Raw genomic sequence first — 144,179 nt, forward strand, 5'->3', positions numbered from 1 at the left:
AATTTATTATTTTTTAAAGGAATTATTTCCCCTGGAAAAGCGATCCGTCAATCGACTAACAACCGGGTTACTACCTACTGCGAGGTAAACAGTGGCGTGTGGAGTAAGGAAACTTGGCCAGTGTTTTTCCCTGGAAGAGGATGCAAGACAGGAGATCTTTAAATTTTTCAGCAGAAGTGTTTTGAAGTGCCGTGCGATCTTTAACGTCCACTTGAACAGGCAAACAGAACCTCGGGTTAACGTCTCACCCGACAGACAGCACCTGTTACAATGCAACGCTCCCCCAGCAATGCGTCGGGAGAGTCAGTCCAGATTGAACCCGATGTAGGGCTTGAAGCAGGAACGTTTGGTGAAAGTGCTCCCAAAGGAGCGAGGTGGAGATCTGATATCAAAATGAAACCAATCCTAATAAGAGGCTTAAATTCAAGTTTCTGTGGTTTTAAGCTTGTAAAATGTCTTTCCTACCTCAAGCTGTTGCAGTATCCAAGGATGTAAGGGAATAAGTTCAAGCTCCTATATTTCTACAAATACTGCACTATCTCAGCAACTGAGGCACTCTTGTTGTGAAAGCAGCCTCTTTATTTTTAACTGAGGATTAATTTCTCAACTGCTGCAGTGGCCCATGATACTTAACATAAGCCAGTCAGATCCAAGTACATTTTAAACGCTGATTTGAAACCCGCAAGAAGACCAGATCACAACCACTAATTATTAAACGCTCCGTACGGTGTGAAGCTGCTCCGAGCAGTTTTACAGAGAAGGCGTTGAACGGTCTGTGTGGCAAAGAAAGCAGCCTTCGTAATTGAACTAAACCGAGCAGAAAACGCAAGACAGGAGCTTTCTGTGGGCTCCCACAATAGCCGAGCACGATGGTACTTTACCCCTTCGGTCATTCGCAAGATTGGTTCAGATGAAGAGGACCCTTTGATCCATCTCATCCTTCAAGTGCGAGGCAAGATAAGTGAATATCAGCAGGCCATTTATAATAAATAATAATAATCCTTGCACGTGATATATCGCCTGATCACGTCTTCGAGGCGTTTCAAAACGCTTCACGGTATACACTGTAAAGTGTAGTGGCTGCGTGTTTTGCGGGTGAAACACGGCAGCCAATTGCGCACAGCGACACCCCACAGAAAGTCCTGGATTGAGTGACCAAATTATTATTATTTTGATTTATTCTTTAGAGGGATTAACTCCAGAAAGCCATCCGACTGATAAGTCGGTTCCTACTTACCGAGGCGTGCGTGTGGAGTATTTGGGCGTGGAGGGCCCATCTGATCACGGAAGGCATCCCATGCGATTCTAACCCTGTTAACGTGTCAGCCTGAATCGGTAGCACTCTCGCCTCGCTGTCAGAAGGTTGTGGGTTCAATCCCTAGGTCAGGATTGTGAATTCACATCGTCCAGATCGACACTCGAGTGCAGTGTTGGGGGGGTGGGGGTCTGCTTCATTTTTGGAAGGGCGGTCACTGGGATTTGACGTTAAAATCCCACACGGCACTATTCAAGAAGGGAAAGGAGTTTTCTCAGAAACTTTCTGAACTCTCAATCCTCCCCCCCCCCCCCGCCCCCCAAATGAAATTGGTCATTCACCTCATGGCTGTTTGCGGGACATTGCTGTGTGCTAACGATTCAACGCGTTCTCTCCGTAAAATTAAATCGCAGCATCCAAACTGTTGCCCTAGCCCGATGGAACGGGAGTCAAAGCTGCAACCTTTCTGCCTGCACGGCTCAGTGCTGAGGACACCTCACAAGTCCGTTTGGGAAGGGGATTTCATTGCGATTATAAACTATTCTTCTGTACGTTTCACATGTACTCTAGTTTGTAGGGTTTCCACGTGCAGTTGTGTAGGACTGAGCTGAAAAGGTAACCTGCTTACTTGGTGTACTTGGCGTGAAAGGACGTTTTACATCACAATTTGCTGTAAAAAAAAAAGTAATCCTTGCATTTGATATTGTACCTTATCACACGCCATTGAGCCGTCTCAAAGCGCTTCACAGAATATACTGTAAAGTGAATTGACCCACCCACCCGCCCCACCATTGGCGGGAGAGCCTTCAGCCACTCTGCCCCCAACCTCTGGAATTCCATCTCCAATCACTCCGCCTCACCCCTCCTTAGCCTCCTTCAAGTCCCGCCTCAAGACCCTCCTCTTCGACCGTGCCATCGGCCACCCCCCTTCCCCTCCCCTCCCTTTTCCCCCTGACCCCAGCTCGGGTCTGAAACGCTGTCCACTGTGCAGTGCCTTGGAACGTCCTCCCGACGTGAAAGGCGCTATACAAATGTAATCATGTTGTTGTTGTTGACTGTATGTTTTGTGGGCGAAACGCGGCAGCCAATTGCGCACAGCAGTGTCCCGCAAATAAATTATTTTATTGATTGGATTTTTATTACCCCCGGAAAGTGATCCGTCAACCAACTAACAACCAGGTTTCTACTTAGCGCTCGGTAAATAGAGGCGGGTGAGTAATGAAACTTGCCTTGAGTTTCACCTGCCCAGGTATCTAAGCCCAGGGCCTCTTGCTTGTGAGGCGAGCAAGCTAATCAATATACTACACAATTCCAATCCTACTGTACAAGTTGCACTTTGATTTCAGTAAAAACTCTACAACTCTCGTCGTGAATATAAAACACTCTTATTCGATGGCCAAGAAAACACAAGAAGACCCGATTTATTATTGAGATTTTATAATTCCTATTAACCTAAACACAAAATATACAATTATTAAAGAAATACACAGTGCAATTCCAGGAGAGAAAATAAAAGACAATTTGAACGATTGATTTAATTGATTCAGTGGAACACGTGACAGCTGATTTGTTTTTACCAAAAGTAGATGTGAAATGTGAAACAACTTGCATTTACGTAGTTTATGTAGGTAAAATAATATTTCAAAGCACTTACAAAAACTTTTTTTTTAAAAAGAGGGTTACTTTGAGACCAAGTTGGGATTGAGAACACTCACACAATCCAAAAAAAAACCACACTCCCTCTGATCACTGGCTTGAATCAATATATTCACCTCCAACCAGATCACACTGTTGAATGCTGCCTTCTGTTTGTTGTTCCATAGATAAAGTGAATATATACTTCTTCATCCACTAAATGATTTTTTCCCCTGTCAAAAAGAACAGCCGAAAATGTGCAGAAAATAGCTGCATCGGCACATCAGCAAAACAGAGTAGCAACTTCACTGACAAATTTGCATGGGTTCAAATTTCTGGTCATTATCTCCGTTGTAGCTTCTGGCATGAAAAACGGAGCTGTGTAGTGATGCCCCTGTGCCACAAAAACTACCGATATACAATTGCATTGTCTGAAATAGAATTAAACACAATTCAGCCCCCACACAGATTATTTTGTTATACCTTTAACTCAGGCTTTTTAAAAAAAAATTAATATTTGAACCTTGCCATGCTAAAATACTGTCTGGTAGGTAAGCTGGGAGCAAACAGTGCTTCTGCTGCAGAAACACTGATATATTTGCATCGATAATGCACTCTTTGTAAGTGTCTGCAATTTTAAAACACTTTTGCCGCTCTCTTTCGCAATATTGTGGGACTGATTCAGATCACGTCTTGTGTTCCGCGTGAACCCACTGCAGAAATGGACAAGGTGTTACCTGCGAGTAACATTTTGGGTCAGAAATCCCATTTACCAGTCTGTTCAGCAATCTAACTCCTTTGAAGAAACGCTCCCTGTAGTTTTTACAACTATTGATGAATGTCCACCTACAGGTGCATTCCACTTGCTTTCAGAAGAGAAGCTGCCTTTACACATCTTTCTCTCTCTCTCTCTCTCAGCTGTATTTGAGATATTATACTTCTACAGTGTAATAAATGCCATAGAGAATATACCGAATATACCGCTGCAACAAGTTTGTCTTAAAAGCTTGAAAGAAAGAACCAGGTTTTACTTAAGTGGCATGAACACAAGTGTGAACTCAGTGCAATCAAATATATGCCAACAAAAAAAAGAAATGAGCAGTTTGAACATTTAATGGTTCAGTGATCGTTCTACCCTATGAAATCCTACAATTTTGACCTAAAGAAACTCTTAAAATGCTTAAACAACAGAATACCCAGTGCTCTCTTTGTAAAGTGCCATATGTTGTAACAGTATCAGAAACATGCTTTTTTTTCAATATAATACATTAAACAGACGTAGTGTGCATGATCTGGGATGAGATTTTTGAAACCGATTACAGGCTGCTGATTTGGGCGCCAACAAAAGGTTTCATTCAGTGAAATAAAAATCCAAAGCGTTATATAAAAACAAAAGGGCCATGTTGCAGGACATCCCCAGAAACACACTGCTCTACCCCCAAGTCGTGCTGCCACAAGAAAATGAAGTGCACTAAAAGCCAGGCTGGAGCTGAGAAGATAAATTACAAATGCAGTCGAGTTAGTCCCATAGACTTCAAGCGAGATTTGAAAGGGCTAATTCCGAACACTGCTGACGAGACCTTTACACGTAGATCAAACCCGTCAAAGGGACCGGCAGAAACAGTAGTGGAACAATGGGGGGGGGGGGTCGGGGATGATGAATAACATTTGTTGGGTTACTGGAACACGAGCAAATCAGACAAAAAAAGAGATCACAATACTCCTTTCCAGGTACTCAAACCAGCACCAGGCTACGCGTGTAACACACTGAGTTTGCCTCGACTATCGAACATAAAACTGCGTAATCAACAGGTGAATCGGAACACTTACTTTGCTCTAAACAGTTTCAGGGGTTTAGCTTCAAATCATCCCGTTCTACGCTGTTCAGCAAACCTTCCTGCGGGGCGATAATTAAAGGTGTTCATGGGACTCCTCTCCTGGAACGCGGGTGATATTTTGCCTTCTATGTGGCTGCCACAAACCATCGATATCCTTTTCACAATTTCTCACTGCGCCGATCGCTGGAGATTTTAGCAGCTCTGACCCGAACGTCTACGACATTAAACCACTGGATAAAAGAGGTCTTTTGTGTTTTGCTAAACACGGAATGCAACACCAGACTGAATGAAGGCCGGTCTCTGTGCTTTTAAATATTGACTGAGAAGTCACACAATTTAGAATAATTGACTGACGACAAAAAAAAATCAGTGGTATACTTGACCCTGATACTGTACAGGTTCAATAAAATACATGTAGGAGCCATGCCATGAATAAACACCAGGTGAACAACCCCAGATGAATAACTACATCAAATTCAGTTACAATTCAGCAGACATCGAACACGACCACCACTTGTCGGACACTTACTAGTCACGTTTGGAGTTCTATACATTACTAAATTTAAAAAGATCTAAGTGGGTATACTTCTATCTATCACAAGTTCCACTGAAATGTGCGTAATGTCAAATACTTACTGTGTGAAAAGAGAATGGGAAGGGATAACACACCACGGATGAGATTCAAACCAGACTCCTACCGTCTAACCCTGCGTTTTCCACGAGGCAAAAAAAAAGGCAGATATGTAGAATCTTCAGGTAACACCAAACACCACTCTGACCGTGACATAATTTACATTAAGCTGTGCTTCACACTGTTTCAGTCATCCAGTAACCACCCTGCTCTCTCTCTGCTTCAGAACTCAGATATGACCATCCTGTGCAAATAAGTAACATTGGAAGTATGCAGTTAAGGTCAACCAATTCTAACGACCAGCGAAGAACACCCAAAATGACAAAACGTGTTAAAGAAATACTTATATATTGTTGTACACAAGATCGGCTTATTAACTAAGCACAGTTTCGGAGGCTTGACACGCACAAACTTGCATGTCCAGCCAGCTCTGTAACACCAACTCTCGCTCTGCCCGGTGGGAAGATTCACAGCAATAACAGCAGTAGAGAAACAAAAAAGCATGTGATGGCCGTAATTAACCATCGATTTTCCAAAACACTGGGACGTCTTCATTTCTCTTGTAACAACGCCGGGATATTGATGTTCCAGCCAATGGCCTGACGATCAAAACCGCAGGAAAAGAGGTTGCACGTGGGATTGTCCTCGCTCCACGCTGTGCAGCACACCATCCGACGATGTCCCTGTGTGAAAACAAAACGGTCCAAACGTGGCTCGAGTCGCACAATCCTCAGCACAAAACAAGTTGAGTTTTCCCGATGGACTTCGCCCTCCCAACGTGAAAGGCGCTACCGTCAACGCAGTTTTCCCAACTGTCACTGGTTCTGTCAGTGACAAGAGTTCAAAACCCTCGTCCTCGTCCTCGCCTCCAAAGCCATTCGCAGCACCTGCTCTCTCCCCCCACCCTACCTCTGCGACCTACTGCTAACTCCACACAGACCTGGACGCTCCCTCCGCTCAGCGGGCTCCGGCCTGCTCCACGTTCCCCCCCGCCCGGCCCGCCTCCCACCACCGGCGGTCAGGTCTTCAGCCTCTCTGCCCCCCCCCGCCCTGTGGGACTGTTCTTCAAGGCCCCGTCACAAGATGCTCCTCTTCGACATACATTTAAGACAATAGCATCTCATCGTTTTTGACAACCGCAAAAGATTTTCCCTGATAATAATTTTCGTATTTATGAGCTCCGAGTTAAATTTGGCGAGTTCACAAACATTTTTACACCCCCCCCCCACCCGCCCGCCGACTGGGCCCCTGAAATGGCCAGGGTTACAGAAAGACGGGACTTACCTGGCGATTACTGCGAGGGAGTCGTGTTAAACGTACTCCAGACATGTCGAATAATCGAACCTGTCGATTGTCGTGCGGGAGTGCTATGATCTTCTGTCCAGCGGACACACTTATCCTGGAAGAGATCAAAGAAACTGAGCAAATTCCCGAAGGCATCGCAGCAAAGGCACATTTCAGCAGGACGACGACACTGGACTGTTACCCAGTCGGCATCTTCGCACTGTTACATGACCAGCTTCACGAAGCAACTGTTGTACCAAAGTGTGTAGCTGGCTGTTCACATTCTGAGGACACTGGGAGTCAGCACTCCCCAGTCCTTCAGCCCTCATGACTAATCGATGCATCCAGTACCAAAAGCAAAGGAGTGGCATAAGCCGACCGTTTACTTCCACGTGCCTCAGCTCACAGGGGAGATCAATTCAAAATAAAAGGGATTAGTTGATATTGCCCAAAATGATCGTGTTTCGTACGAAAGCACGAGGCGGACGTTTTATTAATGACGTGTCCTGCGGATGCGATGTCAACTGAGGACCCATCTGCCTGTTCAGGTGGATGTTAAAGATGCTCTGGGGCTGTTTGACAAGAGTCCCCATGTCCTGGCCAACAATCCCCCATTCCCTCCATGGCTGTTTGTGGGGCAACGCTGTGCGTAAATTGGCTGTCACAAAATACACAGTCACTTCGCAGAATTCCTGCGAAGTGCTTTGCGATGTCCTCCTGACATGAAAGGCGCTACACTAAATGTAGGGATGATCATTGTTTTATTGCCTGCGGTGTTATAGTAACCCTCGGGGGATGTTTAGAGGGAAGGTGCTGCCCAAAAGTGGGCGGCTGTGATCTCATCATTTTTTCCTGAATAGAGATTTGAGCCACATGGGCTCTCACATGGGGTGCCAGAGGGCAGGCCAGGGAAAAGAAAGTGTGAAGCTTGTTCTCCACACCCTGCTTGTGTTGGAAATCGCGGTCAGCAAACCGCTGTGATGCAGCTCTCCGTGCGAGCAAGTCCTACAATTTAGGCGACCATTAGAGTACCAACATGAAATGGTGTGGCATGTACTGCAATCGGGCTTTCCACTCAACCTCATTGTAATTAATGTGCCTTCGCTCTCTGAGTAGTGTTTCTCCCCCCGTACTCCAGTATTCTCCTATAAATCCCACAGAATCATACCCCTGTGATTCAGATCACAATTGGTCGCATTGGAATTACAGTATTACAAGCGTCAGTTTGCATTTTTGTGAGGAAGTACCACAGCTCTCTACTTGCATCAAGTCCCCTGCAATATGGATCTTACGTTAAAAAGGCAGTAAAACTGAAAATAAAAATAAAGGCAATTTTTACAATCAATTATACCAAAGCCAACAATTACGAGATGACTGCATAATTAATGCAAGTAAACTCGCCAGAGTTGACCTCGCTGACTTCAAATTGAGAGTTGCTGTAGATTTCTTCGCTGGGAACCTCTCAGTTATATATATATATAAAAAAAGTACCTCTTTGACAGTGTCTAAGTCATCTCCCCTTTCTCCCTCCTCCCTTGCTCGGAATCCAACCCTTGCCTTTGTGAAGCACTCAAAGAGACGTTATCCTATATGAAGGGCGCTATATAAATTTAATTGATATTGTTGTACATAAAACCTCATCCTTTCTGTCACCTCAGTGCAAAAATAGTACAAAACTATTAAGACGATTCCGACAAGATCCACCTTTCACAAAACCTGGCTCTCCCTGATCTGTTCATTTTCATCTAGAAACTCACTGCTCGTTTGAGAGTTCCCACATAAGAAGGTGATGGCTCTTTTTCCCCTGAAAAGAAAACAATGGAATGGAATTTCTTCCACCGCTAAGAGGTAATTGGATGCTTCGGTCCGATTTAAATATATTATGAATTGTCTGTCAGAAAAAACACTGCTAGAATTAAAGTGGGTTTCACGTGTGAAGCAAGATTCATTTACACCATTGGACACGACAGGCTTAAACATTACAAGGTGCATTCCATCAGCCTCTGGAGCTTTTGGCATGAGATCAAGAGATGTGTGCAATGCTGTTTTTACATAAACTACAAAAGGGGATGAAGTTCACAATAAGCCTCTCGCAAAGAACACGCTGACAGACAGAAGCTCTTTTGGATTTTACAGTAATCCATACTTAATGATGAGAAACATACACACAGATGTGCAAATGTCATTGAAAATTGAAAATACCAGTGTCGGATCTATTTAAAGCTTTGTCTTTCTACCCTGGCCCTTACAGTACTAGCTCTCAGTTCGGCTCTACCCCCATCTCCCACACGATGCTCTCACATGACTGAGCGCTAAATAATCCCCTTTATTCACACGTGTCAGAAAGATAAAGGTTTTCTCCCCGCAGCGAATGCTGAATTTTTTGGAATCAGAATCGGTGCCCATCAGCCCATCACAGGTCATTCCTATCAAAAGCAGCAAAATACCTCATACACACAACACTGCATGGCAACAGCTTATCCATCCACACGGACAATAATTTTCATTCATCTTTTTCGAACAAAAGTCAAAGAGCACGTATTTATTTACTAAAAATCTGCAGTATTTTGTGTTTTGTTAACGAAAATATGTTCTGGGACGGGGCAGGCCAGAATCTGAAATATTACACAATACGAGAACCATTTCTGCCTTTCTGTTGAATAAAAACTTGTTAAAGGTGTTGATCCCACACCTTCGCCTCCAGGCAGAGTAAACGGTTAAATATTTTGCTCACAGCACAGAAGAGAAACCCAATTAATATTGCCCTGAACATACTACACCGTGTGAGCCTAGTCCTGCAAAATGATGTAGGCATTGATGATTAGCATTTAATGCTACAGTAACTCTCTCTCCTCACTATCGGAACAAGCATACAGTAGAGGCCCTGTCTATTGGGACAAGTGTACAGGAGTGCCTGTCTGTCCATGCCAAAACGACAAAAGCAAAGTCACTCAAGTGGCATCATGAATCTTCACTCAATTTTATGTGTCTGCTTCTCAGATACGTTTCTTCATTATTAAGCGGGTATTTAAAAGAAAAATACATTTGACAAAGGCAACGGCTAGAATTTAAATACTCGAGTTGGTAAGATTTGTAGTCAAAGTCGTCGTTATTATTTATTATTAGCTTCACCCATGAAAATGACAGGGCATTCAATAGCAACATGGTACACAATCTGACCTTCCTGAGTTGACTGACATGTCGCTGCAGATTTGAGTGCTACGGTTTCTGATAGTACACACCAACCAGAAAGAGAGCACACCGATGAAACTCAGCCATTAAATGCAAGATGATCTACGACGGCAATGCTATTGCAGAGCCCGCAAGACTGTGGTCAGGGTAGAGGAAAAGTGCGTCAGTGCAATGTTTGATCCAAGACCTTTCTTTTTAAATAAGTAAAGCAAGTAAAGACCTCGGGACATAGGGATTGATTTTGCAGTAATGCTGGTACTTTGGAAGCTCAAACATGTTATTTTACAGGCTCACATTTAAAATCTTCATTGAAATGCAATTATTATTGCATCTCATTAAACGGCCTTTTAGGCATCAATGTGTAAACTGGTGATATTATATCACGTTTATGATGACACTGGAAACCAGTTGCTGTATTATAAAGCTCGCACGGTACGAGAACAGAAAAGTAATGGAATAGAAACATAGCAATTCTGCAGCGCAGAAGGAGACCATTCAGCCCATCGAGTCTCCACTGGCTCACGGAGCAAGAAGATCAAATCTAAAGGATTTGAAGAAAATATTTTGGGAAGAGCCCTGGAGAGTATTGGTTGGAGCACTCGCCTCGCAAGCGAGAGGATCTGGGTTCGATTCTTGGGCGGGGCGAAACTTTAGGCAAATTTCCATACTCCACAAGCCTCTGCTTATCTAGCAGTAAGTAGGAACCCGGTTGTTAGTTGATTGACGGATCGTTTTTCCAGGGGTAATAATTCCTTCAAATTTTTCTACAAAATAAACTAATTTGGTCACTCAGTCCACGACTGTTTGTGGGACACCGATGTGCGCAATTGGCTGCAGAGTTTCATCCACAAGATATACAATTCACTTTACAGTCCATTGAGACTTCTCGAAGACGTGATAAGGCGCTATATCAAAGGCAAAGATTATTATTATTGTTAATAGTGTCTCGGGATGGTCTATTGCCCACCTGATCAGGCAGCCAGGGCCTTGGGTTAACATCTCACCCAAAGGATGGTGCCTCCCCCACCCCACCCCCACCCCACCCCCACCCAAAGACGTGATAAGGCGCAATATCAAATGGAAGGATTATCATGAAAAATATTGAAGGAAATGTACAAGAATACACCAGGTATTGAGCGAAAAACAAATTCCACAAAAATAAAAGTGGATTCTCAAATATCCACTAATTTCAAGTGTCTACAGGGGAGGATGGAGCAGAAGAGGTTGGGGGGGTGGTTTGCTGCATTTTGACGATTATCCAGGTTCAATTGCATTTTCTCCCCCCAATCGTCCCCCAGTTCAGAGGGCACACAGCCTTGAGGTCTTTCCCAATCTTAATCATGACCCCTCGAGTTCCAGCTTGCGGTCTAACTAAAAGTTTTGGGTTTGCCTACAAAATACACGGCCACTGCGCTTTGCAGTAAAATCCTGTCAAGCACTTTGAGACGTCCTCCTGACGTGAAAGGAACATCAGATGCAGTATCATATCTGCATCAGTTTTGTTTCTCATCATTCAAAAGTCCTGGAATGATGTCCTCAGTCTCCCCTCCCCTCTTAATAATGGAAACCAGCTGAGTCTAGTTGCTTCTCCTCATAATTTAAGTATTTTTGCAACTGTTGGGGGCCCATCCAGCACTGTTAAGCCCTTTTGAGATGCGCTGCTGATGTGAAAGATGATGTGTAAACTTAAATTGTATTGTATTGCTGGATGTGATCTGAAATGGCTTCCAGAAATAAAGCAGAAAACAGCGTCAAAACATTTCTTGCTCCAAAATTGAGGCAATCTCTGTGTCTGCGTCCAAAGCTCTGGTAATCAACATTGACACCTACTGCTTGGGAGCAGAACTGAAGGACGTAGGTTTCAAATAACAAAGATTATTTGTATATTTTCTCCAAAGAGTATCGGAAATTTGCCCCTAGCGTGCCCTAACTGATTTAGTACTCTCCACATTGCTCCTATAACATAATAAACTGTGTTCCCGTCAAAAACAGCATCAACTACTGCTGTTTGGATCCTGCATCACATTACATAGGAAACAAGAACCTAACATCAGTAGTTGATGCTGTGTTTATTTTTCGACAGAAAATACATAGAAATTGATACCATGGAAGGTCATTCAGCTGTTCTTGTCTGTGCTGGCCCTTTTTACAGAGCAAGCGTTTCAGTACCATTTACCTCCTGTTTCCCCATACCCTATAGTTGACAATGATCAGATAAGGATCCGGCTGGGAACAGGATTGAAGGATACAAAGATAGATTACAGGCAGGTAAATCAATAGCAAGGATAATAATACTCGCTGTATTTAGTACAGCGCCTTATCATGAGGTCGAGCCGTCTCAAAGCGCCTCACAGGATATACTGTAAAGTGGGGTGAAAGTATTTGGAGGTGAATGGGAAAGTCAATTTGCACACATCAAAATCCCATAAAAAGCCACGGGGAGACAATGACATTAAGGCGAAACAAAGGGAGGATGGATGAACATTTTTGAACCACTTTATCGGATTACTTTTGGGAAGACAAAACTATTCGATGCAGAACATTCCTGAGCAGAGTGGATGCACCGCGCCCTTCAGATTCTTTAGTCAGAGAGAGAAAAAAAACTCTTTCATCCCAGGACATTTCAACCCACGACTGTTTGCGGGGACACCGCTGCGAGCAATTGGCTGCCGCACTTCGCCCACAACTAGACAGTCAATTCGCTTTCTGTGAAGCGCTTTGAGACGTCTCGAAGACGTGAAAAGCGTTATATCAAATGCAAGGATTATCAGGAAGCGGCAAATGTGCGTGAAGGCGTGAAATCCTTAATCTGACATACGGAAGTGCATTTAAAAATAACCATTTACCTGTTTACTGCTGAGTCAGTACGTATGGTTGCTATAGGAGATCGCATGTTCTTGAGATCCCAGACTTTTACAGTTCGGTCATCACTTCCCGATACAACATTATCCGCCACAGTGAAGACAGCAGATGTTACGGTACTGAAAGAGGTTAAAAAAACAAACAAATAAATAAATAAATAATCACTGAATGTCTTTTCAAAACCAGAGATTTGGATTCAGCTGAAATATAAAATTAATGTCTGCAACTGAAATAACTTATTTATTTGCTTATGAGTAGAACAATTTCACATTATTGGGCAAACAAAGTCAACAGCTGAACATCTCTCTCTTCCCCCAGCGCTCACGAGATGTTATCCCGTGTGAAGGGAGGGCGATGTAAATGCAAGTTGCCGTTCTCTGTCTTGAAAACAACCTCGAAGCAATACTCAAACTATTAGTAGTGTTTGCATTTCCCACATCGCAAATCACTGTGGCCACTCGGGACTCGGTAAATACAGCAAAGCCAAACTCAACATGAGTATTAATCAATAAAAAGAAATCCCACAGGAAATTTTGGAAACAAAATCAAAATACAAACCCCCCTGTGGAGGGCCTTTCATTGTCTGTTCGTTTCGATGAGAAGCCACAGCTGTTTTGAGTATAAAACTAGTCTAGGACCAGACCAATTTTGTCACCATTGCAGTCATATTGTCTGAATTCATACCTCATTCCTATGAATTCCATACCTCATTCATACCTGTTCTTACAGGAGGAGAATAACCCTTGCATTTCAATTAGCACCCGATCACATCGTCAAGACATCTCAAAGGGTTTCACACAATATCCTACAAGGTGGAGCGGGGGTGAACTCAGTAGCCAGTCTGTGCACAACAATGTCCCGTAAGCAGCCATCGATTGGAGTGAGTCAGACCTTGAGGTGAACTCCCAACATGAGAAGTGCTATACGCGCGCAAATTTGCTTTATTTCAGGGGACTGTTGGCCAGGACGCCAGGAGAAACTCTCCCTTTTTCTTTTCAGATAATGCCGTGGGATCTTTAACATCCACCCTACACAGGCAAATGGGACATCGGTTTAACATCTCAGACCGAAGCACTGCACCCCTGACAATGCAGCACACCCCCAGCACTGCAATGGAGCGTCAGCTTTGACCCTGTGAGTTCCAAACCCTGACGCGTGGGCTCGAACCCCGCAACCCCTCCGACTCGGGAGTTCTACCGAATGAGCCAGTCTGACACCGGGCTGGAAAGAGTGCTGGATAACCCTGCACGCAATTATAAATTCTTGATAAGACAGGCGCACAAATGAAGGCTTGCAAATGCATCCTCTCTTAAAAGGCTCCTACCCTAGACTCGCTTTGTTTACTTCCCGATCTGCATGCCTCTGGGCCCTAAGTGAATTTTGAATGTGCTTCTCGTCTCCATTTTCCACTTTGGGCTAATGGTCCTACTAAAAGGGCTGGAGATCACACAGGATATTTAATGAAGTCTAATATTTTGCAATTTGCAATGTCAGTTCCTCCTATCCGCCCGCTACTCAAAGAATTCAGACTTTCACATAGTGATTTGGACGCTGATTGAATTGAGCAGCATCCAAGCCACTGGAGGCACTTTTACGCAGGCACGCTTAATTCAAATTGACATTATATTACGGTTTAATAAGGATTAAACTACTGCGTGGAGCACGGTTCTTTTAATTTAATAGCAAGCTGAAACGGAAGCACGCTGCTGTGGCAAGCAGCACCGGCCTCGGTGTGACAAGACCTGTACGTTTTTCTCGTGCCAGTGAATACGCTTGCTAATTCGCGTGCAGAAGAATATGGGTTCAAGTCCCTCGGTGGGACTTTGAACCGATATCCTCGGCTGACACTCCATTTGGAGGGGGTGGTGGGGCTGTGGGGGGGGGGGGGGGAGTGTTGTATTGCTGGAGGTGCTGTCCTTCAGATGAGATGTTAAACTAGGGTCCTGCTTGCCTGTTCAGGCGGACATAAAAAGGTCCCACGGTACTGTTCGAAATGAGAAGGGAGTTTCTCTTGATATCATGGTCAACGACCTCTGCCCCCTTTCCCTTCACGGCTGTTTCTTGGGTGTCGCTGTCTGCAAATCGACTTACATTTCGCCTCTTTTTGAAAACTGACTTAATTTCGCCTCTTCTCGCTCCCAAATTTCCCCAGCAGGAATAAATCACGGGCGAAAGAATTCTGAAGAAAGCGTATCCTTGTTATGTTATTACGCCTCTGTGCTGAAACTGCCCACAAATTCATTGCACTTAAGGCCGTATATCCCGTGATGCATTTCGTGACATTCTCTTGATGTAAAAGGCACTATATCAAATTAAGGATAACTTAATCTCACATCCATTTGCAATTGGAAACATGAAATGTAAAATAAGCCACTGAATCACGCACTGCCACTTTGTCAATAGGCTGGAATCTGGTTCACCTAACGGTGTTATGTAAAACGAGTCTGGGCCATCTCCACACACAGTCCCACGTCTCACCAGGTCACCAGGCTCCATTGGTTCCCTGTCTCCCCCAATGGATCGAATGACTTCATCTCTAAGCTCTTTCACACCCGAGAACCTCCCCAAGATCACCTCTGTGATCTTCTCCGTCCCCACTCCCCGGCTCATCCCCTGCGCTCAGCTAACTCAAGCCTTCTGCAAATTCCTCGTTTCTTCCAGGTCCCCAATCGGTATTCAGGTGGAGAAATGCCATTTTGCGTCCACTCTTCCATGTAAAATAAATGCTTGCGGTGATCCTGTGCTCGATCCTGCCACAATGCGACAAAACACTCCACGAGGCGCATTAGGTTGATGTGTAGTGAAGGCCGTTTTGGCAAACGCAGCAACTAATCTATGACGGCAATAACCCACGATCTACTAATCTGCGATTTTGTGCATGAAATTGATCGACGGAGAAATATTGGCTCGGGACACTGGAAGAATCTTCTTGCTCCCAAATATCTCCAGCAGGAATAAATGACGGGCGAAAGAATTTGGAAGAAAGTGTATTCTTGTTATGTTATTATCCTGCAAACAATATGCGTTTCGTAGGAACTCAGTTGTCAGTCAATTGGCGGGATCGCTTTTCCGAGGGTAATAATCCCTTCATAAATAAATAATAATTGGGTCACCCAATCCACGCCTGTTTGTGGGACGCTGCTGTGCGCAATTGTCTGCCACGTTTCGCCCACAAAATATACAGTTAATTCACTGTGAAGCACTTTGAGACATCTCGAAGACGCGATGAGGCGCGTGGAGTCCTGTAGCTCAGTGGTTAGAGCACTCGCTTTGCAAGTGAGAGACCTGAGTTCAATTCCAGGCAGAGGGCGAAACCTTGGGCAAGTTTCCTTACTCCACACAGAGCCTAATAACAATCCCTCAAAAAAAAAAAAACAATAATTAAATTGGTCATTTTCAATCTACGACTGTTTGTGGGACATTGCTGTGCGCAATTGGCTGCCGCGTTCGCCCACAAATATACAGTCAATTCACTTTACAGTGTGTTCTGTGAAGCGCTTTGGGACGTCCTCCCGACGTGAAAAGCGCTATATCAAATGCAAGGATTATTATTATTATTATTATATCAAATGCAAGGATTATTATTACTGTTATTCCTCCCAGATTTTGTTTCCCATCTACGTTTGGTTCATTTTATCATCCAAGAGCAGAAATAACAATGTTGAAGGATAGAGGGAGAGAAACGAATGCTTCTGTCCCCCCGAATTTACATTCCCCTTTCATTAGCATCTTACCCGGTGAATGATGAACAAAACCAATGTGCTAAAGAGAGATATCCCGCCAGAACTGAAACAAAATACGTGTTTGTTTTCCTTCCGTCAGTGATGGCATCGGTAATGTGGGGATTTCCACACAAAGGTAACCTCCGACATCATGAGGCATGACCTTGTTTGAAGTACAGATCAAACATGTTTTGATGATATTACTTCATAAAGTACTGAAGCTTTTAACCCACTCACTGATATAAGCGGTGGTGGGGGTGTGTGCGGGGGGTGCAGTCCTGCAGATTGCTGAAAAGAGGTGGCAATCATAAGAACAGCTGATCCGATTAGCAATGGTAGGTACCCAGTTGTTAGTCAATTGTCAGATCGCTTTCCGGCGGTAATAATTTGGTTTAAAAAAAAAATTGGGTCACTCACTCCATGATTTTGCGGGACACGATAACCAACTAAAACCACATAGCTTGCCATTGATAGTGCTGTCTGGCAGATCTAAACCCATATTCCCAGGAGACTTGCATTCTCCAGCTCTGGCTCTTCAGGTAAACATTCGATTTAATCTTTAATTGCTCTGTAAGTACTTTTAAGCACCATGAAATCAGATGCATTGGTTGCCTCGTGTACAAATCGCTTCACCCAGCAAAGAACAATTGATTACACGGGTTAAGTGCCAGGCCCGACACTTGGGAGGAGCCAGCTGATCTCACTGTACGTTCCAGGAACCACAGTAACATTACTTTACAAAAAATAACCTTCAACTGCAACCCATCTCCGCTTCGCGCTTGTATCAAAATAGATTGAGCGCGCACTGCAACTGAATACATGCGCCTCAGTTCAATTTACCCCAGCCCACCGCAGCAATCGACAACCCCTGAAATCTGACTGATGAGCGTAGCGTTCGAAAATCATCCAGAAGCGTTTAGCCATCTCCCTTCACACCAGGATTCGCCCATTAACTGCAGAGAAACTAGAATTGGAAGCTTTGGTAAAAAATAAGACACAGCGGAGGGGATTTTTTTTTTTTAAAAAAAAACGGCTAGGAGTTGTACATGCAGTATTAAACTAGTAGACAAAAAAAAAATCTGGACTGGGTTAAGCACTTCCCTTTGGAACGGAGCTGAGCTTGCACTTAAATGATGGCTCATCGTCAGTTACGCAATTGGCCACGATTCCAGATGCAAACAACGCTTTACTGCTCCGGGGAAGAACGATTGCTCAGCTGAAATACAGTAATAATACTTGGCATTTGATTCAACGTCTTCCAGGTCGGGAGGACGTCTCAAAAGAGATTTACAAGATAGTTCTGCAAAGTGTTTTGACTGTGTGTGTTGCAGGCAAGTGTAAATAGATATATTTCAAGGGAAGTGTGCAAAAAAACGTCCTCTGGATCCATCAAGTCCACTCCCAGAAAAATCCACCCTTATTTCCAGCTCCCAACCATTATTCTAACTATGCTCCTGGTGCTCACTCTCAGTCCCTTCCTAGATTCTGTTAAGTTACATTGCTTGTCTGTTGGCATTTAAACCAACTGCTGCGTTCGTGCTATATCAGTCACCGATCCTAGATGCGGTCAACAAATTAAAACAGGGGATTCAGAGAAAATATCGATAATAATAATAATCCTTGCATTTGATACAGCGCCTTATCACATCACGGAAACATCTCAAAGCGCTTCACAGAATAGACCATTAAAGTTTCCCCCACAAAATGTACAGCCAATTCACATTATAGTATATTCTCGAAGACGTTGCGATATCAAATGCAACGATTATTATTAATATTATGATGGATTGACTCTGTATTTCATGGGCGAAACGCGGCAGCCAACTGCTCCGTCTCACAGTCGGGGATTGAGAAACAACACAAATAATTAAATAATCGAGTGCCGCAGGCAGATAGTTAAGGGGTTCAATCTAGATGGCTGATAGAAAGAAGAGTGCTGCAAACACAAGGCGATAATCGACAAAAACATTTGGAAAGAGTTATAGAGGCTTGTGGCCTTCTGAAACAAATGCAGTATTTGTACGAGCGACGTGAGGCGAAACCATTAATCTCAGGGCCGTTTGGGGGGGAAAAAAACAGCCACTGAAGGTATAAATTGAAACAAATACAAACCGCAAAAAGTTTTCCCCAAAAAGTGTTCGACTGAATATGAACGTCTTGCATTACTCCATCAAGGACTGTCGATAAATACCCCGTTAAATCTAAAAGCACAAATTCCTGTGCTGGTTATTTCACTGTAAAAGCTGCGCGTGTGTTTAAAAAAANGGGACGGCGCACGAAACTGTGAGCTCGCGACTCAAATTTAAGGGGATAATGGGTAAACGTGCGGTGCGGTACGGTCTGTGCCTCGTCACACCTGAAGAGCAATAAGATCCCTCATTTGCTTTTATCAATCACAGCCCATAAATTTAAAAGCCGGGTCCCGCTGGGGTCCAGTACGACACCACTATTCCCAGGAAAAGCTGAAGTCTCTGCCAAACCAGAGCAAAACTCATTTATCTTGTCCTAGAGAGCAATGGAGCATACACTTCCAGCTGACAGTGCGGCAGTTTCTCCTCACACACCACTGACTGTTCTGGAACATTCTGCTCCCCGAGCGGGTCTCAATCACTGAAAATACCGTAATGCTCGCGCTCCTCATTAGAATTAACAGCTGTCTCGACAGTTAAAAAGACCAGAGACCGTTCTGCATAACAATCTGCTGAAATCTTCCGCCAACGAATGAAAGTGCTACGCTGTAATTTAAGATTTTTTTTTTGAAAACATCCTAAAATAGCTCAAAAGACCGAAATGCTGGGTTTGATGGATTTCAGTGGGTTTCACCTTGAACGGGGTAGTGTTTCCGGAGTTTAACAGCCTAGATTTGGGGCGGACATACGCGTAAATATTTCACAGAAAACAATTTAAACGTTTCTGCAAACAGTTAAACTCTTATTTTATCATTGGTGCATCCAGAGCCACAAAATAGCGGCAATAATAATCATTGCATTAGATACAACAGCTTTCAAGCCAGGAGGACGTACGTCTCAATGCACTTCACGAGGGTTCACTGTAAAGCGAAGTGACTGCGCGTTTTTGCAGGAGAAATAAAAACACACGCTCCAGACACAGAAATGCGTTAAATGAAACTCAAATACTGTAACATAGAAAAACAAAAGTAAATTCACGGGACCTTCCTTTGAAGATTCTTAATGTCTTGTCACTTCGTTGCAATTTGGGGAAAAGCTTTCACTTATTTATCTCCCCTTTTAAAAAAATAACCACTTTTATATACTTGAGCTACAGCGTAAAAGCATTAACACCACTTACCGCACCTGCCCCGGAATCATGAGATGTACAGGCACAGCTTTAATCTGTTAATATTTCAGTGTCTACACTCCAAATCCTGAATGTTTTAGTGTTAACCAATGCTGCGTTAGCCTACAAAATGCTCGGTAAATCCCGTGAAGCAACTTGACGCGAAAGGCTTTCTATCAAATGCAATTTTTTTTCAAACTGTAGTTGCTGCTTTCTCTAGCAGCTGTTAGCCACGGTAATAGTGCTCCCTGCTGCAACACCCCTGAACCCCTGAACCTTAGTCAACGCCCTTGTAGTTCGTATTGGGACCCTCATGGATTGAACGCCCCTCTCCCTCAATCCCTCCGCTACCCCCCACTCCCTCCCGACCTTCAAATCCCACCCTTAAAGGCCTTCCATTTTTGATCGTGCTTATGGTCACCCCCACCTCCCTCTCCCCCTGGCTCGTTGCCAGACTCCGCCACCGTGATGTACTCCGGGACGCTACGCCTGAGTGAAGGGCTCTGTATAAATTCAAGTTGTTGTTGTTGCTGTTGAACGATTCTAACTGTCGAACCGCAGAGTCCACTTTGTTCCCTGACATTTAGTTAGCTCAACGCCTGTGGGTTGAAGGTGCGGATTGGATCGGCAGGTGTGCGTTTCAGGGCAGCCTGCTGAACGGCAGCAGGTTTCGAACACTGCTGGGTAATCAGTCAGTGACATACACGTGATTTTTACATCAAGATCGATTGAATTAGAACTGGAAACAATGACGCTTGTACGCAAGGTGGGATTTGTTCAAAACGGGTTAATACTGGGCGAACCCTCCACCGTCCAGGGTCTTGGGACGTCCTCCCGGGATGAAAGGCACGACATAAACACAATGTTGTTGTTGTTCTGGCTTTTCCTGCACTAAAAAAAACAGCGGCTGACATCTCGGTGGAATGCATTTCCCACGAACAGGAAGCATTGGTGATGTCACTTCAAACATCAGTTGGCATTTCCTGCTCGCAGCTTGCCCCATTTTGTAAGACGTTCCTCTTTTTTTAAGTTTTTTGTTCCTTTTTTAGGCTCAAGAGCCCTCATTCGAACGCTATCCGCGAGCCACAATGGGACTGAAAGGCCCGGAGAAAATTGTGGCGATACAAATGGAATGCGTAGGAAGCGGTTCCTTCCCTGGATGTTTTGAGTTCCGACCAAAGGAAAAAAATCTTGGCTCTGTACTCTGCTAACTGGGCAACATTACAAATACACTCGGCAAGTGCTTGCCACCACGTTCGTACCAGCCGCGCGGAGTTTGGTTCATAACCACAAGAGTGGACGTGTGAAGTGTCAAAAGTAATTTGCGGTGTCAGTATCAGCAACAAAAAAGGTGCAGGAGACATTTCAAGCCGTACCTACTTCGGGACAGGAAAACTATGAAACAACTGGAGGTCATGCTATAAATCAGATGCTAAGAGATCAGGGCAAGGAGGCATTGCAGATGCTCCATGGTTAGGAAGCGTAAGTTTCAGGCCAGACTGGGACATCATTTACAAAGCAGGTAATTAACAGCTGCCTGGGTTACCAGGGACGACGACGACGACAACAACGTGCACTTACATTGCACCCTCCACGCAGGGCACCGTCTCAGAGCGTTTAACAGTGGCGGAGCCAGACTCCGAGCTGGTGGCGGGGGAGGTGGCCGTTAAGCACGGTCGAAGAGGAAGGTTTTCAGGCGGGACTTAAAAAAGCGGGGGGGAGAGGGAGCAAGGCGGAGGGATTGTGGGAGAGTGTTCCAGAGTTTCGGGGCGTAGTGGCTGAAAGTACGACCTCCGATGGTGGGGCGGAGGGTGCGAGGGATGAGCGAGCAGGAGGCCGGTGCCAGTCGAGCGGAGGTGCTGATCGGGTGGTGGATTTGAACACGAGAGTGAGGATCTTGAAGTCGATCTGTTCAGTGTTGGGTACTGTTGGGTTGGTCTGGCCTGAAACTTACGCTTCCTAACCATGGAGCATCTCCAATGCCTCCTTGCCCTGATCTCTTGGCATCTGATTTATAACATTACTTCCAGCTGATGGTTGTTCATAGTTTCCCTGTCCTACAGTAGGTACAGCTTGAAATGTCTTCTGTACCTTTTTGTTGCTGATACTGATACCGCAAATTACTTTGACACTTTACACATCCACTCTTGTGGTTATGAACCAAACTCCACACGGCTAGTTCAGTGGAGCCTGGGCCAGAACTGGTGAGATGTGGGTACGGAGTTTGGTGACATATCCGCAGACATGGGGTCAACTTCCATGTTTGCGGATGACACCCAACTGTATCTTTCTGCCTCCACCCTCAACTGCAGGAACACTGCTGTCCTGACAGACTGCCTGTCGGACATCAAGTTCTGGATGAGGGCAAATTTCCTACAGTTGAATGTGAACAAGACTGAGGCCCTCCTGATTGCCAGCGCCTCAGCACCTCAGCTCTGGCAGCATCGACCTCCATGGTTGCTCACTACAACTCACCAACTCACCAGCCAGTCAGGAACCTGGGTGTCTTGTTCGACTCTCAACTGTCTTTTCTCCCCCACATTCAAGCCATGACCCACTCTGCCTTCCCTCACCTCCGTAACACCACCCGACTCTGCCACTACCTCACCCCTCAGGCCGCTGAAACTCTTGTTCACCTCCAGGCTCGACTATGCAAACGCTCTGCTTGTCGGCCTTCCCAACTCCTCCCTCCACAGCTGCAGATAATCCAGAACTCTGCAGCCCGTGTCCTCTCCTGCACCAAACTCGTGACCAGATCCTTGACCGTGACCGGGTCAGTATGCGGGCAGCAGAGTGGTATCTTGGTACACAGTCGGTTGGGTGGGTAATGCAGAAGAATAAGAAGCGGTTCAAAACTCGCTCTTCGTTTGAATCTCTCTTGCGATCTTGGAAAATAAAACCATTTATTTTATCCCTAACTATGTTTAAAGCATCGGTGAGTTATTAAACCTTCAGAAATGCTATATCAAATGCAGGGATTAGTATTGAATGTCGAGCAATAAAATGGAATTTAGCCTTCGCAAGGTTGACCTTAAGGACTTTCACCAGCAGAACAAATATAATGTATGAGCTCCATCCAGTGGTTGAAATCTGTGCGGCAACTTGGAAAGAGCTTATGAGAGATCCGAATCCGGGTGAAACACAGCTGCCGGTTTGCGTACAGCAATATCCTACAAACAGCCACGGAGTGAGTGACCGATTTTATTGCTGGCCAGAACACTGGGAGGAACTTGCACAGATCCCAGTGCAATGGGATCTCTGGACATCAAAGAACTAATGTTGGTCATTTTCTACCTGAAATAGGCTGGCGTGTTCTGTGTCTTCATACAACACGTGTGAGCGAGCACTTCTGATGTTACACTGACGGAAGCAGGATTTTTATTTCTGCCAATGTATTGTTAGTAAGAGGAATTCCAGAAGAAATTGGCACCTTTTGCGAGGTTTCCAGAAATCGGGTTAAAGAAATCAGACTCCGACCCTTCGCTGGTTAAAAGGACTGAGGTACTCACTCGGTGTGCCCCTGAAAGACGTTGACCGAGTGGATTGAAGGGTCTCGGAAATCCCAGAGACGGAAGGTGGTGTCACGCGACGATGTCACTACGAGCCGCTGAGACGGGTGAGTACAGCAATGAGTCAATTCTTGGTCATGTCCTGCGACAAAGAAACCAGAGGCAAAAATTATCTTACAAAATAAGAACAATTACCTTCATTATGTGTAACTTAACAATTCTAGCAATCTCTTGCTGAGGTGTATATATATATATATATTATATATATATAAAAACTGACAGACTTAATTTATATAAAAGCTAATCACGCAAGAAAAAAGTACCGTTGGACATCTTTCTCCGTTAAATAGCACACACTTCCGAGTTACATTTATCTCCTCTAAAACCAACCAGATACAGACTATTGGGGGATTTTTTTAAAGGGAAAAAACACAATTGTTGTAGACAGACTCGGGCTAGAATACTCGCTAAATGTAGGACGAGGATTGCTCCTGGTTGCTCCTTGGTCAATCCTTCCAACTGTAGTATTTTTCACGTCTGTCCAAAATACAACAATAGAATTTGCAGAACAACGTCGCTGGTCTCTACCGCCCCCCCACCCCACCCCATCAAAAAACAAAGCTGGTCCACAAACAATGAAGGACAACTTCAACGAGCCTCAGAATTAACTTCACTAAATGTTTCAGGGATTAAAAGACATATGAAAAGGGCTGGACTCTCTCTCAGTAATTTAGCTTCGTCAGCATCATATCCCAAAGCTCTTTAGGAATCTTTGCAATGGAATCTCGTCGTGAACTCAGAACTATGTTGAGGGTAAAACCGAGGAACAGAAGCTGAAGTGAAAATGTGAAACTAAGTGAACACTTTAGGGTGAAAAACACGTCAGCTTCTGTTCCTCAGTTTTACCCTCAACACAGTTCTGAATTGAAGACGAGGTTCTGCCAGGAAGCCAAAAATAAACAAGGCCACTTGTTAATTCCATTGATAGGGGAGTCAGTGACTCAGAGACCATAATTATAAGATAGTCACAAGAACAGGGAAACAATGTTTTCACCCAGAGAGTTGTTGGAATGTAGACTGCCCTGCAAAGTCGGGTTATGGAGTCAGAGCCCATTATAGCTTCCAAGAGGGAAGTAGACGGGGATATAATAATAAAAATAATAATAATCCTTGCAATTGATATATGTCGTACAGACAGCTCAAAGTGCTCCACAGCATATTCTGTAAAGCGGATTGACTGTGTACTTTGTGGGCGAAATGAAAGACAGTGGCTTGAAGGGGTATGGGGATAAGGCAGGGTGTTGGGATTGAATTCATCTCCTTGCTCTGTGACCTGGCGTGGACTCAGTTGGCCAAATGGCCTCCTTCTGCGCAGCGGATTTCGGTTCTAACTTCGCCGTAGCTTGTACTTCAACAACTCTGCAGCTGGAGCTCATGGCGCCAAGAGTGCCGTCAGGGTCGACAGGAACGTTCGTTCGGTCACAAGAAGTAAAATGGTGGCTACGTGAAATAACTTGCAGATCCCGAGACTGAATCAAAGAAGATGGCTGTGAGACAGCCGTTTCTACCCGCCCTGCATCAAGCGGCGTCTTAAAATGATGGCATCCCGAGGTAAACGGTTTGTGAAATATTGATATGGCTACTGAGTGCAGTCGAACGGAACAAAGCTTTAAACCAAGGTTTAAAAGAGACTGTAAATATTCCAGAATAAATGGAATGTCACAGGACGGTGGATTGATGGGACTGTCAGCCGTCCAGTGAACAAACCTTTCACACTTTAAACTGTGCGTTCCATTAGTAGATGTCTAACACGTTCCCATTAAAGTGTCAACCTCCAAATGTTGGATCGCTGTTCAAACGTTCTAACAGCCTGGCTCAATGAGACAGGTTGCCGATAATCGGGTGATCCAGACAACCCCAGGTTTGTGACGGAAGACCTCTACACTGGGGGACAGTGAATGCATCCACAATGGTTGTGTGAGGGCGTGGGTGGGGGAGAGGTTAAGTACATCAGCAAAAAACCTATTTGCGGGACCAGTACAGGATTACACTGCATGGAAACTGTCTCGATTATGAACCGACTGTTGACGACACTCCTGCACAGAACTTGGCTATACCACGTTTGCCGACAAAATACACTTTGTACAGGAAAATCCGTGAAAAGCGCCACATCAAACGCTAGGATTATCACAAACATTACCTTGCTGCGTTCTGTCCTCATTTTCTGCGTTCTTCCCACAGAGCGTGAGGAAATGCTTAGAGAACACTGGAACACTGGTCGTAAGCGACTCGTCTCCCAACAGATGGACCCTGGTCTTCGAGGAGAATAATAATCCTTGCGTTTGATACAGCGCCGTATCACATCTTCGAGACGTCTCAAAGCACTTCACAGGATATACTGTAAAGTGAGTTGACTGTAGATTTTGTCGGCGAAACGCGGCAGCCAAAAACGCACAGCAGCGACCCCACAGTCGTGGATTGAGTGACCAAATTATTTTTTTTTGAGGGATTATTATCCCCGGAAAAGCAATCCGCCATTCGACTAACAACCGGGTTCCTACTTACTGCTAGGTAAACAGAGGTGTATGGAGTAAGGAAACTTGCCTAACATTTCGCCCTGCCTGGGAATAGAAGCCAGGGCTCTCGCTTGCGAGGCGAGTGCTCTAACCACTGAGCTACAGGACGAGTGTGTGTGTGTTGTGGTGGTGGGCGGGGAGAAACAAAGAATGAAGGCATTATCCAGTATTGCAGAGACACAATTGGGTATCCTGTAGTCCTGAAGGGTCTTGGGCTCTGCAGATGGATGTTCCCATTTGTGAAGGTGACCTCTCATTCCTTTGAGATAACCTGGAATTCCCAACTTCAGTCAATTTCTGGGTCAAAAGGGGACACCCTGAGGTTGATGTACCAACATATTTATTATTGGAAATGCATCATTACAGATTGACTGTGAACACCTCCTGACCCAAATATATATATACCTCATTACTGACTGCGCCTTGGGACGTCCTCCTGACATGAAAGGCGCTATACAAATGTAACCTTGTTGTTGTTGTACTAAGGCATCGTCTGTCTACAAGTGAGCTGATTTGCTGAATGAGCCCTGAAATTCTCCAGTCCCAGACAGACTGCTCTCAAGAAGTTGAGATACCAGCTTCATTGATTTCGGACATGCCCATCCATGCAGTCAGATGCCTCCTTAAGCTATGGCTCTCGCTCCTACATCTAGCTCAACCTCTCCTGCCGATTGCAGGGTGCAGCTTACAACAAATTCTCCAACATTGTGCATTCTCAGCGTGAAGCAGTGATCAGGCAGGTTGCATTGAGTCGTCGAGAGTCCCATTGGTAACAAGGCTGGATTTTTCCTTTACCCAGCATAATTTTCTATTATTCCAGCTATCTTCTTCCCTCCCTTCCCTGGGAAGGCAGTGTCCAACATAGCCGCCCAAAGCAGGCCCAGCTGAGACCAGCAAACCCAGCATAGCTCGACATTACCATCGATCTCTGGGTCTGTAAACTGCAGCTACATCTGCTACACCCAACTTCACCCGTACCTGTCAGAGAATGCACCAGCTCAGACGTTTCTACATCATAAAGGTTGGCAGTTCTGTCCCAGGATGCCGTGACCACCTGTTTGCCCCCAACCAGCCAGTCAGCTGCTATGACCACACCCTGATGACTCTTCAGTGTCGTTGATGGAATTCGGATTGTCGGGCATTCATTGGGACCCTCGGCATCGCCATCTGCTTCATCTTTATCTGAGAAGTCAACTTCATCCTCCCCAGACACTTGCTACGATGGAAAGAAGAGAGAATTGAGAGCACTTGAAGACACAAGATTGGACGCAATGTAGCAGTAGCTGATGTGTGCAGCAGGTCATAAAGACGAGTCCAACTGAACACCTGCGACACCATGTCAACAACTACTATGTGAACACGTACAGAAGTCTGATACGCCAAATCGCATGTTCCAATTACAACAACTTGCACTTATATAGCGCCCTCCATGCAGTGTAGTGTCTCAGAGCGCTTAACAGTGGGGGAGCCTGACTCCGAGCCAGGGGGTAGGTGGGAGGAGGGGGTGGCCGTAAGAGGAAGGTCTTCAGACGGGACTTGAAAAGGAGTAGAGAGGGGGAAAGGCAGAGGGATTGAGGGAGAGCGTTCCAGAGTTCCGGGGCGTAGTGGCTGAAAGCGCGACCTCCGATGGTGGGGGGGAGGTTGCGAGGGACGAGCAGGAGGCCAATGCCAGTCCATTGGAGTCGCTGGGTGGTGGATTGGGGAGTGAAGAGGTCGGAGAGGTAAGAAGGTGCCAGAGAGGGAAGGGGACATTGCGACATAAAGAGCTACTATTACTCACGCCTGACCACCTACTCATTTCATGAAAGTTCTGCATAACCACTTCCCTGAACACCATGGGCAACCTTCAGAATAATAAATAATTATCCTAGCAATTGATATAGCACCGACCACATTAAAACACCTCAAAGTGCGTCTGTTTTTTTCCTCTGTAAAGAGTAGTGACTGTATTCGCTGGCAAATAATCATCAAATAATAATCCTTGTATTTGATATAGCGCCTTATCATGTTGTCTCAAGGCGCTTCACAGAATATGCTGTAAAGTGAATTGACACTAGATTTTGAGGGTGAAACGGAGCAGCCAAATGCACACAACAATGTCCCACAAACAGTCATGGAATGAGTGAGCAAATTAATATTAGTATTATTACTTTGGAGGGATTATTACCCCCGGAAAAGTGATCCTCCAAGTGACTCACAGCCAGGTTCCTACTTACTGCTAGGTAAACAGAGGCGTGTGGAGTAAGGAAACTTGCCCAAGGTTTCACCCTGCTGGGAATTAAACCCGGGTCCTCTCGCTTGCGAGGCGAGAGCTCTCACCACTGAGCTGCAGGACTCCACAACCCATTTCATTGTTCAAAACTGGTCTCTTCACTCGATAGCCAACATTTCTCCCAACAAAAAAATCAGTGTGTCCCAATCAACATTTGATCAACTCACTCTTTTCCTGATATCCTCCAATAGTCAGACAGGTGCTTATTCAGATTTATTTGCGTCTTTTTTTTTGGAGGGGTGGGGGGTGGGGCGGGATTTGCTTTTGTTGGGAGTCTGCTCTGCAGATCCATCATGTGCGCAAAAACAAATTAATTTCTTCTCCCAATTGAGACTTGCATTTTAAACCGATGCCCTCCAGTTCTGCTCCCAGAGTGCAAGTCAGATAAGGCTGATTACACTACTATCTACACCACTCCAAACATTTTATAAATCTGAATTATGTGCCTCCCACGATTGTCTCTCTCCTGATGAGAAGTTCCGCTCAGTTAGCCTCTCTTCTCTCTAGGCGTGGAATCATTCTTTTTGCTCTTTTATGAACCCTCTCTAATACTTCAATGCACTTTGAAAGGTTGCCAAGGTTCCAAACAATATTCCAAAAATGCCCCCTAATCAGTGATCTATACAAGGTTGGAGTAACTTATTTCACCTTAAAGTTAAATGCTCCGAAAATTCAATAGGGTTTGATTAAATTTGTCGTCAGCCACCTTAACACCGACCGGAAACCTTCAGTGAACAATCAATAATCACACTCAAACACTTTTCTTTCTCTGCAAACGGACATTTAATTTTGCACATGTTCGCAGTTCGCTTCCCAATCAGTATTAACTTACAATTACATATATTAAAATCCATTCGCAGTAGCTTATTGCTTTCCTTCATCTAATAGACGAATGGTGCTGAGGTGGCCCCTGGGGGGGTTGAGAGGAGGGGAAGTAAGGGAAGGAAAATCTTGCCATCAAAATAATTGAAAAAGAAAGATCAGATTTATTAAATGATCCTGGAGTGCATTTACTTGACACAGAAAACGTTATGCAACCTTTACGAGGTTTAAAAGCAACTTTACTTAAGGTCCACGCTGGATAAAAGACACTTTCTGACAACCCAAGAAAATGCAAGACACTGCAAAGTGGATGAATTATAGTATATTCTGTGAAGTGCTTTGAGATGTCTAGAAGATGCAGTAAAGCGCTATATCAAATGCAAGAATTATTATTATTATTATTATCGTGGAGTCCTGTAGCTCGTGGTTAGAGCACTCGCTTTGCAAGCGAGAGACCTGAGTTCAATTCCAGGCAGAGGGCGAAACCTTGGGCAAGTTTCCTTACTCCACACAGAGCCTAATAATAATCCCTCCAAAACCAAAAACAATAATAAATTGGTCATTTTCAATCTACGACTGTTTGTGGGACATTGCTGTGCGCAATTGGCTGCCGCGTTCGCCCACAAATATAGTCAATTCACTTTACAGTGTGTTCTGTGAAGCGCTTTGGGACGTCCTCCTGACGTGAAAAGCGCTATATTAAATGCAAGGATTATTATTATTATTATTATCTACTCACTTTAAAGAGCACACAAGGCTTTTGGGAGGTGGAGAAGGATTATCTTGTCACACCGCAAATCATATTCCGACTGCACCCAGTCTCCCACCTAATTGACTTCAAGATCCTCAATCTCACCTACAAATCCTTACACACCCTCACCCCTCCCTAACTCAATCACCTCCCCGGGCTCTCTCTTCTGCTTATCCCTCTGCTCGACAAACTCAGGCCTGTTCCACATTCCTCACGCTCACCAGGCCACCATCGGCAGCTGAAGCTTAAGCTACTATGCGCCCACCTGGAACATTCTCCTTAAATCCCTATACCTCACCCCCTCTCCACTTGTCTTCAAAAAGTTCCTGAAAATCTACCTCTTCACCCATGCTAATGGCCACCTCCATTCTCCCCTCCCTTCTCAGTGACCGCAGTCACTCTAGAGATCTTCGAGACCTCAACCCGATTCATACGGCTCTAGAAAACCCAGGTTGTTGGAAGATGCGTAAACAGTCATTTCCATCCACTCAGGCATCTGTTAAACAAAATGAATTTGTTTGAACAAAGAGCCCCAGGGTTTAACAGACGAAGCAAAGTACTGCTCCCTAAATGTAATAGTTTGGATCACCAAAAACAGGCCCAACAAAGAAATATGAAGGCTTTTTTAAAAGGCGCATACATGATGATTTTTGGCCCGCACAAAAACATTTACTTACACTTGGGTCAGTCACAGGCTGTGGGGTGGGCAATTGTACGATGTATCGCCAGATGTGAGCGGTCTGATCGCCAGATGCTTTAAGTCAAATACAGATAGTCTTAAGAGGTCAATCATTGTAACATCCTTGGGTACAAGTGTTAATATAGCATTTTTAAATTAGACGCAAAAAAAGCTCACGTAAAACAGAAATAACCATTTTGCATCATTAAAAACAGGCAAATAAGCACAATAGCGCTTGGATCCTTTTTGAATTGATGCCATGATTTTGAAGCGGCAACCTCCTGTGGTCCTGTTACTTAACTGACGCTCAAACGAAGGTGCAGGTGAGAGTGCCTCATACCAACTTAGCTGATAACCACGCTTCCATTTACCTACACTGGAACTGAAGTGAAGAGGCACTAAAATGGCTAACGTGAGAGAGAATGGCAAATACACGGTGGTACTATATTGACCCCACATCTCCTGATCACATTTTTAACCTCTTTTCTGGGTATCTGATGCATGCAGAAATCTATCACCATGTTAACCTATTTCATTACACGTAAGCTGGTCCTAAGTAGTGTCGATAGCTGGCTTACATCAAATGCTGAACAAAACGATGAAAACAAATTCTTACTGATTTCTTCATAAGTTTTAATCGTTGAAAGAAATCAAACTTTATGATTACAAATACAATTTTAGTTTATCCTTACAGAAAATGACAGCTACAAATAAGGATTGAATTTTAAATGCAGCACAAAACATCATCGGTCCATTAGCTGAATTTAGGGCTTTAAACCACAATGCGTTTTCAAGACAATCAGAAACTTCTGAATAACCAATTTATGTGAACACGTAGATATTGCCGAAATGGTGATGTGTGTAGACTATTACACCATCTAATGGCTTTATATAATAAATTGATTGCAGCCCCAAAGAAGGGGCACCACCAAAGTAGGTGCAGTTAGTGCATGAAGAGATGTCCAAACAGAAATCAGCTGCTCCCTGAATGAGGACCCAACTTTTTACTTGATGCGGATGATTCTTTTTGTAGCAACACAATATACCAACATCACAAGCCTCCCTGTGACACTGGCAGATCCTCCCTTATGAATAGAGTTCATAAATGGAGTTCTGCTCTTTACTTGACACAGAGAGGGACGTGTTGTGATTCCAATCACAGCCATAAGCGGATTCTGATTAAGACTTGCTATATAGGACATGGCTCGTATGAACCTTTGTGCTGCCACTCAAAAAGCCTTAGAAAGATAAGAATGTGATCAGTGGAGAAAAAGAGAAAAGGTTAATTGAGCTAGTCCCAAGGTGATGTGTTTCCCCGAGTAGCCTATTCACACATTCACATGCTGTGTGCCCAAAAGTTATTTAATTCTGAACTATCTGTCCTCTTCTGAACGATAGATCGTAATCAAATTTAACAGGTCAGTTTCCACTGGGCAAAATGTTTAGTAATTGTCATCGTCACACACTAGTCTGCTCGGTTTAATTTACTGCCTATTATTTAAGATGGGGAAACATAAATATTATACCCATACCGTAAGCATTTTGCTACGTGTGATGTAAGATTAAGAAACAAGAGTTCAGTGTTTTCCGGATGTAACAGATGGTCTGAATCTGCCTTCAGACTTTCTTGAGAAATCACGAGCATGCTTCCCTCACATAGTTTAAGAATCATCACGGTCAAAGTGTCGCGATATGCCACAGTATCACACTCATTTCGCCATTTTAAGCAGATTTGATGCATTTTATACATGAAACACTCCCCCATAGCGTACCTGTGAGAGCAACTTGTTCTGAAGGATGAAACTTGATAGAATTCACTAAAAAAAAAGAATATCAATATATCTCAATTTCTTAGCACTATCTTTTTTTAGAAAACAATCGTTTTAAAGCTATTTTAACCAGAAGCTGGTTTAATACAGTTTTTTTTTAAGTCACATGCAGAAAGCATCAATCACCATGCTTTAGAAAAACAAAACAAAAACAGACGTGAGTTCCACGTAAGCACATCAGGGACACATGACAATTTAAGAATAGTTTTTCTCCTTCACAATTTCTAGAAAAGCTGAAATGCCAATGCTTCTAGTTCAGCACCTCAAGAGACTTTAAAGCCATTCTCTTAACTTGACCGAAAGCATTTAACATCATTGTACTTGTATTTTAACCTCATCTGCTAGAACCAGTTACTTAGACATGCAGTTCTAGATTATCCAACCAAAATCATCCAAATACCTATGCTGAATTTAACAAACTCACCTGACCCAGCATGTCCCATGTATTTGAGAAGACATTTTCCTGTCTCAATGCTCCATAACATAGCACTGTGATCTTTGAACAAAAACAAGACAATTGTCGGTAATAACAAAATCAATTACTGTACTTCTTCCTAAGTGATTGTGCTTTACCAGGTCTAATTATCTCAACAGTGAGCATAGTATTTCCTCGTAAACGCAAGACAAAAACATTTAGAATGCCAGCATCGATATGACTGAAGACGGAGGAGAAGTTACATGACCTTATTAGCATGTACTTAAGGTCCTGCTGCAGGCATATTAATTGATGAAAGTTTCCAAACTTGGGAATAAAGGGCTAGGATATTGCAGAACAATAAAAATATACCACACTGTAGAAGGCCAATTATTTTGTGTCAATGTTTCTCCAAGAAGCCATCCATCCTAATGCCAATTCCATGCACTTTCTAATCTGTTTGTACCTTCTAATACGCTTTGCCTGCATGTGCTTGTCCACTTTTTTGTTAATTGCCCCAAATCTGCTCTAACAGGCAATTAGAACTGGCAAATAATTTTATATCCTGATTACACTGACGGAAGAAATTGTACTGAACCACTCCTTTTACTCCCCTAGTCAGTCTTGAATTTGTGCCCTCTTCTCCTCAAATCCCCGACCAGCAGAAAGTTTTTCTTCCCACAAAATTAATTCTTTTAAACCCTTATCTTCAAGTACCTTCATCGTATCACCGTTCAGCCTTTCTGCTCAAACAGGAAGAGTCTCAATATTTCTAGCCACTCCTCATACCTATAGGTTTCTAGGATCATCCCCAGTGAATTTATTCTGTACTCTCTCCTTAGCTGTAATATCTCATTTCTACCGTACCCAAAGCTACATTCAGCAGCAACCATAACCAGTGTCATACAGATTCATCATCACTTATTTACTTTTGTATTCAATGGCTCCATATGGAAAACCCATAATCTTGTTTGCCCTTTGAACAGTCAATTTCCACTCGTAATCCCACTTTTAACAAACTATGCTTTTGTACCTGGAAGATCTCCCACCCCTGTTCTTCCATTCCATCCCGCCAGCCAGGGTATAATATCCCTCCCCATTCTTTCTCCAAAAATGCACCACTTTATTTTTTAGTGTACTGAACTCCATTTTTTTTTAACAAATCTGCCCACTCCGTAAACCTGTCATTATGTGCCTGGAGTTTCCTGCACTCTTCAAGTCAGCCGCGTGTCTGATACAAGCAGAAACCTAACGCCACGCTTCAGAGTACCCAAACCAGACCGAGAGCCACCTACAAATAGAAATTCCTGTGTGTCTGGAATGCAAGGCTCTGCTTGCCCAATTCCCAAGGCAAGTGAGTCAGGGCTAACGCACTCTTAACTTAGATCAACTTCCTGGGTGTTGGATGAAGATGGCCAATCTCAGGATTGTATTGACGAGCCTAATTCAGACCAATGGATGAATGGATCCTGGAGACTTTATTTTAGATTTTAAACATTTTCGAAAAGGGGTATCCGTTCTAGCAGGAACCCCCTCGAAAACGCTATGTGCGGTTCGAATCACAAGCGCGATGCCAAATGAGCAACCGCGAAACGGGTAAAAACGATTCCGCGGACCGAGAAGGTGACGCTTGAATCCGATCGCTCGTTTTCATAGAAGAAATGAAACGTTTCGTAGCCCCCTACTGAGCGTTTCGTTTTGCGCAACAATCGTTTCGCACAAAGTGACGCTGAATAAAACGCGCCCTTGTGAAACGTGCGGGAACCGGGACTCAATCCCAGTGTAAATAATCATGGCAAGAGGTTAGGAGAACATTGAGATAAAGGTAGAATGTTACCAGCTGATGCTGTGCCCAGCACCACAGGCTGTGATCGTGTAACGCTGACGTCCCAAATCCCATCCCTGTGTCCTACGTACTCTTTCACCAGCTGACAGACCGCTCTTGAAGTCGTCGTCTTGAAACTCGACACAATCTTGAAAATAAGGGTTCACAACTTTTCAGGCTACGACATTAGTCGATCTACGGCACGCAAGTCTGTGTGTGTGTGTGTGTGTGTGTGTGTTTGACGGCAATTTTCAGAAGCCAGCCAACCTCATCTCAGACACGGATTAATTTATTCAGAAAACGTTACTGGTTTTCAACAGCGATTTGCACTGTTTTGCGCCAAAAAGTTCAGTTCCCCTTGATAAATAGTTTGAGACAGATTCACACGAGAATATGTTTGGATGTCCAAAATACCTTCGTCAGTGTCGGGACCTGTGACAAGGAATTACTTCAGGGGCTAGTATTTTCTAAAAAAAAACTTTGATATATTCCGAGTACACTCACGCCCTGAAGCAGAACTTGAAATTAATCAGTTGAACAGTCACAGCTACAAAAAGACAATCAGGAAGAATTGCCACTGGATATATTTGGCCTTTCAGAGGAGTTCGGTGAAATTAATAACAGTTCTGCATGGTGCTTACACAGAAACTGCAATTGAATACCTCTTTACTACTGCATCTCACCACCATAGTTCTGTGTTATACACCATATAAAATCAAAGTAACCAAAGGATTGCAAAGCCACATTGTTCAGGCAGGTGATGAAAAGGGGATTGGAGTTATTGCTGAATGTTAAACACTGCCAAATATGCACAATGTGTAGCTCTGCTTGTTTTTTTTGCTTCTGATCAGAATTAGAGGATCGAGTGGCAGCAGCACAAAAAAAATTGTAGAACCTGCATTTTTCTTTAATGACAGTTGAGTTCCTGGCTAACAATAATCCCTCCAAAAAAGAAAACAATAATAAATTTGTCATTTTCAATCCATGACTGTTTGTGGGGACCCTGCTGTGCGCAATCGGCTGCCGCGTTTCGCCCACAGACATACAGTCAAGTCACTTTACAGCATATTCTGTGAAGCGCTTTGAGAAATCTAGAAGATGTGAAAAGCTCTGTATCAAATGCAAGGATTATTATTATTATTTCTTCAAATGATTTTAAGACACAAAGTGCAACCATATCGCCCTAATTCAGTGTCATTGCTTTCAAGTGTTAAGTTGCTTTGAAAAGCTCTGTTATGTAATCGATGTGATATAAATGCAAGTTGTTACAATGGAATGATGTACAGATGAACCATTAGATGTTTACATTAACTGAAACACGAGACTCCGACTTTACTCAATAAATTCCTGAATCTCAATCAATGCATTTTACTTAAAAGCTTATGAAATAGGCCCAACTTTTGAATGTTCTTGGAAATGGAAATGTCTTGTTGTAAATTTCCAATAATTTACAAACCTAGAGCACATTTTTCACATTCATTAATATTCGCTGAATAAATGCCAAAAATGTTTTTCTCAATAAATATTGAGAATTGATTGATTGATTTTATTTGGGGGAATACAAAATCTAAAAAAAAAGGGGAGCTTTACTCAGTCAGTCAATGTTGATATTTAACGCTGGTTCAGCTGCCTGAAAAACTGCACAGACAAACTGAGAGGCACATCAATGCAGTGTGTAAAGGCAGAAATACACCAACAACACAGAAACAACCCCAAGCATATAAGCCCAATTATATAATAATAATCCTGGGATTTGATGTAGCTCCTTATCACATCTTCAAGGCATCTCAAAGCGCTTCACAGGATATACTGTAAAGTGAATTAACTGTATAGTTTGTGGGCAAACCGCGGCAGCCAATTGTGCACAGCAGCGTCCCACAAACAGTCGTGCATTGATCGAAGTGACCGATTTATTATTATTTTTTAAAAGGAATATTACCCCCGGAAAAGCGATCCGCCAATCGACTAACAACCGGGTTCCTACTTACTGCTGGGTAACCAGAGGCGTGTGGAGTAGGGAAACTTGCCCAAGGTTTCACCCTGCCGGGAATCGAACCCAGGTCTCTCGCTTGGGAGACGAGTGCTCTAACCACTGAGCTACAAGACTCCAATTCAGCTGCTGTCTGGGATATGAAGTCCGAAAACCTTACTTTTTTATCTGCCAAAATGTGGGTTTCGAGGAGGTAGTCACTGCAAGCTCCTAAGACAGTGGTTTATTCAGAAACCGCACATAAGAATTAAATATACGATTCCCTGATTTTCACACTTTCAACAACCAAATTTCGATAAAATCAAAATTGATTGACCAGCCATAACAAATGTCCAGCCGATGCAGTCAGCTGCTTCTCTGATTAACTCAAGGCAGCCGTCTTGTCCTTCAATCAAGCAGTCTAGCCTCAATTTCACGCTACTGTGATCTTGCGTATTCATTAAATATTCACTACTTATTTCATTAATAATTGGTTATTAATCTTGAATTCTTCAACAGTGCAGTTTAAATTTTTTTTTAATGCTTTAGGCATTTCAGATTTCACATGCTGATTTCATGGAATAAACAGACAGGCTTTGTATCAAGGCAGCTTCAGCTAAATCTTGATACCTTAACATGTCCAACTGTTTTATAATTCCATTGTATTTCTAGTAATAAGCAAAAATATTAAAAGAAAATTCTACGATTGCTGACTTGGGGTAACCTGTAGAAGATAATTCACAGAAAAGATACCAATTGAATGTTATTTTCCACTATTAAACAGATTTTTTTTCTCGAAAAAACAGTGTTATTACATACAAGATTCACAAAAAGTTTGCCCGAAATGACCAGCTCATGCTGAAAGCATTCTTTTTATTAGAACAACAAAACGGTCCACAAGTGCAGCAGTTAAAAGCACAAGTCTCGTGTTAGAAAGGCAAAGGGCACTGGCAATAAATGGATACGGAAAATTATCCGTTCATTAAAAATACATAAAGGGACCAACAAACCATTTGAAAGACCTTCATGTGAATTAGTCAATTAGTTAAAATACACACACTCAGCATTCAAGTGTTATTTGATGCTGCATGTCAGTTTTCAGTAGCAAAGATAGTGGCTTCAATTGACAGTAATTTTAAAAGAAATTGAATGGATTAAATGTAAAATAAGTTTTTTTTGGGGAGGGGGGAATAAGTCTCAAGTTAAAACTATAATTTCTGAGAAGTCCCAAGGCTCTGAACTGTCAGGAATTTGGACCCGAGTGGGGAGGGAGACGTGGGGGACGGGGGGGGATTGGGATCAGTGGTGAGATACTAAGTTCGGTGAGACTAATGATGGGATACTTCGAATTTAAAAACCCGATATACAAATTAATGTGTTAATTTGTTGCTATTCATTTTAAGATTTTCTCTCGTCACATTTGACTCTGTTTAAAAGAAATTAGACCCTGAAAATTAGATCAGGAGCTTTACAACAATGAGGATATGTTGAAGCCTACACATTGCACAAAATAGGGACTGATCAATCAGCTGTCTAGTGGATGAAAAACACCTTTTATCGTTAAACTTGATATCTTAGTACAGAGATGTGGGAAAGGGGGGAGAAGACCAAAGCCAGAAACACTCTCTCTCTCTCACACACCCACAGGTCAACACTACCACTGTATGGCAACATCAGGCACTGCAGAAAGAAGACAAATGCATGAGATGTTTTCAGTGAAAAATGATCAGTCCTTTAAAAATCACACTGGACGAGAGCCATTCCTACATGTTCGAACTAATCCCACTCAGGGAGAAAGGGGTAAAAAAAAAAGTTGAAGGTGAGGGTGGCACAGTTGGAAATATAGGCCTTAAGTTGGGCTTTGAAACTGGAACAAAAGTCTACAATACACACTCACGCACCACGTACATACACACACACACACACGATACACGTGAATATTTATAATTATTGCTAATCGGCTCTCTATCAGCAGCGGCAAGTTGCATGCACGCATCTACAAGGTCTGTTGGACAACTTAGCTTCAAGTTTGGACAACTTAGCTTCTTCTGTACTGTTAGTGAACTACATAGCTGTCGATCAACTTAACATTTTACAACAATCCTTTTAAAATTAATCTCGAGGAGGCAGATTTATTAATTTAGGTTCCATGTACTCTGTGTTAAGGGACCATATCTTTCTCTCTCCCCCCACCGCCACCCCACCACCGTTTGAAAGAAAAGTTGCTGGCACAAATTGAATGTCACATAACCTACCGAACATTCACTTTACTTAGGAAAACAGGAATAGGAAGAGGCCATTCACAGATTCAGCCACTCAGATCATCAAGCCTGTTCCACCGGTTTATTAGATGTGGGCAGAGTTATTAATCCCACTGCCCAGTACTTTCTCCAAACCTTTACTACCCAAGGAGCTACCAATTTCTGTTTGAACACTACATTGATTCTACCTCCACAGCTGGAATGGGGCAGATCATTCCACGTCTTCACCCGCCTCTGTGTGAACAAATGCTTCCCCGGCCTCATTTCTGAGTCGGTTCTGATTTTAAGGTTACGCCTTGCACTCTGTACGAGTGTAGAAGCACCTCCTTACTTTTTATATTCCAGAGGTCTTGTGATAAAAGAGGGCGCCTTTCATTCCCTTCACACAGCACCAGTTCACACAGCTATTTCTTTGCCCTGAAAGCTCCCTTGATTTGGCTAATGCCATGCCACTACCCGGGCACACAAAAACATACTCAATGTCCAAACCAAATTAATTTTCTATAACACAACACGAATGCAAATGAGCTGCCTCGAAATTAGGTGTAGCTTCTGCTGTGGACTTGCCTCTAAGGGACGCTGGGTTAGAGATGCCTGAAATCCATTTTCATGCAATTATCAGACCAGATATTGTCATCCCATTTGTCTGGGTCAGATGGGACCCCAGTTTCCAGAGGTCAGAATGTAAAGTTTTAATTCACTGTGCCTCGCAGTTTGGGACAAGCTATTAGTAATCCCAATCATTCAAATTACATCAAGCGTTTGAAACAAACACAGGCAGACCATGCCCATATTTTAATTATACAGAGGAAAAGACGATAAGAATTTTCTAGCAGAGCAGAAAACATATCGACCAGGCTTTTGTCCGTGCATTTCTTGAATCGAAATGCAATTCAATTGTGCGATTGTTTTTATAGGTATTCCAAGCACAGATTTGGGATTAGTAAAAAGAGAGCACACCATTATCAGACAATTAACACCAAACACTTTGAAAGGTATCGTCAGCTTAGCCAGTTTTTTTCCCCCTTCCTCCCACTGTCGATTTGTGATTTCCGCAGAGAAGAAAAAGACTGAAAAAGAGATCAAACCTTCAAAACCAGGCAGATTCAATTGTTAATCGGGTTCCCGAATACTCACAAGGTTACCGACGTAGTATAACTGCGTCATAGCTCAATCCAAAGCATTTTCACGGCACAAAGGAAAACAAATTTTTGAAGTGCGCGGAGGCAGCCTCGGTCATCGCTACTGCTCATGATGCAACATGCAGATTGCTTCGTTGGAATACAAAGCGATTACCCAAGAGTCTCCACCCCATAACTCCCAACTTCCTACGTTGAAGTTGCGTGGTCCACCTTGGAAAGAATTTGACCTCTACATCGTAAGCAGAAGAGAAGGCTGAGGTTGTGTTGCTGGCTTGGTTGGAATATCACACATCTCTATAAAACGGCTACTATTTCCAGACTAACAAAGCACAGCGTATTTGGTTCAAGCCACCTCCCGAGTATACGTGATAAATATTTCACACGCAAAAAGAAAAAAGAAAAAAAAAATGCCGAAACACCCCCCCAACCCACCCCCACCCCAAACTTTTTAAGCTTTCATGAAAAATATCTTCATTCCGACCATTTAATGTTAATTCGTATTTCCTTTCAATCCAGAAATTCTTCATGCAGCATCAATCAGAGATTAAAAACTTAAGAGAACAATTCAATATTGATGCGTAAAAGCTTCTACGGTTTTAAAAATAAGATGAAATATTAAACTCTTCGAGAGGATACAGAGCAACAGTGTTACCTTGCTGGTGGATGCCTTGTAAGTGGTCTTCAGTTTCTGAGATAACTGACTGGTACTGTGGCTGGCTGCACAAATGTAAACAGAACCATCATCAGCTGGGTGATGGGAGCTGGACGCACATCCAGCGCTTTTCGAAGCAAAGCTAAAATTCATTTCAGAGCCTTAACGGCGGGAGGGAAAAATAAAAACGAGAGTTGAAGCGCGTCACTTTCCTCTCAAGTCGAGCTGGTCGGATTACTTGCAGCAACTGTTATGGCTGAAGAAGCCAATTCCTAAAAAGCAGATGTGTATTTGGTGCGCGGGGAAAGACAGCGATTCGCATAAAACGTGTGTCCTTCTGCTCCGATGCACCTTTTTAAAAACCCGGCACTGCAAATAATTCAGCAATGGTTAAAGAATTTTTTTTTCTCTCTCTTGCTTTCTAAATAAAAGTTTAAAGCGACGTGAATTCGCACATTTGTCTAACAGCATCGTGCTTCGCATCATAAAGGACTATTTCCTCTTCGGCACTATTTCCTCTGAATACGGTTTGGGCTCCCGACGCGCTTGAACAGTGTGCGACGCAAGTTTTATCGATGTTGCGGAAAGATGCACCTGTTTGCAGGCAAGTAATCGCGCACAGCATCAGTGAAGGAGACCGTTCAGGAGAAGTTTTCACGTCACAACATCAGACATAAAATTCTGATGGTTAATAAACTGCATTTAACGTCATTACCAACAGTGTTGGCGTTTCAAAATGCAAAGGTAAAATCACATTACATTTTTTACTTAATTACAATAAAACTACATTTAAAACACAATAAAAAAAATATAGGAAGTGACATTGCTGAAAATTGAGTGTTTGAGCATTCCACACTACTGAGCCAGTCCAGAACCTTGGAGTCTTGTTTGACCCTCAACTATCCTTTCTATCTTACATCCGAGCAATGACCTGCTCTCCCTTCTCCCACCTCCTCAATCTTGCCCGGCTCCGCCATTGTCTCTCCCTCGAGCCTCATCCGTGTATTTATCACATCTAGGCTCGACTACGCCAACTCCCTGTTTGTCGACCTTCCCAACTCTTCCCTCCACGGCTGCAGATCATCCAGAACTCTGGAGCTCGTGCCCTCTCCTGCACCAGGCTCCGTGACCCCCATCACCCCCACACTCACCCGGCTCCACTGGTTGCCAATGCTCCAGAGGATAGAGTTCAAAATCCTCGCCCTCGCCTTCAAGGCCTTCTACAGCCTTGCTAAACCCATCATCAACACGTCCGCTGCCTCCGCTCCTCAGGTTGTGGCCTGCTCCACGTCCCCTGCCTTGCCCGCCCCACCATCGGTGGCCGGGCCTTCAGCCTCTCTGCCCCTACCCTTTGGAACTTCATCCTACAGTCATAACCAATGGTTAAAAAAAAGGCTATTTGAGATGAGAGGTAATGAGGCCCCTCTTCTTCTTAATCAAAAGGCATCCAGAGCTGATTGCTTTTGGGGGAAGTGTGAAGGAAGTAATGTTCACAGTGACTTCACGGATGGAGGTACGATTGCACCAAAATCTAAATGCATGGCTGCCTGCCGTTCAGGAGGTACAGCTTGGACCATCCCACCCAACCTCACCCCTTCCAAGGAAAAGGGATTCTTGGAACTCCAAAATTCCCATTTAATAGCAGATAGAAATGATATTCCTGGTGCAGCAGGAGTAATGGCTCGGGCCAAAGAGAGGCAAATGGAACTCTTGCTAATTAGGTCTCGCAGCTTGCCTTTAGAGGAAGGTTCCCCGGTAAAAGGGCCAACAGTTTGGTGGTGAACTGGCATGCGATTCAACCAGTTTGTTCCAATCTGCACCGATACATTCACGCTTGATGTCCAATAGCTGCTGCTTTATCCAAACTGATATTCTGTGTACTGAAATATTGCAGCAAATGTAGTAAGCTCAAAAGCTATGCAATTATCATATATTGAATCACTCAATTCATAACATGCAGTCAAATTTGTAATCTATTGTTTAAAAAAGATTGACGGGTAAATAACGTAAATGTAAGTTCAGTCACTCTCATATATATATATATATATGGGATGCGGTAAATCAATCAAAAAGATTAACCTTTTGCCTTCAACGGCCCTTTGCTTAGATCTCCCCCATCTACAGTTTGCCCTTCAGCTGCCAGGCGATCATTCAAAGTCTCAATTTCTCTCCGCACTGCAAAACATAAGAGGGAAGGAAAAACAGTGTACTTTTCATGACACGATCTATAACATTAGACTAAGTAGATTTTAATTTGGGACTGCATTTAAACCTGATGTGAAATACTGCGATGCCAATTGTCCAACAAGTGTCCCCAAAAGTTATGCCTCCTTTCCATCTTCTCAAGATTCTTTAATTCAAAACTTACAAACCCTAACATAGACACAAAAGAGTTTTGAAATTCGCCGGTGCAGTTATTTTTCTGCAAAGCCACCATCACGATCTACACCCTTGGGACAATGTGGAACCAGGGCCAGAATGCGTTACGGTAAAATGATGCGCAAATGGCCTTTCTGGTTTCCTAGTGAAACACGGTTAATCTTCGGTGAAAACACGGAGCACAAACTTTAGAGTTACCAACAATCACCTCTACGGTATGGCGACTGATACCGAAACTCTCACTCAACTCACGTTGAGTGAATCGTCAATCTTTGTGGATCAGTTCATCGACTCTCTGTGTATTCTCTTCGTTAACAGCTGTTGCTGCCTGCCCTACTGTGAGACGCATCTTGAAGTTTAATTTCTCTGCTTTTCACACGATTTACCCAGGGTGTTACAGCACTGGCATAAATCCTCACCTGTCCTTACACTTTCATCATGCATTGGTGAAATCCCCTGAGCTGTGGGAAATTCAATTACCGCTCTCTGCTTAACACGTGCATCAATACTAAGCAGCATCTTGAACTGCTGTAACATGCCTTCGCGACCACATCACTCCCACCCTCGCTCGCCTCCACGCCTCCACCCTTCCCATCCCCCAGAGGATCGAATTCAAGATCCTCATCCTCCTTTCCGACCAACTATCCCCCTACTTACCTGCCCGTACCCTCCGTTCCTCTGGCTCCGGTCTGCTCCACGTCCCCCGCCCCAACCGCCCTACCATCGGTGGCCGGGCCTTCAGCCTCTCAGCCCCTCGGCTCTGGAACTCCATCCCACAGTGCCTTCGCCGCTTCCTCCCTTTCCTCCTTCAAGGCCGGTCTCACGAACTTTCTCTTTGACCGTGCCTTCGGCTCACCTCTCGACTCTCTACCCCCTCCTCGCTCCCTCCCTTCCCTCCCCTCACCCTGACCATATCCCCCCTGCTCGGGTCCTGACCCAACTGTCCAGCGCCTTGGGACGTCCTCCCGACGTGAAAGGCGCTCTATAAATGAAATCTTGTTGTTGTTGCCTTCAGCTAATTAGAAGTAAGCAAAACATTCGCAGCAGTGGCAGGATGTATAAAAGTATCTTGTGTATGTTTTCAGTACTGTACCACTTACCATTCGTCACAAAATAAATAGGAGGCTTAACTTTTTGCAAAGGTTTCTTTGTACAAAATCATTAAGAAGCCCAATGAAGAAAAAAAACACATAAAGCAGTTACTTTGCATACATAGCGAGATAAATCCCAACATAACTGATAAAACTAACCGGGTTTTCACTACAAACTATATCTTGTCAGAAACATGTTCACAGAATTTCACAAGTTCAACTACTTAAATACTGCAGCTTCTGCATCTGATAATTTATAATGAAACGCCCTGTGCCTGGCAGGTCCCCAGTTCTCTAGGACCGCGCTAATGTCGGGCCAACTGGTCTGGATTGTAAGCAGGACCTGGCCATTACTATCCTTGCTACTCAGTTCCTGTTAACCATGCAAGCCAAAGGCCTGAAAGGTAGAGTATTGCAAGCCAAATTTAGCAAAATTTGTCAGTCTTCGCCATGGCACTCTGCGCAGTGTTAGCGGCTGAGTGTACTCTGCTACAACAACAACAACAGCAAAGTTACGGCGCTCCGGGATGCTACCCCGTGTGAAGGGCGCTATGTAAATGCAAGTTGTTGATGTCAGAGTACGCTAAGCAGCTAAAACGGCGCAGCTCACCATTGAATCGCCAATCCCCATCGGCTCCTGACAAACTCCACCTAATACTGTCCAGACGCGGTGAGCAGCGTGGTTCGCTCGGGAGTAGAAAGTGTAGACTCCATTCAAAACAAGACAACATTTCCACACCCGTGAGGAGCTTTCAGCAGTCCAGTTTGGATACTCTCACGCATGGTGATGGATTTCCGTGTGTGTTCAGATACCCGGCCCACCCCCCCCAAAAAAAAATTAACGATAAATTGTTCAATAAATATGTACAATTACAGATAGTATTACAGCACAGAAGTAGGCCAATCAGTCCAACGAGTCTGTGTCGGTGTTTATCCTCCACATGAGCTCCCACTCCTCTGAATTCCCTCTCCCAAATATTCTATATTCCCTTTGCCCTTGTACACGCATCAACAAAATAACAACAACTTGCTTTTGTATAGCACCCTTCACGTGGGTAGGGTCAGAGCATACATACACAAAATACAACACAGCCTTATTTCTTGCAGTAAATCACAATGGAATAATAAGATGTTGCCCAACATATTTAGAAGAATTTAGAAGCCAAGGTTTATAAGATCCTGAGGTTTCCCACATTTTACCAAGTTGTCTTTCGAGTGAAGGTGTTAAAAATGCCTGCGTACGTCGGTCACTTACATTCTAAATTTTCGATGTACAGATTCTCAAATTCTCGTTCAATCTGCCCAAATAGTTCCAGCAAAGTTTGCCGAATCGATGGTGGCAGTTTGGAATCCTAGAGGCAAGACAGACAGACAAGGAGAAAGTGAATTAAAAATAGTCGTACATTTTCTGGTTACTCGTTGAAGCAATATTTAACAGATCAAGCTGTTCAAAACCTCACCTCACCAGCCTTTTTTTTTCCTGTCAAAGACGCATCGTTTTAATTCTAATGTGTAGTGATTATTTATGGATAAATGCAGCAACTGATTTGTGCATGGTAATGTTCCACCATCAACCAAACAGTGAACGACCATTTGTTTCTGGAGGACATTTGGATTTTCGAATAGTGTCAGCTGAACAGGCAGACTGGACCTTGTTTTATCGTCTTATTTGAAAGATGGCACCTTCAAAAATGAAATCCACCCCTTGCACTGGATTGGAGCGTCAGCTTGGACTGTGAATTCAAAGTTCTGGAGTTCTGTAGCTCAGTGGTTCGAGCACTCGCCTCGCAAGCGAGAGACCTGGGTTCGATTCCCGGCAGGGGGCGAAACCTTGGGGAAGTTTCCTTACTCCACATGCCTGATAATAATCCCTCGAGGAAAAAAAATAATAATATAGTTGGTCACTTCAATCCGTGACTGTTTGTGGGACACTGCTGTGCGCAATTGGCTGTTGTGTTTCGCCCACAAATATACAGTCAATTCACTTTACAATATGCTCTGTGAAGCGATTTGAGATGTCTAGAAGACGTGAAAAGGGCTATTTCAAATGCAAGGATTATTTTTTATTATTATTACTGAGGTGGTGGGGGCTTGAACCCACAATCTTCTGACACAGAGCTGAGAGTGCTACCAACTGAACCAGGCTGACAAACATATGCTGACATGGCAGGAAGGGCAGATGGAAATGACAGCTCATCAGCCAAGGAGGAAGTATACAAAAGGAAATATAATTCACGGAGATTCTACAAATTTACATCAAATGATCTTTTACTGCAAACGTGCACGTGCAACACTTATAAAACCAACAATGAGGTGGGCAACCAGAGTAATATTGCGGGGTGATTTGGGATGAAATAACATCCAAGGTGACCAGGGGGAACAAAAAAAGACAGAGGACTCAGTTTTCTTTTAGTAACAACTCTTTCTACGCATGTGCACAGGGAAGACAGTAGCACTGGTTGGGAAATTCTGCGTCCCTCTGTTATAACGGGGCTCCACGATATAGCCCTTCGAGCATAACAGCATTTGTACCACAATCGTCAGTTAGCGCTGTCATGTAAAATAAATGTCTGAAAGGGCTTCACTTAAGACAATGGATAAGAAATGAATCGAATGTTACTCAGGTAAACAAAACACCTCACCTACACTAGCAACGTCTCAAACAACGGGATGAGACATCTCAAGACCCTCCCTTCGACCGTGCCTTCGGCCACTCTCCTACCCTCTCTGCCCTCCATCCCCACCTCCCTCCGCCCCGTCCCCCACCTCTCCCTCCCCGCTCGGGTCCTAATCCCTGACTGTTCAGCACCTTGGGACATCCTCCCGTCATGAAAGGCGCTTTACAAATGTAATTTGATATTGTATGAGCAGCCAATTTAAATGGCGAGATACATTTGGATTTGGAGGGGGAAAATCAGCCAGGATAACAGGGAGAAAAATGCCACGTTTCTTTTCATTCACAAATAACTGACAACTAGAATTTGTTTTACCCCAAAATATTCTTCTCTATTGCTCTTGGCTATTAACGTGGGTTGCGGAAGGTTCCCTCCCTACATCGAAAGCATGCAATTTGGCAACAGAGTTTATTTTATATTAATACAAGTTTATACGAATAAAAAGCTTGTGTTTCACATGCGTCCAAGTCTGACCACCGGACTACTGACATTTGACATTTATGATATCACACAGTCCCTTTGTTTCCAAGTGTAGAATTTAATTGGGTAACGCTAAATTTTAGTCAACCTTGTATTTACATCTGTGGATATTAGGTCTAATTGACGATAGTATAAGTATATGTATGTATATCAATAATGCATGTACCCACAGATTGATCCCATCATATATATATATATATATATATAGTTAGTATTAAGGAAAAGTTTTAAAGCCACAATGCTGATAGTTGAACATCTTCACAGTTCCTTTCTGAATGTTTGAAAACTAGAACAGTTGACAATTCTTAACATACTGTCCTTTACGCTATATTTCAAATAATGGAAAGAATGCAAGGATTATCATTATCTTTGAAACCGTACGTCAGTATGCGTCAATGGACTGAGGAGAGAAAGGAGAGAGCTGACAAGTGGAAAGAAAAGCAATTTTAACGTTTAAACAAAAGCAACAAAGAACTGAGAGAAAAGGATTAGTTAAAAAAAAAAGACCCTGAAGATTAGTTATAATGCATTTGGTCCTCCCTTCCCTCAAAAAAAAACCACCCTGTAGTATCAAGTTGAACACGGAGAGAACTCTGGCATAACGGATCCAGGGTTTTGTAGTGTGCAGGTCTTGGGAGGACTTTAATGATTTTCATCTTCCTCACAATTTTAATGGTTGAGCGGTCTGGAAAGGTATTAGCCAGGTTAATTAATATTTAAGGTGTTTTAGCCTTTTGATAACCTTGGAAATAGCAGTCATCAGCGAAGATTACCGATGAGTTACCGTGTTGGGTAGCAAATTACACTCAGATTCAGGAGCCATCTGGTTCTGGGTGGGAGGTAAGACATGGGAACATCTTTATGTGCCTTTTTCAGTTCTCACGTACAGCGGGCACCACAAATACCATTCCCAGCCATGTTACACAAGACACTGCTGCTCGCGTAACACAATGCAGGGCTGTGCCAATCGAGCTCCCATGGTGCTGCCAATGGATAAATATTTTATAAGGTTTTGATAACTTTGCAGCCTAAACTACAGTGCCGCACTTCATTGACAAACCAGAGCGACTGAAATTAGGCACAGGCCCCAGAGTAATAAAACGCCAGTACAAATTAAGATGCAATCTGATTTTATGCAAGTATTGGATCTACCCCTTGAAGAGAAGATATTGCGAACACCGCACAACAAAGCACATTGTCAGATCTCTCTCTCTCTCACTCACTCACACATGCACAGACTACACAAATCCACACACGCACACACACATATATATCAAATACGAGGATTGCCATCGTATAGTTAGGAGAGTCAGTCAATATACAAAGACACAACCTTTTTATTAATATGAACAGCGAGCAGGGCAGCTAAAAGACATGAAGGAGAAATTGCCCTGCCTGGCTCTAGATTTATTCTATTTCTATGTGGCATCTCAAAGCATCCCGAATTTGGCAAATTGTTAAATATTGCCTTAATTTTCAAGCTGATATTCTGCAAGTTCTTTTGTGAACCGGAGAAAATCAACTTCAAACAATAAATTCAATCATTTTCTAAAAGTCTGGATGCTCCATAAATGCTACAAAAATAGATCTAGACCCAAGTGGGATTTTCCTCCAATAAATGGCATAAACATTCAGAGTGAAAGGCCCAGGGCCTTCAACTCACAACGTGATGTGATATAATCGTCACCAAAAGAGGAAGCCTTGGGAATTAATGATAAAAGCTTATTACTACAAATTCTAGCCTTTAATAGCACACGTTTCACATCAGGAGGACGTCTCAAAGCGCTTCGCAGGGGTTACGGTGAAGTGTAGCGACTGCAGAGATCATAACCGCAGCAGCCAATTTACGCTCAACAATGTCGCACAAACAGCCGTAAAATGAAATACCAATTTTAAAAGTAATGAAGTCAGCCTATGCTGCTGTAGGTATGAAGCAGGACTCGCAGAAATCTGGGCGCAGGTTAGCGTCCTATTCGCTCAGTTGGGCAAAATAAAACTAAAACACTGTTAGACAAAAAAGGGAAATCAACCTCACAGAGCACAGCAAGTGTCAGATTGCTAAAAAAATCATAGAATTGTCAAGCCGTTAATTTTTAATTCTTCTCTCTCTCTCCCTCTCGTCTACATATAATAATAATAATCCTTGCGTTTGATGTAGCGCTTTTCACGTCTTCTGGATGTCTCAAAGCGCTTCACAGAATAGACTGTAAAGTGAACTGACTGTATATTTTGTGGGCGAAACGCAGCAGCGTCCCCACAAACAGTCGTGGATTGAGTGACCAAATTATCATTGCTTTTTTGAGGGATTATTATCCCCAGAAAAGCGATCCGCCAACCAACTAACAACCGGGTTCCTACTCACTGCTGGGTAAACAGGCGTGTGGAGTAAGGAAACTTGCCCAACATTTCGCCCATCGAACATCGAACCCAGGTCCTCCCGCTCGCTCTAACTACTGAGCTACAGGACTCTCTCAGCAACCGAAACAATAGTTCTGGTCTTTGTTCGGGTTTCTTCAGAAAACAGCGGACAAGATACGTCTTTTTAAAATGTCGCAGTCCTCTTATTCAGTGCTGAAGCAGTTTGGGAGTGCTTCATTCGGTTTAGCTGCAACTTTCTTTGGATGTTTTCTCAAGTCCACCTCGGGGCCAGATTGCAAAGGCGAAAGCAGTCTAACAAATTCCTGAAGCTGATGTGTGAAAAAAAAAATGGGCATTTGCAGCTGACCAAAATATTATTCAGCGCACGATAACTAAAGCGCCCAACGGCCAAAAAGAAATAAGCGGGTTGCTACAAGCGATTCTGGAAATTTACCAAAGAAAGCGCTTGCATTTTTACAGGCACTCTAGCACGTCAAAACATCTCAAAAGTATTTTACAGCAATTACTGTCAAACACGGTGACTGCATGAGCCAAAGCAGCAGCCATTTTCGATACCACCAATATCCTACAATCAGCCATGGAGGATTATTGATCACCCATACATTTGATAATAGCACCTCTCACTCACGTCAGGAGTACGTCATTAAGCACTTCACAGGACAGACTGTAAAATGCAATGACTGTGCATTTTGTGAACAACGCGGCAGCTTATCTGCGCACAACAATATCCCACAAACAGCCTTGAAGTGAATGAGCAATTCTATTTGTTGGCCAGAACACCAGGAGAAACTCCCTTCTCTTTTCAAATAGTACTGCGGGATCTGTAACGTCCAACCTGAACAAGACGTTAAACCAGGGACAGGTCTACTTGTTCAGGTGGACGTTAAAGATCCTAATTTATCTGTGGGACAAGTCCAAAGGAGGCACCGCTGACATTGCAGCTTTCCCCCAGCACTGCACTGGGGTATCGGTCTGGACGAGATCAGTCCTGACGTGGCTAGGGTTTCAATGCACAACTTTCTGCCTCAGGAGTTTCTATCTCGTCCAAAGCACGGTACCTCTACGAATGCTATTAGCTTGTACTACAAGCTCAAGTCCCAACGTGAAGCAAACAAACCTGTTTTCTTTTTTGAGAAGCACCAGGGGCATGTCATAATCAAAAGATCTATCCTTCACTGATCACCAAAACATAGCAATGCTTTTCCTCGTGCCTTGATAATGGGAAAACAAAAAAGATGCAACTCAATCTATCCCAATGGCTTTACAATCAGAACTCATCGTCAAGAGATCTCGCGGTGATACTGTGCACATTATTTCTTGAGGGAACGTAGTTTGCTCGATTAAGGCTGAAATTGATTTTGATTCACTACAAAACTGTGTCTGTATTGCACTCGTCATGAGTGGGTTTCATCCAGAGTATTTCTGATGGATGTAAATATCCAGCCCACATTCCCCAAACCAGCAGAGAGAAATTTGAGGTAAGGTTTCAGAAATAAACGCGGGGTTGGGGGGGAAAGAGAGAGAGGGAGGGTTAACAATTGCTCATCAGGAAAATGACGCCTTAAGCCGGAAAAGTCACCTCGGGAGGTAAACTTAGTCTCCTCCAGGGAACCCCATGTAGGTCACAGCAACCCATGAGAATTAGTTGAAACTAATTTGGCTGTTCTGCTCCAGTGCACCTCTGGGTCACATGTTTTGAATCAAATATCAAGGTCACATTAAAGAAACACCAAGAGCTTACTTAACATCTTTCCCAAAAGCACAACAAATTGCAAAGATTTGCACGAACAACGTAAACTATTCCAAAGCCCATTTGGAGCAAAACTTGTTCTGGATTTTAATTTGAAGTGTGGTTAAAGTGCCCTTTATGTTGCAAAATCACAAATTACATTTTCTCAACTGGACTTCTTAAAACAAAATCCCCTTAAACATCTGGAGTCCTGTAGCTCAGTGGTTAGAGCACTCGCTTTGCAAGTGAGAGACCCGAGTTCAGTTCCAGGCAGAGGGCGAAACCTTGGGCAAGTTTCCTTACTCCACACAGAGCCTAATAATAATCCCTCCAAAAACCAAAAACAATAATAAATTGGTCATTTTCAATCTACGACTGTTTGTGGACATTGCTGTGCGCAATTGGCTGCCGCGTTCGCCCACAAATATACAGTTAATTCACTTTACAGTGTGTTCTGTGAAGCGCTTTGGGACGTCCTCCCGACGTGAAAAACGCTATATCAAATGCAAGGATTATTATTATTATCTGAACCTCAGACACCTGCAGAAGTCTGGAAAATTCTTCAATTCACTCCATATATTTTCCAGAGAAATCGAGCTTCCAAAAAGACTGAATTCAAGATTTTGTTTCAAAATTCTGCACAAACGTGAAGTTTTAAGACTCAAGGCTAAGACCAATAGAAATTCTGGACCCCCAAGGAACTTTGAGACCCATCCCTTTACACCGTACCCATTTGAGAATATGGAGATAATCTACATCAAAACTACTACTAAATGCAAGGATTAAATTACTCTTTAAAAACAAGAAGCAAACCGCACTACTACTACATCTGGTAACATTAGGTCCTGTTCTTTATCGTGAATAAAAATTGCCGTTTGTTACTTACCTCCATAATCAGATCACCTCGTTGCTAAAAATTAATCCGAATGTAGGAACAGGCGCAGTTAGTTCTCATAGCCAACCGGCAAGAAAACTTCCAAATAATGTGATGTGCTTGCCTCTCACACAGACTCCTTTGCCTTCATTTTCAGCAAAGAGATCTCCCCCACTTCTCTTCTACAATCTACAAAAGAGCATTATGCCCCCAGCGTAGCAGTCGCTGAACAAAGGTTTAAGTCAAACTCCAATTAACTGTTCTCTATCCTGTCAATGAGATATGTAAACACTTATGGAAACAGCAATTAACAAACACTACACTCCTCTTTTCTTTCCGAGCCAGTGAATCATGTGGTTGAAAGAAAGTAAAGGTCTCCCTAGCAACAAAAAATAATAAGAGCATTCAGGAGGTACGAAATAGGAGCACCTCTGGTTTTATATAGACCGGCATTTTGCACTCAGAGCTGATAACCATATTTAGCCATGAAAAGTAGACGCATTGAAAAGCTCAATAAATCGGTTCTACTGCAGCAAATGCCCATCTTTTTAATGATGTTTAAAAAGACTTCAACAATTAACATTATAAATGCATAAATGTACCCATTGTGGTGGTGACCAACAGTCTTATGTTCAATCCGTGTAAGTCATAAATTAAAGTTTATTATCCCAAAGTTTACCAGAGTCTAAGTTATCTATACCAAACCCACAGAACCCGCTGCTCAGACAGGACAGTCAAAAAAGAAACTTGCAATATAACAAGCTCAACAATTTAAAATAAATGTAATGAGTCACATGCCTCCCTGGTACTGGTCCAAACTGAACAAATGGATTTTGGGGGGAGGTCAAGAAAAGGGATAGAAATCTTTTGTGGAAAATTAAAGCTGCAGGGTCAACAACTCGGTCTAATAAACATGAGTGCCAACACTATCACCGGTGTCATTTTTCCACTTCTTTACGAAATCTGGAAAAAACTGTCAACTGCTTTACGGTACAACTCCGTTGCTCATTACACATCGGTAATTCTGCAATTACTGACTCAATATCTCTGAGAATCAGGAAATTCATCTGTACAATCTCTCTCAAGGAGGTCAGAGTAAATTTCAAATACTTTGGTTGGGAGATTTTACGGGGAACAAACAGCTATAAAAGCCATCGGGATTACAGGATCTGCTACGATTAAATGAACGGGTGGAATAGGCTCAATGGGGTGAATAGCCTCCTTCTATTTTCCTCCCTTTCCTAGGTTCCTCTGCATGGAATAGGGTCGTGTGACTGTGGAAGGACTTGATGGGACAAATGGCCCTTTCCTGATCCGTGCTTTATTACACTTACACACCCGGACACGAGTTTCTACACGCTTTTAACTGGCGCTCAGCTATGCAAATTATGGTTAAATAAGTTACGTTGATGATGCTGATATTCTGAGTAATGTTAGCTAAGAGATACGGTATTGCAATTTGCAAAGATTCGGTGCAAAACATACTGGGCATAAGCAGTATAAATTATCACAAATAAATGACATTACATTTTATGGAAGGACGAGTAACTCCGAGTCAAGAAGGTGAGCAATTGTAACGCAAACAAATTCTGGCGCACTAGCATCCAAGACTTGTGTTAACAGCGAGGGCTTTCAGTCAAACCAAACAAATGTGGGATATCTCTTTAAGAATAACGGACGATTTAAAAACCAATGAAGTGAAAGCAGGAAGTATAAAAAGGACACTGGGAAGCAAGCCAATATGTGGCTGGAGTACTCAACGTCTGAGCCGCTAATAAAGAAATGACCTAACACACCCAGGCTTTGGATTTAATATCATTGCAAAATAAGTCCAAGGCCAAGCGTTGATGGTGCTTTAAGTCAAACAAATAACTGTTCAATTGCCGAATAATAATACAGTACACTCCAAATAACTTGACCCGAGATTAACACTATCACTGTTTAAGTGGTTATGCCATCAATATCCCAGCCAGCGCCCAGGGAAAATATTAATAAAGGACTTTGCTTTACTTGTCACTCCACTGAATATGTAACGGGTCATTGTACGTTGTCGTCGTCGTAGAAATTCTTGTCAGTGGTTAAAATGTAATACTGATCAGATGTATGCATCCCAGTGGTCTCCTTCCTTATCCTGTGACTTGTGCGGGAACTTGACGTAAACTGGGTTTACTGGGAGGGGGGTAGGGAGGGAGGGTGGGGGTGGACCTATTGCTAGCTCATCACATCTGATAATTCGCCTCTGGACCCTCTTCTCTTGGACTGACGAGTTCCTGGACTTTTTTTTCTTTTTCTTGTAAATATCTTTATCGTTAGAATGATGTCTCCTTCTTTTAAGCTGTGTAGTAATAATATAATAATACTTGCATTTGATATAGCGCTTTTCACATCGGGAGGACGTCCCAAAGCGCTTCACAGAACACACTGTAAAGTGAATTGACTGTATATTTGTGGGCGAACGCGGCAGCCAATTGCGCACAGCAATGTCCCACAAACAGTCGTAGATTGAAAATTACCAATTTATTATTGTTTTTGGTTTTGGAGGGATTATTATTAGGCTTTGTGTGGAGTAAGGAAACTTGCCCAAGGTTTCGCCCTCTGCCTGGAATTGAACTCGGGTCTCTCGCTTGCAAAGCGAGCGCTCTAACCACTGAGCTACAGGACTCCACAAGTACATGGGCTGCATGTCCTTATGTAGCCTATTGGTATTTGCTTTTACGATCAATCCCTTTGGTGTCAGCGCACTAGCGATCCTGAATATTTGAGCAAAAAATCTTACTGAATATGGAAAACATGCTCTTGTACATTTAACACTGCATCTAATCCTTCCTTGTGCTTTGATATGATTAATGTGTTCAGCACGATACTCACTTTAAGGATGTGTTTTTGTTATGTTCCGAAGCCTTAATAGGTTTATCCTTCTCCTCTTGTGACTTGTGCTTTCAGGTGGATCAATGGGGCATTCCAGGATTTAGATCACTTTTCCTAAACCATTTATATTGAGCAAATAACCTTCCTAGCCTAAATAGCCATCCTTCGGATGGTACAGGAGGGTGACATCTACAAAATAGCGCTTCACAGAATATACTGGAAAATGAATTGACTGTATATTTTGTGGGAGAAATGTGGCAGCGTCCCATAAGCAGTCGTGGATTGAGTGACCGTTTTTTTTTATTTTCAAGGGATTATTACCCCCAGAAAGCGATTTGCCAATCTACTAACAACCAGGTTCCTACTTACTGCTAAGTAAGCAGAGGCGTGTGGACTCAGGAAACTTGCCTCTAAACTTTACTCTATGAAGTACTTCAAGACTTTACTCTATATAGAGTGTTTCAAGATGTTATCCTATATGCCGGGAGTGCAAGTTGTTGCCTTAAGTGGCATCGGATACTGTCTTTCGGCAGGAAAACACCACCAAACAGGATCTCAGGGTACATACGAGCAATCAGGTAGTGTGTTGAGCTGGAGCTTCTGTCCTGCCATCACTAAGAGGAGTTGGTTTGAGGAGTGATGTGATTTTCGCCCATGTAGGATATAAACAAATGCTACTTTTCCAGACCTGTTCCATTTCTCCAGGAGGGAAGGAACGTCAAGGTAGAGGTAAAAGCAGCCTGCAACTCACAAGAGCCTCTCTTATGCTGAATAAAGCTTGCAGCTCCAGACTAGTCCCAGTTCTTATTAATGTGAGACAGCCTGCTTACACACTGAAGGAGAATCATCTGTCAAAATTAAATATCCAAACAATCTGAGTCAGAGAGAAAGCCTGAAACAGGAGAAGGCAGGTTAAAGCGAGAACGACGATAATAAAAGTTGGTAATCTAATTTCTGACTCTCATTTAATCTAATTTCTGACTCTCATTCATTTAGACCCTCATGTGACCCTCAAGTGGGCGGCTCACATTAATCACAATGAGCTGAATAAAATAAAATACAGCGGTCTACTTCAGTGACTCCTGTATCAAGGGAGTACCTTCTTTGGAAATTAAAGATATATTGCTGAAATGTCTCAAAAGCACTTCACATGATTTACTGTTGCAAAAGCTGTATTTTGGCAGGCGATCACAGAACCCTCAAACTCTCGCGCCCAAAAGGCTGTGGATGCTGGATCCATTCACATTCTCAAGACGGAAGTAGAGAGATATTTGTTAGGTCAGGATATGAAGGGATATGGGCCAAGGGCAGGTTGTTGGACTTGAGGTACAGATCAGCCGTGATCTCTTAAAATGGCGGAACAGGTTCAAGGGGCTGGAAACAGCCTACTCGTGTTTCTATGTTTTAATTTCTAACCAATTTTTGCTATGCCGTGTCCCACAAACAGCCACAAGGTGAATGACCAAATTTTATCTGGAGGATTATTGGCCAGCACACCAAAAGAAAATCCCTTCTTTTCCAATGGAGTCCTGTAGCTCGGTGGTTATAGCGCTCGTCTCGCAAGCGAGAGGACGTGGATTCTATTCCCGGGCAGGGCGAAACCTTGGGCAAGTTGCCTTACTCCACGCGCCTCTGTTTACCCAGCAGTAAGTTAGGAACCCGGTTGTTAGTCGATTGGCGATCGCTTTTCCGGGGGTAATAATTCCTTCAAGATAATAATAATTTGGTCATTCAATCCCCTACCTGTGGGACGCTGCTACGAGCATTTGGTCGTCGTGTTTCGCCCACAAAAAATACAGTCAATTCACTTTACAGTATATTTTGTGAAGCGCTTTGAGGAGTCTCAAAGAAATGATTAGGCTCTATATCAAATGCAAGGGTTATTATTATTAATAGTGTCTCTGGATGGTTTATTGTCCACCTGAACAGGCAGCCAGGGCCTTGGGTTAACATCTCACCCAAAGGATGATACCTCCCCCAAAGCAGCCCCCCATCACGGACCCCCCCACCCCCAGCGCTGCAACGGAGTGTCAGGCGTGACTGTGAGCTCAGAGTCTCGACGTGAAGCTTGAACCCGCAACCTTAAACTCACAGATGAATGCGAATGCTGCCAACTGAGCCGTGCTAGCTCCGTGAGGTAGAGCGTGCAGACAGATGTGGTCGGTGCCTGAGGTGAGAAGGCGGTAACGGTAGCTGAACGAGAGAGCCCCGGTGCTTGTCAACATTCAGCAGCGGAAAGCCGCACTGTTTTGCAGACGGGCGCAAGCGATTCGCAACGCCGTGAAATCGGAAATATTCTGCCGTTTGTTCCTTCGCACTGCCATCTAGTGTCAGCCAATAGGTTCAACAGAATGCAGTGCCATCAACTATGTCTGATGGCCTTATCTTTTATTTACGTGCAATCGGCGGCTATGTCAAATGCAAGGATTATTATTTATAATAATAATAATCCAACCATTTGATATAGCGCCTTATCACGTCTTCGAGACGTCTCAAAGCGCTTCACAGAATATTTTCAGAGCGGGGTAGGGACATGCAGTGAATTGACTGTATATTTTGCGGGCAAAACACGGCAGCCAATTGCGCACAGCAGTGTCCCACAAACAGTGACCAAATTATTAGTAGTATCTTTTTTTAAAAGGGATTATTACCCCCTGAAAAGCAATCCTGAGTTCAATTCCAGGCAGAGGGCGAAACCTTGGGCAAGTTTCCTTACTCCACACAGAGCCTAATAATAATCCCTCCAAAACTAAAAACAATAATTAAATTGGTCATTTTCAATCTACAACTGTTTGTGGGACATTGCTGTGCGCAATTGGCTGCCGCGTTCGCCCACAAATATGCAGTCAATTCACTTTACAGTGTGTTCTGTGAAGCGCTTTGGGACGTCCTCCCGACGTGAAAAGCGCTATATCAAATGCAAGGATTATTATTATTATTATTATTATTATCCACCAATCGACTAATAACCGGGTTCCTACTTGCTGCTCGGTAAACAGAGGCGTGTGGAGTAAGGAAACTTGCCCAATGTTTCGCCCTGCCTGGGGATCAAACCCAGGTCCTCTCGCTTGCGAGGTGAGTGCTCTAACCAGAGCTACACAACTCCATTAGAAAAATTCCATGGCACCATGGAGCAAGTGGCTTCCGAGAGGGCAAGTCAGCGAGCGAAAGTCAGAAATGCGGGGATAATAGGAGACTCCATAATAATAATAATCCTTCCACTTGATGTAGCGCTTTTTCACGTCTTCTAGACGTCTCAAAGCGCTTTGCAGAATAGACTGTAAAGTAAATTGACTGTGTATTTGTGGGATAATAAGGGGAATAGAGAAGCTTTTCTGTAGATGAAATTGTGAATCACAAATTCTCTTGCCTCCCTGGTGCCAGGGTGCAGGATGTAACAGCGGGCACTGATGATTTTGGAGAGAGAGGGAGCCATTAATTGTAGTTCATGTGGGAACTAATGCTGCAGCAAAGAGTGGGTTCCAGATCCTGCAGAGGGAGCTCCACGCATGTGCAAAGCAAATGTCTGGCAAGGAATTAAGAACAGATTAAGGTACAGGACCTCAAGGCTGTAAAGTCAGGATTACTCCTTGTGCCATGTGCCGTTCAATATAATGACAGGCAGATTCGGAAGATAAATTAGTGGCTGAAGAGATGGTACAGTTGAGATTCTTAGGACATCGTGACCAGTTCTGGGGCAGGACTGAGCTGGATGGAATGAAGGGCTGCACACGATCAGTGCTGGCACCAATCCTCTCGCTGGAAAAATAGCCAGGGCTGCCGCAGAGCAGAGGATTTAACCTAATATGTCAGGAGGTTGGGAAGAAATGGTATGTGAGTGGGGTAGGGACATGCAGAAAACAAAATAACCTTGACCTACGTGGCCACCCACATGCACTGGTTGGGATTAATGGCGAATTTCCGTGCTGCACATTCTCTGTAAATCTTTGAGCCTTGGCAGCTGCCTATTCGATTACAGCGGGTTTCGCAGTCACATCCGAACCTGTTCTGAACTAATATAACCCCTCCAGCAGGGCTCTCTGGATCATGTCAGAACTATAAATCTTGGATAATGTTTCTCCTCCCTAACCTAAGGCACTACGACATCAGCGCACACCTCCCCAGCCTATGTTAAATTAAATATTAAATTAACTCGCTGAGGCATTGGGAGAAATACAATCGGAGTTAGCGATATGTTCCTGCATAAGAAATCAGCCACTACAATAATGAATCATTTCTGACAGTAATAATCCTTGCATTTAATATAGCGTCTGTCAGATCAGGAGGACATATCTCAAGGCGCCTTCACCAGATTTACTGTCAAGTGTAGTGACTGTGTCCTTTCAAGTCTATTTGTGCACTGCAATGTCACACAAACAGCCATGAAGTGAACGATCAATGTTATCTGAGAGACTGTTAATTGTGGACCAAAGTTTAGTTTCAATCTTCAAAATGAAAATCAGGAGATGGGGGGGGGGGGGGGGAGGGGGAGGAATCTGAAGAGAAGGGTTAGGGGTTAGGGTTGACTTTTTTCCATAAAAAATTAGTCACATAAAGATAAAACTAATCCTCTTTTACCTCTCCAGAGAGGTAAGAAATCACAAACGTTTGAAACAGAAATTTTCAGCATAGAAAGGAGGCGATTCAGCTTATCATATCTGCGTCATTCCTAATTGGTTTTTTTAAAAAATCCCTGCTGGAAGTGTTATACTTGTTTACAAGACTTTGGGACTTGACTGTAACACTCGCCGTAATCTATTTATTTAGCTCATTTTTCCTGTCCTTTCCCCAAGTTCCTAAATTTGCTTATAGCAAAGATGTTTAACCAACTCCTTTTTGAATGCTTGCAGTGTAGTGTATCAACTTCGACAGCCATAGCCCACCATGTTCTTGGTTAATGAATTCACTGATGCAGCTGGAAGTCTGTTAAGTGTGAATGTTCAGCAATGCTACTCGAACAGACTTTCCAATTTGGTCAGGATTTCTAATCTGTCCACCGGTACGCACTCGCCCGTTTCACCAGACATCGTCAGGCGCTTCTTATGTACCATCTAAAGTGGCAAGACAAGGTAACTTCAAAGACTTCGCGACAATTCTACATAACATTAGTTATCCACAGTTGGGCTGGCTTTACCGTTGACAAAATGCTTAATATTGAAATTGGTGTACTGCGTCTCACAGGTATAATAACTCTTACCATTTTGGAAGTTGTAAAAATAGCACAACCACCACCACAACAAAATTACATTTGTAAGGCGCCTTTCACATCGGGAGGACGTCCCAAGGCGCTGGACAGACAGGGTTACGCCCCCGAGCTGAGGGTCGGGGTGTGTGAGGAGGGAGGGCAGTGGGGGGAAAGCAGGGAGATCGAAAGCACGGTCGAAGAAGTAGGCCAGAGCCCGCTGAGCGGAGGGAGCGAACAGGGTGATAGGGGGTTAGGAGGTCGGAGTGGTAGTGGGGGAGCAAGACCGTGGAGGGCTTTGAAGGTGAGGACCAGGATCTTGAACTGCATCCTCTGTGTGATGGGAAGTCAGTGGAGTTGGGCGAGGGTGGGGGCGATAAGAGTCGCGGAGCCTGGTGCGGGAGAGGATACGGGCTGCAGAGTTCTGGATGATCTGTGGAGGGAAGAGTTGGGGAGGCCGACAAGCACCATCATCATAAGCCGCAAGTTTACATTGACAGTACCTGTCCTTCCAGCATCTCGCGTGGTAAAGCGACACGATCCTGCTCAGTGCTGTTGGTTCGACGAATGGAGAGAGTGTGAGATTTGCGTTTCTGTTTCACCTGCCGTGCAGCTGCACTATTTCCACTTTCTACAGGCATCACTTCCTGGTGAACTGTTCACCTGGCCTCCTAAAAGGACTGGGAAAACATAAGATTTTTTCAAAACAAAACGTTAGGATAATACAGGTAATCCCAGGTCGGTAACGGCTCACTAACATTCACACCTATGTCACGGCTGTCCCTCGACCCCACCGCTCCACTATACCCCTAACCTCCAGAAATCCCTGGCATAACCTCTCGAGCCTTGTCCCCTCTTTGTTCCATCGTTAGATCGCACCTGAAGACTTTCCTCTTCAACCACGACTCCTTTCTCTCTGAAAATGTGTCTCTCTGTACCTGTGAGCGTATGTGTCTCTCTCTCTCTCTCTGTCTGTGTCTCCGTCTGTGTCTGATGCCCTGAGAGGCAAGAGGTGGTGAAGCTCCTTGTAGCCCCGCAGTCAGGACACAGATCCGGAGTGTCTGTTTATGGTGGATCTCCAGGTCCTGCGGACCTGCGCTGGTGCCCCTGCCCACCACCGATCCCTGCCTTGACCTTCAAATCCCTTCACTGTCTTACCCCAGATCTCTTCCAAACCTCGTCCTGCCCATATCCTCCAATTTTGGTCTAATTCTTATTCCTGCATTTCTCTTTTCACCGTTCCACCATTAACTAATTAATTAAAATTAGTCCCAGACAATCAAGTAATGCTGGCTACTTAATTAACCAGTATAACTTGATTGTCTGGGACTAATTTTTGAAATCTCTTCCCCTTGCTTTCTTTCTCCCTGCCTTCAAAAGTTCTTTTAAAAACATCTTCCATTGCGAATTTGGTCAACAGGACTAACGCTCCCATCTTTCCTCTCCATGCCACCGGCTCTCAAGAATATCAGGTAATCACTTTAAGGTGATTAATGCTGCTTGAAGGACTTTAAAGTGTAAGTTGTAGCGATTTATCATTACGTGAGATAACAGCATTTAACACACCAAAAAGTTTACAACTTTCCTCCAGTTTTCTCCAGTTAAAAGAATGCTCAACTTATGTCAAACTACGGTTCCACAGCCCTTGGGAGTAAGAATAATAATCTTCGCATTTGATACAGCATCTTGTCATGTCGTCGAGACATCTAAAAGCGCTTCAAAATATATACAGTAAAGTGGACTGACTGTGTATTTTGTGGGTGAAACAGGACAGCAGTCGTGGATTGAGTGGCCAAAATTTTTTTTTTTTTTAAAGAGATTACCCCCGGAAAGCGACAAACAATTTGGTTCCTATTTACCGCTGGGTAAAAACTACATGTGGGATAAGGAAACTCGCCTAAGGTTTCGCCCTGCCCAGGAATCGATCCCGGGGTCTCTCGCTTGCGAGGCCAACTCGCCAACCAATATACTACAATTTCTCATTCGTGAGCACAGATTCTGAGCTGCAATTGACAACATCCACAGAGTTCTCCTTTGACATCCACGAGGCTTCTGGCAGACATCATTCAGCAGGGAGTGCCAGTCAATCTCTGGATCCAGGTGTAGATGTGGTGTCGAAAATTTACAGATGACAACACATGTAGGCGGCCGGGGGGGGGGGGGGGGGGTGGTAGGGGGGGTTAAGCAGTGAAGGGGATTGCAGAAGAATGCGGGATGACATACATGCCAGCAGAATGGGCAGACAGATGGCAAATTAAAGTTTAACGTAGGAGAATACGAAATCCACTGAGAGATTATAGCAAATCGTGGTCACTTTCCCCATACCACCTCCTGCCCCCTCGCCGCAGGGGCGCCTTGTCATAATCCGTAGTATTTCAAAGAGCTCAGAAATAACTCGGAACAAGAGCACTTTGTTCTAACTTCGAGAACGCATGACACTGACTTAAAGACGTTTACCGTAGCAAGGTTAATCACAATTATAAAAATAAACAATTGAACTCATCCATCCATCGCCTTGCAATCACAGCTTGTACGCTATTCAAAAAGTGAGAATGCAATTTCCTATATTACCATTTGTCCTTGGGGCTTGCGCTGCTTCGCCTTGCGTCCTCCCTTTCCTCCTTCAAGGCCGGTCTCAAGACCTTTCTCTTCGACCGTGCCTTCAGCTCCCCTCTCGACTCTCTACCCCCTCCCCTCACCCTGACCATTTCCCCCCAAGGCTCGGGTCCTGACCCAACTGTACAGCGCCTTGGGACGTCCTCCCGACGCGAAAGGCGCTCTATAAATGGAATCTTGTTGTTGTTGTTTTCTCCGAGTCTGTTAATTTGAGGGCAAAGTGAATCAAATTTGCTGACTTTACACCACCAGAAGATTACAGGCAAAGGCCGATGTGTATTGCGGGATTTTACATTACATTTTTTGGAACACTGCTTCCTCTTCATCCAAACCGCTTTAATGCTTTCTTTAATGCTTGAAACACTTGAATGAACCCTTAGCTGCTGTTCTCCTCAACAGCGTTTTCAGGTTTTCAAGAGAACACGGCTAATCTGAGAACCATAATTACTAGTACTGAAATGAAGCCTCGTTGAGAAGGTATTGAAGCAACCCCCTGGAAAAGGGTACCAAAGCCAAAACAGACCTCGACCATTCTAAGGCTGCCTACCCTACCCCACACGCACTTTCCTCCACCTCCGCCACATTGTGCCAGACAGACGCAGCCGAAACTCTCGTCCGTGCATTCGTCAGCTACTCCCACGACTACTCAAATGCCCTCCTCTCTGGTCTCCCCAGCTCCAATATTCACAAAATCCGGAATAGATCTGCTGGAACACATCTGTATGCGTGGATGCCGTTCGTGAACGGAACTGGGCTCAGTTGCAATGCCTTCAATTGCGTAGCCTGTCAACATTTATGAACATGACTCACGTGAATAACGGTCACTTGGGTAAGACAAGAGGACACACAGGGCTACAGCAAAGTGACAAAAGTGACAAAAACAAAGTCAAAAACACCTTCAGCAATAAAGGAGCCTTTTTTTTTAAATTACACCAAAAACAGACACTGAGAAATTGGCAAACCAAGAAAAAAGACAAGGATACCATTCGACGGGTGAGGAAGAAGAGATCGAACTCTCCAAAATGCTGCTAAAACATAAAGGGAAGGAAAATCTAGCAGAGCTATAATGCACGTTAGAGGCAGCGGCTACTGATTGCTATACAGTAAAACTCACATAAGTTGTATCAGCCGGAACCATAAGATTTCATATGACTTCCACAAAGTCTGAGTTGCAGGTAAATACCTAGTATAAAACCCGATTTAAATCAATAATCTACCCTGTGCTTGTGTAATTCAATGCAGCCGGTAATCATAATAATCCTTGCATTTGATATAGCACTTTTTCACACCGTCTCGATGTCTCAAAGCGCTTCACAGAATATACTGTAAAGTGAATTGACTATGTTTTGTGGGCGAAACGCGGCAGCCAATTGCGCACAGCAGCGTCCCACAAACAGTCGCGGATTGAGTGACCAAATTATTATTGTTTTTTTTCCTTGAGGGGTTATCATCAGGTGTGTGGGGTAAGGAAACTTGCCCATGGTTTCGCCCCCTGCCCGGAATCGAACCCAGGTCTCTCGCTTGCGAGGCGAGTGCTCTAACCACTGAGCTACAGGACCCCACAGGTAAGTGCGCATACGGTGACAGGTCAAGATTACGTTTCTCGTGATTCAATGCAGCCAGCTGGTAAGTGGCATATCTCCAACTACAGAACCCAACTCAAATTGCACACTTCAATCTGATCAAATGCCACAACCAAAGCATCTCAGATTTAAATACTGCTTTAATATCGAGGGACTATTCCAGCAGCTCACTCACACTCCTGGACAGAAGTCGTAGAATTATATATAGCTCGGAAACAAGCCTAACCAGACTACGGCAGCTTTTATGTCTCCACACGAACCCCTGCCACTCTTTTCTCCACTCCTCCACCCCTCAATGCCCGTCTCCCTCGTGTTTGCATCAAGTTTCCCCTTGAATACATTGAGGCTTTTTTCTTTTGCTTCAATCACAGCTTCAGTGCAGCAAAAACTTTGTCCTCTTGCTCACTTGCTTCTCGGTCACGACCTTTCTTGCCTTTCTGTATTTAATCGACGCCACGGATCACTCATCCTCTAAATTTTCCGTTTTTTAAATAAGCCGAACGAAATATTGTTCTTCAAAAGAGCCAGCGCCGACTCGATGGGCCAAATGTCCTTCTGCATTTCTATTAATTCTACGTTCTCCCACAGGATCGGTTTGCAATGAAGAAAACCCATTTGATCTCACTCTTCCGGAACCCCCAACTCTACCATCTTCCCTCCATGTACCTTCATTGTGTTAAGAATCCAAATTGCTTGTTCAGACTCTCGTTCATGCCCACACCTCCATTTCCCTTTCCTCCAACAATCTAAAAGCTTTTAGATCAAATGTGAATTCACCAACAAAACAAATGTGAATCTGTTCTGTAGTGTAATGATGTCACAAGTTCATAGTTGGAAACTTACGAAGACACAAAAATGAAAATTGTTAATAAAAATCATACCCTCAAACCCATAATTTTTTTTTTGGAAAAGTGTTCAATTGTCACCTCCCCTATATTGGTTTGATATTAACCCATAATAAGGTTCAGTGGAGATGGAAAAATAATGATAACAACAATAACCAAAGCCTCAACATGCAAACGTGTTCAGGATCAGTATCGGATGTCAATCTCTGATAGTTTTTGTGAGTCAAATACTGTAGAGGATTGATAAATGAGAATGCTCATCAGCCCCCACCCACCCCAAGTTCAACACCATCTAGACAAGGGAACTGATGAGGTGACACTTCATTTTGATATCAAATGGAAGGATTATTATTATTATCCAAATCCTGGCCATATGGACTAGCTCCAGAACAGATAATAATCTAATGAGAATAATCTTTGCATTTGATATAGCGCCTTATCACGTCATTGAAATGTCTCAAAGCACTTCACAGGATATACTGTAAAGTTAATCAACTGTGTAGCGTGTGGGCAAAACGCAGCAGCCAACTGCGCCCAATGGTGTCCCACAAACAGCCGTGGATGGAATGACCAATAATTTTTCTTAAAAACCTTGGATGGATTATTGCCCCTGGGGCTTGGGATCTATGGCAAAGGCACACGTTTCCTCAAATCATTATGTAATCCTCTGATGCCTCAGCATTGTGAGCAAGGCTATTTAATAATAATATTTACGTAGAATTAGACAGTGCGTAATGGTGTGGCGTCAGGCTATTCAGCCCGACTTGTCTGCGCTGGGGTTGATATTCCACAAACCTTCGAAAAAAAAATCCTCTCCTGTTCCGCTCTGCTCCCCTCTCCTCACGTATTCATCCCGTTTCCTCAAATGAGTTGTCAGTTTTTTGTTTTACTCACAGCTTCCGACAGTGAGTTCTCAATTCATAAAACTCTCTGCATAAAGTTCCTCTTAAAACTCCCTTTTAGATCTACTACTGACTGGCTTATGGTTATGCTCCTTTGTTTTGGACCCGCTACCACTTGGAACCAGCCGATCAACATCGACCTCATCAAATCCTTTCAAACGTGCTTTCAGCAACCTTCCTTCTCTTCCCCCTCTCCCGTTCTCTCTTTCCCACACCCAAACATCCAAGCTCCCAACCAGCTGTATACAGCAATTTGAAACATCTTCCCGATGTGAAAGGTGCTATGTCAATGTCAAACTATGTGGCTGTTGTAGTACTCCATCTACATATAGTCAAATGTTTTGCAAATTCACTGCTTGGTCACAAAATCATATAAATGGCATCAACTGCCCTAACAGGTTCCTGACCAAAAGTGGAACAGGGGACTTGAGGAGGGGAGCAGAGGAGGAAGGCTGCAGAGGTTGGACAGAGACGGAATAGAAGGCTCTCTTCCCCCCCCCCCAATCAATCTTTACTTTCAGGAAGCATTAAATAGGCTTCAGGAATCGTAAAAAGCAACAAAAACCACCATAAATAAACTGTCTGGATCCACTGCTTTTGGAACAGGAGGGCGGTGAAAATTGTAGAAGGCTCCTTTTATTTTCAAAAACAAAAAACTCCCACCAGCCGCCGCCCCCCCCCCCCCCCCACACACCTTCCAAACCAACCTACGAGCTCCGCTTGGAGCGAGTTAATAACGAACGGCATCCCACAGCGTAGTGGTTAGTGCGCGCACCTCGCAAGCGTGAGGACCCAGGTTCGATTCCCCGGACAGGGTGAAACCTCAGTCAAGTTTCCTTCCTTCACACCCCCTCCATTTAGCTCGCGGTAAGTAGGAATCCAGTTGTTGGTCGGTTGGCGGGTTCGCTTTCTGGGGTTATAAGCCATCCGAAACGAAAAAAAAAAAAAAAAAACCTCAATCCACGACACTTCTGTGCGCAATTGGCTGCCGCGTTTCGCCCACAAAATACACAGTCGATCCACTTGGCAATATATTCTGTGAAGCGCTTTGAGACGTCTCAACGACACGATAAGGCGCGACAGCAAATGCAAAGTGGCAAACAAAACAGCAGACCAGCAGAAGCAGTCTCCCTATTGCTGTGGGCGCGGGAATTCAGAGCCACAGTTTTATAGGGAAAAGTCACACACACAGAGTCACAAACACAGACATAAACGCACAGACACACACACGCACAGACACATACGCACACGCACACACACACACACACGCAGACACACACACACATACATACAGGCACACACAGTCATAAACATACAGACACACGCACAGACACATACGCGCACACACACGCACATATACACATACAGACACACACAGTCACAAACACAGACATAAACATACAGACACACACACGCGCGCACAGACACACACACATACACACAGACACACACGCACATACACACAGAGACACACACAGTCACAAACACACACACAGACGTACAGACACACACAGTCACAGACACTGATATAAATACACAGACAGACACACACACACACGCACAGACCCACAGATAATACACATACACACAGGTCCACACACAGACATACACACACATACACACACATACATACACACACAGACACACATAGTCACAGGCACTGACATAAATACACAGACACACAGTGCCGCGGGGGGTGGGGGTGGGGGGGGGGGGAGGGGCCTGAGAGGCTGTGGCCGAGGTGAGGGCAGCGGTTTGACCGCTCTCACTCCGGCCAATCCCCCCCCCGGGGCGGGGCAGCCGCGAGGTTTGACTGTTGTCGTTGTTGTTACCGGGAGCCTCCACCGCCCCGACATTAACCGTGTGTGTGTGTGTGTGGAGGGGGCTGGGGAGGGTGGGGGGGTATGTGCGGGGGGGTGTGGGGTGTGTGTGTGGGGTGTGCGTGGGGGGGTGGACGGGGCTGTGTGTGTGTGTGGGGGGGGGTGGGGTGTGTGTGGGGGTATGTGGTGTGTGGGAGGGTGGGGGGGGTATGTGGGGGTGTGTGTGGGTGTGGGGGGGGGGTGGTGTGGGGGGGGGGGGTGTGGGTGTGGGGGGGGGGTGGTGTGGGGGGGGGGGTGTGTGTGGGGTATGTGGTGTGTGGAGGGTGGGGGGGGTATGTGGGGGTGTGTGTGGGTGTGGGGGGGGGGTGGTGTGGGGGGGGGGTGTGTGTGTGGGGGTATGTGGTGTGTGGGAGGGTGGGGGGGGGTATGTGGGGGTGTGTGTGGGTGTGGGGGGGGGGTGGTGTGGGGGGGGGGGGGTGTGTGGGGGTATGTGGTGTGTGGGAGGGTGGGGGGGGGTGGTGTGGGGGGGGGGGGTGTGTGTGGGTGTGGGGTGTGTGTGTGTGGGTGTGGGGGGGGGGTGTGTGTGGGGGTGTGTGTGTGTGGGTGTGGGGGTGGGGGGGGTATGTGGGGGTGTGTGTGTGGGGGGGGGGTATGTGGGAGGTGGTGTGGGGGTCTCACCGCTGTGGTCACGGCGACATGTTCCTCTCTCTCTCTCTCTCTCCGCCTCATCCGGGCCTCGGCGACCCCACAGGTCACACGGTGGGCGGGGCCCCGGCCTGGACTGCGCAGCCGCAGCTTCAACAGTCCCCCCACACCAACCCCCCCCCACACCCCAAACCCCCCCCCCCACACCCCAACCCCCACACCCCACCCCCCACACCCCCCCCACCCCAACCCCCCCCCCACCCCAACCCCCCCACACCCCAACCCCCCCCCCACACCCCAACCCCCACACACCCCAACCCCCCCACACCCCAACCCCCCCCCCACCCCAACCCCCCCACACCCCAACCCCCCCCCACACCCAACCCCCACACACCCCAACCCCCCCACACCCCCACACCCCAACCCCCCCCACATCCCAACCCCCCCACACCCCAACCCCCCCCCACACTGACACCCCCCACACCCCCACACCCCAACCCCCCCCACACCCCAACCCCCCCCACACTGACACCCCCCACACCCCCACACCCCAACCCCCCCCACACACCCCAGAGACACACCCTGACACAGGCTCTCTCACACACACACACACCCTGACACAGGCTCTCAGAGACACACACCCTGACACAGGCTCTCACACACACACACACACCCTGACACAGGCTCTCACACACACACACACACACCCTGACACAGGCTCTCACACACACACACACCCTGACACAGGCTCTCACACACACACACACACCCTGACACAGGCTCTCAGAGACACACACCCTGACACAGGCTCTCACACACACACACCCTGACATAGGCTCTCACACACACACACACACCCTGACACAGGCTCTCACACACACACACCCTGACACAGGCTCTCACACACACACACCCTGACACAGGCTCTCACACACACACACCCTGACACAGGCTGTCACACACACACACACACACCCTGACACAGGCTCTCACACACACACACCCTGACACAGGCTCTCAGAGACACACACCCTGACACAGGCTCTCACACACACACACCCTGACACAGGCTCTCACACACACACACACCCTGACACAGGCTCTCACACACACACACACCCTGACACAGGCTCTCACACACACACACCCTGACACAGGCTGTCACACACACACACACACACCCTGACACAGGCTCTCACACACACACACCCTGACACAGGCTCTCACACACACACACCCTGACACAGGCTGTCACACACACACACACACACCCTGACACAGGCTCTCACACACACACACCCTGACACAGGCTCTCACACACACACACCCTGACACAGGCTCTCAGAGACACACACCCTGACACAGGCTCTCACACACACACACCCTGACACAGGCTCTCACACACACACACCCTGACACAGGCTCTCACACACACACACACACACACACCCTGACACAGGCTCTCACACACACACACACACACACCCTGACACAGGCTCTCACACACACACACACACACACCCTGACACAGGCTCTCACACACACACACACACACACCCTGACACAGGCTCTCTCACACACACACACACATATATAATTTGTAGAGATTGATTGATCAGTTTTTCTCACCATAATTTTGATTTGAAATTCGCATCATCAATAAAGAGTATTATGAAAAACGTACACCACGGAAACAGCCACTCATCCCAACCCGTCCGCGGCACTGTTTATACTCCATTCCTTATTCCCTCCCATGTTCTAAAGAAGCATTTAGATGTTATAATAATAATCCTTGCATTTGATATAGCGCTTTTCACGTCTTCTCGACGTCTCAAAGCGCTTCACAGAATATGCTGTAAAGTGAATTGATTGTATATTTGTGGGTGAAACGCGGCAGCCAATTGCGCACCGCAGCGTCCCCACAAACAGCCGTGGACTGAAAATGACCAATTTATTATTGTTTTGTTTTGGAGGGATTATTATTAGGCTCTGTGTTGGAGTAAGGAAACTTGCCCAAGGTAACTCCGTGTCTGGAACTGAACCCAGGTGTCTCGCTTGCCAGGCGAGTGCTCTTAACCACTGAGCTGCAGGATATGTTCTATGCAAATTAATATTGTTGGCCAGTCTTTGAATATGAATTCTAATTATGAACTAAATATATTGACGAATCTGTTCAGGATGTGCTCCAGCTGCCCTAGAATAATGTTGTTGTCTTTTTAAGACCTTTCAAAGACAGAGAAGTGTTTTGATGAAGGTGCATACACAAGATAAAATAGCAAATTCAACTTTAAATATTTACTAATGCACGCGCTGACAAAAATATTTTACCCTCAAAGGCAATATTCCAGATAGCTATATATATATTTCCTGTTTTTCTCTCTGCAAATTTTCACTTCTTCCTTGTTTCAGATTCTGTGATGAGTGCTTACCTGTTGCTTATTGCACGAGTTTGTTTTGTGTAACGCACTCAGTGTTTTGTGTAGTTATTTTCTCTTGCGTTTAACTGTTTTTCTATCGGTCTGCGTCTATCAGTTTCAATACTTCTGAACAAGCATTGTGTCATTTCATTTAGCTTTGTGACTTTTTTAATTACATCTTTGTTTGATGAAGGTAGGAATGAGTTCAGAGATTTTCTGTGACAACGGTGCAACATTTTCAAGCTCTTTTCCTTTATTGCATTTACTAAACTGAAGTTTGCTTGTAAGTCTCCACATATTTTGCAAAAAGAAAATGCTTCAATTAATTTCAAATATAAAACAGCACATTAAAATTATTCAAGTCATTTTTGTCATACACAAAAATCCTAAATGATCTAGCAATACAGATAAATAATTTGTTTAAGTAAGGGCTGGCAAACACAAAATGTTTTAAAAACTATATTAACGTTTGCTTAAATTCCTGACCCCAATTTTATTTTATGTAGTTTCTTAATTCCAAGATACTTATCTTTACTTTGCTTTACTTTGATGTTTGTAACGTCACAATTTAATGTTTAATTTTACTTTTCAGCTCAAACATAAATGCCTTCATTGCTTTAGGAGTCAAGCTTAACAATCACCTTGTCATCTTCACCGCTTTCTATTCTCTCAGTAGCATAGTGATAGAGTGACTTTAAAGTTTCTTTCAACTTGTGCAGTTTATCCAGTGTGTCCTCTTCATTATTTAATTCAGATTTCCAGGATTCCTTTGCATCATCTGAAGACGACAGCTTCTCGATATCATGTTGTTTCTGTTTTTCCCTTAATATCCTCTCGGTTTCTTCTTCGTGTCTTATGATGTTCAACAACTTATCATTTTTTTGATCAATCGCTTCCTTTACTTCTATTTCTTTACCACCCAACTGTAAGTTCTGATTCAGATTTTCAATACCCATTTCCGGTGATCCCAGTGTGACATTAACAGCATGTACGTCTGGTTTATGAACTTGTTCGTATTTATCTAGCAAGCTGTGGGCTCCATTGTTCTGTTTTTGTCGTTCAAGTTCATCTCGCCCAGGGAGTGATGAAACTGCACCAGCTTTGATGGCCTTCATTTGTTGAACAATTCTCTCTTTATCAAGTGAGAGTTGATTTTTTTCGATTTCTTTTGTGTCTGTGGGAAATAATCATAACGTTCATTAAAAGTGTACATTCCAGGTAGAGAACCTTGAGAAGATCTATATTTTTTTTACCCAGAGAGTTGTTGCAGTCTGAAACGCACTGCCTGAAAGGGTGGTGGAGGCAGATTTGATAGTAGCTTTCATAAGGGAATCAGATAGGCTTAAAAAGGAAAAACTTGCGGGGATATGGGGTAACAGCGGAGGAGTGGGGTGGGACTGGTTGGTAGCTCTTTCAAAGAGCTGGCACAGGCATGATGGGCCAAGTGGCCTCCTTCTGTGCTGTAAGATTCTATGATTTTACTCAAAAAAAACTTGTTTCATGCATAACAATCAATTAATATTTAAAATAATAACCTGATCAACAGAAGTAATGATACTTACAACACTGAATCAATGTCACGGTACAGTAAATATTCTTGCAGTTAATCTCCACTTTCCGTGGCAGAATAAGATGGTTCAGAAGTGGAAACTTGCATAAGCAGCATTTCAGAGTGTGGGATATATAACTGCAGAATGGAAAACAAATAAGAATCTAGTGACAATAGTTAGAATAGACAAGAAACCTTGAAACATTTATCAAAATCAATCCTGGACTTGTTTGAACATGAAAAATATCTGAAATCATATTTTACATTTGGATTTTATTACAACATTTTGAAAAAGTGTTTGTTATGCAGCAGTCCAAATATGAGGACACCATATCCATAATATGCTCAAAAACCTCAAGCTTCCAGAAGAGTGAGCATTTGTCTGTGTCAGCTTCCAGATGCTTGCAGATATAACATTTAATGGTAACTGAAACAAAGTTTTGAAACACGGGTTTAATATTAATAATAATATTTGCATTTCTGTTGGAAAATAATATCTCGCGATACAATATATAGTTTGGGACACTATGTGTCAGGCCACGACCAGGATTAGTGGGTGGCGAACTGGATCGCCTAGCAAATTCTTATGTGCTTACGTTCATGTTACGTTATGTTGTTGTTATGCCGTTGTTGTTGTTTTTGCTGTTCATTTCATACAGCGCTTTAGCATGTCTTTAAAACACTGCTTTGTGACGGTCAGGGAAGAATGTTTTTTTTATTCTTTTCAGAATGACCCCAGAATTGACGGCACTGCCCAGGATGTTATCAAGAGCAGCGGTCAGGAATGAAGAAACATTTTCCGCCTTGGGACACCTAATGTCGGTTTAGAGCACTGACAGGTCAAATCGCTAGAGGGGTAAGGTACCTTCTACTTTCCACCAACGACACTGATTCTTAGAAGGGTGCACCAGTGCAATTGTCCTATCCCACACAGCTCTCATTGTGGCCTTTCTTTGTGAAAGTGGCAATTAATGCCAGCTCGTGGAGCATCTAGTCACTGGAATGAGATTCTCCAAATATATCTGCATAAATACTTCACAGGAACCGGAAACTAAACCGTATCCTTAAAATGAAATATGAGCACTCTAATCCAATCCCACACACAATTCGTCTTTTTTGAGTGTTCTGAATACAGATATTTCTCTATACTTAAGTCTGAAAAACCCTCAGCTAGTTTTGAACTGCCAGTTTGCACATACCTGATTGGACACATAAAATGATTTATCTTCAAAAAGCACCAAATACTACAGAAACAGAAGGATGCAAATCAACTGTATAATAAATCATTGAGGGAGGGCGCCTCAACGTGCTTCACAGAAATTACTGGTAAGTAAATGTATATTTGTAAGTGAAATGCGGCAACCAATTTGTGCATAGGAATGTCCCACAAACGGCCATGAAATGAAATGTATATACGTGGATGTGAAATCTGTATATGATAATTATTTTAATTGTTTTTTCTCATATGTTTAGGTGTGTATATCTTCAACTTCTTGTGACATCTCCCATTCGAGTTGGCAGTGCAAAGGAGATTTGTTCAATAAGCTTTTCAATCAGATTCATGTCTGTAAAGGAATTTACATAAACACAACAAAAGTATATTGCTGTCCCATGGGAAGAAATAGTGCCAAGGTTTCACTGACCTTGGATTCACTCAATCAAAAATGGTTATTCAACCATTAAAAAATACAAATGTGAAGAAATACTCAAGTGGCTCATTTATAACAAAAGTAACTATTAGTAAAAAATATGGTCACTCAATCCAGTGTTGGATACTGCTGCGTGCAATTGGTTGCCACGTTTCGCCCACAAAATATAGTCACCACACTTTACAGCATATTAAATGAAGTGCTTTGAGATGTCTCGAAGACGTGATGAGGCGCTATATAAAATGCAAGGATTATTATTATTATAGGTAAATGGTCATAATTGCAAATGAGACAGTCCCAACAGTATAATGATTCTTAATAGGGAATAGAGAAGGTTTGTTTGCCACAGAATAAGAAAATGAAATATACTTCTGTTTCTAAAATTATCCGCTGCATGATCCAGTTCTGTACAAAATGAGAGGCTGATAAAAGAGTGTAGACAGTGTTTTCCCATATATAAACACACTGCTAAAAACACACTAACATTCAGATGACAGAATTTATGTTCTAAGTTGCAAGCATGAAATAAAATAATAATAATCCTTGCATTTGATATAGCGCTTTTCACGTCTTCTAGATGTCTCAAAGCACTTCACAGAATATGCTGTAAAGTGAGTTAAGTAAATAAAGTAAATAAAGGCAGCATGGTGGATTAGTTGAAACAGGTAGGTTTCAGGCTGGAGCTAAAGACAGATAGTGAGGAGACAAGCGAGCTCTAGAGTTTGGAGGTGTAGACTCTGAAAGGCTTGGCCATCGATGCAGGCACAGAGACGGTGGGGAATGTGCAGCAAGCCCAAGTTAGCCAAACGGAGGGTGCAAGCAAAGTGAGATAGGAGAAAATCAGAGAGATAGGCAGGTGTCCAGGGGACAAAGGGATTTATAGGTAATGCAGTACTACAAATCTGAGGAGTTTGATTTGCCCTCACAAAGAGGAAGCGGTGATACTGGAATCAGAGATCACTTGAGACCTTGGTCACTAGGCTTTCCCTGCCAGAGGCATGATCCAGTCACCCGACATGGTCAGGTCCTCATTGTCCTTTGACAATTTGGGGCCTAGAAGAGTATGGGGGAATTGGGGCTTGTTTGCAGAGACAACCCTCATTTCCAAAGTGGAATGTTTTGGTCTAATTCGGTCAATAATAATAATATTTCTTGCATTTGACATAGTGCCTTATCACATCTTCGAGACGTCTCAAACTCTTTACAGAATATGCTATAAACTGAATTGACTGCAGATTTTGTGGCCGAAAGGCGGCAGCCAATTGCGCACAGCAGTATCCCACAAATAGTCATGGATTGAGTGACCAATTTATTTTTATTTACTTTGAAGGAATTATTATTACTCCCGGACCCTGGAAAAGCGATCTGCCAATCGACTAAAATCCAGGAGGGGGGAGCAGGTCTAACCTCACTCACCAATAAAAAAAATGAAGGAATTTCTAAGTGAGGGTGAGTACCTTGAAATTGATTCTTATAACCACGATGACAGAGCCAAGCTAACACGCAACAGGTTAGATATTGATTCTAGATTTGATTTAATGCTAATAAATGTAACTAGGATAAAGGTGTCAACGTGTCACCATCAGAACAGATTGCTAAATTATATCAATTTAAAGTTAAAAATAATACAAATAGGAAAGATTGAGAAGCCAGGGGAGCACAGTATTTTTGTTTAATATGTTGTTTTGCTTTGTTTTTATCTATAAAGCAATTTAATGGGTTATAGAAGTGCAAGTTTGTTATTGTTTATATATTCTGCAGTAATCTATGGAGTTAAAGGTTTCAGAAAAAACACTTGGTTGTAAATTTGAGGTGATGGAGCAGATAAGGATTCATTGCTCAAGTGTGTAAAGTGAATGGTGCATTACTGTATTAACTAATATTCAAATGATGATAGACTTTCTACCAAGATATTTTACAAAAACATTCCACCTCACAAAATATAGATGCTTCTACAGCTACTGAACCATGGTCACCTCAGGCCTTGATTCCTGTATATGGCCTTGTGAGCAATTTTGAGGTTATGTATCGAGAACATAAACAAGTAAGAACATGCCACCCCTTCCTTTTGATCAGTATCTTTGTAACTGAGCCTGTAAATGAGGAAGCCACCTCTCTTGCAGCTTCCTCATTTTACCAGCCAGAGGATATGCTGGGGACTATTGGTACCTTGTTTATAGAATAGCTGTTTAGTGATGGCTCCCTTTAAACAAAATGAATGAAGCATCAGATTGGGACAATTGACGTAAACTGAAATATGGTTTCAAAACATTTTATAAAACATTTTATGCTCAAGGTAAACAAACAGACAGTAAAGGAATTTCAGATTGAGCAGTTGTACGGTCACTATCGAACAAATGCCATGGCAAGTGGTAGCACTGTTTTGAGCGCAGAAAAATATGATTATTTTGTAGATGCAGAACAGTAATAAATTATACAAGTGTAATAAGGAATGAAATATGCATTAATCAAAAGATACCAATAATAAGGATCATATAGAACTGGGATGATGTGATGATGCAACGTGTTTGTTGGGGAGGATGGGCAGATTTTTTTCTTCACTGTATTTAAAATCTCAGGCACATTTCTGCAGGAAAATCAAGCAGTGGTCAGATCTGACCTTGGAGAGACAGAGTCATTCTCAGATAGCTGTTGAAAACATTCTGGGGCATCTTAAAATTGAAAGCAAGCAGCAATCCACCTCAAACCTCCTTTCTAAGTCACAGCTGTTGGATGATCAGGGTGCGCAGAGAAATGAATACTCTCCCAACAGTTACAAAACAACAGGGAACTCGGAAATTGCTGGTTCAACTAAAAATACAGATATCCACAATAACAACAACAACAAAATTGCATTTGCATAACGCCTTTCACGTCAGGAGGCCGTCCCATATATAAATATAAATTCAAAATATAAATGTTGTTATATAAATGCAAGTTGTTGTTGTTTGCTGTTAATGTAAGGATTTAAGTTGTTGTACAAATACTGCGAGTGACTTCTATTTAGTGATATATTGCCAATTACCTATTACCCAGATAGTCGACGCGTTTGATATTGTGACATCATAAGCATCAACAAAATTCGTATAAATTAGATATTGTTTAGCCAATACAAAATTACCACCTCAATTCATAAATATTATATATAATAACCTTTATCAAGTGATTCCATGGTAATATATGACTCATGTATATTTATCGATCTACTAGATCAGTGTACTCAACATTTAATCAACCCGGGAAATACTTCATACCTCGGTCAATCGTAACAAACACATACTTAAACATTCACAATTTAGAAACATTTGGCAATGTATACAGGTAGACAATATACAGCGTCCCTGCACTCCATCCAGCCTCGAAGGGCCCTATATAAATGCAAGTTGTTGTTGTTGACAAAAGATACAATGCATTATAACATATTTTCATGTAGTATCCAATAATTCGTAATAAATATACTTACAGGTTAACAATATTTGTTGTGCTCTGCAAAATAGCTCTGAGAACATCAAGAGAAATGGAAGTTGCACGAAGGTCCCTAAAAGAAAACAAAAGTGCATTACACTTTTACAGATAGAATTATTTTCGAATTTTGATAACGGGTTATAAGTAACGTGTGAAATATTAGCCCAGAGCTTGGCTCTGTCAAAAGTTCTCCTGAGTTTAGCACACAATAGCAGTTTCAACACAGCTTCCCACTACATTTTCTCTTTATTTCCAGTTTCTCCGCAACTAAGATTTTGAAGTAAAGGTGTTACTCCTACTCACCTCTCTATGTATTAGTGCTCCAACATGCAACGCTAACTTGTCAGAATTTTAGTTTTAAAGTGAAACGCCATGAAAATACATTATTAAATGCAGTAATCTGGTTCTCTCAAGGACAATTTTCTGGAGCAGTTTGGAATTTAGCCTTGCAATTCAACTTGCAAAATTAGAATTCATCCAATCTCTTCTTTTTTAATTAATTTCTCTGCATAGCAATGGGCCGCCAGGTTGTTTTTCCCCAATGCTTTTTCACAATTTTCCCACATCAAAACAAAATGACAGATGGGCAATGTCTTGGAAACAACAACAAAATTACATTTGTAAAGTGCCTTTCACGTGGGGAGGACATCCCAGGGTGCTGAACAGTTAGAGATCAGGACCCGAGCGTGGGTGGCAGGGTTGGGATGAGGCAGAGCAGGGGGGGTAGGAGGGCAGCTGAAGGCACGGCCAAAAAGGAGAGTCTTGAGTCGTGCCTTGAAGGAAGCAAGAGAGGGAGCGAGGCGAAGGAAGAGATGGAGATTGTGGGATGGAGTTCCAAAGAGTGGGGGCAGAGAGGCTGAAAGCCCGGCCACCAATGGTAGACCAGGAGCAGGCCAGAGACCGCTGAACGGAGGTTGATAGGGGGTCAGCAGGTCAGAGATGTAGGAGGGGGCAAAGCTGTGGAGGGCCTTGAAAGTGAGGACGAGGATTTTGAATTCTATCCTCTGAGGGATGGGGAGCCAGTGGAGCCGGGCGAGGGTGAGGATGATCGGGTTCACGGAGCCTGTTCACAAGGAGGGAGTTTCTGTAGTCAAGCCTTGAGGTGACAAATGCATGTATGAAACTACCAGATAGAAAAATGTAAGAACTGGAATGGAATATTTTTGTTAGCTTTGCTGTATTGCAGCTTACATACACACAATATAGCCACATATTTAGAATACACTGCATGGTCATTCCGAAGTCATTATAAATATATGTAACAAAGTGAACTAATTAATCAAGGATTCATCTAGTTCATGGGCACAGCTTATCCGAACCTAAGGGGCAATCAAAGAGGTAGGTCGAGATAGACCTTGAAAGAGGTGAGGGAAGGGAGACTCTGGGATGGAGTTCCAGAGAGCGGGGGCAGAGAGTGGAGGCCGATGGTGGGGTGAGTAGGGCGGGGGACGTGAGGCAGGTGATGCCCTCTGAGCGAAGGGATTGGTTAGATCAACAACAACAAAAAAATTACATTTATAGAGCGCCTTTCATGTCGGGAGGACGTCCCAAAGATCAGTACGGTTTCAGGAGCTCACAGAGGTAGGGCACCATAAGATCATGGAGGGATTTAACTATTCTATAACAATATCGATTCCCTAAAACAGCACTGCCCAAGCAATTACATTTGATTGAAACTCCTCTATTCACAGGACTGTTTCAAGAGTCACTGATCTTTCGCACTATGGCTGACTGAACCTGATGCCGATTGGCTTGTGAAAGAAACCCAAAAGCAAACAAGTGAGAAAACAAGAACAACTTGAATTTGTATAGCGCCTTTCACGTCGAGAGGGCATCCCAAAGCAAAGCAGCACACACCCAGCAGAGCACTGGAGTGTCAGCTTAGATCATATGAGCTCAAGGTCCTGACGTGGAACTTACACCCTTCTAACGCCAAAGTAACAAGCAATCAAAAGAATAGCAAAAAAAAACCTAAAAACATACTTTTGGTAATTAATGGCAAAATAAATACATCAATTGCCTCTGTACATTTCATTTTCATCAGTAGTATAATAGCTGGAATATACTTACAAGTAGATGATTGAAGACAGGTGTTGAAAAGCTCCATTACCTATTAAGCTTAAATAATTATCACTTATATTCCTAAAAGAGAAAGGGTAAATTGTTAAAAAAAACTATACATATTTTTCTCAATAGGATATATAAATAGGCTGTAAATGTTTTTTCAGAGTTCTGTGGGCACAGCTTTTGTACAATGATTCTGTTTCTGCCTGCATTTATTAGCATCTAATTAAAAGTACTTCCTATAAACAAAATGCTGAATTAACATAACAAAAGCTGAGCTCTTTAATTTAGTTAAATCTAATCTATTTGATTTCTATTGAAAATCACGTGAAACAAAGGACTTGTGATTTTTGTATCACTTTATTGCATCAAAAACAAGGAATTCACAAATTCTATTTTGAAAGCAAACAGAATCAAACAAGGGTGCTACAAAAGCCAGGCCAACAGACAGACAGAAACTCCCTTCTTTTCAAATAGCATCACGGGCTATTTGATACTGAGCTGAAGAACAAACAAAGCCTTAGTTCACGACTCAAATGAAGGACAACACCTCCAACAATGTAGCACTGCACAGGACTGCATTGGTTTACGACAAACTGTGCACTAGGGTCTTGACGTGGATTTTGAACCCAATGGCAAGAGTGCCACCAAATGAGCCAAGCTGGCACATGTTACCAATAAGCAAATATGAGTTAAAAATCTGGATTTATTTAGGTGTGTTTTTACGTGAGGCACTTATGCATTTAGCTTCACAACTCGCTTTAACTAAAAGAAAAATACTCACATGAAATGCAAGTTTGTTAGCTGACTGAATGCACTAGGCCCTAGTACCAATATATCATTACTGCTCAAATCCCTGTTGAAAAATACAGAAATATACAACTTGTTACTCAATGTGCACATGAAATCTTGTTCACATAAAAAAGACAAAAGCTGGAAATGCACAGGTTAATCAGCATCTGAAAGAGGACGATAACTAATTTTAGTGTTACCCTTCAGGTTCAGATTTCCAATATAGTGGAAACATTGTTGAGATGACAATTACAGTCTTATCACAATTGGCATAAAAATACTTGCAAATCAATGTCAAATATATAGATATTATTAGTTCCCCAATTGTTTGTTCTGTTTTTATTTGCAATGCTTCCATTATTTTATTTTTATTTTCTGGAATAATAAAAAAAATCCTTGCATTTGATATCGTACGTTTTCCATCAGGAGCACGACTCAAACGTTTCACAGGATTTATTGTGAAGTGCTGTGACTGTATATTATGTAGGCAAACATAGAAACTGATTTGCACACAGCAATGTCCCACAAATAGCAACGAAGTGAATGCTCAATTTTATTTGGGGGATTGTTGGTTAGGACACTGGGGTTAACTCCCTTCTCTTTTCTATTTTTTTAAAACTGAATCTGGGTTCAAAGTCTCATCCAAAGGACAGCCCCTCCAGCAATGCTACGCATCCCCAGTACCGCACTGGAGGATCAGCCTAGATTTATATGAGTTCAAAGTCCACAACCTTCTGACTCGGAGGTAAAAATTTTATTATCTGAGTTAGGCCGAGACTTGTGTAGGAATTAAGAGTGTTTCAAAAGATCCTAGCAACCAATATGTAGAAGAACAAAATCCTTCAAATCCAGTCGTTAACGCTCCTTCAATTTGATTGATGTCACATAACAGCTAGTCAAGATATACAACAGAACAACCCTTCCCTTTTGACATGTTTTAAAGAGGGAGGGCCACACAGTACAAATATAATCGCAAGGTACAACATGTAGGAAGTAAGAATAGGAAACACATGTACTCCGATGGATGAAATAGAAGTTGCCAAGAAGGAAGTGGAAATAGATCTAAGGGTGTGAGCTGACTCATCATTCAGCATATCAAAACATCAACTTGCATTTTATATTGCGCCCTTCACCCGAGGTAGCGTCTCTCAGTGCTCAATAAAATGATGTACTGCAAACTGCCATGAAATCACCATTTTTATCAAGAGATTATAATAATAATCCTTGCATTTGATATAGCGCTTTTCACGTCTTCTTGACATCTCAAAGCGCTTCACAGAATACACTGTAAAGTGAATTGACCGTATATTTGTGGGCGAACGCGACAGCCAATTGCGCACAGCAGCGTCCCCACAAACAGTCGCGGATTGAAAATGCCCAATTTATTATTGTTCTGTTTTGGAGGGATTATTATTGGGCGTGTGGAGTAAGGAAACTTGCCCAAGATTTCACCCTGCTGGGAATTGAACCCAGGTGTCTTGCTTGCAAGGCGAGTGCTCTAACCACTGAGCTACAGGACTCCACACCTATCGTCACCATATAGTCACCTCACAGAAAGTTTGGCAAAGAATTTTGTCCCATTTTGACATGATAAGATGCTATGTCAAATGTAAAGATCATTATTCTGAACTACATGTCACTGGTCAGCCTACACTTGATAAGCTGCTTGCATTTGGGCACTCTGTCCAAAAAGTGTTGAGTTTGAAATGTTCAAGGAAGAACAATGAGAATGATTCTTGCAAGCTGAGAAAGTGAAATTTATATTTGTGAATGAAAAAAGTAGACCGAGTTTGAAAAGTGGGTTGGTGAAGAACATTTTGGAAGCTTTGCTTGCCTGCTAGCTTTTTTCGTTGATTGTATTATATATTTTATATTGGTAGGCAAATGTATCAGCCAATTTCTGCACAGGAATGTGTCACAAGCAGCCATAAAGTTAATTACAACCTTTTTATAATGTACAGAATTGTCAGCCAGGTCACCAGGAGCAACTCCCTCCTCCTAGAATAATTTATCTTGAGTTATAGTTAAATGTAGCCTATTATTGGATTAACTGTTGACAGCAATTTCACATTGACTGTAAACCTTCATTGAATGATCAACCAACCAACCCAATTCACTACTACAGTTTATGAATATGTTCAAAAATTAAATCAAACTTGAATCAATGAATTTGTGTCTTAAGAGTGTGAAAACATTTTTAATAGTGCTCTTTTTGATCTATTTGATATGTTGCCTCTTTACAAGTCTGAGGAGAATCTGTCAACCATTAGGAGGACCCACCAGCTGAAAGCTCAGTTTGTATACTGGATGCAGTAACATATCAATTGTAGTGTAATTGGAAGCTGGCACCAAAGCCTCTGCAGCCTCCAACTACAGCCAGCCAAACCCCACTCTGTGATGAAATATTGTCATGTCACTCACTGCCCATTTGGGTGAGACCAGACCACAATTTTACCGAAATTTTAAATGGATGGACAAGCTCTGGCCAAAATCTTTCACTTGAATGCTTTTCATGTATGGCGGAAGTGATGGAGAGCCAGCATCTGTCTATTATGGCTGACGTGCCATTATATCTTTTTGACTCAGCTCGTATAGTGAATCAACATTTGATCCAGTAACATCTATGGTCTTTTTACTCCTGCTGTTCAATAACATATTAATTGTATTAGACTCAGGATCTCTTGAGTGCTTCCATTCACCAGACATCTCATCTTCATATAAATCGTCATTGGGCTGCTCCTCAGAAATCACTGACTTCCTTGCTTTGCAGACTCTAAATCTGGAAGAATTAGCTGCAGAGACATGAAAGAATTAACTTTGTTAATTAACTTTGAACTACACAGGTAGTGAAAAGTATTTGAGCAATATAACTTTGCCAGAAGATAAAGAAACAGCAATTGCTTATGGACAATGAATACTCTGCACCAGATTTGCATGAGTACAATAAATACTATTGATAAAGATATTAAAGTAATGGAAAAAAATGATTGTTTCTTGTAATTAGTATATATTTTTAAAAGATTACTTACCTACCTGGGTAGGTTTTTTTCTCATTCTTCAAGTAGAGGTATTCTCCACACACTGAAGCAGTTTGTTGGGATCGGACAATTCTGCTGCAGGGAAAAAAGGAACAATGTCCTTCTTTAGATGTTTCTGACATCGATGACATCATGGCATTAGGACGTTGCCCATCCAATTTTCCCTGCTCTCACTCATTATAAACGTTGCACTCCAACTCGAGGACCTCAGTTCATTTCGACCTGGACCTCAAAGAGGAAGAAAAAGGGGAATAATACTGGATTATACTAACAAGGGACTGAGGTGAAAGCAAGGTGGAGGTCCAGTGCGTGAAGGATGGCTCTCTTTGAAGAATGAAGAAAACTCTTTCAAGTACACAATCCCTTTTTGATCCCCAGCATCCTCCACACACTACAGGTGACGTCACAGATTGACCAAGTTGTGCAATTGAGAAGTGAGTCGATGACAGACGAACTTGGGGAATTATCTGTTGTGTTGTCCTTCAGGATCAGCGTAGAGACTTGTTATTCCTGCACTATCAATACTGTGTCTTGACAGAGGACGATGGAAGCTTGCTCCCGTCTTATTCATTCATATCACCTAAAAAATGAGCTATTCAGTACAGATAAAGGCCAGTACTTCTATGACAGATATTTCTTCTCTTCCCCTCATGCAAAAGGGGGAATCGATTACAGTAGATCTTCGAAGGTTACAGTGCCAATCTGCTGTTCCCTTTCAGACCTTCATCAGCTCTTAATTAAATGCATATTATAAAATACCTTTATAAAAAATTGGTCTTTATAAAACACTGGTTAGGCCTCAGCTAGAGTACTGTGTTCAGTTTTGGGTAACACACTTTAGGAAGGATGTCAAGGCATTGGAGAGGGTGCAAAGGAGACTTACCAGGATGATACCAGGAATGAGGAACTTCATTTATCAGGAGAGGCGAGAGAAGCTGGAATTATTCTCCTTGGAGCAGAGAAGGTTAAGAAGAAACTTAATAGAAGTTTTCAAAATTATGAGGGGATTCGATAGGGTGAACAAGGAGAAATTATTTCCACTGGCGGGTGGGTCGGTAACTCAAGGAAACCGATTTAAATAGTTGTTAAAAGAAACAGAGGGGAGGTGAGGAGACATTTTTTCACACAGTGAGTTGTTCGGATCTGGAATGCATGGCCTGAAAGGGCGGTGGAAGCCGATTCGATAACAACTTTTAAGAGAGAAGTAGATAATTATTTGCGGAGGACAAGTTTGCAGGGCTGTGGGGAGAGAGCCGGGGAGTGGGATTGAATTGGATAGCTCTTTTCAAAGAGCTGGCACAGCCACAATGAGCCAAATAGCCTCCTTCTGTGTGTATAATTCTATATGTTATTGCAATCCATCTATAACAAAACTTGCATGTCTATCCTTATCACATAAGAACTCCCCATTGAGGGGTTTCATTTGCCATCCACTGATCTTGGATTCAGTACTATTGCATGTGAACCCTAGTACAGGAAAGCATCTATCTCCCAATTAGTACTAATGAATATTTGCTGCTGTGATCAACACTACATTTTGGGTTTAAACTTGACCCACCCCCATCAACTCAACAACTTTTGGAAAATATTGACTTCACAGGTTCAATTGAAATCTCATAAACAATTTTGAATCAAAACACCACGAAGAATGCCACAGACAAAGAACACAACACTAGTATTGTACTCTGATCTAGTCCTTGCTTGGAACACAAGGTGGGGGAACACAAACACTAATAGACTGTGAAGGGATGACGGGATGATGGATGGAAGCTACCATCAATCCTCAAACTGAAAAACGTTGGCCTAATTAATGATTGCCGCAATGCTTTCAACACTGTTGCTCATCGCTGCTTTTTTATTTGGTCAGTCAGGTGCCTATTTCTGAATGTGGAAACCCAGCACCATGCTTAAAAATATATACACCAGAGGGAGAATATGTATGCAACCTACTCATGGAAATGTTTGTTTCTGGAATGGAATGCACGCACACTCTGGACCTAGAGGGACACAGGCTGCTTAACTAATTTTGTAAAATTATCAGGCATAAATTGACAAGAGCCAAAGCTTGGCAGGTTGTGTGCTGAGGCGTTGCTGGTTGGTTTGCCATCAACGTTTTGAAGTACTGCGATCCCACCTGGCTCAAGAACCGATTACAGAAACAGAATTTTGACTCAATTCTGACATTCTGTTATCAAACACATCAGCTCGTAGCCAGCTCAGCTCAAGGAGATATTGTTAACGTCCATCCTGAGGAAGATTGTCACTGGTTGATCAATTGACATCCAACAAGCACAGGTCTGAGCCCTCAGTAAGTAGGTAGCAGATACTCGGAGCTCCTGTGAGCTTCCTCGTGAACAGCACCACTCAATACGAAATGTGTGAGAACATTACCACCATCCTCCTGCCTACAGCTTGGAGTTGCTTAACTCTTTACACACCAATCAAGGTGGATACCAATCCCTGGATATATGATCGTGTGTCCACATATCTGGACTCCAGGCAATGCCTTCCAGTAGCTGTCATCCCAAGCCTCAATTTCCTCATTATCTACTCGACAGATATCAAAGTGGGAGGAGATTCTTTAGAATCTATGCAAGAAAGCTTGTGAAGTCCCATCCACCTTACTCTTCTAAGGGTTCAAACACAGGCTTATTCAACAACCAACTGCTTAAAACTCATCTGCTCTGCAAGTCCATTAATTTGGACATGGTCTGAGGAATACCTCCTGGATTGTAATCTTGTCGTATGTTATTTACCTCTGGTAAATTAGCTTCATTGGGGAGAGGGCAGGGAATGAAGGTTACAATTCAGAGAAAGCAGGGCAGGAAAAAAAGTTGCAGGTGACACTAAATTGGGGGGAACTGTGAAATCAGAGATGGCAACAAAGGGAGCTTGAAAGGGTACACAAATGGTCAGATAACTGACAAATAAGTTTAACACTGATAAATACAAGGTAATACATTTAAGATCCAAGAATAGGAAACACAATTATTCCATCACTGGGACTAAACTTGCCAACAGGGAAGCTGAAAAAAGATCTAGGGCTCAAGTTGACTCATGCTCACTATGGAAAAACAATGTGAAACAGCAATAAGCAAGGCAAACAGGATATTGGCTATATTACTAAATCAGTTGAATTTAGATCCCCAGTTGAGTTTAGTTCCCCAGGCTTTACAGTGTTCTGCTCAGATCATATCTTGAATACTGCATACAGTTCTGGTCACCGTGACATAAGGGGGTTGTCTTGGCCCGAGAGATGGTGCAGAGGACAGCAATGAGGATTACCCCCAGTTTTAGAGAAATGAGCTACAAGCAACGATTAGACAAGCTAGGCTGCTCATGTGGCTAAAAACAAATCTTTGGAATCTTTAGTTTCCTGTGCTCTTTTAATTCCATCAATGTGCTGCTCCTTAACAATATTTTAGATCATAGTGCAATGAGAAGCAGTTCAGACACTTGGCAGTGCCTACAGCAATTATAAACAGTCCATGTATTGCCTATGAGACAGGAAACAATTAATACTTATTGATTCAATCAGCACCAGTTGGTACATTGAAAACAAATGTCACAAGTTTAATAAACTGTTTGTGGCATCAAACACAGAAAAGTAAAGCAAATTAATCTAAACTACAAGACACATGACTGAGTACAGAAAGAATGGTTCCAGTTTGGGTAAAAACAAATCAATAGGATTATTTCCTTTGTACAGTATAGAGAGTTGTGCAGGGAAATTACATAAATGACAACCCACCATCATGATTTCCTGAACATAAAACTGATTTATTAAACCCATCATGCTTCTGCCCATTTTGGAACATATCTGCTATAGCAAACCCTCCTGTGTGGAGGATCCTTGAAATGGTGAACCACAAGTTTTATTTCATTTCATTCGATCATCTTTATAGGATTTTCCATTTCGAGTTGTTTCTACCATTTCTATGCAGCCACCATAAGCTATACTCTTGAAAATGCCCCTTTTGTGATGTGATGTAATGTCAACCCCAAATATAATTAGAATACTTGGGTACTTAAGTACTTGAGCAAAGCGAAAAATATTTGAATACAGAAAATGGTTGCATATCATTATTAGTTACCACACTGATCATAGAAAATAGGAATATCAATAAGTTTTGATGAGAAACCTTAAATGTTTGCAAAAATAACAATAATAATAAATACATGTTTTCAGAACAGAGAAACAAACAGGACATAATATTGGTATAGAGAGTACTTTCTCCCAATGTCTTTGGTGGATAAAATGCACCAAGAACATCTCCAGTTCAGTCCAGAGCCAGGACAGAGCAAGCTGATCTCAGCCAGGGTGGAAGTAGGGACCTCCATACATGGCTTCATATTCTCAGGCAAGACAGAGGGTGTAATGACAGATTTCACATTTCTAATAGGACAAGACACCAGAGGACTGTGGTAGTTTATAGCTTGACCACTGCCATGAGTCACTGCTGTCAGGAGAGGACATTGGGAAAAATTAATAAATATATAGTGCATTGATATATATAAATAGTGCAGGTTACTCACAAGACTTTCAGCTTCAGTAATCCATGCTTTGTCTGAAAAAGATCCCTTTGTATTGCAAACAATCTGTTGTTGCTTACATCACTTTAAGAAAAAGGATAGATTTTAATATGCAGCCTTTTGTACAAGTAATTTTACTGTATTTCATAGAATCTTACAGCGCAGAAGGAGGCCATTTGTCCCATCGTGCCTGTGCCGGCTTTTTGAAAGAGCTATCCAACTAGTCCCACTCCCTCGCTGTTACCCTATATACCTGCAAATGTTTCCGTTTCAAGTACCTATCCAATTCCCTTTTGAAAGCTACTATCGAATCTGCTTCCACCAGCCTTTCAGGCAGTGCATTTCAGATCGTAACAACTCTGTGGGTAAAAAAAATTCTTCTCTTTTTTTNAGCAAATTATCTTAAATCTGCATCCTCTGGTTGCCGACCAATTTTTCCCACATAATTTAGAACACTTCTATTAAATCTCCCCTTAATCTTCTCTGCTCTAAGGAGAACAATCCCAGCCATTCTCATCTCTCCACATAATTTAAGTCCCTCATCCAAGGTATTTTTAGTGTTTCAACTAAACTTACATAAGTTCAATTTCAGGAGTGTTCTGGAACATATAGTCTGCAATAAATCTGATCCGATTATGAGATAAAAACCTGTGAGATAAGAAAAAGCGTGACGGAGTATATATTCTATGACGTTAACCTTCGCCCTACTGAGTAAACAGGAAAATTAGCTAAATAAACAATGCAGTTAGAGTTTTAACATTAGCCTTCAATTCAAGCCTGAAAACCAAAAGTATTCTCATTTTAATTTTTTTTTAGCAGCACTGTAACCGTTTGAAATGACTTCCCGGGATAATAATGATCCTTGCAATTGATATTGGACCTATACAATGTCAAAACATACCAAATCACTTTATAGGGGATTGGTATCGTAACTCTATCCTTGCAGATGAAGATGGCAGCCAATTAGTATACAGCCATGTCCCAGCAATAACCAACAACAACAATAAGATTACGTTTGTACAGCGCCTTTCACGTCGGGAGGACATTCCAAGGCGCTGGACAGTGTACAGCATTTCAGACCCGAGCTGAGGTCGGGGGGGAGGAAGGGAGGGGAGGGGAAGGGAGGGTGGCTGATGGCATGGTCGAAGAGGAGGGTCTTGAGGTAGGACTTGAAGGAGGCTAAAGAGGGGGCGAGGCGGAGTGATTGGGGGATGGAATTCCAAAGGTTGGGGGCAGAGTGTCTGAAGGCTCTCCCGCCAATGGTGGGGCGGGTGACCAATTCTCATCTGGCAGCTTGTTTGGCAAGGACACTGGGAGAAGCTCTTTTTGATTATCAACATTAGGTCTCTAATACCTATTTTAACAGATAGACAGGACCTCAGATTAAAATCCCATCCAAATGATGGCACCTTTCAATAAGGTAGCAGCCTCCCAATGTCAGCTTGGACTATGAAGTCAAAGTCCTGATATGGATGTTGAACCTACTGTCCCAGATGTGAAAGTGCTACCAACTAATGAACTGATAACACAAGTTCATAAAACTCTGTACAGATGATTTTTGAAAATCAATTTATTCATTTTTTAAATGAGAAAAACCCCCAAATCATTGCTACATCATAGTTTACAAATGAACATTACATAAACACTTGACACTGCTCAGGATCTGTGAAATGGATTGCAACTGCAGGGAGGGAGGGCTCCGGCCTGCAGTGGCTTCAAAGCTGGCATGTATATTTGCCAAAGCCCCTCACATAAAGACTTGGATTAAGCAGCTGGTGCTGAGTAAACCCAGTTGGTACACAACATTGGACTTGGACCTTGAGAACATCAAGGTGACTGGCACACCTGTAAATGTCTTCCCACCACATTGAAGACAGATGTCCGTCAGATAGCTGATGAGGAAATTCTGAGGCTTGGGATGACAGCTGTTGGAAAACATTACCTGGAGTTCATTCAGATATACAGGGCTTGGAATCCACCTTGATTGGTATGCAAAGTGGTAAGCAGTTGCTGCTCAAGCTGCGCACCCCCGATCACTCAATGGGTAGGGATGTCTGTCCAAGCTCTTACACATTTCATGCTGAGCTGTGCAAGGAGTTTCTAGTACCTGCCATCTACCAACTGCAGGCTCAAAACTGTGCTTGTTGATGTTAAATGACCTACTGGTGACTCTTCTCCGTGGGGAGCGGGGAGAGAGGTAAGCAGGATCTCCTTGGCACTAGCGCTGAACTGGCTCAAGGGTGTCATGCTTTGCAACAGAATGTCAAATAATAATAATATAATAATCCTTGTATTTCATATAGCGAGATGTCTCACAAAATATACCGTAAAGTTTATTTTGTGGGCGAAAGGCGGTAGCCAATTGCGCAAAGCAATGCCTCACAAACAGTTGTGGATTATTTTTGTTTTGAAGGAATTATTACCAGTTCAAGTAAATTTTCTGTTCCTGTCTCACTTGTCCATCCTGAGGCAAAAGGGTCCACAGTACTCCAGGTCACTGCAGATGACATCCAGCCAGCCTGGCTTATCAGTAGAACTTGGAGGGACAGATCAGTTACTGGCGGCAAGGATTCTTCCCACTCAGCTCGTTAATTACGGAAGCCAAAGCCTAACAAGCGGAGTGATCCTAACTGATAAGCAGCAAGAAAGTTTGCCAGATGGTGCTTTCAAGGGCAAGCTATGTGGTTTTTCCTGCTTAAACTTCAACACTACCCCAACACGCACTCTGGTATCCTCAAACCTTGGCTCTTCACAGTTTATGATCAATATTCTCTGGAATCAAATAAACAGGGTGTGTCCCTCCAGGGATAGAGCCCAAATTCCATTCCAATACATGGGAATTTCCATGTGTAGGTGGGATGCAAGTTTGATCAAACTGGGTTTGATTTGGATATTCGTAGGCAGGGTGATGGGATTTCCAAATGCGTCAGACACAAAATAGACCATCATGGTTCCTCTTCTCTGAACCCTCTCTATTATTTCAACGCCTTTTGAAAATAGGGATCTCAAAATTATACAATTCCAATTGGAGGCTCACGTGTGATTTATTCCAGGTTAGAATAACTTTTCACAACATATGTAGTCAAAATGTAACCTAATATTTGATTAGCTTAATACAATAATCACACCTCAGTACCTTCTGTGCACACCCACCAGAAACTCTGCAAACTCCAGATTTGGAGAAAATACTTTGAGGTAAATCACACAATGAAAGAATGGAGATAATTCACATATGTTAGTTGTGTAAGTGGAGTCAATAGAGTAAAATGTAACTAAAGTTCTAAAATGCAGGATTAACATATTTGAGCGCAAATATAATATGACAAACATTAAAGATAAAACACAAATCATGAGATAATTTTGGCCTGCGAAAGGGCTGATACTGGCCTGAATAAAATGATGTACTGTATTTGGTATAATCAAATTGTGCCTGGGATTATTCCTGCACTGCTGTAGCTTTGATACAATTTGAGAAATATTACATCTATATCAATCCAAGAAAAATGAAAAATGAAATTCAGATATTAGTATCTCTGCCTTTCATTCTTCAGGTAAGTTTTACTTTAGTTTGCTTTTTATTTGGAACCTAATTTTTTGGGCCTCATATCAGCTGTACCTATCTAGTTGCAAAGCAAACCAAATCTCAGAAATCTTTTTAATCGTTCACTTATACAAATCAGAATACTAAACTTAAACATGAAAATAGTAAATAAAACAGGAAACTTACAAGTATTTCAATTGTGAAAGACCTTCGAAGGTTTCAGGAATCAGATCCGTTATATGGTTCCCTTTTAAATTTCTGAAAGTACAGACATTTCATAAATATGTATGGACCTTAAGCTGTTCAACATGAGGGGTTTTAGTCAAACTAATAAAAGCTTTAAAATCACCTGTGGACGAGGTAAGAAGTCTAAACCTTTACTCCACAAAGCTACTTGTCACCACAATATGTAGGAGTTGGAGATAGAGGGAAAGGTGAATTACTGGAGATGTTTGGGTCAAAGAGGAAAGGATTTATCCTCTTCGAACCCATTGCCATTGACTTCCTCGTACTAGAGTTTCCAAGATTTGCTTTTGATGGAATAGAGAACAGTGAAAATGCCTGGGATGAGTTATTCAGGTGGAAGATTAATTAACAACTTTACAACTTTTAACTGAACAATTTGAAAAATAGCAATGATGGGCAAAAAATATCTGCTTGTAAGACTGACTGGACAATCACTTGTCACTCATGCATTTTGGTCAGTTTCATTCGTGAAGTGTTTATATTGCTAGTTATTATATTATATGGCCACAGGGATGTGCTTTCCAGTTTTGTAATACGTCAGCTCCGTAATCTTGACCATTCACATATCTGTAGTGCTCACAAATATAATGAGCGCAAGAGAGATAAAAAAAAAGTGGAACAGATCAAGTAAGGAAAAAGACACCGGCCTCTGTGATGAGGCTAAAGGCAAAATACTGCAGATGTTGGAAATCTGAAATAAAAATAGAAATTGCTGAGAACACTCAGCAGATCACGCAGCATCTATGGAGAAAGGAAAGTGAGTTAAGGTTTCAGTTCATCGACCTGAAACATTAACTCACTTTCCTCTCTCCATAGATGCCGCTTGACCTGCTGAGTGATTCACCCAGTGATTTCTGTTTTTATTTAATGATGAGGCTGTTAGTCTCAGAAAAAAACAGTTGACAGTTGAAATTATCAGGAAAATGAAGATCCAGCTTCAAATCAGATATCAGCCTCTTCTGTTTTTCTGTTGAGCCTTTTCTGCAAGATCCCATAGTGGAGTTGATATACCTCATAGCTGAGACATCTTAGCTTCACCTGACACAAGGTTATTAAAGGCTGCGGGAGTCCATAATTCCACATGGCTTCATCCTAACGCAATGAACATTCAAAGCCTCAGAGAGAGCAAGGCAAAGACCAAGAGACTGACCGAAGAAACTCTCTCCATATTATCAGCTGAAGAGTCACAGAAAGAGAATCAGTGAGACTTACCTTCTGACACACTCTATGTGTGGTCATTGACTGCCGCTCGAGAACCAAGCCCCAATCTCTGTCCTCCATTTTACTTTTCTCAATTTTCACTCATTTTTTTACTTTGTTTCTTCCCTTTGTTTTCTTGTTTTTCCTTCCTTCTCAATTTTTTAATTGTTTCGGATAATTTGAATCATCCTTCAGAAGCTTCTTAACGTCAAGCGTACTGACCCAGCTCCTCTCTTCCCTCACTGGATACTGGCCTGCTTCATGTCCCCCGCTCTATCTGATAGCTCCACCTTTGGTGGGTGGGATTTCAGCCATTTTCCCCTCGCTCTCTTGAATGCCATCCTGGAATCTCTCCAATTCATTCCCCCCCACCTCCCATCCCCGGTTCAAGGTACATCTAAAACTTATCTTTTTGACTGGGATTTCAGACATCTTTTCTCTCCCTCACCCCCTTGACTCACCTCCATCCAACATTGTTAAGCTCTTTCAGACATTCTCCCAATGTCAAAGGCGCTATATAAATGTAAATTGTATTTAAGTAAAACCATCTGCTCAAAAATAGCATTCTATTAACCATGAAATATGACCAGTATCCATGACTTACTTCTCTCTCCATCTTCAAGTACAGTGATATACTTCACCAGTAGATGACTCTGTATTACTGTATTTCACTCCTCTTATTAGGCCAGATATTTAGATCTTCCCAATTTATAAAAAAATCACAAACATCAGACAAGCTAGCATTTACTAACTGCTTTTATTGTTGTGGTTTTTGTGCATTAAAGTGGTGTACAAGTTTCCATTTAATGGACATGAAAAGACAGAAATACTGGACCACCCCATATTAACATTGGTTTCTGAATTTGTAGTAATGCTGAGACGAATGCTAACCACACTAAATGCCAATTTGACACAATAGGCCATTACACAACTCAATTCTTGCTGAAGTTAGTAACCGCAGCAATATATGTCCCAAAGCATTTACTTCAGCTTCTAAATGCAATTGTGAAGAAAATATTTTTAGCATCAATTGGTCAATTTCGTAAGCTCCATATTTAAAAACAATTCCCCTGCAATCTGCTCTCCTTCTGTGTCCTGAAACAACGGCCTTATGTTGGGGGTGCCAGGTGCTAGGGCTACAGGTGACCCTCCATTCTCATGTTTAAGTACATATCCTTCAAATCCGAGTACAGACATTAGAAGTCCCATTTTCCAGAACATTTATGCAAAAGATGTAGCTGAATTAGTATGTAAAATAAATCTGTGCTCTCGTGAACAAATAGCATACAATACAATTTACATATATATAACTCCTTTCACCTTGGGAAGATGTTTCAAAGCGATTTCCAAAGCTGGATGATCTTACTTCCGTTTTTCAAGCATTTGCAAATATCTCGTGCAACACAACTAGATACACTACTGACCAATTAGAGGGGCTCTTCAGAACCAACTAAACACAGCGGAGGAAATTCATAAAATAATCCTGTCAATTGGCCAATTGATGCTAAGATTGTTTTGTGATAATTTTCTTGCAGATGGTAAACACATAGCAATGGCTCTAGTGGGTAGGACCAGATCAGGCCTGGCAAGCAGAGACGTTAGGCACTGAGGAAAATATATTTTGGGCCAAGATCGCTATCATTGTGCACAATGATATCTGGTTGTAAAAATCATAACATTGAGCTCTCGGCAGTTTCAAACACGGTCGGCAAAAATAAACAAACTAAGTCATTGTTGCTCAATAAGGTGTAGTTTTAACAGGGGGCCCCAAACTTCTTGTACAAAGTTTAAATAAGCCAATTAATATTGTTGCACACAAATATCTGCTCATGATTTTGTGGCAATTTCAATTTCACAAATAAGCAAGAAAGACAATTAGATACAAATTAAGCAGTTGAAAGCATTATTTTCTTATATGATTATACAAAAATCTAAAAAGCATTAATAAAACATTTATATGCCATCAACAATGAAGGTATATATCCACGAGTATAAAGTTGCAACATTTCTCATCAAGTAGGCAACATTCAGGGTGGCAAAGTCTCACTCTCAAAAGGGACCAAATGAATTGGCAAGGCACGATGCAACAGGTTTCAAAGATGAAACATGCACCGACTATAAGCAGTGTGAAAAGAAACAGGAAGACACTCAAATGATAGTCAGATGTAATGTCGTATTGTCACCATAACTTGGGAGTATGCAGGTCAAAGTCAAAATATAAAAGGCATTTGAATGATGAGTACAATTGTTCTGCTTGAAGTGTAAATTTCAGTTGTAGATTATTGAAGATTTTCCCCACCAAGGATTAAAAATAATTGCTTTCCAACAGATCAAGAAAACGCTGAGAAACAGGATAATAATAGTTCTTGAAGGTATGGCCATCAACGCTTATCTTGAGTAGATTACTGCCATCGTGGACTCCTTCAATGTGGTCACAAGTCCTTAGATCAATAAGATCCGCTGCCTCAGTATCTATTTGTTGAGGAAGTAGTTGCCTTGGTTTTGCCAACATAGTTGCCCCATCCCTAGATGCCACTAATTCTCTTGAAGTACCTGCCAGTTTTGGAGATCAACCTTCAACAATTTGCTTTCTTGAATATATTTGTCTGTCAAAGCCATGTTGACCCTTCAAATCATACATTTGAATTTGTCTGTGACACTGCCCTCTACGTATCCAACATCCTCCTATAAATATATATCTCCTCCCAAGCAAGTCTCGTTGCAATGGAAGGGTCTATACAACTTTAGACAATTGCTAAGTACTTTTCAAATGAAACAATGAGAACAACAACAACAAATTACATTTGTAAAGTGTATTTCACGTCGGGAGGATGTCCCAAGGTGTTGGACAGTCAGGGATTTGGACCAGAGCTGGGGATTGGGATCAGGACAGGTGAAGGGCAAGGAGAAAGATGTACATCACACATGTCCTTTTTTTCCGATGACCACATATTTGCAGAAGTCTCTGTCTAAAGTTATGCCGTGCATGAAATACAATCAGTGCATTTTAAATCATAAACAATAGCTTGCACCCTTCACGCAGAATAGCATCTCAGAGCACTACACTGTGGTGGAACTGCATGCTGAGCAAGGGAGAAGGTTTGACCTTAAGTGTTTGTAATCAGTGGAGGAAGAGAGAAGCTTGGCTGGGCTAGCTCCAAGGTAACATGTCTTGTCTTAATTGAATCGACCCTCTGTGGCAGTCTTAGTAATCCAACTTCTGAACCAGGCAAGTCCGCAAGCCACTACTGATGACAGACCAGCAAACCTGGCTCATTGATTGAACTTGGAGAAACAGGCAAGTGGGCAGTAATTCTTCCCACTCAAGTCCTCTTAATTCTACAAGCTAAAACGTGGTCCTAGCTGGATAAGCAGTGGGGAGCTTACCAGACAGTGCTCGCAATGCCAAGCCACACGATTTTAGCTGGTTAAACCTCAACTGTATTCCAATGCACAATCTGGGATGCCCAAATCTTGGCTCTTGTCAACCTGTGCAAAATACTCTCTGAAATTAGCAAAACAGTGTGTGTCCCTCCAGAGAGGGAGAGAGAAACCATATTCTATTCCAGACACAGGTATCACATTATGTCAATTTCTGTCCTCCTTTAACATCCAATCATTCACTTTCCAGCAGGTTTAGAAATTGGAACCCTTGTTGAAGGGCAATAAGAACAAATGTAACATCACTGCAGGTGAGATAAGCTAACTCAGCCCAGGACACTGGTCAAATCTAGTTAATTTCAAGTCTATATTATTCAATTTCACAATTGACAGTTGCTTCATGTTTTATGCTCCAAGTTGTGTTCAGGCTCATATACTTAGACTTCTCAAAGTGCAGAAGGGGCAATGTAGTACTTTGATCAACTTAGGACTTATTTCAAACACTGCTTTATTTTTGCATATTACATCAATATGTTAATAGATATGAGGTGTTACATTTGGGAGAACAAGAGAAAATATATGTTAAATGGTAAACTAAAAGAAGTGGAACAGCTAAGGCACAAGGGATGAATGTACACACATGTTTAACGGTGGGAGAGCATATTGAAAAATAAATGAAATCCTGGTTACATAGATATTATGAAAGCAAAGGAATTATGCTAAACATCCATAAATCATTTGTAAGGCCACAGTTGGAATAATATGTCTACTTTGGACACTCCACTACAGCAATGATTTCAAGGCCAGAGACTCGAGGAAGTGGAGCTGTTTTTCATGAAACTGAGTGGGTTGACAGGAGATCTGATCAAGGTTTTGAAATTAATAGAATTTTTTAACAAAGTAAATAGAGAACAATTATTTCACCTGATTTCCACAAATGTAATGTAATTACCAAAATGACAAAGGGAGAGATTAGTAGATTTAGGGGGTAATATTTCCTTAAAAAAAATTGATTACTCAATCCACGACTATTTGTGGGATTGCTGTGCAGAATTAGCTGCCGCGTTTCGCCCACAAAATATACAGTCAATTCACTTTACAGTATATTCTGTGAAGTGCTTTGAGACGTCTCAAAGATGTGAAAAGGCGCTATATCAAATGCAAGGATTATTATTTAGTTTTTTTTGTATGAGGGTTATTAGGACATGGTATACCCTACCTAGAATGGAGGTTGAAGCAGACTCCATATAAACTTTTTTAAGAGGGAATTAGATAAATATCTGAAAAGGAGAAATATAACAAGAGATGAAGAAAGAGCAGAAAAATGTGACTAAATGGATAGCTCCATGTACAATTGGTCAAATGACCTCCTTTTCTGTGGCAAATGTGTATGGTCCTACAGTTGATGCTACAAGCAAAGTGTAACAATTGTATTTTTGAATTGTAAATATGATTTAAGAGTTAATGTGAAACATAATGCACATTAATTATGTATTTTTATTGGTAACTATGTTCTATATAACTATAATCAAAGGCTTATATTTGGCCAACAGAAAATGATATATAGCTTTTGCTAATGAATGATTTAAATACTGGTGCAACTCACAATCATACTTACAGATATTCAGTCATTGTAAAGAAAATCCAGTTGTTTTTCCATATAAATGATATGTTATTATCTCGAAAATCCCTAAAACAAATGGAAATAAAATATGTACTGTAAAACATTATATAGACTAAACATTAAGCATATAGAAACGATAGCTAAGATAGTCACCATCATAATTTTAAAAATGTCACATTATAATCTTAAAGCTATTATAGATATCTGAAAGAATATTTAATATTATAACTTGGCTTTAAAAAACTAAATTCTGATAAGTTCAATACAATTTCATATTTTTTAAGAAACCTTTTCAATATTTAAGATTTGTCTCCCAATCTTCCCCCATTCACCCATCCTTCTCTGAAAGTCATCATAACTTATGCTGGGATACAGTTCTGTACCTGCTGGAAATCATTCAGATTGTGCCAAAGTAGTCTTTATATTTGAGACCAGTCAATGAGTAATTATAGTATCAAGCTGTTCCGGTCATTAATTACCCTTTGAGTAAAGAAAACAACCCGGTATCTGGCCTGAAATTGTCCTTTACTACTCTAAACCCATGTCCTCTTGTTTTACAGTCTTATTGCATTCCAAAGTATTGATCAGGATTTACTTTTTCAATCCCATTTAAAATGTTTATCCCTCAATGCATTGTCTTCTCTCAAGAGCCCTAGTTTTATCTTATCAGTAAAGCATAGGAAGTCTGCTAGTTAGATCCAGGACCCAGTGTACCACACTTCTGGTTAACAAGGCAGCTCTAAATTGAAGGATGCCGTGCCACAACAGGGTTCCCCTTTACCAACTTGTAAGTCAAGCTGTGTAGTGACAGAAGATGTTTCTGGCTTCAGACATCAACCTGTCCGCTCCCTCTATTTGGCTATCCTCTCTGCCCTCCACCCTCCCCAATCCCAAACCCCTACCACCCCCCAGCTCGGATCCTAATGGCCCTGACTGTTCAACGTTGGGACGTCCTCCCGACATGAAAGGCTCTTTACAAATGTAATTTTGTATTGTATTGTATCATCACCTTCTAAGGTAAAGTCAAACATCCACCTACAACTACAATTTCAGTAAATTCTGTGAAGCTCTTTGAGACAACTTCTTGACATGAAATGCAACTACCATTAATGATCACTTTACTCAAAGGCTCCTCTTGCAGCCAAGAAAAATTTTGAGGTGACAAGTTGAGCACCAGAAGATGATCATCCTCAATGAGTGACAGATCAAAAGGAAAAGCATCATAAGGTCAATGCTGTCATTCTGTCAGGACAGCAGTGGTCCTGGAGTTGAGGGTAGAAGCGGAGAAATAGAGTTGGGTGTCATCCGCATACAAGTGAAATTGTATTTCTTACAATACAAATTTACATTTTTATAACGCCTTTTACGTTAGGAGACCCTTGACAATTCTAGCATGGTACCCGAGCTGGGGGGGGGCAGGTTGGGGAGAGGTGGGGTGGAAACACGACCAAAGGGTTGTTCATTGGTTGGGGAGTTTTGACCTGTCCCCGATTTCCGGTCCAGGTTGAGGTATTGTGTCCCTGATCAAATCTGCCCTGTCTTGAGTTCAGTAATTTTCTGGGTTATGGGGCAAGTGGGGTGGAGTGGGTTTAGCTATATAAATGCAAGTTGTTGTCGTTCATGTTTTCATGTTTCAAATTGGCTGAGCGCAATCGGCTGCTGTGTTTCACCCAGAGTACACAGTCACTGCACTTTACGGTATATTCCGTGAAGCGCTTTGAGACGTCTCGAAGACGTGATGAGGCTCTGTATCAAATTGCAAGGATTACTATCAGGTCAGGCAGGATCGATCTATGGAGAAAACGAGTCAACGTTTCGGGTCCACAAACTCTCCTGACGAAGAGTCGAGGACCCGAAACGTTGACTCGCTTTCCTTTCTCCATAGACGCTGCCTGACCGGCGAGTGTCCCCCAGCCACTTTTTTTTGTTTTCGTTCCAGATTTCCAGCATCTGCAGTATTTTGCGTTTTGCAAAGATTATTATTATACATTGTATTACATATATATATATATGTGCCAGGATTTGGTTTACAAGATAATACAGTCACCATTTGTGGGAGAGTGGGGGGGAAACAGATCTATTAATACTTATACGTATACACACACACACACACATATATGCATAGCCATGTACACGCGCGTGCGTAAAAGGCAACGCAAACGTACAACACAGTGAAGGCCGTCAACACGTTGCCCAGCATGGTGCCCCTGGGTCCCTCGGGGATGCGGGTCAGCATCGCGGAGCCCGTGGCGTTGGACTGCGTGTCGTTGCGCTGCGACTTGCCGTGCTGCTTGCTCGGGGGCGGCTGGCCGGCCCCGGCCCCGGCCCGGTCCCCCTTGCTGTCGTGCACGTGCGAGCCCAGCGGCTTCTCGGGGTGGCACGACAGGATGTTGATGTAGCAGCGGCACACGGCCGGGCAGGCGGCCGGCGTCGAGTTGCTCTGGTGCAGCACCACGAACGTCTTCTTGGCCTCGCCGCCCGAGGCGGCCAGCAGGCAGGCCAGGAGCCAGGCGGCCGCGACGGATCCCCTCCTCATGGTCGCCGTCACCATCGCCCTCCTCCGCTCATGGCCTCCCGGCCCGGCCGACCCCACCCCCCACCACACCCCACTCCCTCACCTCCCCCCTCACCTCACCTCCCCCTCCCCTCTCTGAGGTGACCAAATCCCTCCTCCTTCTCTCCCTCCTCTCTTCCCCCCCCCCCACCACCACCACAACCCCACCACCCGCGACTGAAACAAAAATGGCGGTGGTGGTGGCGGTGGTGATGGTTCGGGGGCGGGTGGGCCTTTGGAAGATATTTTTCGTCGTCGCTGACTGAGCTAAAGGGGGTGGGGGGGGGTGGAGAAAAAAAAAGGGGGGACGAGGACGACGCTGAGGTGCAGTGCAGTGAAGATGAGGTGAGGCGGGGGGGGGGGAAGAGGGTGGGGCCGGGAGAGGAGGAAGGGGTGGGGAGGGGTGGGGTTTTTTTTTGGGGACACGGCCGCAAAAAAAAATGTCCGCCGCGCGCGTGTGTGCGCGAGGCCGGGCCGCGCGAGCGATTGCCGTTGCCCCGAGTGACTGACGTGGACAAAGGGGGCGCGGCCGCCGTCACACGCGGTCCGCGTGGGTAAAACTGACGCCCCGCCCCGGCCGCTGGCGCGTGGCTCCCTCCCTCCCTCCCCCACAATCCAGCGGGCGGCCGGAGTGAGCCTGTGACGCGTGGCGCTGGGAGAACGGGTGGGTGCGTGCGTGCGTGCGTCATCGCGACAAAGGGAGACAGAAAGTGTGGGTGGGGGGAAGGGAGAAGCCCCGCCCCACCAGGCCCCGTCCCGCGCGCGTCGTCGCAACAAAGGGAGAAGGTAGGGAGAAGCCACGCCCCACGCCCCCAGTCCCGCCTCCAGCCCCGCCCCAGACCCTAGTCCCGCCCCCAAGCCCTGGTCCCGCCCCAGCCCTTAGCCCCGCCCCCAGCCCTCCCCCTAGCCCCGCCTCCACCCTCACCCTGACTTGTTTTATCATTTGACATCTGACAGGGGCCTGAGTGGGTTCCATTCCCCCCCCACCCCCCCCCCCCCCCCCCGGGCACTTTTCGGTCAGCGGAAGCACAGCGTAATTTGTTCGGGTTCACCCCCCCCTCGCGTCCGACAGAGACGTGCGGAAACCCTTCACCACATCTAAGAGTTCCGTGCATCCCAACAACAACACCAAGATTACACTTGTGCGGCGCCCTTTCACGTCGGGGGGGACGTCCCAAGGCGCTGGACAGAGTGCAGCATTTCAGACCCGAGCTGGGGTTGGGTGGTGGTGGTGGGGTGGGGTGGGAAAGGGTGTGGCCGATGGTATGGTCGAAGACCTGCACGTGGAAATTCCAGAGATAGATTGCCGGAATGGAATGCGCACGCTCTCCTTGGAGGACGGGTCCTGCTTACCTAATTCCGGTGAGTATTAGGTGCTGGCTGGCAAGAGCCAAGGCTTGGGGACCCCAGAGTCTGCGGTGGGGTAACTACTGGAGTCTAACCAGTTAAAACCACGTAGCTTGCCATTCAGAGCACTGTCTGGCAAGCTTTCCCGCTGCTTGTCCTGCTAGGACTACACTACCATTGGGGCTTTGGCAGGCAGGGGTAACAGGAGCTGAGTGTGAAGAGTCCTTGCCCCCAGTGCCTGGCCTGGCCTTCCATGTCTAGCCATCAGCAGTTCCTTAGAATTCTGCGGACCCACCTGGCTCAGGAAATGGAATATCGAGACCACCAAACGTTTGGCTCCTTAGAGCCAGTTCACCTGCAAGGAGACCCCTCTTACCTCCTCCCAAGGAGGTGGGCATTGGCAGAACTGAGGGAAAGTCACTTGACCCAAGGAGCAAAGATTGAAAAGGGATAATGTCCTTAATTGGGATGGGAGGGAGTTTCTATGACGTACTTGCCGACGATTAACGTCACGTAAAGAATGAGCGAGAAGTAATAATAATCCTTGCATTTTGATACAAGAGCTTTATCGCGTCTTCGAGATATCTCAAAGTGCTCCACGGAAGAATATACTGTCAAGCCTTGTGGAAAGTGGCGTGACCGCAAATAGAGAAGTGAGCTGGTCCGCGGTGATTAAAAAAAAATCGTCTTTACATCAGCACGTGTTTTTGTTTTTTTGCAGAACAAAAAGCCCAATGTAGTGAGTTGCTGCGGCACATGGCAGCGCGGCGGAGCGGGAGCGCTGTGCCCGGGAGGCGGCGGGCGGGCGGGCGGGCCGGGTTGTGACGCGCGAGGGACCGCGTGCAAGTGGTCACGCGGATAGGTTGGCTGGTGGGCTGGACACAGACACAGAGTGAGAGTGAGTGAGTGAGTGAGAGGGAGGGGGGAAGGAGGGAGGGAGGGGGTGGGGTCAGCGTGGGAACCATGAAAGGGGTCAGAGGGGTCGGCAAAGCGGTGACGTCACAAAGAGAGCGGCGCAGCCGCTGTTGGTGCAAACGACCGAAGGGGGGGGGGGCAGTGAATGAGCGGTGACGTCACAAAGAGCGCGCGCAGCCGCTGTTGGTGCAAACGACCGAAGAGGGGGAAGTGAATGAGCGATGACGTCACAAAGAGAGCGGCGCAGGCGCTGATGCTGCAAACGACCGAAGGGGGTGGGGGGCAGTGAATGAGCGGTGACGTCACAAACAGAGCGGCGCAGCCGCTGTTGGTGCAAACGACCGAAGGGGGGGTGGGGGCAGTGAATGAGCGGTGACGTCACAAACAGAGCGGCGCAGCCGCTGTTGGTGCAAACGACCGAAGGGGGGGTGGGGGCAGTGAATGAGCGGTGACGTCACAGAGAGAGCGGCGCAGGCGCTGATGGTGCAAACGATCAAAGGCGCCACCGTCCATTGTTCAACTCGCGACACGGCGTTCCAAACGTTGTTGCGGCTCAGCCTGGCCCGCGGGCCGCGCTCACTGACTGATTGGTTGGTTGGTTGATTGATTGGCAGCTGCGGGGTCAGGGTCGGGGGTGGAGGGGTCGAGGGGCGCGGCCTCTGCCGAGTGCAAACTCGGCACATCCACAAAAGCAAAAGGGGACTCTACTCCTCTCTCTCTGCAAAGCGAACGCGTCAAAATGCAGCAGCGTTTTATTGTGGAGGGAAACGTGGCTTTTTCTCTCTCTCTCTCTCTGTCACTCACTCACTCCGATTCTCTCCTCACACACACACACTGCGGTGTCTCTTAACTTTCTTCCCTCTCACTCTGTGACGCACTGGGAAACTCTGCCCTCTCACTGTGTGACTCTGTGAGAGACTGATACACTCTCTCTCTCTCTCTGTCTGTGTGGGGGTGTGTCTCTCTGTGTGTGGGGGTGTGTCTCTCTGTGTGTGGGGGTGTGTCTCTCTGTGTGTGTGGGGGTGTGTCTCTGTGTGTGGGGGTGTCTCTGTGTGTGTGGGGTGTCTCTGTGTGTGGGGGTGTCTCTGTGTGTGTGGGGGTGTCTCTCTCTGTGTGTGGGTGTGTCTCTCTCTCTGTGTGTGGGGGGGTCTCTCTCTGTGTGTGGGGGTGTCTCTCTCTGTGTGTGGGTGTGTCTCTCTCTGTGTGTGGGGGTGTGTCTCTCTGTGTGTGGGGGTGTGTCTCTCTCTGTGTGTGTGGGGGTGTCTCTCTCTGTGTGTGTGGGGGTGTGTCTCTCTCTGTGTGTGGGGGTGTGTCTCTCTCTGTGTGTGGGGGTGTGTCTCTCTGTGTGTGGGGGTGTCCCCCCCCGGTCCTGGTGTGATGGGGCTGAGGCAGAGCCGCGGCGCTGATTGGCTGTGTGATCGGAAGGTGACGCGCGGTGGGGCGGGTCCGGCGGCAGCTGTGAGCTGATTGGCTGAGGCGGTATGTAACCATGTTGCGGCACCTGGTGCTGAGGAGCGGCTCCGCACTGCGGCCCCGACCCCATCCCGCACCGCGACCCCGACCCCGCACAGGGTAAGTGCAGCCCCTCCCCGGCCCCGCACCGCCACCCCGACCCCGGCCCCGCACAGGGTAAGTGCAGCCCTCTCGCCGCTTGTCAACCCCCCAACTCCTCCCTCCACAGGGCTGCGGGTCATCCGGAACTCTGTAGCCCGTGTCCTCTCCCGCACCAAACCCCGTGACCCCCATTGCCACCCCCACCCCCCACCCCCCGCCTTGGGACTTTCCCCCCCCCCCCCCCACCCACCCTCTGGAATTCCATCCCACGGTCCCTCCTTTGCCCCCTTTCCGTTCCCGAGACCCCCTCTCCTCGACAGTGCTTTCGGTCACCCTCCACCCCTCCTGATCCCAACGGACCGCTCGGGCGCTGATCCCTGACCGCCGTCCGGTGCCCTGGGACGGTCCCCTCCCCCCGACGTGAGAGACGCGACAGCCCTGCGATTTGTCGTCGCGGCCGTGACTTTTTTTTTTTCGGTCACTTTTTTTTCTTTTTTTTTTAAAAAAAAAACACCAAAGCGTAATCTGTCATCGACAGGTTTTCCAATCGGATCGGTGTGTTTACAGCGACAATGAATGAGCACAGACGGTCGTGTCAGTGCCTGATTTACGTTTCAGAATAATCGGGAGCCAAAGGGTCACACGAGCCCAACATTACACCGGGAACGTTGGAATTCCCTTCCTCGCTCCCTTCGCCTCGAACCCTCTCTTCCTACCTTCGGGTCCCTTCTGAAGACCTTTCTTTTCGACCGCGCCTTTGGTTCACCTTCCTCTCCCCGCTGGCTCGGCCCCGGGATCCGTTCCTGTGAAGCGCTCTGAGACGCCGTCCGGGGCGGAGGCCGCTGCATAAATCCCAAGTTGTTGTAGTTGAACATGAATACATTGGCCGAGTAGTATTAGGGTATAAATCTGTTGGGCCGATGAAATCCCAATCTAGTTTCAGAATAGAAATGCCCAGATTTTTCTCACCCCAAAGTGTAAGACCATCGGTACTGTGGGCAGTAGTGCCGTGTGATCTGCTCGCGGTAAACGTGTGGCTGGATTGCAAGTGATTTTTTTTTTAAAAAAAAAAAAGCTTTATACCAAGTACTTGCAATTCTGTTTGTCAGTGAAATCTCAGATCCAATTTAAAAATTGCACTGTCCGAAAATTTCTCCCCCAAAATGGAGAATCAACAGTGCTGTGCGCAATAAACCAAATGTATTTCCTCCCTCCAGATTTTTTGGAAGAAATACGAGCGCAGCAGCAGCAATGCCGGAGATAAACACGCAGGACCTGGATGAAAAGCAGGTCCAGTTACTGGCTGAAATGTGTATCCTCATTGACCAAGATGACAAAAGGATCGGGGCAGACACGAAGAAAAACTGCCATCTTAACGAAAACATTAGTAAAGGTTAATGAACTTATTTTTGATCTCGAGTGTGCCATGCTCGAACACGCATTTGGGATTCGCCGAAGAGTTTACTAATCTGACACTCTTGTTTGCGTTCCAAATTCTGCGGAGACAGCTGGTGTGCGCTTATGCTAGCAGCCAGTGGCTAGCAATACTACATAAATCGGATTTGATTTGCACTCATTGCAATTTCGCCCACAAAACATAGTCAGTTCACTTTACAGTATATTCTGTGAAGCGCTTTGAGACGTCTCGAAGACGTGATAAGGCACTATGTCAAATGCAAAGCATTATTACAATAGACGACAGCTTCAAAACCATCTTGTTCAAAATATTTAGAGATCGAGTCAGCTCCTGGGTTAATTATTTTGCACCGAATTTTATTTTTTAATCCTCCAAGCAATCACACTCCCACCTTTTTGTCCCCGTCATTCCACCAAACGTGAGGCTGTTCAGTCAACTGTGTGCCGTGGTTGTGGTGAGTGGGAAAAGAATAACTGATTGGGTCGTTCAATATGATCTCCTAGGTTTGCTGCACAGAGCGTTCAGCGTCTTCATCTTCAACACCGAGGGTAGACTTTTGCTGCAACAGAGATCTGATGCCAAGATCACTTTCCCAGGTACAGTGTAAACGCTTGATCCGCAAGGCAAAACAATGTGATGTTTTCAACCTTGATTCTTTGGGTTGTCCTTAAACGGTCGTGTTATTTGGTTAGCGTTGCAAACATTAATTTACGAAACGGTTTGGGATGCCCTCCAACGCGAAATTGTCATTAATTATATTGGCTTTTACAATTACATTTTGACCCTAGGGTGTTAACCATATATGCGTGAGATGTACAATACATTACTGGGCTGGCAAGAGTTCCATCTGTCTTGCCAGCCCTCTTTGCCCCCCCCACCCCATTCAATTACCAAACTGAGTGGTGCTATATGGCAACTGAAGTCTCTGCCTTGGGAGTGAGGAGATAGAGAAGCAGGCCGACTGCTGACCTGGAGGAGAGATGGCTTCAGGCAGAGCGTAAAGGTGCATCTGGATCAATTGCACTTTAATTTTCTTTCAGGCTGTTTCACAAACACATGCTGCAGCCACCCTCTCAGCAATCCCACGGAAGTCGAGGAGAAAGATGCTGTTGGTGTAAGACGAGCAGCTCAACGGCGGTTAAAAGAGGAGTTTGGAATACCTGTGCAGCAGGTAAGCAATGTTGCGAACCATTTTACACCATTTTGTTTTATGTTCCCTGCCAAACTCACCCCAGCCACCATCAGTAGCCAGGCTTTCCATCCCAGTGTGTCTCCCGATTTGCTCCCTTCCTCCTTTAAGACATGTCAAAACATACCTGTTTGTGCTTTCAGGCATCTTTCCCACCACACCCCATCCAGCATTGTTGAGTGCTTTTCTCCTGACGTGATAGGTGCTATATAGATGTATATTGTATTGGTGTGCGAGGCTGGAAAAAACATATTAGAAACTAACTTGGAAACGCTTGTAAATAATGAACCAAGATTTTCCAATTCATTTGTAAATGTTCCTACGGTGCTTGTTTGCCTACTGCTACAGAGATTGCATTTATATAGTGCCTTTTGTCTGTCAACAATAACAGCCACTACAGTAAAATCAAGTGAAGCAGTCGAGACATTGATCCATGTGAGGTGCCATAACAAATGCAAGGATTGTTATTTTAAACCCCTGCTCTGTTTTCAGTATGACTTCAAAACTGAATTGGGATTCTATTTGACGCCACACCTTTTTACATCTATTTTAGGCGAATGTGGCAGCCAGTTTGCACAAAGCATCATCTCAGATGAAGCCTCAAAGGTGCAACTGATGTTATCTCAGTAACTGTTGGCCAGAACGCAGAAACTCCCTTTTCTGTTCAAATAATGCAATGGCACCTTAACGTCCACCCAAGCAGGCAGGCGGGACCTCAGTTTTTATCGCCTGGTCCAAAGGATGACACCTCCAACAATGCAGGACACCCCCGGCAGTGCATTGGAGAGTCAACCTAGATCCGAGTTCAAAGTTCCGACATGGGGCTTGAACCCCCACACTTCCGATTCCAAAGTGAGGGTGCGACCAGCTGAGCCAGGCTGACAGTAAATAGATTATTACAATTGCTATGTTTTGTGAAGTAATAATTACTGGACACAATTTGGTGGTGTAGGGCAATTCTTGGGCCAATATTCTCATTTTAGATGCCTTTGTTTCCTTTATCGTAGAATAATACAGCACAGGAGGAGGCCATTCGGCTCACCGTGTCTGTGCCGGCTCTTTGAAAAAAGCTATCCAATTCAATCCCACTCCCTCGCTCTCTCCCCACAGCCCTGCAAACTTTCACCCACAAAATATACAATCGATTCACTTTACATTATATTCTGTGAAGCTCTTTGAGACATCTCACCAACATGGTAAGACTATATCAAATGTAAGTATGATTTATATTAACATTCTGTCTACGTTTGACCCAAGGTCCCCCCTGAAGAGATGAAATACCTAACCCGGATTCACTACAAGGCTCAGTCTGATGGGATCTGGGGAGAACATGAAATTGATTACATAATCTTCATGCAGAAAGATGTTACTTTGAGCCCCGATCCCAATGAGATCAAAAGCCACTGCTATGTAACTAAGGAGGAACTGAAGGACCTGCTCAAAAAGGCAGATAACAACCAAGTCAAGATCACACCATGGTTCAAACTAATTGCAGATACCTTTCTTTTCACATGGTGGGACAACCTTCACAATCTAAAAAAGTTCATAAATCACGAAAAAATATACCGGATGTAATGTTTTCAGCGCACCTTAATTGAAGTATTAAGCAGAAATCTAAGTAGCAGTCGATGTTCATTAACAGCCTCGTCTGAAACTCACCTTTTTAAAAACTTTTACTGGATCCAGATACCTGTGTGGTGTGTTCAAATCCAGGCTTTACTTTTTAATGGGCACCAATTTCTTGTGATTAACACCAAGGTAGAAGAAAAAAAAACAATGTCTTGTCTATATCAAAATGTTAAGTTGAAATCAAAATGCTATGAAGAAAGTGTCAATTACTGGTCCTCACCTTCAAAGTCCTCCATGGTCTTGCTAACTCCCTACCATCCTGTTCGCTCCCTCCGCGCAGCGGGCTCTGGCCTGCTTCACGACCCCCACTATCGGTGGGTAGGCCTTCTGCCACTCTGCACCCACTCTTTGGAACTCCATCCTGCAGTCCCTCCGTCTCGCCCTCTTCCTACGCCACCTTCAAGACCCTCCTCTTCCAACATGCTTTCGATCTCCCTGCATCCTCCCCCACCCTGACCCTCGGCTCAGGTCTGAAACCCTGTCTGTCCAGGCCTTGGGATGTCCTCCTGACGTGAAAGGCGCTATACAAATGTAATTTTGTTGTTGATTCAATAATGCCTTTTGACATATGGAGACATGTCCTGTATAGTATATTAAAACTTATTAATTGAAATTTTTGAAAGTCCGCCAGTGTGGTCCTCCACAAATGTTTTTGTGGTTTTGATGCCAGTTTACCTTTGTTGAAAGAAATAAAAAATTTGATATCACAAACTAGTTCCTGGGAAGAGGGGTTTATGAATAATGACAAAAGGAAGTATTCCGGAATATGTCAAATGCGAGTCAAGCCAGTCACGTAGCTAGGAACTCCAGAGTTAGTATATGCCATAAATCCCACTTATTTAGTCATAGTTTTGGTAGTCCATAAAATTGCAACCAGGCTTATAACACGATAGCCAGCTAGCTGCATTGTTTGAATCCCAACCAGAGTTGAACCGAGGTGGCAGAGTTGCAATGGTGCGAGTTTTCAGGATGTTTATTGCACGTTTCGGAAGGAAAATGTCAAGAATGCATAACCTACCCACGTTAGAAATAAAATTGCTTTATAATGAAGTGCCATTTTACAGGCCCCCAACTGCAACATCGATACAAAGCTCTTAAGCGGCCACATGGTCTTTCTCCAGTAATCACACAATTTAGTCAATTCACTAAATATTCCATCTGATGGTGAAAACACAAATTATTTTTCATATGGATTGTGCTTTCTTGTAAGAGTCGGATGATATTTCACAATGTTTTTCAAAAATTGTTCAATTTAAACCAAAAGTAGAACATTCTTTCCATCAGTTTGCTTATTAAAATACAAAGTGTTGCACTGCACGTCTGAAAGACATTAGGAGGAGGAAATGATAGAAAGACAATGACAAAAGAAAGGCAAATGTCCAGTAAACTCTGGATAATCTTCCATCCTATGCCGTCACAGGATAGGGCTGGAGGCTTCTGCAAGACGCCACCTTATAGGACGGGTTATCCGATCAATTTTGCAAGTACTTAAGAATTTCTAGAGCGTGACGAGTTAGCAGAGCGACAAGTAAAGTGGAGGGATATTTGACAGCACGGCCACTTCAGTGGTAGTGGCAAGTTAAGCCAGGGTCGAGTTATGAAGACTTTGCAAATGTAACATTTAAACAAAATTTAAATTGTAACCCGGAACAACCTGTGAAGGATATATAACTTGGCAAATTATCTAATTATAAAAATTGTCGCGACGTGCACCTGGCAAACAAGTGTAAAAGCTGTGTTCGTTCACTGAACACAGAAGGAACCTGAAATCATTGCACATTGCATTCAAGTTGTCCGAAGGCAGTGTCGAAAATATCAAATGGCTGTCAAGGGAATACTCGGTAGCATTAGGCACTTTTTCACATCAAGATTCTACCCAAAGCTCCCGTAAAACTGCAATGCACACTTTCAAATGGCCTTTTAAAATCCTGGAAGACATAAACTTATCCAGGCAATGAATTATCTTTTGTATTTAGGACCCAGACTCAACAACGCGATAACATTTTGTCATTTTAATCACAGGATATTCCGAAACTCTTCAATTATTTTTCATGATGGATTACAATTAAAGAAGTCCCGTAACCTGGAGTACCATATATTATTTATCTTCTATCCTTTTTACCCATCTTGCTCTTGCCAGCAAAGAGATGCTTTGGTTTAAGATCGAAAACGTGTCTGTCAGCCTCTCCCTTCTTGCCCAGACGATTCATACCCTGCTGGGAGTTCTTCATCATCCTCTTAACCTTTTTCAACATCTAGACGGGGGGAAAAAAGTATTATTTTTAATAAAAAGGAATGTAATGTTCTAAGAAGGCAAAACTATGGGGAAAAATAATTGGAATTTCATTCCAATACAATGCAGACCATTGCAAAACAGAAAGCCGTGTCCCTCAGAGGTAAGAATCACCTGGACCAGTTTATCTGGAGGATTGATGGCCAGAACACTGGAAGAAACATGCTTCTCTCTTCAAATAGTGTAACGGTATCTTTAATGCCGAGCGAAACAAGCAAATGGGATCTTCATCCAAAAGCCGACAATTTCTGACAATGCAGCACTCCTCTGGTAAAGCACCGGAGTGTCAGCATAGACTACGAGCTCAAGCCCTGATGTGGGGCTGGAACCCACAGTCTTCTGACCCACGGCGAGAGTGTTCCCGTAAGCAAAGCTTAACACAACAATTGAGATGAACCAGTAATCTCGCTTTGTCTGTATGAGGCAGCAATGTCGCTTGAGAAACATTTCATGGCTGGTAAAGCCGTAGACGATTATAAAACTATGAGCCATACAGAACGGTAAGATCTCAGGCTGCTCGGGCTGTCATGAGTTTGTTGATCTGCGCTGAGAAAAGAGAGGGGGGGGTGGGGGCAAAAATTAAGTCACGGTCCCTACTTGACCTCAGTGGAACGTGAATGTGCGTAGGCAGGCGAGGGCAGGTTCAAGCTCCACGACAAGGTAGTTAAATTGAGTTCACGGTTATTCTACAGTGAGGATCGCAGCATAAGGTTAACAGCTCCAGAACAAGTTTAGCAAACGTTCGGTTGTGGCCTTTATTCTCAAATCGATCTAATCACCTGAGGTTCATTAACGGCGCAGCGTTCAAAAACAAAGCGACGAATTGCACTGCAAAACGTGAACTTTAACTGTAAAGTTAAAGGTGGGAAACAAACCTTCTCGTCGCGCACGCCAGAAAGATCACGCGGCGTGCGGGAATTGCTGCGACTGCGTGTTACCGAGGTTGGCGGCTGAGATTCGTCACGTTTACGCTTTCTGGTGATACTCCTCGATCGTCTAGCCAGCTGTGCATAGTGTGTCTAGACAAGAGTGCAGCGGTCAAACAGCGGTTACATAACACACAGCAAACTACATTGTTAATACACTTCTGATATCACTATTATTTTACCTCCGAACGATGAGGAAAAAAAATTAAATGTGCAAATAAAAGTGAAAACACTTTAAAGTATTAATACAATACCGGTCGGTGTGCATAAGATATTTCCGAAGTCGAACATTAACAGCCCAAAGACAACCAATGTGAGAAACGTCCCCAACCAAGGAGATTTACTTCTTTTAACATTCATCTCCCAACACAGAAAAGCAAGCATTGGACTTAAAATGGGGTCCATTTAAAAGATGCAATATGGATTGCCTCAAGAACATTTTCAGTTTACCCATTCCGTTTATCAATGGCTGTGAGGCAAAATTGCGACTGACCCAATACATCCAAGTGTTTCAAAAGATTCACTGCAGAAAGAGACCAAGGAATCTTCAGCACAGAAGACCATTGTCAATTGCTACCGGTTATCCTTTTTATTAATCCTATTTTCCAGCTATTTTTCCTAAATGACTTAATATTTTTACTTTTCAAGTTCAGTTCAGTTCCCCTTTGAATGATCCCACCAAATCTACTCAAATCTCCACTGCTCCGGATCCCCTCTTCTATACCCCTCTATTTTTGTTGCTTTCCTTCCCATTATATATATATAATATATAAATATATATGAATGACATGGTATACTTGCTTTTAGATTCAATATCCAATTAATAAATAGATGCCAGAGTATTTATAAGCAGATGACTATTTATTAGTCTTAATATTAAGATATAATTCATATCTTAATTTACTAATTGGAGTCATCAATGTGATGGAGAACCCATATGGTATACAAGGACACTGCTATGGGGACTCTCATACAAAGCGTAGCCCCCACATCCCTGCTTTTGAAATGAACGGTTTAACCTTTGTAAGCCACTATTTTCTGAAAAGAAACCAACCAACCAAAAAAAAAAACTTACTTCATCTTTACTTTCCATATCCAGACCAAGAGAACTCATCTCCTTCTCCAACGTTTTTCGTTCAACCTGTGAAAATAATTAAACATTATAAAGGGATATTTTTCGGTGATATTTTAATGACAGAAAATCATTCATTGGAAGTTTAAAAAAAAACGTTGTCCTCCCCGATCCCATCTCATTCATTCTAGGGATTAATATCAATCGGTCTTCTGTTGGGAAGTGAATGTTTATGGGTCAGAGGGATGTTCTGTGCGCTATAGCACGGTCCTCCGATCTCCAGTATGAATCTAGACAATAATTCTGATACAAAATTTGTGATCTCACACACGAAGTGCCACAGTAGAAACATTTCAAATGGGTTTAAGTCTTCACAGAGTAGGTTACATTCTGTGTGTCCTGTGCTCTATTTGTCTGACCGCAAAAGGACTAAGTCTGAAATTATGTGTTTGGCCTTTAAAACACACACACGTGTATATTTGCAGCTGATTAATCAGAAGGTTTCCACCAAGAAGGAAGATTTGTATCATAAGGTCATTTGGAATCAATGTAGAAGTCGCTTCAAGGTGGGAAACTACATGTAATAATTCACAGACGGAATTTTAAAAAAAAGAAAATGATGAAAGCAAATCCCATGGCTTCAATAAGCCAGCATTTTAGAGTTAAAATACACGTGAACTTGCCTTTTTAGCAGTTCTGGGCATTTTGGGACCCTTCTTAGTTTGTTTCTCTCTGGAAAGCAGAATTCGCATTTTCTTCTTCTCTCTGATCTTACTGGCCAACTTCCGGATGTCTTTCATCTCGTCGTCATCGCTCTCAGAATCGGAATCGTATTCACCAGCAGCTTCCTTGAGTCCTTCTTCTTTTTCCAGCTCTTGAAGTTTCTGAAAAGGGCATTTAGAAAGTTTGATAATTGCTTTGGTGACAAGAAGAGGAAAAAAAAGAAATGTCTTGCAGTCAAAAATCACACAACTATTGTCCTGAATTCAGGCCTTTATCAATGAACTACTAAAGGACAGCAGATTCAGTCCAAACTAAAATCTGGAAGGCAAATACTTCTATATTTCTTCTTCGTGGAGTCCTGTAGCTCAGTGGTTAGAGCACTCGCTTTGCAAGTGAGAGACCTGAGTTCAATTCCAGGCAGAGGGCGAAACCTTGGGCAAGTTTCCTTACTCCACACAGAGCCTAATAATAATCCCTCCAAAACCAAAAACAATAATAAATTGGTCATTTTCAATCTACGACTGTTTGTGGGACATTGCTGTGCGCAATTGGCTGCCGCGTTCGCCCACAAATATAGTCAATTCACTTTACAGTGTGTTCTGTGAAGTGCTTTGGGACGTCCTCCCGACATGAATTGCGCTATATCAAATGCAAGGATTATATTGTGAAATATTCTCCAATCACTATAAATTTATCCAAACTACAAAAGGTTTGCCACTTTATAATTACCGCTAGTCCCTTGTTGATTTTCAACTTCAAAAACAAAACTAATCCATCACAACGTTACAAACTATGTGCAACTCACCTTCATAATGAGAGGGTCAATGTAGTCAGCTACATTGTGACCTTCCCATATTTCTGGAATCCTATCTTGCTTCTCGAATTCATTCATCAAATCCCAATATTCTGAGAGAATGAAGAAACAATGGGTTAATGAAAATCACAACAAGCATATAAAAGGTAGCACGTGTTAAATCAAATCTTTTTTTTAAAAAAAACCTCAGAATAGAAAATTCTTTCATCTCCCAATACTGACATCACACTTTACATGACCGACTGTTTGTGGGGACGCCGCTGTGCGCAATTGGCTGCCGCGTTTCTCCTACAAATATACGGTCAATTCACTTGACAGTCTATTCTGTGAAGCGCTTTGAGACGTCGAGAAGACGTGAAAAGCGCTATATCGAATGCAAGGATTATTATTTATTATTATTTTACAATGTAAGAAACCCAAAGGAAAATAATGTCCCTAAATTTAAGAAACCCATTAATGAAAATAACATATCATTTGCTTCTGAATTTTATCACAGCAACTCGCATTTAATCTCGAGCCCTTCACCCGGGGTAACGCCTTGGAGAGCCAACACATTGGCGGTCAACATTCACAATACTAGTTATCATTCTTGTTACAGAACTTAAGTGTTGAAATGACTCAAAGCAATTCATAGGTAAGTATTGGACGTGTTCACGGTGGAAAGGAGAAGACTGAGAGGCGACGTGATTGCTGTCTGTAAGATTCTAACGTGGCAAGACAATATAGATCATGAGAGGCTGTTTCAACTTGTCCAGAATAGTAAAACCAGAGGACACGGCCTGCGATTGAAGTGGGGGGAAATTCAGAACCAATCTACGCAAACACTATTTCAGTGAGCGAATAGAGAACCTGTGGAACAGGCTCCCTGGGGAGACAGACGGCTGGAGCAGGAGGTGTTGATTCTTTCAAACACAGATTCGATAGTTTTCTTTTAGGAAACAACATTACGGGGTATCGTACGTGGGTAGTGCACCTTCCGCCAGGAAGGTGGGAGGCGAACTAGATGGGGAGCTTGGTCTTTTTTCGTCTCGCATTTCTTATGTTCTTATTGAAATGTAAAATTCCATTTGCAGCGGCCAATTTGAGTACAGCAGTGTTACAAAGTGGATGATCAGTTTCATGTTGACGATTGCTGGCCACCACACCAGGAAAACCTATCCTTTTTTGAACAGCTTCATAGGATCTTTAAAGTTCACCTGGACAGGCAGATGGAACCCAGTCTAATGCCTCGTCGGAAAGACAGCGCGTCGGACAACTCAACACTCCCCCAGCATTGCACTGGAGTGTTGCTTTAATCTATAAACTCAACTTCCCAAGATAGGACTTGAACCCACAACTCTCTTGACTCAGAAGCAAGAGTGCTACGAACAGAGCCTCGCTGACAAATGTATTTTATTTAAAGAGTGGGCCAATAATGTATAACTATGTAAAACAAAAGAGAGAAACAAGTAAATAAGACATTTCAGCTCATTTGATATCATCCTTCCAACAATGCAATATGGAGCTGCCGAGGGAGGATCGTTGTGGGAAACATTGTGGAGAAGCAACCGAACACCAGGGTCATTTGCTCCCATGAAGGTATCAGTACGTTGGGAGCTTTACGTCATTGTTTATTCCTTTTCAAAACAAGTGCCGAGCCAGGCAAACGAGTTACCAAGTCACATTTGGTAAAATCCCATTGGTAGTTTGTTTTTGAGATGTGGAGCCACTGGACGCGTGTAACGCATTATAATGAATAGGTGGACATAGACAGTCTCCAAAATGCCCATTTGAGAAATAAGCTCAATGTATTATAACTCGGGTTAGTTGAAATCGATTTTTATTTTTCTCATTTGTGATAGATAAAATCAATGTTTATTTCAATCAATCTTGTTGTCACTCATGTCATGTCCTCCACACGTGCACAAGGCACAGGAAATCGTGTCTGTGGCAACCCACCTAACTGGAAGGCAGTCATTTTTGTTGTTAAAAAATTAATCCAAAATTTAAATCAACGAAAATTTAGGCATTCACTACAGAATGCAGATGCAACTCTTCACAGGATATCCTGCAAAGTGTATCGGAACAGCCTCCTGATGTGAAAATATCTTATATCAAATATAAGGATTGTTATATTCTGTTAATATTGGACTCCAGAACCATCAGAAAAAATGACAAGTAGCAAGTGTTTATCGATTTCCACCAAACCTAATAATAACACAAATCTTAAAAGAGGACACAAATTACAACTCAGAGAAAGCAATAGGAACAAGAGCGAGCAAGAAATCTCCTTTACCCTCCCTTGCCCAATTTTTCAGAATAACTACAATTGCTCTTCCTAACGGTCATGTTCTAAAAAAAATTCACTTTCCCTCATAATTAATTGAAAGATTTTGCCACTGTACATTAACTTCTTTAGACAGCGTAACTACTTAATTGATCATTTACCTCCTGGCTGTTAAGTGGGATCTTGGCTGTCCCAAATGCCTACAGAAATAGGCACTATGCGTGAGAATATTCATGAAGCACTCAGGAGACGTCTCGCTGTAACAAAAGTGCTATAAAATTGCAAGTTCTTTCTTACTTTTCAAATTGCTTTTGAGAACCTTAATGGCAATGCTTCAGTTTAAAAGCTGCTGCAACTGTTGGCTTCGCACAAAATAAAAAATATGCTCTACTTACTCTGAAGGTCAAGGACATAATCATCGCCCAGCTCCAATTCCAAATCTCGCTCCTGTCAAAGAAATGCACTCGTATAAAATGAATAATTCAACAGATTTAGTTCATCTTTTTTTGAAAAAAAAGAAACATTCAGAACTGCACTAACCGTTTTGCGCTTTGGTGCATCAGTCTCCATTTTCCTGCGTGTTGATGCTCCTTCGGGGATGTAGGGCGTCCTCTCCTAAACCAGCAAAACCAAGACAAAACTTCAAAATGTTAACGCAAGATTAACCAGACGTTGCAGCATTGCGCAAGTCTGCAAAATGGCCGTATACAGACCGACTCCGTTACAATCAGCAAGCCCACTTGTGAACTGTGGATTAGGAACGTGTTTTCTGGCTTCCTGCACCGACCGACCCCAGCCACAGGAACATAGTTGGCAGGTGCAGGAGTCCAGTGGTGACACAGCAGCCACCACAAACACTCACGATGAGGGTTGCTTCCCTGAACACGTACGAAGCAATATCGTCGACAACCTAACAAGGTGAATTTTACCCACGGTAGCCAGGATCTCCGGAGAAATTAATTAGCTCCCTCTTTTCGAATATTGCCTTCGGAACTTTCAACATTCCCCGAGAACCAAACGGGCGGATGGGGCCTCAGTTTAACGTCTCGTCCAAAGGACAAGACTTAAAAAAAAAAAAAGCAGCACTCGCGCAGCAGTGTGCTGAAGCCACGACTATGAGTTTCAAAGTCGCGATGTGGGGCTTGAACCCACAACCGCCGGAATAGAAGCGAGAGTGTGACCCACCAGGTTGGCCTGACACACACTTGGATGAAGTATAAGAACACTGCATCGTACGCATGTGTGTGTGTGGGGCGGGGGGGTGGAGGGGATAGATAAAGATAGTCATTGCCATTTAATCAGATGGGGTGGAAGGCAAGAGAGGAATTGTCTGTCACATTTCTAGACTGCTTTTACATGACAATATGACACGTCTCAACACTGCTTTAGTCAGAGGACATCCATTTTCCTCGAGCTGAATTACAGGCAGAAAGGACGACTTAAAATACTTCAAAATCTCGTCATTGTGAAAAAAGGCAGTCAATCTGGATTCCAAGTTGCTCAGTCCAAGTTACTATCAGTACAAAACCATAAGCGTTTCCATCGTATAGGTTTTGTCACTTAACCGACCGAACCAAGCCAATTCGGACATTGTTTTTTCACTGTTTCAGGTGAAGACTTATCATAATGTCGAGAATGCAACGCTAAACTTACCCTGTCATCTCTCTTTGATGGGATTGCGAGATGGAGTCTGTTCAGCACATCATGTACCTTCTTGCCTTTCATTTTTGAATCGACGCGATGAATAAGCAATGTATCGCAGGCCTAAGAAGAAGAGGTTTTTTTTTAAAAATATCGAAGTCATACACTTTTAGAAATGCTATCCTGTGGTCAAGGTTAGTCACATTTTGGGCAAACATTATGGCATCATAAATTGGGAGATGGTTTACTCAGGTTGTTTGAATATGACAAGTCTCATCATGCAAAGAATTGAAGATTAACTGTTGCAATTAAGTTCTTTTTTTTACCACTCTTCATTTGTATTTTTAAATTCTCTATCCTTCGTTAAAATGCAGTAATTTGGTCACTCCTCAACCCACTTTAACAGCAAAGCAAAATTAGATAGCAAGTCTTTGGATCAAAGACGTTAAAAAAAGTAAATCCAATACATCAAATACTATTCTAAAATATTATTATGTAATAGTAATTCTTATATTTGTTATAGCGCCTCATCATGTCATTGAGACGTCTCAAAGCATTTCACAGAATATACTGTAAAATGACTATTTAAACTTTGCGGCTGAAATTCAAGGTTGAATTAAACCTAGTTAGAAAACTATACCTCGGTTTTCACTTTGATGACTCCTTCCTCTGTCAGAGTACTTGTTTCTTTTATTGCGACTCCATCAGCTGTTAAGTCTGCAAAGATTTTCTGTAGGAACAACAGATTAGCTGCTATTATAGTTCAAAAATTGAAATAATTCAGATTGGGCAGTGAAATATGACACCAAAAAAGCCCTTCTAAATCTAAATTGCAAGAGAAGTCAATCATAAGTCAAATTCCAATGCAAGTGTTTCTTCCCACCCTTTATTTAATAAGACAAGGCTAATTCTTCCCACCTGTTAGGAAAAATCTAATACACTCTCTGTAGAACTGCTCTGCTGCCCAAAAATGAGGTCAGTGAATTTGCCAATAATTACACACGTAGTAATGACTACTTTAAACAAGCAGTTTGGGAGATGAAGTAATAATAAAAATATTATTGCCCTGAATCTCATACACACTCAGGTACATTCAGAACCATAAGCAAGAACTAACGTTGCTAATCCAAAATGAGCTCATTCGTATTAGGAGCACATTTTTTTTTTAAAAAAAAGCAGGAATTGACATTTATAGTTGCTTGAAAACTGGAAGTTTTCAAGGAAGGGGCCAGAGAGGGCACGATCACCACATCAGATAAAGATGAGAAGATCCACCTATCAGTCAGCTCACACGAGGACCAACAAAAGAGATGAGAAGAACAATTGTTTTTACAAAAGAGGGTTGGAATGTGAAATAACTTCCCACAAGTGGCTCGTGAAACAGAGCCCATACTGATAAACAGTCGAGGAAAAATACTAAAAAGATATGATCCAAGAACAGGGGAATAGGATTAGAGTTGGCAGTTTAAGTGGAGGTAACCAGCATAAGCCCAGACAGAATGGGCCAAACTCTCCTGTTCTGTAAACCTTCCATTATCAATCTGTAATAATTGAGGAAATGTTTTTGTTATTCGAAAAAATAAGCATAAATTAAGGAAATGCACCTGCGTGATACCAACTGTTGGATAAGACCTTTAACGTTTTATCCAATTCTCTCCAGTAGTGTTTTAGCACCAAGTTAATAATAAGTAAATGCTGAAACTTTCAACTTTGATCAGCCAATTTTGGAAAACACTGACCTGATGCTCTTCAGAAAGTTCATCTATCTTCTTCACATCACATTTGTTTGCAACAATAATCAGAGGCTGCGACAAAAAAAAATTATAATTACATTCCAATTTCTTTCTTACAAAAAACTAAAAATTATATTTTACAAGTCCATCATTTATCCAAACATTGTTGAAAAGCAAAAAAGGGGGAAAAAAATATTACAAATGAACATTATAATCGAGATTCCACTGTATTGCACAGAATGTGTTCCATACAGAAGTGCAAAACCCACCTGTACTGTGTCTTGCTATAATAACATTGTGGCTTAATAATAATAATAATCCTTGCATTTGATATAGCGCCTTATCACGTCTTCGAGACGTCTCAAAGAAGAAAAATCAGATAACGTTTCACGTTCGCATAGTTGTTTTCACTTTCATACAAATCTTTCACGTAAATGGGTTTAAACCATGAGTGATTTGAATGAACAAAAGATAGCAGCTTTCATGAGGTGAAGTTTAAAACATGTAATAAACAAACGTGTGAACCAATATCAAAAGACCTAGATTCGATCTTTATGGAATCGAGCAGTGGGTAATCTGCTGAGTTGAGAGACAGAAAGAAAGTTGAGGAACTGTTTTCCACGAATGGAAAATAATGGGGGCCCCAATTATGTGGAGTTTCTATTTTAGCATCAATACTAAGGTAATTTGACATTCCAAAGTTAGAATGAGTACCAACTGTCTGATTTGGCTCTTCAGGTCCATGCACTAATGATCAGCTACGATTCTCCAATAAGATAGCCTTCGTCTACTTGCACAATCGCCATATGCGCACCAGAAGTAATTGTTAAAAGAACTGGCAAGAATTTCCACCTTCTCTTAATTAGAGAACGGAATTCTCTTTACAAAAGAAGAATAAAGAAACTGAATATAAAGAATAAAGGAACTGCTTTGACACAAGGCTGTCAATTGCACAGATTAATGAGTGGCATAGCAAACGACACTGATTTCGGAAGAAGTGGAATCTATGTACTGAACCGCACTTGAATGTTTCTACCAAAGATTTAATTGTCCATCAGATTTGCAAAGTTGTTTGTTGTAATGCCACTTAATATATTGATTTTTAGCTTTGTTTGTATTCAGTACAGATGTAGCAAATGAATTATGGATTAGGTTAACATAATCACATTTATTTATTTACTTATAATTGTGGCATTCCATAGGAATTAGCAGCAGAGTGCTAAATCATGTCCTTACTAATGCTGGGTTTCGACTGGACTTGTGGTTTTAATGTTAGGGCAAGCATTTAGTTTGCCATCAGGAAAAGGCCAGCATTAAATCTCGCTTTGAACCAAATGTGGTGCCATCTGTGTGAAACCCACTTCAACACTCGCCATTGAAAACAACTTTGACATTCTGGTGTTATCAAATGCAGGGATTATTAGCTTTCTATTGCTATTTATTGAAGGAGGCAATCGTCCTGTTAGCTCTTCCAAACTGAGCGGAAGACCAGATCTTCAATCAAAGACCAGCAGGTGACCGAGTGCATGCAGGTTGAGCTCTGCCTCCTATCAAAGGCAATGAAACCAAAGCTTGCTGTTCCCATCACTGCAAGATTTCTGTCACCATTTAACCTCACCCTTCCAATCGTCCCCAAAGGCATCAATGCACGTGGTGTCCCAATCAATCACCTAAACACACATTTATCTTTATGTGTAAGGCCGGACTGAATGCTGGAAGGCTAACATACAAAATACTTAAAAGCTATTTCCCAATGGCAGTCGAGGTTGTTACAGCTTAACTGAAGGTTATCATCGCAAAATAAATCATTGCGAAATAAAGACCCCACCTTGTTAGCAAAAAGTGGTCTGATGTTGTTGAAGAGTTCCAGCTGTTCCTCCACGGTGTGGCCACATTGCTCAGAGACATCCATCATATACAGAACAGCGGCACGGAGATGCGCCAATGCGGTGATAGCCTGCATCTCGATGGTATTCCGTTCTTCCAAAGGGTGATCCAAGATACCTGGAGTATCCACTACCTAAACCAGCACAAGAGGTAGTACTGCATTGTATGCTTTTTTTTTTATTTCCAGGGTAAAGTAATTACAACAAGGAGCATGTAGGTGATAGATCCCCTACAAGAACTTAGAACAGAATAATAGAATCAAAGAATATTACAGCACAGAAGGAGGCCATTCGGCCCATCGTGCCTGTGCTGGCTCTTTGGAAGAGCTATCTAAACAGTCCCACCAACCCCCACCTGCTCTTTGCCCTTATCCTTGCAATTTTTTCTTTTTTATTGAATCTGTTTCCACCATCCGTTCAGGCAGTGCATTCCAGACCGCAACAACTCTCTGTGTAAAAAAAATTTTTCTCACCTCCCTTCTGGTTCTTTTGCCAATTATCTTAAATCTATGTGCCTTGGTTACTGACTCACCTGCCGGTGGAAACAATTTCTCCCTATCTACTCTATCATACCCCTCATAATGTGGAACACCTCTATTAAATCTCCCCTTAACCGTCTCTGCTCTAGGGAGAACAATCCCAGCTTCTCCAGACTCTCCACATAACTACAGTCCCTCATCCCTGGAACCATTTTGATAAATCTACTCTGCACCCTATTTAAGGCCTTGATATCTTTCCCACAGCGTGGTGCCTAGAATTGGACACAATACTCCAGCTGAAGCCTAACCAGCGGAACTTCCTTGCTTTTGTACTCAATGTCTCTATTTATAAACCAAAGGACCCCATATGATTTTTTTTATTCAAACAACTCTATCAACCTATACTGCCACCTTCAAAGACCTGCGTATGTGAAACCCCAGGTCTCTCCTCCTGTACCACCTTTAAAACTGTACTGCTTATTTGTATTGCCTCTCCTCATTCTTCCTCTCAAAATGCATCACTTCACACTTCTCTGCAATAAACTTCATCTGCCATGTGTCTGCCCATTTCACCAGTCTCTTGCAGTCTGCTACCATCTGTTTACCACATTCCCAAGTTTTGTGTTTATCTGCAAACTTAAAATATCGCTCTCTATTCCCAATAATTCTTGCATTTGATACAGCGCCTTATCGTGTCTTTGAGACGTCTCAAAGCACTTCACAGAATATACAATAAATTTTAATTGACTGCATATTTTGTAGGCCAAACACGGCAGCCAATTGCTCACAGCAGTGTCCCACATCAATCGTGGATTGAGTGACCAAATTATTATTTATTTATTGGTAGGGAATATTAACCCCGGAAAAGCGATCTGCTAATCGACTAACAACCAGGTTCCTACTTACTGCTAGGTAATCAGAGGCGTGTGGAGTAAACAAACTTGCCCAGTGTTTCGCGCTGCCGGGAAGCGAGGCAAGTACTCTAACCACTAAACTACAGGACTCCTACCCCAATCCAAGTCATTCACATATATCATAAAAGGGCAATTTGTAAAGTTTAACACAAAATTTGTGATAAAAAAACAAGAATGTGTAAAAGAAAAGTAAAACTAACCTGCCAGCGCAGGTATTTGTAATCCATATGTCCCACGAACAGCGACTTTGTAGTAAAGGCATAAGGCTGCACTTCAACATCCGCTCGAGTTATCTGAAAATAAAAAATAATTTAATACATCTTTAATACACAGAAAAAAATTGTTTGTAGAAAAATGTGTTGTTGCAATTTAATAAAATGTTGCAATAACACGTTATCTTGAGGTACTTTTTAAAAATGTCTCAGGGTTTCAGTGATGCTGTCCCTTCTATCTCAAATCACGCTGTGGCAATTCCAGTGTTAATCATCAAACTTAGAAATACCCCTCATCTTTGCACATATTCTGAATATAACAGCAAAGATTTAGAGTCCAGACACATCCATTACCTTTACATCTTGCCCATGTGTTGTGATTACAATGGATTATCTCGCCAATATGAAGTTTTGAACCCTATACAAGTATTCTTATAATACACCTTAACTATAACTTGTAACAAAAATCAAAGTACGATCAAAATAACATCAATCTCTATTAAAAGTGAAGTTCGGAAATCCAGAAAGCGTATTCCCTTCAATTACTTTGGCAGGAATATGACTCATTCTTCATAATAGGCTAAATTAGCAAAAATAGATACGGATGCAGTGAAAGTACAGAAAAGGTTGATTCTACAATTTTTGTCAAGAGAAATAATATTTTTGTCAGTTTCAGCAGTGACAAAAAGTCATTTTCAGTGTTCAATTTAGTACTTAAGCCTTCTGGAGAGGAATTGCCAATTCTGGCTGGGCAAATATTTTAGGTGCCTATTTCAATTTTAGTCATTTAGGCTATCGAAGTCAGAAAAATCACATGAATTAAAAAAAAAACTAAACTCTGACTTCAAATGGAAAACCTTTAAAAGGAGTGAATTCTGCTTCAGATTTGTCAAGAGAAGCAGTAAATCATTACTCAAATTCAATCGAGCTGAAGAACACGCATGTCGGAGAAATTCACTTCAACATTATATGCTGTGATAGCTTTGCTCATATATGAACACAAGAATTGGCAGACAAAAAAAATCAAGGGCCATCCAGTTCGCCTTCCACCACCGCTGGCAATCGAATGCACGTGTCATGTCCCAAACTATATACTGTACACCGTGATATTATTTCCTGAAAAAATCTATCTAATTTGATTTGGAAAGAATCAACATTTTCTGCTTCCATCATATACATTGTACAAGCACTCAAAAGTCTGTGTGCTGTCCTTATGAGTACGTTTCCACTGTAAATGCAATTTGTTCAATCAAAAGAGTTGGATGAGGCGTTGCTTGCTTGTCGGCCTCCCCAACTCCCCCCTCCACAGGCTGCAGATCATCCAGAACTCTGCAGCCCGGGTCCGCTCTCGCACCAGGCCCTGTGACCCCTATCAACCCCATCCTCACCCGACTCCACTGGCTTCCCATCACACAGAGGATACGGTTCAAGATCCCACCATTGGCGGGCCGGCCTTCTGCCACTCTGCCCCCACCCTCTGGAACTCCACCCCGCAGTCCCTCTGCCTCGTCCCCTCCCGTGCCTCCTTCAAGACCCATCTCAAGATCCTTCTCTTTGACCATGCCTTTGATCACCCTCCTTTCCCCCCTGCCCTCCATCCTCTCCAATCCCGACCCCCAACTCGGGTCCAAAACATTGACTGTCCTATACAAATGCGCTATACAAATGGAAGTTTTGTGTATGTGCGTCACCTCATAACCACAACAACAAAATTACAAGTACTATGAATGATTGTTGCGAGTTAATTGCTTTATTCCCACCGCCTTGGGACGCCCTTCCGACGTGAAAGGCGCTACACAGATATGTTGTTGGTCGTTGTTACTTTTAAAACTAAAAAGGGCAACTTGGGCAAAAAAAAATTAGAAAACGGTTCACATACCTTGTTGATGAAGCTGGATTTTCCAACATTAGGATACCCACAGAGTAAGAGAGTTCTTGTGTTGGGGTCAATAGATGGCAGACGAGAAAGATGTTGCCGTACTGAAAGAAAAATAAGTGAGCTTCAATATTGAGGGTTCAACCGACCATTCACTTGTGCAGAACATGACAACTGATCTTTCCCTCACTCAGTGTTTTATCAGTACACTTTTTAGCCCCTGGATGGGGGACAGTTGTTCCGTGATCAAGAGCAACAACATTCCCCAATTCCCCACCCACCCACTTCCTGGCCCTGGACCTCAAAGGTAACTATCGTATCCCAACCGAGATCTTGTAACAACAGTGTAATCAAACCTGCAACCTTCTTTCTTACTGATGCACTGGATAATACCTTTACTCACTAAGCCATTGGAGGAGCCTTTAAATTCCATTTCTTTTTACTCGCTCCACCTTTTGGTGAGTCACAGGCCATCACATATTTAAATTAACCCGATCTCAGCTCCTAATGTCACAAGGAAATATGTAAAAGCCACCTATAGTTCATTCATACCCCTCTCCCTGCTGTGTAATAATAATAATCCTTGCACTATGTCATCAAAACATCACAAGCACTTTACGGGATTTATTGTAAAGTGTAACGACTCCATTTTCTGGACAAACATGGCAGCCAATTTGTGCACTGCATCGCCCACAAATATTTATGAAATTAATGACCAATTTTATCAGGGGGATTATTAGCCAGGAGAAACATCCGGAGAAACTCCCGTCACTTTTCAGAAAGTGCCATTGAATCTTTAATATGCACTTAAATAGGAAGTCTGCACCCAAAACCTTACTCAGAAGTGACAGTGATAGTCATATCAACGTTATAGAAACGTTTTCTGAAAAAAATAACATTTGCGCTTTCGTAAAGAGGTTTTATCAAACTTTGATACTTGCCTTGTTCTAAATACTCCAAACTCTGCTTCTGACGCTTGAGAATGGTACACATACGCCCCAGCGCTGCACGTTTCAACTGTTTGCAACGGTACAGAGAATCGCCATACTTCATCAGACGGGTATAATCCTTACCAACGCTACAGTTAAAAATGAAGAGAGTCTGCTTAGATATCATTCAATTTGTGAGCCACAGGATGGTGTTGAAATTATGTCAGTCATTGATAGGAATAATATTTAAAGTACAATAAACTCAGCATACATTTCTTAGATACGTTTACAGCACAAGAGGAAGCCAGTCAGTCCACTGGGCCAATGGTGCAGCTAGTTCTTCACAGAAGCTACCTGCTCCAATCATATTCCTCTGTTCTGGCCCCAAAGACCAATTTTACTTACAAATTTATCCAATTGCCCTCAAGATGCTGTTGTGGACTTGGCTTCAACAGCTCTCTGTGGTGCGGCACTCCACATTCTAACAGCTTCCATTGGTACAACCTCATTTTACTCATTCCTAAATACAATGAATGTGTACAGCAGGAAACCCACAACGGCTTCCATTGTTTTCACGGAAATATACAATTTGTCAAGCCATAAATTCGTAATGTCTAAATCTACCAATTTTTACGATTCCCTCCCTGAGTTTTCTTCACCTTCTCCACAGCCAGCAATAACACACTGAACTCGGTTCGAAGTTTTCAGGTTCTCCTGGTAAGAACACTCCATCGCCAGTGATATAATTCGACAAACAGAACTTGTCGTTTCTTGTATTCTCATTGTGAATTTTAAAAGACAAAGAAAAAAATGCTTTCATTGTGTGAAGAGAAGTGAATCTTACTTGTCAATGAGGTTCTTGGCAATGTTGATCTGCCCTAACGCCAGCTTGTAGTGATCTTTGTCATACAGCACATTCATTAAATCAGCATAAAAAGGGTGGATATCCTTTTTTAAAAAAAAGACAAAACAAGTCATTTTTAAACAACAATTCTTCTCTTTGAACCTTTTGTTTTAAAAAAAGTAAGAATGACATAACCAAATCGTAGCAAGGTGTTATACTGTCAGTTTAACAGGTCAAAGGTAAGGTCTCATGACAAATTATTCATTAGATTGTTGTTGATAATGTAGCGAAAGATATTTAACGCTCAACTTTCCAAATTATAAAAAAAAAAGACCATTTTATCCTCAAATTACTCAACCACTCTTTTATTTAAAAAAAAATCATCTACAAGGGTTTGGGGTCTCTCAAGTAAAGAAAATGTTACAGAACAATCCAAGACCCAAAATAGATCAATGAAATATCTAATAAAACATGCGCAAATACATAATACAGGGTGGCCTTGTTAGAAATGTGCCATGGTTGAACATAGGTTTCTGGACACCTAGTTTCTGGTTCTGATGAGCCAACTTCCCATGGCTAAAAAAAAAGGCCAACTACATGGCAGTTAAGACAGTTGCTGAGATCACTGGAGCTATGCATGGCACGCAACCTGCCAACCCAGAAGTGAACCATTTTTTCGTGCTTCATTATAATGCAGACTCTCAGTGACTGGATGCAGCCAACAGCATCGTAACAGCCTTACGGTACGTCAATGAACCAGTGCTTCAAACGGAATTGCAGCAGTGAAGATAATAGCTAATTTTACAAGGTAGGAAGCAATAAGTAACTTACATCCAGTTTAGGGAAATCAGTTATAATCTGAGTGAGACGATCATGATAGTTTTGTTGAGTGAATTTAATTTTTCGCATATAAAAGTGGCGAATGCGGTTAATCTGATAATTTTTGTGAATCACAGTTGGGGTTTTCCGCTGGGTCTTCGATAATGTCAGGTCAATGAAGTCCTTAAAAAAAAAACATACAAATGAATCGGTTATTGCATATAGAATAAAAACTAAAGAGCATCGTGTCAGAACTATGGTACTTTACATCTCAACAAGATCCTGCAGAGGCATACATTTTAAAACATCCTGCAGGTTAAACAAAAACCTATCATGCTGTCATCAACTGATCCGATTCTACCGTTTATATCTGAAGAGAGGTACAAATAAACTGAACCTCAATACGTTTAGAATTCGTCAGCTCAACAAGAGGAACAGACACAATCTCTGAAAAGGAAAGGTGAGCAAAGATGAAGACGCAAATTTAACAAATAATAATAATAATAACCCTTGCATTTGATATAGCGCTTTTCACGTCGGGAGGACGTCCCAAAGCGCTTCACAGAACACACTGTAAAGTGAATTGACTGTATATTTGTGGGCGAACGCGGCAGCCAATTGCGCACAGCAATGTCCCACAAACAGTCGTAGATTGAAAATGACCAATTTATTATTGTTTTTTTTTAACCTAGAACGTGTTGAAAATGCTGATAGATACACGATTGGTAACCCCGCAGACTGAACTGTAGTCTACTTACAATGTCGAGAAACAATTTATTGTTTCTAAAATGCCACAATGATATAATATTGTGCAACAGCGTAAAAAAAAAAGTAATATTACGAAATAGAGCAGATTTCTAATAGGTGAGGTAGTGGCTTCGTGGTTTTTCTCCTTGGCTTTGGTTTGAGAGGATAATCTAATGATTGCCCTGTAGCTCAGGGTTAGCGCACTCGCCTCACAAACGAAGGACCTGGGTTTGATTCCCGGGCGGGGAGAAACGTTGGGTAAGTTTCCTTACTCCACTCGCCTCTGTTTACCGAGCAGTAAGTAGGTAACCAGTTGTTTAGTCGATTGGCGGATCGCTTTTCCGGGGGCAATAGCTTCCACAGAAAAATAATAATAATAAATTGGTCGCTTCAACCCACGACCGTTTGCGGGACTCTGCCGTGCGGAATCGGCCGCCACGTTTTGCCCACAAAACATGCAGTCGATTCGCTTCACGGCATATCCCGTGGAGCGCTTTGAGACGCCTCGAAGACGCGATAAGGCGCTGTATCAAACGTGAGGATCGTTATTGTGACACCGACCCTCAATTACTGCTCGACGTGCCATTGCATTGATTTTGCGACGGCGACGACGACGGCGGGTAAGGACGTTATTGATCGTTAGCCACACGTTACGAGTCACCAAAACACTGCAGCCTTTTGCCCCTCCGATCTTACAGCTCTGTTGAAACTTTGCGCCGCAGAAAGCGTGAGATCCGAACTCGTAAAGACCACCCCCTTTTGGATATGAAAGCAACACTCCCCTGCACCCCCTCCCTTCCCCTCTACCCCCACCCCCTCCCTCTCTCCCCCCCCCCCCCCCCCACAACCCTGTGCGTTTATAACTCGTAGCGTTCTGTCCGCAATTTTCCCACATGGCGGAAATCCCCGGTGGGGCTCGGAGTTCAGGCACCGACACAGCGAGAAAGCAACCGCCGGGGAGGGGGGGGTGTGAAGCCAGTTTTAATTTAGAGCCCCACAAACTCGAGAAGCTTCCTGGAAATTACAGCGATGACAACAACAACAACAACAAAATTACGTTTACAGACATTTAATACACAGAAAGACCACCACCACCACCACCACCCCTTCTCTCCTCACCCCTCTCGCCCCCACCAACCCACTCTCTACCCCCCCCCCCGACCGCTCTCGTCCCCTTCCCCCACCAACCCCTCTCTCTCTCCCCTAAGTCCTCTCCTCCTCCTCTCCCTTACCTCCCCGCCCGCCCCTACACCTCCACTCTCCCATACCCCCCTTCACCCCCACAGTCCCCCTTCACCCCCACCCCCCCCCCACAGTCCCTCTCCCAGCCCCCCCCCTCTCTCTCCCCCACACCCCTCTCCCACCCCCCTCTCCCCCCCACAACCCCCCCCTCTCCCCCCACAGCCCTCTCCCCCCCACACACCCCCTCTCTCCCCCACACACCCCTCTCCCCCACACCCTCTCTCCCCCCACACACCCCCCCACCCTCTCCCCCCACACCCCTCCCCCACAGCCCTTCCCCCACACCCCTCTCCCCCCACACACCCCTCTCCCACAGCCCTCTCCCCCCCACACCCCCCCTCTCCCCCACACCCCTCTCCCCCACAGCCCTCTTCTCCCCCCCACACACCCCCTCTCTTCCCCCACACCCCCTCCCCCACAGCCCTCCCCCCACAGCCCTCTCCCCCCCCACACACCCCCCTCTCCCCCCCAGCGCCGGTACCTTGGCGGTCGGCACTACGGTGATCTTCTTGAAGTTGTACAGCGCCGCCATGGCCACGCGCTCCCGGGCAGCAGCGGAGAGAGGAGCCGCACCACGTGGGACGCGCCAACGAGGCGACCGGAAAGGGCAAGAGGAGACGCCCGCGCGGACCTCCAGACCTCAGCGCCCTCTGCCGGTCAGCCTCCCACCCACAGGCTGGCACCCGGCGCCGGGTTGGGCGACTTCACGCCCAATTGGGCGGTTTTTAATAATTCCCCTCCTCCCCAAAAAAAAACTGGCACAAGTGAAACATTTTTTCCTGATTTCGTTTTTATTTTTTTTTAATTTTAAAATTCATTTGAAAAAACCTTCAAGAAAACCCCCCAAAAACCCTCTGTTCGCTCTCGGTTTCCGAAGCGCTGACCTAAATTGGCCGCTCCGCTCTCCCCGCGGGAGGCGTATTGGGCTACTTTTGGGCTGATGTTTGGTTTAGGGGGGGATTTTGGGGGTGTGGGGTGGTGGTGGTGGGTGGGGGGGGGGGGGGAGTGGGGTCTACAATTAACTCCTGGCAACCTTGACCGGAGGAGGAAGAGGAGGAGGAGGAGGAAGAGTGGGGAGGGAAAAGAAGAAATGTTCCCTTGATGGGGTGGGATGCGGGTGGGAGTGGGGGTGGGGGGTGACGTCAAATCCCACCACCGCTCCGTGCTCCAAGACAAGACGCTGTTCCACCTGAACGCTTTCGTTGCTGTTTCCCGCGTCGGAATGGAGCCCACCCTCGGTGGCGGTCTCGGTAATCCAGTTCCTGGGCCAGGAGGGTGTGCGGTATTCCAAGGCACTGCTCGCGACCGCACCGCCCGTGCGCTGGGTTTCCATACAAATACAGTCTCAAGCCCACGGCACATCTGGTCTTTCCTCTGCGTCAAACTCCACTGGGTTCAGTGCTTCGAGACCCTACCCAACTCGAAGGGCTCCGTATGAATGCCAAGATGCTGTTGCTTGGTTTCCATAAGACGTAGGAGCAGGAGTAGGCCATTCGGCCCCTCGAGCCTGCCCCGCCATTTAGTAAGATTATGGCTTATCTTCTAACCTAATTCCATTTACCCGCCCTATCCCCATATTCCTTAATGCCTGTCATTTGGCCCATCATGTCCGTGCTGGCTGTGTTGGGGGACTCCTGGAGTCTAAAGCAGCATAACTTGCCATTACCACTGTCTGGAAAGCTTTCCTGCTGATTGTCCAGCGAGGACCACCCTACCTGTTAGGGCTTTGGTTTGCAGGGCTAAAGGGAGCTAAGCCGGGCAGGTACCAGTACTGCAGGGCACTGTTGATCACCGCACAGCCGGCCTGGCTCATCAGCAGGACTTGTAAGAGCAGATCAGTCATAAGGGGGAGGAACTCTTCCCTCTCAGCTCTTGTTAACGCTGCAAGCCACAGGGAAGATGACCCTTGCTGGACAAGCGGTGGGAAGCTTGCCAGACAGTGCTCTCAAACACACAACTACTGTGTGAAATGCTTTGAAAAATTTGGAAGAATTGACAAGGCGCTACATCACATAGAAGAATTAGTATTATCTATTTATGTGCCTGGACAGCGAATAATAATAATCCTGGCATCTGATATAGTGCCATAATAGTGAGCAGTAGTCGTGGTGGTAGTGGGAGAGATGCATTATAATGCCTAAAAATAATCCTTGCATTTGACATAGCTCCTTACTATGTCGGTGAGATGTCTTAAACCGCTTCGCAGGATATATTGCTGCAAACGACAACAAGCATCTATAATTTTAAAATACAATCAATTCACTTTACAGTATATTCTGTGTAGCGCCTTGAGACGTCTCGAAGACGTGATGAGGCGCTGTATCAGATGCAAGCCTCGGAGCGCTTAGCAGTGGCGGAGCCTGACGTCGAGCTGGTGGGTGAGGGGGCGGGGGAGGGAGGAGGTGACCGTAAGCAAGGTCGAAGAGGAAGGGACAAGTGGTGTGTTTGTGCGTTCGCTTGCGTGCATCCAGTCTGCGAAGAGCAAGTTACAGCTAAGTCGGGCGCAGTCGTCACCAAAGCCTCCGACGCAACCAACAATGGACGGTAACCAAGAGCAACAAAGTTGATTATCCCGTAGCGCAGCCCAAGGTCAGTCCGAGGCCCGTTGTATCACCGTGGCTTTTGTTTGGTGACTTTGCGCAGGATTGCCCCTTACCGTACGATTTTTTTGTGTGGTGGAGGGAGGGGGCGATGCGTGGGAGGAGGGGGTTAGGCTTAACTTTGAGAAATTTGTAAGAGTGAATAAGGCGCTACATCAAATGCAGGATTATTATTGCACTATTAACACCTCTTCTCCCCAGTTTTGTTTCAACCTACCCCCCACCCCCCCCCCCCCCACCCTCCTTTTGTTTTGCAACCCCCCCCCCACTTTTGCTGTACGCCACCATCACCTCTTCGACCCATCAACTAACACATTCTCTCCTTTGTCTTCTTTTTTGTCTTGTTTGTCGTCCTTGTCCTGCCTCCCCCCTCTCAACTCGTCCTTAAAAACCTCTCCCTCCCAACGTTCTGACGAAGGGTCGTGGACCCGAAACATTGACTCACTTTCCTTTCTCCATAGATGCTGCCTGACCCGCTGAGTTTTTTGTGTTTTGTGCAGGATTATTATACCTCATTTATGTGCCAGTACAGTGAATAGTGAGCACAGGTAGGTGGTCGTGTTGGGAGATGCATTATCATAAATAATAATAATAATAATCCTTGCATTTGATATAGCGCTTTTCACGTTGGGAGGACGTCCCAAAGCGCTTCACAGAACACACTGTAAAGTGAATTGACTGTATATTTGTGGGCGAACGCGGCAGCCAATTGCGCACAGCAATGTCCCACAAACAGTCGTGGATTGAGTGACCAAATTATTATTATTATTTTTTTCTTGAGGACCTATTATTTTTTTTCATCTTCGCCAAAAAGGCCAAACACATATATTTATTGGTGTGTGTGTGTGTAAAAAAATACATTTAATGGTACGTAAAAAAAAAATATTCTGCTTTCCTCAAGAAAAAACACACCCGTGACAGAAAAGAGAACTTTCGCAAATCCTCTTCACTCCCGTTACAATCCGCAAAGAGGGGCTGTGGCAAACCTATAAATGTTTCCAAGCAAAGCTATAAATTATTATACAAACAATACATTGATAACCCTCGCGTTTGATACAGCCCCCCTTATCACGCCTTCCAGACGTCTCAAAGAGCTTCACAGAAGACGGTGCGAAGTGAATCGACTGTGTATTTTGTGGGCGAAACGCGGCAGCCGATTGCGCACGGCTGGAGTCCCGCAAACAGCCGTGGGTTGAAGTGACCAAAAGACATTCCGCAAAAGACGCACGCTCGCAACGGGGGAAAAAACAAACCGCGCGACTGCTTCAAACCCGTGACACATGGTGCCCGTTTCCTTGCTGCGGCCTCTGTTGTCTCGCGCTCGGTCCTGCCTTCTGCTGCCTTTACCTGCAGCGGCGGAGCAGTTACACTCTGGGTCTGTTCCCAGTTCAGCCATCCTTCGCTTACTGGTCGGCGAGCCGACATTCCCCGCCCCGCTGCTCCCCACTTTATGAGGAGAGACTCACGCCCACCGCACGATCGCATTTTGCGACGCTCTTCCGTTACGAGGCCGAGCGTCCCTCTTTACAATCCCTACGTTAGACCCCTCGACTGAGCCGGTGCCCTGTTGTGTGGGGAGGTTGCAGCGAAGCGAGGGCACCTAGCGTTGGGTCAGACCCCCGTCTGTCCCTTTGCCTCGGCTGAACCGAGCTCCAGTGCCACTCCGTGCTTCTCCAAACCACCTTGGCGCACGCACACCGCAGGAAGCCGGACTTGCGTCACGCGCAGCAGGCCAGAGATCACCTCACACTGGATCGCCAAGTTTGTCCCAGTGATGGACAATGTGCACAGTCGCCGCCTCCCTCGTTTCTCCCTCGCTAGCTGTAAACGCTCGGCCCAGTGTTTTACACCCGTGTTCAGGCCTCGCTTTTCCGTCGATTGACCCTGGAGCTCGAAGTGATCGCAGATGCCCGTCAGGCTCGCGATCGATCGATTGATCGATCGATGGTCGGTCAGAGCCAAAGGCTGTGACATCATCCGCGTACGGGGAAACCATGGCTGCATTCAGCAGTGATTTCCCTCCCCTCCAAAAAAACACCCAGAAATCTCCAATCTTCCTCTGGACCCCCTCCCTCTCTCCCCCCTCCTTCTCCCCACCCTCCCTCTCTCCATCCTCCCCTGCCTCCCTCTCTTCCCCCTCCCTTTTACATGCTTACACCACATTATAATGCCAGCCTCATTTGCACTTGTTAACATATCTTAGTGAATACTAAATGGCTCAGTGTTGACTCCTACAGTATTCAGTATTACAGTATTCCAATTAGTTTCTAATTGGGTGCAATGGTGCATGACTAGTGTTAAGTTAGTTGTTGCTTGTTGGAAATTGCAGCTTTAGGTGCTGAGTGAATTCATTTGTAGTCGAAGACTAAGAAGTATTAACGCCCACAAGGGATAAAATCAGCCTTCAGTTCTTTAAGTACCGGACATGGAAATGCAAGGATTATTGTGACGTGCTTTACTGGTTTTTACATGTGTTATAGATTGCTGAGACAAAATGATTTCATCCAGAATATCTCCGTAGCTTTCATCCGTGAACAATCCATTTCATACATTTGTCATTTCCTGATCTTTCATAATATTTCTGCACAACCTTTAAATGACAGTGAATCCTGTGAATTGCTTTTTATTATAAAACACAGGACCGCAGGTGAGCTTCCACTTTACATTACGTAGCAACGGAAAGTATAACTTCTCCAGAACTCTCTTTAATCAGAGATGGCTTCTTCCCACCCCACACACCCACCCACCCACCTATTCTCTGTAGGAAGAGAAAATAAGAGGCTAAACTGTGAGGTTCCTCAACATTCGTTTGCTTGAGGAATGAGTGCAGCTTTCCATTGCGATAATTACCAAAGATGAATGTTCCTTGTGTTGTAATTCCCGATAGAAATGACCTTTCTTTTCTTGTTAGACAATACACTCTCTCGCTCCTACAAGGGAGAGCTGCACTTGCCCCCTACATTTTATATCCCCCCCCACCACCCCGCGCACCACCACACACAACCATTTTGCCTACCAACCCCAGATCCTTTGACCTTTGCATCATTGACATCTTGCAGCTGAGAAGCTAAAGCAGGCAATCTGCTTCCAGGCTATTGCCCGTATCCCTCTTGGCTTCCTGCCAGGAGCTGCTTTAGAAAAGCCAACTGGATACTCCCTATCTGATGTTCCATTCTCCCCGGAGGCAGACATCTGACCTTTACTCAGTGCCAACCCACGCATTGCAGATCGGATCAGAGACTCGGTGAAGTGGGGAGCGGGAGGGACCAACAAACATGGGTCCATCCCTTTGCTCCTCCAAAGCACAAGCCCCACTGATCATTTCTTATTGGGGATAGATTCTTGCCATATATTAATCGGAAATGAACGGGTGTCTGAATAAAGCCTGAACTTCCCGTCGATTATGTTGTGCCAGCCTGCACGCAGCCCGATTATAGGTAAGGGCGTACGATGCGTCTCAGGAAAATCATGCAACGTAATTCAATTGAATATACGATAAACAGTACAGTGCTTTCAAGAATAACAGGTGGTTCATGCTGCATGATAGATTGTAACCTCCAACATGCGCCGACAAACCATTTTATTGTTCCTGAAGCTTGCAGAACTTCAAAATAAACAATTGATAAAATAACAGGTGACACACTTACTGAGGTCTCAGTGTGATCACGGATCACATATTGTTATTCCGTGCATGTGGGCCAAAAATCAACTCAGAGTTAGGCACTGGAGTCAAGAGCTTCGTATAATAGCCTCTGTGATGCACGAAAGATGGCATTAAGTAGAACGTAAGCACAGAGTCCATAGGTCATCTTCAGTCACGCAGTCATCATTTCTCCCTGTGTAAACATAGAGCAGAGTCCAGAGAATTGACTAATGCAAAAGAAAACACATTGTTGGCAGTCGGACTTGTATTAAAGAATTTACACAGTGCTTTTCGTGTTGGGAGGATGCCTCAAACTATTTCACCACAGCTACCTGGGAGCCGGAACTTGGAGAGGGTGCAGTGGTAACACATTCATCGGAGGCATAAATAGATCGGAAGCCCTGTAAGGTCGAGAGAAAGACGTCACATTTGTTTTAGAACTTGCAATTCTGCACTATCTTATCAAGTCGAAACGTCAAGTGTAGTGGCTGTGTTTTTCAGCCAACCTGCAACCATCAATCAATCGTGCGCACCGTAAAGTTGAACCCAGAGGAAAAAGGAGCAATTAATTGTCAGCCAGGACACCGGGAGAAATTCTTCTTGTTTCGAATAATATTTGTCTACAAAATACACAGTCACTACTCTTTACAGTATATTCTGTGAAGTGTTTCGAGACACTCTCCAGACACGGAATGTACCAAATGCAAGCATTAGTATCATTATTAATATCATTAACATTAGTATTATAGTATAATGGATCTTTAATGTCCATGGTTCAACAACTCATCCAAAGAATGACACGACCACCCCGGTACAGAACTGGAATGTCAGCCAAGACTTTGAGCTCAAAATACTAAACCTGGTTTGGAATCCAGAAATCCTCAGACCCAGAAGGAAGAGTGTTACCAATAACAAGCTATTTCGGGAAAAGAACCAATCCTCAGGAGATGCTTGTAAGAATAAGTGCTAAAACCTACACGCTGGGGAATGCAAAGAAATAATAATAATAATCCTTGCATTCGACGGCGAATTTCATAAGGAAATCCTTACTTTATCATGTCGTTGAGAGGTCTCAAACGCTTCACAGAATAAATTGAAAGTGAATTGCTATGTATTTTGTGGGCGAAACGTGGCAGCCAATTGCTCCCAGCAGCGTCTCTACAAACAGCCGTGGATTGAGTGACCACGTTTTTGTCGTTTGGAGAGAATATTACCACCGGAAAGCGATTCGACAATCGACTGACAACCGGGTTCCTATTTACTGCCCGGTAAACCGGCGTGTGGAGTGAGGAAACTTGCCTCAGGTTTTGCCCAACCCGGGAAAGAAAATCAAAGAATGTCTCTTCAGTGACGATTATGGCAGCTGTGGAGACATCAAGAATCTGAAGCAGGGAATGCGTCATCCCAGGCCAACCGGTGACGATTCAAACTATGACAATGGTTTGCTGTCTGACTGATTGCTCGTGGCTGACCCCGGTTGAAAGCTGCTGTTGTCACTGAAATGTGAGAACTACTGTACAGTCATCTATTGTCAGCGCTGCTTACTTTGTGCGAGCAGAATCTTCCGTAGCTTTGAACCCCTCACCGAGGCCACGCAGGAGTTTCCTCTTCAATTTGCGTCTCTAAAAATCAGATCAAGGTACCCCCCACCCCAAAAAAAAAAATAACATGAGATCTTTAAATGCGGAGAGATAGATACCTTCGTGGACTTGTGCTGGATTTTGCCCTTATGAAATTGACAAGACATCTGAAAGGCAGCAGAAATTTGCATTCTCTGTCACCATTCACAATATATTATTCATGACACGTTGGTGTTGGCTGGAAACTAATCGTTGACATTATTGATTCAGCATTTCAGAGTGTCCAGAACTTCTAATAATAATAATCCTTGCATTTGATATAGTGCCTTATTACGTCTTCGAGACGTCTCGAAGACGCTTCACAGAATATCCTGTAAAGTGTATTTTTGTGGGCGAAACGCAGCAGCCAGCAGCGTCCCACAAACAGCGGTGGATTAAAGTGACCAATTTATTCCTTTATTTTAAAAGGAATTATTACCCCCGGAAAAGCGATCCGCCAATCGACTAGCAACCGGGTTACTCTTTATTGCGAGGTAAACAGAGGTGTGTTGAGTAAGGAAACGCGCCCAACGTTTCGCCCGGCCCAGGAATCGAACCCAGGTCCTCTCGCTTGCGAGGCGAGCGCTCTGACCACTGAGCTACGGGACTCCACATCATATTCAATATTTAATTCTGAAGCCGTTTTATCCAATAACTACAGGAGAAAGGGTCCAAAGTTTAAACATTTGCCACATCCTGCACACTGACATGTAACATAAACAGAGTATATCGAGACCCAGATGGAGGTCCTACCCTAACTTAACTAACTAAAACAACAACTACGACAACAGTTACTTGCATTTATATAGCGCTCGTCACACAGCGTAGTGTCTGGAAGTGTTTAAGAGTGGCATATTTTGTACTTTCGAAAATGTAGAGCAGAATATACCTGTACTTTAATTTGCCAATTTACTTCAGTCAGTTGAAAATTTTCTTTTCACTACGTTTAAAACTTTTTTCTTTCTTTTAAGAGAAGGAAGTTTCTCTCTCCCGGTGTCCTGGCCAACAATTCCCACCAAATAAAATTGGTCATTCATTTCATGGCGGTTTTAGTGGGATATTGCTGCGTGCAATTTACCTGTTGTGTTCGCCCGCAACAAATACACACAGTCGCTGCACTTTACAGTAAAATCCTGCGAAGCACTATGACATACTCGACAATGTGATAAGGCGTTATAGAAAATGCAAGGGTTATTATTATTATAGTGATGGAAGATTACACAGATTACGATGATAGTTATGGAGGATTACACGTCGCAGTTTACACTGACGTGTACACAGTTCAGTAAAGGCAGTAAAACAGATAATACCGTACTGTAAAACTGGATTAATAATACAAAACTACACTTCCCTGTAATAATCCTTGCAATCGCTATAGCATTTGAGCACATGTAGACCTCTCAAAGCACTTTCAATTGTTTTGCCTGTATTTAGCACAGTATCCGAAGGATAGCACTTCCAACAATGCAGAAAGGCACGTGAACCACAGAACGCTCAGTGGAGTACAGTACATGAGCTTAGCGTCCTGTTGTGTGTCCAACTTTCCGATTCAGAGTCGAGAGTGCTACCAACCGAGCCAAGCTGACACTTGAAAATTAATCAGTTACTTCTAGGCTATTTCTGCCTCGTGCGTTTGCTTATAAAAACAGTTACCCCACTTCACGGGCGATTGCTGCAAAGTGTTCTGAAGCATTTCGCCTGATGAAGTGCTATGGAAATGCAAGTTTGTTCCTTCTTGATCTACCAAAAGTTTGTTTTTAGTTAATAATTTTGGGTCCAATTTTGTAAAATAAATTCCTCTCCCGTATATACGTTAGCGAGAGGCACATATAGAATCATAGAATATTACAGCACAGGAGGAGGCCATTCGGCCCATTGTGCCTGTGCCGGCTCTTTGGAAGAGCTACACAATCAGTCCCACTCCCCCGTTCTTTTCCCATATCCTTGAAAATGTTTTCTTCTCAAGTACCTAGCCAATTCCCTTTTGAAAGACCTTATTGAATCTGTTTCCACCAGCCTTTCAGGCAGTGCGGTCCAGACCGTAACAACTCTCTGTGTGTAAAAAAACGGTCTCCTCATCTCCCCCCTGCAGTTTACTCCCTATTTACTCGATGTCAAACCTGTCGTAATTTTGAACACCTCTATTAAATCTGCATCACCTCACATTTTCTCTGCAATTATCTTCATCCTGCCGTGTGTCTGCCCATTTCGCCGGTCTGTCTATGATCTCCGGCTACCACCCTTCTCGCTGTACCCAAGTTTTGCGTCACCTGCAAACTTTAAAATTTTGCTCTCTATGTATCCAAGTCCAAGTCATTCGCCTCGCAAGCGAGAGACCCGGGTTCGATTCCCGGCTGGAAGAAACGTTGGGCAAGTTTCCTTACTCCACACGCCTTTGTTTACCTCGCAGTAAGTAGGAGCTCGGTCGTTAAATCTGCACAACTAAATCTTCTCCAAGATTTTTGATCAAGAACTTTGGTTAAGCAATCCTCTCAAAAACTACTCGGTTAGATTCCCGGGTGGGGTGAAACCTTAGGCAAGCTTTGTTACTCCAGATTAATTGACTATAAGCTATGAAAAGAACTGCTGCTTCTATTACCTTCTTGCTTCATTGTCTTTCAGCACGATAGCACTTTGAAGAGGAGTGTCGACGCGCATAAAGGCTTCGTCGTGTAATAATAATAATAATAATAATAATAATAATCCTTGCATTTGATATAGCGCTTTTCACGTCGGGAGGACGTCCCAAAGCGCTTCACAGAATAGACTGTAAAGTGAATTGACTGTATATTTGTGGGCGAACGCGGCAGCCAATTGCGCACAGCAATGTCCCACAAACAGTCGTAGATTGAAAATGACCAATTTATTATTGTTTTATTTTGGAGGGATTATTATTACCCAAACTGTCACATGTATCAATGCTGTTGGGCTCTGTATGAAGCAGACTGTGGATTGAAAGAAATTCCAAATAATAATTTGATCACTCAATCCACGACTGCTTTTGGGGCACTGCTGTGCGCAATTGGCTGCCGCCTTTCGCCCGCAAAAATATACGGTCAATTCACAGGACATTTACAGTATAGTCGTTGAGTGAAGCACTTTGAGACGTCGCAAAGATGTGATAAGGCGCATCTTAACCACAGGTCAGTCTAAAGATAACTTTAGGGGTAAATGGGGGAAGACTGACAAAACGGATTTTTGATTTTTTTTTAAACGGAGGCGGTGCCCGGTAATTATTGCACTGCTGGGTATTAACTTTTTAAAATAATTCAATTTCATTTTATTTTGGAGCGTTAAATAGTTTAGGGTGGCTGACAATCCAATATATTATTCAGAAATGCTCTCCTTCAGAGAATACTTTGAAGCAAGACCCTGTCTGCCTGCCTGTTCAGGTGAACATTATCATATTGTCATATTGTAATAATAATCTTTGCATTTGATATCGCAATTTATCACGTATCAAATGCAAGGAATATTATGATATTATAATGTGAAATAGCACTTTGCAGAATATACTGTAAAGTGGATTGACCGTGTGTTTTGTGGGCGAAACGCAGCAGCCAGTTGCGCCCAGCGACGTCCCCACAAACGGTTGTGAATAGAGTGAGCCCCCCAAAATTTCGGGGATTATTCCCCCCCCCCCACCCCCCTCCCCCGGAAAGCGATCGGTCAAACATCCAACAACCGGTTTCTTACTTCTTAAGGAAACTTTTGTTTCACTAAGGAGTGGCACTTTGCTGATGTCAACGAACCACTTCAAATACTTTGGATGTAAGATATGGCCTCTAACTGTTACCCCACAAAATTCCAGTTCAAATCCTTACCCAAGTTTCGCCCCACACCCCACATTGATTTTTCTAATGCTCTCCTAGCAGTCTCCCCAGCTCCACCACTCGTCAAATCCAATTGATTCAAACCTCTGCCACCCATATCCTCACGCTGTACCAAGCTTTGCTCTGTCATCACCCCAATCCTTGCCAGGCCCCAATGGCTCGCCATTGCAGAATGGATTGATTTCAGGATCCTCACACTCACTTACATATTACTTCAGGCCCTAGTTTCACCTCCCTACCTCTCTGACTTTCTCACACCCGCTCTCCTTCCGAGTGCCCTTCACTCAGCCGGCCTTCTGCATGCCTCTCGTCCCCTCCGCACCACTACATTGGCCATTCTTTCAGCCACTATTGCTTATTCTTCATTCCTTCCTTTCTCTTTGACCCTACCTTCAGTCAATATCCTGAAAGGCCCCCTCCTTCCCTTCCTGTTCAGTGGCCCCTGTTGTCTAACAGTACTTTCAGACATTCGTATGTTTTGAAAGGCATTGTATAATTCCAAGTTGGCATCCTGTGGTTGGATAAATTGGGTTTCACTACAAGAACAACAAATTTACAGGTTTATAGAGTCTTTCACGTTGGGAGGATGTCCCAAGGCACTGGACAGAGTAGGGTTTGGATAGGAGCTGGGGGTCGGGACCAAGGGGGAGGAGTAGGAGGAGGGCCGGGGGAGTGTGAACAAGGAAGATGACTAGAGGTACAGTCAAAAGGCAGGTTCCTGAGGGTAGTCTTCAAGGAGACGAGGCAAGGGGTGGGTTGTACGGTCAGGATGGAATTCCAGAAAGCTGGGTCACCAGCTCAGCTGCTAGGAATCTTGTGACGAGACGTTAAAAAACTGGGTCTTGTCTGCTTTAAAGATCCTATGGGACTATTTGAAAAGCGAAGGGAGTTTCTCCCTGTGCCCTGGCCAACAACCCCCCAGATAATATTGATCATTCTCTTTGTGGCTGGTTTGGGGATATTGTTGGGTGCAAATTTCCAGTCGAGTTCACTATAAGTTACGCAGACGTTACACATTAAAGCCTGAGAAGTGTTTTGAGATGTTTTGGGGACATGATAAAGTGCCACGTCAAATTTAAGGATTATTTAATAAATCCAAAAAAAATTGATCACCATGCTTAAGAGTATCCAAACCAAGCTGAGATCATCCATCCTCGCATTTGATATAGCGCCTTATCACGTCTTCGAGACATCTCAAAGCGCTTCGCAGAATATACTGTAAAGTGAATTGGCTGTATATTTTGCGGACGGGATTTCCATGTGTGACACCTACACATGGAAATTCCAGAGGTAGATTGTTGGAATGGAATGGGCTCTTTCTCCCTGGAGGGCTGCATCCTCCTTAACTAATTCCAGAGAGTATAAGGCGCAGGTTCCCAAGGTTTGGGGACCCCAGAGTGTGCATTGGGTTAACCGCTGGAGACTAAGCAGCTAAAACCGCAGAGCTTGGCCATTGATATTGCTGTCTGGCAAGCTTTCCCGCTGCTTATCCAGCTAGGACCACCCGTTAGGGCTTTGGCTTGCTGGCTTAACAGGGAGGATAGTCAGATAAATAAATGGTAGCCAAAGAATATTTAGTGAGCAAAAGCAAGGATGTCACTTTTGTTCCAGCTGGAATCACGGCACAATTCAGTCACACTGCAATTCATTACATTTCCAGTGATACCTATGAACTCTGGCAATCCAGAATGTGCTTATTAGCAGTAAGCTGTGCCCATAACTATATCAGATAGCATTAATTTGTGAAACCATTGCTTTACGCGAAATGACCTTCCATTCCAATTAGCAATTAGGCCCCTTGTGAACTATTGAGAGATGAACAGTCGGGAAGTTCCTTTGCATTAATATGGATGAATTGAAACATTTTTTTTGAAAACTACATGAAATAATACCAGCAAATTACTCATTCGGACACATTATGCAAAATCTTGACACGTTAGTCAGATTACCTGCTGAGGGCTTATTATTATTAATAATAATAATATCATTGTTGCATTTGATAAACTGTCCTTTCTCCCCCACATCCATGCCATGACCCGCTCTGCCTTCCCCAACCTCCACAACATTGCCCGACTCCGTCACTCCCTCACCCCTCAGGCCACTGAAACCCTCATACATGCCTTCATTATATCTAGGCTTGACTATTCCAACTCGCTATTTGTCGGCTCCCAGTGGGATTCGCACGTAAAAATAGCAAGTCAGTAAGGGTTCGCATTCGGACTAGATGTGCGACCCTAAAAAATGTCTCAAGGAATATAACTCAGAGCAAGGAACTATTTCTAAAATTGAATCGATGTGATTGTCAGGGATTTCACTGCACATCCAAATGAATGTGCTCAGAATAATGTTGGAATAAAAGAGCTCTAAAGAAATATCCTTTGATAAGGCTGCTGTGTTGTTGGCCGCATAGCTTCCCACTTAATGACCCACGTGATGAATTCCTGATTAGAGTAATTTGACAAATGAAGACTCTCAGTT

General features: G+C 43.5%; 4 protein-coding genes and 1 non-coding gene across 10 annotated transcripts; 1 reads left to right on the plus strand and 4 right to left on the minus strand.

Moving 5' to 3' along the window:
• Positions 1-2,675: 2,675 nt before the first annotated feature.
• On the minus strand, positions 2,676-68,584 carry wdr37 (WD repeat domain 37). 2 transcript variants are annotated; one of them, XM_042346292.1, is made up of 15 exons: positions 68,520-68,584; positions 60,579-60,755; positions 45,144-45,240; positions 42,498-42,593; positions 40,419-40,483; positions 39,921-39,995; positions 34,407-34,542; positions 32,579-32,650; positions 32,098-32,142; positions 30,324-30,400; positions 26,780-27,017; positions 23,226-23,367; positions 12,682-12,816; positions 6,644-6,758; positions 2,676-6,042 (listed from the first exon to the last, which is right to left on the minus strand). In XM_042346292.1, the coding sequence occupies exons 2-15, from the start codon at positions 60,714-60,716 to the stop codon at positions 5,911-5,913; spliced, it is 1,563 nt and encodes a 520-aa protein (XP_042202226.1). In that variant the 5' UTR covers positions 60,717-60,755; positions 68,520-68,584; the 3' UTR covers positions 2,676-5,910. The 2 variants fall into 2 exon arrangements, with proteins under 2 accessions (XP_042202226.1, XP_042202234.1); XM_042346300.1 differs by lacking the exon at positions 39,921-39,995.
• trnag-ccc lies at positions 36,430-36,501 on the minus strand. The gene has a single exon. It is a non-coding gene; the product is annotated as a tRNA-Gly (tRNA).
• Positions 68,585-71,134: 2,550 nt separating the features above from the next.
• LOC103183618 (leucine-rich repeat-containing protein 37B-like) lies at positions 71,135-100,600 on the minus strand. 3 transcript variants are annotated; one of them, XM_007901203.2, is made up of 10 exons: positions 100,151-100,600; positions 97,980-98,051; positions 91,721-91,792; positions 88,570-88,641; positions 87,997-88,077; positions 80,415-80,486; positions 79,637-79,708; positions 77,565-77,639; positions 72,466-72,590; positions 71,135-72,077 (listed from the first exon to the last, which is right to left on the minus strand). In XM_007901203.2, exons 1-10 carry the CDS (start codon positions 100,534-100,536, stop codon positions 71,521-71,523), a joined length of 1,584 nt encoding a protein of 527 aa, XP_007899394.1. In that variant the 5' UTR covers positions 100,537-100,600; the 3' UTR covers positions 71,135-71,520. The 3 variants fall into 3 exon arrangements, with proteins under 3 accessions (XP_007899394.1, XP_007899396.1, XP_007899397.1); XM_007901205.2 differs by lacking the exon at positions 88,570-88,641; XM_007901206.2 differs by lacking the exons at positions 87,997-88,077; positions 88,570-88,641.
• Positions 100,601-104,123: 3,523 nt separating this feature from the next.
• On the plus strand, positions 104,124-108,893 carry idi1 (isopentenyl-diphosphate delta isomerase 1). 3 transcript variants are annotated; one of them, XM_007901200.2, is made up of 6 exons: positions 104,124-104,344; positions 104,396-104,430; positions 105,573-105,748; positions 106,276-106,368; positions 106,813-106,943; positions 108,219-108,893. In XM_007901200.2, the coding sequence occupies exons 1-6, from the start codon at positions 104,291-104,293 to the stop codon at positions 108,534-108,536; spliced, it is 807 nt and encodes a 268-aa protein (XP_007899391.1). In that variant the 5' UTR covers positions 104,124-104,290; the 3' UTR covers positions 108,537-108,893. The 3 variants fall into 3 exon arrangements, with proteins under 3 accessions (XP_007899391.1, XP_007899392.1, XP_007899393.1); XM_007901201.2 differs by lacking the exon at positions 104,396-104,430 and having other exon boundaries at positions 104,124-104,373; XM_007901202.2 differs by lacking the exon at positions 104,396-104,430 and having other exon boundaries at positions 104,124-104,280.
• A 720-nt stretch (positions 108,894-109,613) lies between these two features.
• gtpbp4 (GTP binding protein 4) lies at positions 109,614-130,589 on the minus strand. Its single transcript, XM_007901199.2, has 17 exons — positions 130,488-130,589; positions 128,030-128,200; positions 127,199-127,302; positions 126,367-126,503; positions 125,429-125,529; positions 123,538-123,630; positions 121,887-122,078; positions 120,065-120,130; positions 118,966-119,055; positions 118,338-118,448; positions 117,225-117,299; positions 117,080-117,131; positions 114,410-114,510; positions 113,565-113,765; positions 112,885-112,950; positions 111,759-111,902; positions 109,614-110,845 (listed from the first exon to the last, which is right to left on the minus strand). The coding sequence occupies exons 1-17, from the start codon at positions 130,536-130,538 to the stop codon at positions 110,693-110,695; spliced, it is 1,908 nt and encodes a 635-aa protein (XP_007899390.1). The 5' UTR covers positions 130,539-130,589; the 3' UTR covers positions 109,614-110,692.
• Between the last annotated feature and the right edge of the window lie 13,590 nt (positions 130,590-144,179).

The sequence above is a fragment of the Callorhinchus milii genome, unplaced genomic scaffold, assembly GCF_018977255.1.
Source record: "Callorhinchus milii isolate IMCB2004 unplaced genomic scaffold, IMCB_Cmil_1.0 Scaffold2, whole genome shotgun sequence".
Lineage (NCBI taxonomy): Eukaryota > Metazoa > Chordata > Chondrichthyes > Chimaeriformes > Callorhinchidae > Callorhinchus > Callorhinchus milii.

Coding starts and splice junctions, on each gene's coding strand:
- wdr37 (XM_042346292.1), bottom strand. CDS start 60,716: ATGCCTGTAGAAAGTGGAAATAGTGCAGCTGCACGGCAGGTGAAACAG. Junction 32,651..34,406: donor GCTGGGCACAGCATCAGCTG/GTAACATTCTAC, acceptor TTTTGTTCAAAG/ATCACAGTGCTATGTTATGG. Junction 30,401..32,097: donor AGAACAAGTTGCTCTCACAG/GTACGCTATGGG, acceptor TTTGACTTAAAG/CATCTGGCGATCAGACCGCT.
- LOC103183618 (XM_007901203.2), bottom strand. CDS start 100,536: ATGGTGACGGCGACCATGAGGAGGGGATCCGTCGCGGCCGCCTGGCTC. Junction 80,487..87,996: donor TTACTGAAGCTGAAAGTCTT/GTGAGTAACCTG, acceptor ATTTTTCAACAG/GGATTTGAGCAGTAATGATA. Junction 79,709..80,414: donor CTAACAAACTTGCATTTCAT/GTGAGTATTTTT, acceptor TTTCTCTTTTAG/GAATATAAGTGATAATTATT.
- idi1 (XM_007901200.2), top strand. CDS start 104,291: ATGTTGCGGCACCTGGTGCTGAGGAGCGGCTCCGCACTGCGGCCCCGA. Junction 104,431..105,572: donor CGACCCCGGCCCCGCACAGG/GTAAGTGCAGCC, acceptor TCCTCCCTCCAG/ATTTTTTGGAAGAAATACGA. Junction 106,369..106,812: donor TGCCAAGATCACTTTCCCAG/GTACAGTGTAAA, acceptor ATTTTCTTTCAG/GCTGTTTCACAAACACATGC.
- gtpbp4 (XM_007901199.2), bottom strand. CDS start 130,538: ATGGCGGCGCTGTACAACTTCAAGAAGATCACCGTAGTGCCGACCGCC. Junction 112,951..113,564: donor TGCCCAGAACTGCTAAAAAG/GCAAGTTCACGT, acceptor TTATTTTCACAG/GTTGAACGAAAAACGTTGGA. Junction 111,903..112,884: donor ATATGGAAAGTAAAGATGAA/GTAAGTTTTTTT, acceptor ACTCTTGTCTAG/ACACACTATGCACAGCTGGC.